General features: G+C 32.6%; 3 protein-coding genes, 3 long non-coding RNA genes and 2 other non-coding genes across 9 annotated transcripts; 6 read left to right on the top strand and 2 right to left on the bottom strand.

Moving 5' to 3' along the window:
* The first annotated feature begins 37449 nt into the window (after positions 1–37449).
* On the top strand, positions 37450–60556 carry LOC100265088 (syntaxin-132). Of its 2 annotated transcripts, XM_010654909.2 has the most exons (14): positions 37453–37732; positions 38856–38966; positions 39159–39215; positions 50346–50394; positions 55128–55216; positions 55305–55378; positions 58357–58399; positions 58480–58540; positions 58650–58675; positions 58757–58834; positions 59155–59235; positions 59770–59835; positions 59945–60156; positions 60353–60556. In XM_010654909.2, exons 1-13 carry the CDS (start codon positions 37715–37717, stop codon positions 60113–60115), a joined length of 924 nt encoding a protein of 307 aa, XP_010653211.1. In that variant the 5' UTR covers positions 37453–37714; the 3' UTR covers positions 60116–60156; positions 60353–60556. The 2 variants fall into 2 exon arrangements, with proteins under 2 accessions (XP_002266162.1, XP_010653211.1); XM_002266126.4 differs by lacking the exon at positions 60353–60556 and having other exon boundaries at positions 37450–37732; positions 59945–60349.
* A 19519-nt stretch (positions 60557–80075) lies between these two features.
* On the bottom strand, positions 80076–86789 carry LOC100265001 (probable glycosyltransferase At5g03795). The gene is made up of 3 exons (XM_002265402.5): positions 86430–86789; positions 83431–83998; positions 80076–80822 (listed from the first exon to the last, which is right to left on the bottom strand). Exons 1-3 carry the CDS (start codon positions 86713–86715, stop codon positions 80315–80317), a joined length of 1362 nt encoding a protein of 453 aa, XP_002265438.3. The 5' UTR covers positions 86716–86789; the 3' UTR covers positions 80076–80314.
* A 10378-nt stretch (positions 86790–97167) lies between these two features.
* LOC132254237 (small nucleolar RNA SNOR75) lies at positions 97168–97257 on the top strand. The gene has a single exon (XR_009466513.1). It is a non-coding gene; the product is annotated as a small nucleolar RNA SNOR75 (small nucleolar RNA).
* A 38-nt stretch (positions 97258–97295) lies between these two features.
* LOC132254222 (small nucleolar RNA Z105) lies at positions 97296–97368 on the top strand. The gene has a single exon (XR_009466498.1). It is a non-coding gene; the product is annotated as a small nucleolar RNA Z105 (small nucleolar RNA).
* A 1793-nt stretch (positions 97369–99161) lies between these two features.
* Positions 99162–101600, top strand: LOC100242714 (myosin-17). The gene is given in 6 exon segments (XM_059738832.1): positions 99162–99272; positions 99275–99376; positions 99929–100068; positions 100294–100342; positions 100401–100607; positions 101460–101600. Coding segments are annotated over 6 exon segments (711 nt in total). The 5' UTR covers positions 99162–99200.
* Positions 101601–102028: 428 nt separating this feature from the next.
* On the top strand, positions 102029–102907 carry LOC104877315 (uncharacterized). The gene is made up of 2 exons (XR_786336.3): positions 102029–102112; positions 102216–102907. It is a non-coding gene; the product is annotated as an uncharacterized LOC104877315 (long non-coding RNA).
* A 3835-nt stretch (positions 102908–106742) lies between these two features.
* On the bottom strand, positions 106743–108734 carry LOC104879980 (uncharacterized). The gene is made up of 2 exons (XR_002030576.2): positions 108596–108734; positions 106743–107809 (listed from the first exon to the last, which is right to left on the bottom strand). It is a non-coding gene; the product is annotated as an uncharacterized LOC104879980 (long non-coding RNA).
* Positions 108735–124090: 15356 nt separating this feature from the next.
* LOC109121489 (uncharacterized) lies at positions 124091–126894 on the top strand. The gene is made up of 4 exons (XR_009466491.1): positions 124091–124153; positions 124246–124345; positions 124423–124479; positions 126852–126894. It is a non-coding gene; the product is annotated as an uncharacterized LOC109121489 (long non-coding RNA).
* The last annotated feature ends 440 nt before the right edge of the window (positions 126895–127334 follow it).

Genomic DNA, 127334 nt, shown 5'->3' with positions numbered 1-127334 from the left:
CAAACATGCATCATAGATAAATATATCAAAGCTCTTAATGTGTAATCAACACCCAATCATACAAAGACACGCAGAAAGGGGTATCCACTATCAACCAATCAAATGTCACATTCCCCTCAACTCAAGTTCAAGTTTGACCCTCTAAAAATCTCTAGTGGAGTCACCATTTTGTGGGCCCCATATTTTCGCTCAATGAGTTCCCACTCGACAGCGTGACTCACTTTTTTAAATTGTTTAGTGAAAATTTGATTTTTAGAAAAAAGACTTGGAGTCACCACTTATTTTTGTTTTATTTTTAAAGGAAAAAACAAAATAAGAAAGAAAAACCTTAAGTGTGACTCCTGAAGGAAAAACAGGTCTATGGAAAACCAAAATCGGGTTCGAGGGTTAGGTTACTTATTGGGAAGGTACAAAGGTGAGCCGTAGCACCCTTCTAAACCCGTATATATACGGCCTCTACTAAACAAATCAAGGGAATTGTGACAATTAATTAATTAATTATGGATACCAAGAAAAATAATCAATGTACAAGTCATGATGAAAATCAATATACACAAAAATAATGATGAAATCTAATTATAATAAAACATAAAATGAATAACAAGGGAATTGTGCAAAATGATTTATTGAACTAAAAAAAGGCATTAAAAAAATGGTTTTCAAGAAATTTCAAAGGATTTGATAAAAAATGATTTTGAATTAATGATTTCAATTTATTTATTTAAAAAAAAGAATTAATCTATCTTCTCAATTTCATTTGTATTCAATTTTCAAAAAGGTTATTCACACTTATTGTATCTAAAGAATTTATTAGAAAATTTCAATTTGGGCACAAAAACTATTTTTACTTGCTTTTATTAGAAAATAATGAATTTTTACTATTTTATTTACAAAAGTATTTTGATTCATTTTCATTTAAAAAAAAGTTATTTATACAAATTATTTAAAAAGACATAACTTTATTTGCAAAAGAAATTTTAATTAAAAAAAAAATTAAATCCTCTATTTCTGAAAAATATTTTTAATCCCATTTTAATTAAGGAAAAAGAAATCATTTTAAAAAACATTTTTTGATAATTTTATTAAAGATTAATTTTTGGGACAACTTTATTTACAAAACAATTTTTGGACAATTTTTATTAAACAAATAAATTTTTGGACAATCATTATTAAAAACAAATTTTCAAATTTTTTATTAAAAAAATTTTTTTTGGATTTTTCTAAAAGCATTTTTATGAATTTTTATTAATAAAAAAACTTTCTTTTATTTAAAAATAATATTTTAAAATTATTATTTTACTAAAACATATTTATTGAATTCTTCCCCTCATTTAAATAAAATTTTTTAGTTTGTTCAATGTTCAATTCTATACACACTTAATAAATAAATATGAACGAATATTTACAAGAACTAATAAAAATAAAATCAAATAAAAGTGGGAAATAAAATATGTACCAAAATAAACTTACAACAAATTCTTCTATGAAATTTCATGCTCCACGTGTCATAAATCCGTACTCAGCCAACAGAATTGCAGAATAGGCCCATGCAAAAACAAAAATAGCTCACATGTAAATATCCAAAAATGTGTAGAGTCCAAAATAATTATTCAAGCCCAAATTCAAACTTCAAATTAGTCCAATAAATTTAATCAATTAAAAATGAGATCAAATTAACAAATATAACCCAAAAAAAGTATCCCACATATCATAGACCCTAGTTTAAAGTTTCCAAATTAATAGTCAAAATATAAGCTCAATTAATCAAACCCAAAACATAATAAATTTAGATAAATCTCATAATCCAAGCCCAATTTAATATGCAAACCTAAATCCACAACTAAAATCAACCCAATTTAATATACAAACCCACATCCAAAATACACCACAATATTATATCATATCCAAATTAAATAATTAAAATGAGCACAACCATATAAATTATCAATTAATCTAACCCAAATTAACTAATTCTAAATTAATTCATCAACAATAAATTATCTCAAATTTCATATTAATTTACCAATAACAAATTAACATAAATTCCATACTAATTAACAAAACTCAAACATAAGACCCACAAACAAACATAAATACACAAACTCAATTTCAGCAACAATTAATATTAAAATCAAATAAAACAAAAATTGCAATAATAATAATAATAATAAGTGTGTGATGGGAAAATGAGAAAAGAGGTCGTCAGTCGAGAGTTGTCGCCGGTGGCGACTAGTCGTTGATTCTACCGGCGATAGTGAGGGTTGATGGTTTTTTCGAAAAATAAAATAAAATAAAAGGAAGATAAATAAAAATAAAAATGGGAGGAAGAAAATGGGGATGAATGGGTGCCGGAAAGGCGCCGGCAAGAATGGGTGTAGGGGTAGAGAGCTACAGGAATAATAAAGAAAAAAAATGCAAGAGAAAATGGGGGCTAACCCTGTGTGGACGTTCTGAGTGAAGTGGAGTGTGTGTAGTGAGGAAAAAAAATGGGAAAGAAAAAAAAAAGGGGGGAAAGAGATGGCAGTCGGCCTTGTGTGGTGTTGGAGGTAAGAAAAAAAAGAAAAAAAAAATGAAAGAGAGAAAATGAGGAAGCCAATTGCAGTGTGGGTGTTTGGGTAGAGAAAAAAAATCAAGAAGAATGGGAAAGAAGAAATAGAGAGAAGTTGAGGGAGCCAAGAATGGGAGGTCGGCTGGAGGTATGGTTCGGGTAGAGAAAGAGTTGGAGAAAAATTAAAAAATGGGAGAGAAGTAGAAGAATGGAAAGAGAATAGTGGAAAAAATTGGGGGGGGGGGGAGCACTTTGCCTTGGCAATGGGAGGAAAGAAAATAAAAAATCAAAGAAAATAAAAATGATGAAGAGTAGAGATTGGGAGGGCCTTAGACGTGGGGGTATGAGGGGTAAGTGAGGGTAGGTAGGGTGAGGAGAAAGAGGAAGAGAGAGAAAAGATGAGAGAGAAAATAAAATAAATAAATAAAAGATAATAAAATAAAGAAGATAAAAATATAATATAATATAATATAATATAATATAACATAATAATAATAATAACAAATAAAAATAAAACAATTTAAAAAATAAAAAAACTAAGAATTAAAGGATGAGTGGGCTAAAAAACACATGTAATCGGGATTTAAAATTTATTGACAAAATTAGGCTCAAAATTAATGTAAAAATAAAATTGGGACAAATTTTGGGGTCTACAATGATATTTTATTATGTTTATAAATTTATGGTATTAATTGGTTTATTATTTAAGTTTTTCATTATTTTTAAAAATTAATTGACTTGTTAATAATTCCAACATATTAAGTCTTGTTTAATTTAGAGTTAATTTTTCTAACAAATAATAATAATAATAATAATAATAATAATAATTGTGAAACCAAGGTTTGGTTAATCTCGGTTTTGATGATAACAAAACAAGGTTTAGAACTAATGATTATATTTCAAGTGTGATTAGGCAAGATGATTTCCAAAGTGGCAATCACAAAGACAAATCAAGCCAAAGACAAATTATGAAAAAGAAGACCACCTCAAAGAGAAGTGTTTTTCAAGACCCAAGTTTCATAAGATCTCTTTGTAAGGTTGTTGGTGCACTAGGATTTTCATGCATTACATTCTTTTTTTATGCACCGAAATCACCCAAGAGTTATTTTGTTTTAAATATTTTTAAAATTGGATGATTTCATTTTTTCAACGTCAAATGTTTTTTTAAACTTGTTTAAAAGGTTTTAAGTTGACAAAGTTGGTTGTTGAGCCAAAAATAGCTCAACCGGTTGAACTGGATGAAGAACCGATCAACCCCTAGCTCAACCGATCAAGGGTATGAACAGTAACTGATCGGCCCCCAACTCAACCGATCGAGGGTGTAAGAAAACTTTCTCTTTCTTCCAAAACGGTTATTCAACTGGTTAAGGTTGAACCTCAATCGGTCGAGGTCTGATTGACGTCCAATTGAGGTCCAACGGTCACCTGCCAAGCATTAAATGCTAACGATTAGTCAACTGATCGACCCCAACTTTACCGGTCGAACCCCCAACGGCTAGTTTGACTTTTTTCTTCTATAAAAAGGCTTCAATCTTCATTGTTTCAAGAGCTTAACCTTCCCAAACCTTTCTTGAATATATTTGAGCCTTGAAAGAGTGTTTTTGAGTGTACCATTGTTCTAAAACTTGCATATCTTTAGTGCACCTTTCAATCCTAGTTTTCTTGTATCATTTGAGCTTAAAGTTTTTGTACTAGGATTTTGTGAGATCAATTATTTGTATATCTTTGAGAGGAAGATTCTTAAGTGTGGGGTATCACTTGAATGGTTGTTTAAGAATGGGATATCTCTTGAGAAGTGTAAAGGGTGTTTGGAGCCAAATGTCCAAGAGGGTGAATTGGAACCATAATCCAATTGTATTGTTTGAAGGCTTGGTTTGGAAACCTTGAATTAGTGGAACCTCGAGCTTGGGATTGAAGCTAGAGGAGAGTGGATGTAGGTCGGGTTGTGTCGAACCATTACAAAATCTTGTGTTTGCCTTCTCTCTTCCCTACTCTTTTAATTTATATGCAATTGTCTTTATATTGTTTATTATATACTTGCATATAATTGTCTCTTACATTTACATAGTTTGAATTTTCAAAAAGAGACTATCACCCTATTCACCATCCCTTTAAGGTGATTACCATAGGTTAGATTAACCTAATTTTTCTAACAATAATAATAATAATAATTCTATGTAGAAGATAAATAATAGAGTTTATGTGTCTTTCTATAGTTTTTCAAAATTGGTGAAAACAAATTTTACTTGTTCTTTAAAAGATGTTCTCTATTTCACTTTATTTTTAAAAATTGGAAATAAAGAACAATAACCAAATAGTGTTATAAATTTTTAAAAACTGTTTTGTGTTTTTAAAAATAGAAAATTGTTTTTAAAAACTCCACCAAACAGATTCTTAATAACTCAATTTTATGATTGATTTTTGCTTTAAAACTTTTAATGGAATTTTTTTTTGAAGATATGGTAAATAATTCTATATTTTATTTGGTGGATACCTTTAAGCTTATGTGGATTATGAATATTTTAGAAAAAAAAATGGAAAGAAAGAAAAATATTAAGTGGAAAAAAATAAATAATATTTTGCTACTAATTTTTTTTATTATTTTGATTTTATTTTTTTTCTACTTATAGAGGTTAAAATTAAGTTTTCAATTTATTAGAATTTTTTTTCTACTAGTTACATTTTAATTTTATATTCTCTATTTATAGAGCTTTAAAATTTTTAAATGTTCAATTTATAAGACAATTTTTGGATTTTTAAAATACGTTGGAGTAAAAATATTTTCAATAAGATAAAATGAGAAGATATTGGAAGTGAAAAAAATCATTACAATGTGGGTATGTCAATTGTTGGTCCAACTAAAATTGTGACTTGTAATTGAAGTACGCATTTGTGTAGGTATAGTAAGATGGTGTTCGAGTACCTGTATAGAACATTTGTACAAATCACCATATTTGTCATAACTCAAAATAGTCATGTTGGCTAAAAACAAAACACGTGGAAAACTTATTAGCTATATCTATGAAAGGGGAATCTTGAAAATGACAAGTGATCTGTGTACTTACTATTACTAGATCTTTTGTCAATTGTCACACTTTTTTGCCTGATTAATCCCTGTTTATGGTGAGATATTCGAGTTTTTCACATAACCATGTGTGGGGGTGTCCAGTGAAGCTAGACGAACTCCTCAAGAAGTACGAATAAGAGAAGAAGTTCGTTTGATTCCAATGAAGCTGGACGGACCTAACTCCAGTTGGCTCGACACTAACACCATGGACATAATATTTTGATTATATTTCGTTTATCAGGTTTGATTGAAGTAAAAATGGTCAAAAATATCTTATGACAAATTTATCAGGGATTTTTTAGAATTATCAAATATTATCAAATTGGTCAAATAAAATTTTATATATATATATATATATATATATATATATATATATATAAAAGAAAAAAAGAAAAGGATAGCGACCCCATGAAAAGTGGATCTTGTGCCATATCTAGTAACCCATGAGATTTAACAAATTGGTATTGTAGCTTTATGAGATACACCTAAACATGACCATATATATTTTATATTTAGACTTTGGCTTTAATTAAATTAATTTTAATAAATATGCATGAGAAAAACAAGATATTAATTGAAATTTAATAAATAAATGAATTTCAATTATTTTATTTTTAAATTTCATTTAATTGATTGTTAAGAATTTGAAAACTCCAAATCATGATAATTTTTGTAACAAATTTTTATTTTATTTTATTTTATATCTTTTGTATATTAATTAAATATAAAAAAATATAAGTATATTTAAAAAGTCGTACATATAACATCACTTTTTATATTATTGGATACAATTAAGTTAAATAAACCATCATTTTAATATTAATATGTTTTCAAGTTGACATATTAATATATTATTGTCAATCCTTAGAAATTTTAACATACATATATCATTGTTTTCATTAAAACAACTTTAATATATATATATATATATATATATATTAATACCTACTTTATTATTATTATTATTTTGTGTTTATGTAACATTTTTATTAGTTTTGATTAATTTTCATCATATGGATATTTTTTGTAAAAATTTCCATCGAAAATTCAACTATTGATACATCCGTGAAAACCAACATTTTCATCCTTATGCATAGTTAATCAGCTTCCTCACCATAGCTAGTAGTAGATGGAATCATTTGGAATGATATCTATAGTGGGAACCCTAGATTACTCTATTTCCTAGCCTTGAATCCCATAGGGTGCATGCAATCTAGTCCTAGGCTTCTATAAATCTATCACAATGGAAAATATGACATAAAAAATGATAAAGATATTAAATCTAGAAATAGAAACTCATACTTGCGATTTTGATGTTTCTAGATCAAATCTAATTCAAAGAAGATGTCATGGACATCATAGTTCTCGTTTACCCAAAAATCTTCTACATGATTTCTCCTTTCATGGATCTTGGCACAAGAGAAGGGTGAACTTCTCTTGCTTTCTTGAGGATACCTAGGATTTATTTTGTTTGTTTTTTTTATCTCTGTTTCTCTAGAAGACAATGACAAAAGGTGCAAAAGTGTGAACCATAGGCTCCTTGTGGGCTTAAGTGACTTAAAATCCAAATTAGGCTTAGCTCACTTAATCTAGCCCATCTTGGTCATAATTAATTAATTAGCCCTATTGGGCTCCAATTAATTAATTAACCTAATAAAGAAAGACCATTCATAAGATTTAGTACAACCTTACCTTATTTACCAAAATTCCTTTTATCCATACTTATGAAATATAGACTCAAATCCCTTAAATAAAACATGTCACCATGAACTAGGAGCTCGAGTGAGAACCACTAAGACTCATGGGAAAATATTATCTCCCTTAGAATCCAATTTTGAAGTTGACTCATTACTTCACTAAAAAGAGTCAACTAACTCCACTATCATATGAAGTTACAACGAGGCAAAGTTCAAGTTCATGACCTACTATCCACTACATATGGATCCCCATGACCAGTATTTATAATTTAGCAAGGTAACTTGGTGAAGTCATTACAACTTGATAACCTTATATCATGACTCATTGTATATCCTATCTAATGAGTAACCATACACAGTAGTGCACACACTATGGGAACCTCATTCCGATAACCAAGACTAGGCATCCTATCAATTAAGAGTTAGTGCACCACAATCTCCTATGAATTTCCTAAGTTCATAACCAATAGTGAAAAACTCATCAATCTTACAAGAAACTTATGACTTGGATCTTCCATGCAACTCCTAATGCGACTAAGTGATGCATCATGCAAGTGATGTAAACCTAAATGCTCAAATAAATATCAATGCAAAAACGGATAAAAAGTGAAAACCCAAGTCTAACCTTGTTACGTCATGTCTTGCTTTTATAGGTTTTATTTCAACAAACTCCCACTAACCCTAAAAGTAGACTAGGCACTAAAAAAAGAATTTACTCCATTGTCACGTCACCTCTTTGAACTATCTCACAAAAGGAACAAAAGTCTTAACCTTTAAGAAGGTTTATATTGGCTTCCTTATAAGCTTAAGTTACTTGAGCCCATTGGGCTCCAATTAATCAATAAGCCAAGTCTAGGGAATCATAGGCTCTTATGCAATCCTATATTTTTACCAAAATGCCCTTATACACATGTGTGAATAAATAGCCTAACTAACCCTTAAATATTGTGCCATATAGGAATATGAGCTTGATGGGCACCATTAGGACCTATAGGAAAATATTGGCTCCCTTATAATTTAATTATGAAGTTAACTTAATATCCTACTATAGAAAGTTAACTACACTCCAGTATCCTATGATGTTAAATCAAGATAGAATACTCAAGTCTATGACCTACTATCCATTGTATGCATCCTTGAGTCCATAATATGTGCTATCAACCTCTCAGGATTACCTTTCCAATCCTTGAGTTACAAATCTTCTTATTATGTAATCAACTAACATACTCTAGTTTAAGAGAGCATATGTCAAATTCCACTTAAGGAATTACTATAATGCCACATATTTCATGATCGTAAGTCCTTAGGATCATTTAAAGGGACACACTACCTTAATCTCATGAGATATAATGGTGCCTCTATGGAGAATACCTATTGTCACTAGCATCCATCAATAATGACACAATTTGCAAGGAATATATGACCACCTTAGGTTCTCACAATAGTTCAAAGCCTTCTGTTAACTTCAACACAGACCCAATATCCTCTCAAGGTTGAGAGTTTATGTAGTATAACAACTTGGTGAATCACAACTATTTAAAAACCAATGTCATGATTCATTGTAGGTACTATCTAATTTTTTACTATACACATTAGTGCACCACCATTGGAAACTCATCCTGATGACCAAGACAAGTCATTTTTTTAGTTAGGAGGTAGTGGACTACAACCTTAGTTGGATTGCCTAAGTCTATGAATCGACTATGAACTACTCGTCAATCTTGTAAGGAATTTATGACTCGAATTTTCTGTGTAACTCCTAATGTACCCAAGTCAAGTACAATACAAGTGATGTAGACCTAAATGCTTAAATCAATATTAATGTAAATAAGGGATAGATTAATGGAAACTCAAGTCAAACTTTGTTACATGATGTCTTACTTTTAAGGGCTTTGTCCCAACAACTACAATCCTAGGGATCTAGATTTAAACAATGGAAGCATTCGATAACATGAATCTTAGATCTAGGTGATTAGAAAATAATACTTGTGATCTAGATATTCCTATATTAATTCTAGTTGATGAAAAAGGTGGTGCAGATCCTTGAAAATCTTGTGATCTTCTGCTCAATGGCTCTCTTTCCTAGATTTTAGCACAGGATGGTGTAATCCTCTCGATGGGGATGGAGACTAGGGTTCCTCTCTCTAGAAGATTGAATTGGCTTAAAACTACTAGCCTTAAAACCTTAAAAGGGTTTATAAAGGCTTGTCTATGGGCTTAAATGACTTAAGTCAATCTTGGACTTGTGTTACTTAATCTAGCCCCTTGGGTCCTAAGTAATTAATTAGCTCTATTAGGCCCTAATTAATTGATGAGACTAATCCAAAAAGACCATTCATAAGCTCTTGTACAAGAATCCGAATTTGCCAAAACATCCTTATTCACACATATGAATAAATAACCCAACTATTTCTTAAATAATGTGCAACTAAGGAATATGAATTCGAATTAGGACCATTGGCACCTATAAAAAGTATTAATTCTCTTAGAATCTAATTATGAATTTGACTTAACAGTCCACTATAAAGAGTCAATTACATTCCAATATTCTATGATATTATATCAAGATAGAAAACTTAGGTCTATAATGTATTATTGATTTCACGCAAGCTCCTATGAATTGATGTCTATAATCTAATAAGGTGAAAGTTATCACCCTTAAGATTACCTCTATAATATTTGAGTCTCATATCCTTCTATTATGTGTTCAACCGATATACTCTAACTCTCCAAAAGTATATGTCAAATTCCAGTTAAGGGTTTACTATGACTACGGTTTTCATGATCACATATCCTTAAGATCACCCAGTAGGACATATTATCCCAAACCCATGAGATATCATGGTGCCTATTTTAGGAATTCTTGTTGTCACATGCCTTAATCAACATTAACCCAATCTATATGGAATATGTGATCACCTTATAATTTGAACTATAAATCAAAACCACTAAAGATCTTAACACTGTTTCTATATTTTCTTAAGGTTTAGAGTTCAATATTCTTTGGAGGTCTTTGTTTGAATATCCAAACTAGGTTTCTAATTATAACCTTTTGCTAGAAGTCTAACCTTATATGTTTCAACCTTTCCATTTGCTTTTGTCTTTCGCTTATAGACTTCTTTGCACCCTATGAGTTTTGTCCTTTCAGGTGCTTCTACAAGATCCTATGTTAAGTTTGGTTTTTGGAAAGTTTGAGGAAAATGAGAAAGAAAGAAAATATAAAGGAAAAATGAAAGAAAAAAAGTGGAGGAAAATAAAAATAAATATAAAGTTAATAAATCATTTTTACATTATTCTCCGCACTCATTTCACTTATTTTTCATCTTCTATATAAAGATTAAATAATTTGAAAATACATAAGTTTCTAACTAATTTTAACTATATTTAAAATTTTTTTTTCAAATTGAAACTAAACATAAGAAAATAATTTTCTTTAGCATTTTTTTTGCTTGCCATGGTACTTTTCAGGAATTAGAATTAGCCATAGACTTTGTTAAAATACATATATTCTAACTTTATCTTTATAGCCTCTTGTCAGGAGTAAACATGCACATTGCTCATTACATCATTGTAATTCATGAGATCGATCTCATGTTTCTCTAAATTATCACTAAAGACTCCTTGAAGATTTTAATTGAAGAAATATAAGATCTTATTGGAAGATTTATTAACAATTTTATGTTATTCTTTATAAAATTCTACTTCATTTTTAAGAAACTTTTTTATTAAAAAATGATTTATTAAAATGTCTTTATGTAATATTTTTCAAAACAATTCTTAAAAAATATTTTTTGATAACCATTTTCATAAACAATCTGTAATGTTATTATTATTATTATTATTTGTAGAATAAAAGCCTGTTTGGGAGTTTGGAATGTTCTTAATTGGTTTTCCATATTTCTAAATGTTTCATAAACATAACTTTTATTAATAGTGTCTTAGTTTTAATCATGTTCCTCGAGTTTTTCCAATCTTAATTTTTTGTTGTACTTTTAATATGAATGGACTTATAAGAAGCCAAAAATTCTTTTTTGTCTATTTCGGTTTTTTTTTTCCACTTATGGCTGAAAAAAGAATTTAATCTGAAAACTAGAAAAATATTACTTATTGTAAAAAATTTATTTTGGTTTATGTAATAAGTTTTTAAAACCTATTTAGAGTAAGTATTGAAAACTCAATAAGAGCTACAGGCCTATTCAACAAATTTGTTAAATAACTTATGACTTAAAAAAGGTTAGAAAAATATTACTTCTTACAAAATCGTTATTTTGACTTATGTAAGAAGTTATTTCATATTTAATAAACTTTAATAATATTTATATTTGTGGACCCACATTTTTCACGTCATTCCCACTTAAAGATGAGACTTACTTTTCATTTGGTGAAAAATATGGTTTTTAGAAAAGACTTAAAGTTGCCACTTATTATTTTTTTTTTTAAGGGGAAAACAAAATAAAAAAAAAAACCCTAAGTGACTCCTTATTTGGAAAAAATATGTTTGCGAAAAACCAAGTCTAGATTTGAGGAGTTAGGTTACCTATTGGGAAGGTACAGTGATGAGCCATAATACCCCTTTAAGTCCGTATATGTAAGGTCTCTACTAAACGAATTAAGGAAATTGTGACAATTATATATTAATTAATCATGGATATCAATAAGCCCAAATCTCAAATCAAAAACCAAGTCCAAATACAATAAGAACTAAAGCCTGAGATTAGGCCCAAAGCTTCCAACAAACACTATGTAGATCAAGAAGTGAAATGTCTCACAACAAACCTTTAAAATTTAGCCAAATGAACATCCAAAATCAAATATATTAAACTTATCAAAATATGAAACATAAAATAAATAAAGAAAAAACAAAAACAAATAAACAAAGAAACCAAAGGAAAAAGAAAAAAAAAACCTGAAAATTTATTAGGCATTAATAAACTGAGGTAGTGAAATTAAAAGGGGAGTGGATATGGTGATTGAGTGGTAAGGAGAAGGGCGGTGAAAAGGTCGATAACGGTGAGGTATGTGGCTATGGATTAATGGCTAGTTGTTACCAAATCTAGTGGCAATAGTGGAAAAGGGGAATATAAAAGGGAGGAAATGAGAGGGAAATAGAGAAAGCAAGGGAAAGAGAGACGAGTGTGTGGTTGAAGTGAGGTGGCTATCATTGGCGTCGTGGGGCCATCGACGTTGTGGTACTGCCGACAATGATGTGAAGAGTGGCCATGTCGTGGGTATGAAAATGGAAAGGGATGAGTGTGAGAGAAATAAATAGAGAAAATGAAGAGTGTAAGTGCGTTATGAACGAGAAATGAAAAAAGAAAAGAAAAGTGAGAAATGAAAAAAAATAAAGAAAAAGAAAATAGAAAAAGGGAAAAAAATAATGATAATAATAATAATAATAATAACAAAAAAATAAAATGGTTTTAAAATATTATGTTTAAAATAATAATAATAATAATAATAATAATAATAACAAATAAATAAATGGGACAAATTTGGAGGTCTACAAATATGCCTCTATTAGGTAAAGTCCACGAGCAAAGTAAGCATAAACACGAGCGAAACAAAGTGGGCTATGCCAAATAACAAGAAAGACTACCAAATTTGTCCCAATATGGCACGAACTCTCTTAAACTAAAACCAAAACAAAGGATGGAGGTATACCCCAAATGATGCTTAAGGAAAATGATAATCTAGCAAAATATATGAAGAGTGAACACACAGTTTATAACTAAGAACATTGAAAACCAAAAGGAAATGAATACATAAACATGATCTATAGCCAAAAAATGACTGAAAGAGACTCAAAATGAAGGAATAACTGGGATGATGAACTCAAAGAAGAATGGTACATGCCCTCGGTGATAACTTGTAAGCATCAACAAATGGATCAAGCGACCATGAAGTCAGCATAAGACCTAATAATCTTAATGAAGGGGGTATGCCTTAGTGTGATAACTCATAGGGATCAGAAAATAGATCGAACAACCATGAAGTCAATAGTAGACCTCATAATCTCAATGAAGAGGGTATGTCCCAATGTGGCAAGGATCAATCATGCCTCTGGGTCTATCTGACATAATACCCTGATATAAATGTGCAAGCTCATAGAATCGACGGAATGTCATGGTCATGTCACTGAAATATCTATATATCATCAGTACTCAATTGAACAATGGCAATGAGCCCATGTTTGCTATCATCTGAAAAGATCAATCATCAACGAGTCTAAAGTCCACATGTCTCAAAAATTTCTTTGATAAAAAATCCAAAATATAGCCCAATACTAAAGAAAATCACTGTCACTTAGAACTCTATCATAAAAGCATGAACTGTACTGAAACTCTATCTGATGCTCAAACTACAACTGTCAACATGACATATGAGATGTTCAACTAGAAAAAGAAAAATAGGATGTTGATCAAATACTTTGACAAAGATAACATCGAATTAAACACTCTGATGAAATATCGATACACTGCTTGAGAAGATTTACTGATGAGAAAACTTAAACTAATCCATTCTATTGAAAGCATAAACATCATCACTCAACTGACTGGCTCAAAATACTGCTCAAGGAGCTATGGTGATAAAAAATGACTCCAACTCAATGTTAATCCACTAAGAAATCAAAATGATAAATTTGTGAATGTCTCAAGGAAATTACTCCAAATCGAATCTTAAAAGGACAACCAAAATGACAAGGTCCGATAATCTCAAGAATAAAAATATGTCTCTAATGGAACCCAACTAAATTTGAGGTAGATCTGATACCTTGAAGTGGGATAATATGTCCCAGTATACAGGATCTACACACTACTCTAAGAACTATCTCCAACTCATCAACAATCCACCAGTCAATCTCAAAAATACTATGCATAAGGAACTTAAAATGATGAAAACTATCAATAAACCCAACAATACTCTACTGATAACTGTCTCCATCTTAACAACATAACTCCATCAAGAATCATGGTGATATAAAAAAGTACGAGCACAACTCACTAGCTCATAAGAGGCTCTATAAGGAAATCATGATAAAATTAGACTATCAAATTAATGAAAAATCGACCATCTCAACAAAGAGGGGGTATGCCCCAATGTAACATCTAAATCAGATCTAAACATAAAAAATACTTCTCCTAGAAGAGAAAACATGATGACATCTAAATATCAATCAAACCTCAAACACCTACCCAAGTAGAGACTATCAAAGATGACATCTGATCTCATGGCCTCAAGGTGGTCTTAAGGCGAAACATAGACTAGGGTAATAATGTAATAGAAATGAAGAGAAACTAGACTCATATACCCATTGATCAAACCCATACCCTTGTGTATAAAAATGCATATGTATAGAAAATCTCATGAACAATGGACTTGAGGGTGTTCAATGCGAATGCAGTGGTGATAAGGAAAAAATGAAGAAGATTGAACTAGTAGTGAGATGTGTAAGAGAAGAACAAGTAGGTGAAACAAATGAGATGGATCGAAAGTAATAATGTGGATGATAGTGGAACAAGGAACAAACAAAAGAAATGATAATCAACTCAAATCAGAACATGGAGAAAAGCCACATCATCAACGGATGAGATGATGGGGAGGATAATGACCTGGAGTCTCTAAGAGAAAGACACTCATCTCTCACACTCAAAAGGATGTAGCAAAGTGGATACAAAGAGAAGATGGTCTCAAGAAGCTCACATATGAACTCTCACCAACAAACATACTCAATGAAGTAACCCTCAAATGTATATATATACTCAAAGGAGAAGAATACTATGTACATACACACAATGCACTTATTTTTTATTTTCTGTTTTGTTTTTTTTTTTTACACATAATAAATGTGCATACTCTTAACATGAAAAAATGAACTCTAATAAGAAAACATGATAAATGAATCCACTCTCAAACACTGAGGCAATATAAAAAATCTCTCTGATGAGATAACCCTCTCAAGCTAAGGATCTCCAAATCAATGTCCATGGAATGGATAATGGAAATGACACGACTATCCTCCACGTAATGAAATGTGAATGATCACCACCTATGATGGAGAGAAGATGAAGCGAAACAAGTAGTAAAGAGGACAAGAAGAAGATAAATGACATAGACAATGAGATGTGATGAAGTGTAGCGATGTGATGGCAATGAACGATGATGAAAATGTGTCCATAGGTCCAGACTCGTAAAACTCTTAAACAAAGCATGCATACACTAAAGGGTCCCTATCCGAGTGTAGAAATGTGAGCAAGGCAATAAGAAATGAAAGGTTACGATCCACGTGTGAGGCTCAATGGGCTAGCAATGGTCTATATGTCAATAGAGGTGATAAGGTATAAAACTAACCGAAATGAAGGCCACCCATCCTACGACCATGGTCTCAAACATGATACTTCTTCAACCGACCTACATTAGTTGGGTTTAAGAACTAATTTCTATCTAAATATGTCAATCATGCTGGCCCTTCTAGGGTCAACTCTCTAATGACATGTGGTCTATCCCAATTGGGTCTAAATGTCCCTCAAAGGTCTCTTAGAATAGATGAATCTCAATGACCTATGAGATGAGATGAATAGGATGCACAAAAAGAAAGTCATCACAAGAGCCACACAAGTACTAAAAAAATACTCAAATCCATGTGTAAAAAAAGTAGGAACATCATTAAAACAAGAGACAAAATTCAATAATATACCAAACGAAAAATGGTGGGCCCACAAGGTTAAACTCTACCATAATCGGGCTAGCAATGCCCTCAAATATATCATCAACATAAGCAAAAAAAACTCTAGCAGCTTTGAAGTAAGTGAAGCTAAATCTCCTTTGAAATCCCGATGACGAAGACCCCAAACATGTAAAAAAAGGTGGGCTGTCTTTGGCTAATAAATGCTAACCATCTAACTAACATCCAATGCATCCATCTCAAACTCATCATGAAGAACTACCATGCCTACTATGTCTCCAATCTCAAAGAAAACAATAGTATCCGCGATAAGATCGCTCATCTAATATAATGGGCTTTAACTCAATATCCTCTGATCTCATCATCTGTACACCGTCATCATCAACATGATCTGTGTAAGAAAGACTAACTATAGAGAGAGGAACCATATGAGTAAAATGAGCAGTCACAGGGTCGATAGTCATGCCTAACAGATCCAAGTTAATCGAACCTCAATCAATAATTGATCCAAGTTTACCTAATTTTATTTAAAAATACCAATTTTTCACATTTTATCCACCAAAAGGTGTTTCAATCTTGTTTTTGTTATTTTTTATTTTTCTAAAACCGGAATCTTTACAATTTGATATAAAATGAATTTTGATTTAATTATTATTAAAAAAAAAACCTTATCTAAAAAGTAAAATTTTCCCTAACTTTTAATAAATTGGGACCTTAATTTACAAAAAGAATTTTTGCCTTTCAAAGAGAATTTTTTTTGCAAGTTTATCTAAAAAAAAAAAGGCATTTTCACAATTTTATTTACAAAAGAATTCTATTCCAATGACATTTATTTACAAAAGATATCTTGATCATTTTTTTTTTTTTTTTGTAATTTTGTAAATAATAATAATAATAATAAATAAAATAAAGCTTTTAAAAGAAAAAAAAAGTTTGAATTTTTTTATTAGAAGAATAATTGAAATTTGTATGTAAAAAAAAAGTGATATAAATTTTCCGAGATACAAGATTCCATATTAAAAAGCATAAATTTCAATTTTACAAAAAAGGTTATTTCAATTGATTGATTGATTGATATATATTTGTTGAAAGTAAAAAAGGGAAATATCATCTAACCATACACCAACTACAAAAAAATGAGGTTTTGGAACTTTACTTTTTTCTTTTTAATTTTGGTGTAAAATGGGAAAAAAAATATTGTCTATTCATACACTCCAATAGTGCTTTCAAATTTGTTCCACAATTACCCTCAAAAGTAAATGCCAAAGTACACACGAACTTAATACCGCTTGTTAACAAGTACATGTGTCATTTATTTTTATTATTTTTCTCATATCAATATATCGCCCTTACCACTTGTCACGTTTCCACTTTTTTCTTCTTTTTCTTGTTTTTTTTCCTCTCCTGCCACCATAATCCATTGTGACCTATTATAGTTTTTATTATTATTCTTCTTTTTTTTCCTTTATATTCTTTTTAATATGCTCGTGCATTTTCTCATAAAACTTCTTTAATTTTAATTTTAATTTATTTTTAATCTCTAATTTGTCTTATTTATTGATTTTAATTATTTTTTTGACATATTAAACTTAAAATGATAATATATAATAAATAATTAATATAACAAATTAAATAAAAATAAAATATATAATGGACAAAAATGAAAATATTATCCCATAAATAATCATGATTTTAAATATTAATTATAATAATACATTTTATAAATTAGGGTTTAAATTTAAATTTTCCATTTTATTATTTAGAAGTTTATGATATAATATTTTTTATATTAATACTAAACAAAAGATTTATTTATTTTGTAAATTCTATCACATGTAAAAGTAAAAATATCATTGTAATACTATTTTATTATTTACATTTTTTTTCTTTTAATTTTCATTTTAAATTTATCATATCAAAATCACAATAAGTGATGGAGCTTTTATCATTTTTCTTATGATTTTAAATTGATTGTGGATCTAACTTTTTTTTGGTTAAAATCTTTAATTTTTAATTAAAATAAAATATAAAATAAAATATATTTTTCATAAAAAAATTGTATTTAACCTTTTATATTAATTTCATAAAAAATAGATACATCCTTAAAAAAATAGGTAAATTAATACTTAGGAGAACCGGAAACACTATCATACTTATCATGGTGTATATATTCCTTTCGGACCCTCAATGAGTAATTGGAGGTCTTTGCCCACCCCAAAAAGAACTTTGGGATCCTAGGTATATCCATTCTTAGAGGAACCAAGACCCCTATTTTCATTTTCATGGTTCATATATTCCTTTGGGAACCCTTGAGAAAGAATTAGAGGTTATTCCCCACCCTAAAACAGACATTGGAACCCAAGGTACATCCTAAAGACAATTTGATATATCATTTATAAAATTTGGTACATATTTAATAAAATTTGCCACATCCTTAAAACAAATTTGTACATCCAATCCATGAGCTACCAGGACCTCTATATTATTACCCATGGTTCGTTTATTTCTTTAGGGATCTTTAGGAAGTAATTAGAGGTCGTTCATACTCTGAAACGAACTTTGGAACCCTAGGTACATCCTTAAGGAAATTTGGTGCATCGTTAAGAAATTTTGGTACATCCAATCCTCGGGCTATCGAGACCCCTATCTTCCTATGATCCATATTATCCTTTGAGGACCCTTAGGTAGTGATTGAAGGTCATTCCCCACATCAAAACAAACTTTGGCACTCTTGATACATCATTTATAAAATTTGGTACATCCTTAAAGAGCTATTGAAACCTCTATCTTATTACCCATGGTATGTTTATTCCTTTAGGGATCTTTGGGAAGTGATTGGAGATCGTTCCCTACTTCGAAATGGACTTTGGAACCCTAGGTACATCATTGAGAAAATTTGATACATCCAATCCTTGAGCTAACAGAACACTTATCTCCATTTTCATTGTCTATTTTATCCTTTGGAGACCCTTAGGAAGTTATTGAAGGTCATTCCTCACCTCATAACGGACTTTGGCAACATTGGTACATCATTTACAAAATTTGGTACATCTTTCACAAAATTTGGTACAATATGAAGGATGTATCAAATTTTGTGAAGGATGTACCAAGGGTTCCAAAGTGCATTCTGAAGTGGGCATTGGCCCCCAATCATTTCCTTATGGGTTCCAAAATGAAATCATGTACCATCCATGTTCAAATGGAGGACCAGAAAACAATAGGATCGGATGTACCAAATTTAATGAAGGATGTACCAAATTTTGTAAAGGATGTACCAAGCATTCCAAAGTGCGTTCCAAGGTGGGGATCGGCCCCCGATCGCTTCTTTATAGGTTCCAAAATGAAATCATGGACCATTCATGTTCAAGTGGGGGTCCCGAAAACAATAGGATCGGATGTATCAAATTTAATGAAAGATGTACCAAATTTTGTGAAAGATGTACCATAGGTTCCAAAGTGCTTTCTGAGGTGGGGATCGACCCCCAATCACTTTCTTATGGGTTTCTAAATGAAATTATGGACCATCCATGTTAAGATGGGGGTCCCGGAAGCAATAGGATCGGATGTACCAAACTTTGTGAAGAATGTACCAAGGGTTCCAAAGTGCGTTCCGAGGTGGGGATTGGCCCCCAATCACTTTCTTATGGGTTTCTAAATGAAATTATGGACCATCCATGTTCAGATGAGGGTCCCGAAAGATATAGGATTGGATGTACCAAATTTAATGAAGGATGTACCAAATTTTTTGAAGGATGTACCAAGGGTTCCAAAGTGCGTTCCGAGGTGGGGATCGGCTCCCAAACACTTTCTTATGGGTTCCAAAATAAAATTATGGACCATTCATGTTTAGATGGGGGTCCCGGAAGCAATAGGATCAGATGTACCAAATTTAATTAAGGATGTACCAAATTTTGTGAAGGATGTACCAAGGGTTCCAAAGTGTGTTCTGAGGTGGGGATCGGCCCCCAAACACTTCCTTATGGGTTTCTAAATGAAATTATGGACCATCCATGTTCAGATGGGGGTCCTGGAAGTGATAGAATCGAATGTACCAAATTTAATGAAGGATGTACCAAATTTTGTGAAGGAAGTACCAAGGGTTCCAAAGTGCGTTCTGAGGTTGGGATCAGTCCCAAATCACTTTCTTATGGGTTTCTAAATGAAATTATGGACCATCCATGTTTAGATGGGGGTGCCGGAAGCGATAGGACCGAATGTACCAAATTTTGTGAAGGATGTACCAAGGGTTCCAAAGTGTGTTCCGAGGTGGGGATCAGCCCTCAAACACTTCCTTATGGGTTACAAAATGAAATTATGGGTCATTCATGTTTAGATGGAGGTCTTAGAAGTGATAGGATCAGATGTACCAAATTTAATGAAGGATGTATCAAGGGTTTCAAAGTGCATTTCGAGGTGGTGATTGGCCCCCAATCACTTTATTATGGGTTTCTAAATGAAATTATGGACCATCCATGTTCAGATCGGGTTCCCAGAAGCGATAGGATCGAATATACCAAATTTATTTAAGGATGTACCAAATTTTATGAAGGATGTACCAAGGGTTCCAAAGTGCGTTTCGAGGTGGGGATCGACCCTCAAACACTTCCTTATGGGTTACAAAATGAAATTATGGACCATCCATGTTTAGATGGGGGTCCTAGAAGCAATAGGATCAGATGTACCAAATTTAATGAAGGACGTACCAAGGGTTCCAAAGTGCGTTCCGAGTTGGGGTTCGGCCCCCAAACACTTCCTTATGGGTTTCTAAATGAAGTTATGGATCATCCATGTTTAGATGGGGGTCCCAGAAGCGATAGGATTGGATATACCAAATTTAATGAAGGATGTACCTAATTTAATGAAGGATGTACTAAATTTTGTGAATGATGTACCAAGGATTCCAAAGTGCATTTCGAGGTGGGGATCGACCCTCAATCACTTTATTATTGGTTTTTAAATGAAATTATGGACCATCCATGTTCAGATGGGGGTCCCGAAAACGATAGGATCGGATGTACCAAATTTAATGAAGGATGTACCAAATTTTGTGAAGGAAGTACCAAGGGTTCCAAAGTGCGTTCTGAGGTTGGGATCAGTCCCAAATCACTTTCTTATGGGTTTCTAAATGAAATTATGGACCATCTATGTTCAGATGGGGGTCCCGAAAGCGATAGGATTGGATATACCAAATTTTGTGAATGATGTACTAAGGGTTCCAAAGTGTGTTCCGAGGTGGGGATCAGCCCCCAAACTCTGCCTTATGGGTTCCAAAATGAAATTATGGACCATACATGTTCAAATGAGGGTCTTGGAAGTGATAGGATTGGATGTACCAAATTTAATGAAGGTTGTACCAAATTTTGTGAAGGATGTACCTAAGGTTCCAAAGTGTGTTCTGAGGTGGGGATCGACCCCCAATCACTTTCTTATGGATTTCTAAATGAAATTATGGACCATCCATGTTTAGATGGGGGTCCCGGAAAAAATAGGATCGGATGTACCAAATTTTGTGAAGGATGTATCGTGGGTTCCAAAGTGCTTTTCGAGGTGCGCATCGGCCCCCAAACGCTTCCTTATGGGTTCTAGAATAAAATTATGGACTATCCATATTTGTATGGGGGTCCCGAAAGTGATAAGATCGGATGTACCAAATTTAATGAAGGATGTACCAAATTTTGTGAAGGATTTACTAAGGGTTCCAAAATGGGTTTCGAGGTGGGGATCAACCTCCAATCATTTTCTTATAGGTTTCTAAATGAAATTATGGACCATCCATGTTCAGATGGGGGTCCCGGAAGCAATAGGATCAAATGTACCAAATTTAATGAAAGATGTACCAAATTTTGTGAAGGATGTGCCAAATCGTTAAGGTGGGGATTTGCTTCGTGTTATGTGACGAGTCGATAAAAGGGGGGTTGACCCATTAACACCTTAGGAATGCATTCGAATATTTACATTATACCCTTAGAATCAATGGAATTTTTTTATACAATAACATTAGTTTTGTACGTTATGTGTAGAAGGCAATCTAGGAGCGCACTTTCCATTTGAAAGGCATCTCTATGTGTGAATGACATTATATTACTATGCTACATGCAGAAGGCAAAGCAAGGGTGCACCCTTAGTTGCATAGGCATGCCCATGGGTATGATAACATTCTTGTGGTATACTATATGCAGTATGGAAACTAGGGGCACACCCTTGATTTTAAAGGCATGCCTATTGCTGTAACCATTATATTGGTAGGCTATGTGCACTAGTCAAGAGCAAAACCTTCATGGAATACACATGAATATGGGTGAAAAACTTATTTTTGTTAAGCTATGAGCAGTAGGAAAAAGATAGGCATGACTCTCTATTAGAGGCATGCCTTTAAGATGACTAGATTTGAGGTATGGGTTGGGCAGTAAGGCAAATGGAGGCATGCTGATAGCTTGAAAGGTTGGCCCTTGACATTCATATGAAATAAGCGATGGAAATGATTGCTTGTTGATTTAAAATCATAGATTTTTTTTTAAATACTTATCATTTTAAAAAAAAATTAATTGTTCATTTTTAATTTTTTATATTTTAAATCTATTATCATTTTATTTTATATTATCTTTTTATTTTTAACTACTTTTTTTAGTTAGCTCATTACAGGAAACTAGCTAGTATATTTTGTTTCATTCACATAAATTTCAATCTGTATTATAAAATAGTACCAGATGAATCTCTATACCAAAATTTTGGTACATCTAATCCTTGAGCTACCAGAACCCCTATCTTATTACTCATGGTCCATTAATTCCTTTAAGAATCTTTGGGAAGTGATTGGAGGTTGTTTCCTACTCTGAAACATACTTTGAAACCCTAGGTACATTCTTAAGAAAATTTGATACATCCAATCCTTGAGCTAACGGCACACCGAATATCCTTCCCATGGTTCATTTATTTCTTTGAACAATCTTAGAAAGTGATTGGAGGTCGTTCCCTACTTCGAAACGGACATTGGCCCCTTTCGTACATTCTTTACAAAATTTGGTACATTCTTAAAAAAAATTGGTACATCCAATCCTTGAGCTATCAAAACCTATATCTTATTACCTATGGTTTGTTTATTCCTTTAGGGATCTTTGAGAAGTGATTGGAGATCGTTACCTACTTTGAAATAGACTTTGGAACCTTTGGTACATCCTTCACAAAATTTGGTACATCCTTCATTAAATTTGGTACATCCTTTATTAAATTTGGTACATCTGATCCTATTGCTTTCGAGACCCCCATCTGAACATCGATGGTCCATAACTTCATTTAGAAACCCATAAGGAAGTCATTGGGGCCGATCCCCACCTCATAACACACTTTGGAATCCTTGGTACATCCTTCAAAACATTTGGTACATCATTCACAAAATTTGGTACATCCGATCCTATCACTTCCGAGACCCCCATCTGAACATGGATGATCCATAATTTAATTTAGAAACTCATAAAAAAAGTGATTGAGGGCCCATCCCCACCTCAGAATGCACTTTGGAACCCTTGGTACATCCTTCAAAAAAATTGTTACATCCTTCATTAAATTTGGTACATCCAATCCTATCACTTCCGGGACCCCCATCTGAACATAGATGGTCCATAATTTCATTTTGAAACCCATAATAAAGTGATTGGGGGCTCATCCCCACCTCAAAACGCACTTTGGAACCCTTGGTACATCCTTAAAAAAATTTCGTATATCCTTTATTAAATTTGGTACACCCGATCCTATCGCTTTCGGGACCCCCATTTGAATATGGATGGTCCATAATTTCATTTAGAAACACATAAGAAAGTAATTGGGGGCCAATTCCCACCTCGAAATGCACTTTAGAACCCTTGGTACATCCTTCCCAAATTTTGGTACATCCTTAACAAAATTTGATACATTCGATCCTATTGCTTATGAGGACCCCATTTGAATTAGGATGGTCTATGATTTCATTTTGGAACCCATAAGGAAGTTTTTGGGGGCCGATCCCCACCTCGGAACACACTTTGGAACCCTTGGTACAACCTTCACGAAATTTGGTACATTCTTCATTAAATTTGGTACATCTGATCCTATCGCTTCTAGGATCCCCATTTGAACATGGATGGTTCGTAATTTCATTTTGGAACCCATAAGGAAGTATTTGGGGGCCGATCCCCACCTCAAAATGCACTTTGGAGCCCTTGGTACATCATTCACAAAATTTAGTGCATTCGATCCTATTGCTTCCGGGACCCCCATCTGAACATGGATGGTCCATAATTTCATTTAGAAACCCATAAGAAAGTGATTGGGGGTCGATTGCCACCTCGAAATGCACTTTGGAACCCTTGGTACATCCTTCACAAAATTTGGTACATCATTTATTAAATTTGGTACATCCTTCATTAAATTTGGTACATCCTTCATTAAATTTGGTATATCCGATCCTATCGCTTCCGGGACCCCCATTTGAACATGGATGGTCCATAATTTCATTTGGAATCCCATAAGAAAGTGATTGGGGGCCGATCCCCACCTCGGAACGCACTTTGGAACCCTTGGTGTATCCTTCACAAAATTTGGTACATCCTTCATTAAATTTGGTACATCCAATCTTATCGCTTTCGGGACCCCCATTCAAACATGAATGGTCCATAATTTCATTTTAGAACCCATAAGGAAGTGTTTAAGGGTCGATCCCCACCTCGGAATGCACTTTGGAACCCTTGATACAACCTTCATTAATTTGGTACATCCTTCATTAAATTTGCTACGTCCGATCCTATCGCTTCCGGGACCCCCATCTGAACATGGATGGTCCATAATTTCATTTAGAAACCTATAAGAAAATGATTGGAGGTTGATCCCCACCTCGAAACACACTTTGGATCCCTTGGTAAATCCTTCACAAAATTTGGTACATCCTTCATTAAATTTGGTACATCCGATCTTATCACTTTCGGGACCCCCATACAAATATGGATAGTCCATAATTTCATTCTAGAACCCATAAGGAAGCGTTTGGGGGCCGATGCGCACCTCGGAAAGCACTTTGGAACCCACGATACATCCTTCACAAAATTTGGTACATCCGATCCTATCTCTTCCGGGACCCCCATCTAAACATGGATGGTCCATAATTTCATTTAGAAATCCATAAGAAAGTGATTGGGGGCCGATCCCCACCTCAGAACACACTTTGGAACCTTAGGTACATCCTTCACAAAATTTGGTACATCCTTCATTAAATTTGCTACGTCCGATCCTATCGCTTCCGGGACCCCCATCTGAACATGGATGGTCCATAATTTCATTTAGAAACCCACAAGAAAGTGATTGGGGGTCGATCCCCACCTCAGAATGCACTTTGGAACCCTTAGTACATCATTCACAAAATTTGGTACATCATTCCTTAAATTTTGCACATCCTTCATTAAATTTGGTGCATCTGATCCTATCACTTCTAGAACCCCATCTGAACATAGATTGTCCATAATTTGATTTAGAAACCAATAAGAAAGTGATTGGAGGTTGATCCCCACTTTGGAAAGCACTTTGGAACCTTTGGTACATCCTTCCCAAAATTTGGTACATCCTTAACAAAATTTGGTACATCCAATCTTATTGCTTATGGGACCCCCATCTGAACATGAATGGTCCATTCTTTCATTTTGGAACCCATAAGGCAGTTTTTAGGGGTCGATCCCCATCTCGGAACCCTTGGTACATCCTTCACAAAATTTGGTACATACTTCATTAAATTTGGTACATTTGATCCTATCGCTTTTGAGACCCCCATTTGAACATGGATGGTCCATAATTTCATTTAGAAACCCATAAGGAAGTGTTTGGGGGTCGATCCCCACATCGGAACGCACTTTGGAACCCTTGGTACATCCTTCACAAAATTTGGTACATTCTTCATTAAATTTGGTACATCTGATCTTATTGTTTTCTGGACCCCTATCTAAAAATGGATGGTCAATGATTTCATTTTGGAACCATAAGGAAGTGATTGGGGGCCGATCTCTATCTTGAAACGCACTTTGGAATGCTTGGTACATCCTTCACAAAATTTGGTACATCATTCATTAAATTTGGTACATCTAATCCTATTGTTTTCGGGTCCCCTATCTGAACATGGATGGTCCATGATTTAAATGAACCCATAAGGAAGTGATTGGGGGTCGATCCCCACCTTGAAACGCACTTTGGAACCCTTGGTATATCCTTCACAAAATTTGGTACATCCTTCATTAAATTTGGAACATCTGATCCTATTGCTTTCGAGAGCCCCATCTGAACATGGATGGTCCATGATTTCATTTTCGAACCCATAAGGAAGTGATTGGGGGCTGATCCCCACCTTAGAATGCACTCTGGAACCCTTGGTACATCCTTCACATAATTTGGTACATCTTTCATTAAATTTGGTACATCCAATCCTATTGATTCTGAGACACCCATCTGAACATGAATGGTTCATGATTTCATTTTGGAACCCATAAAGAAGTGATTGGGGGCCGATCCCCACCTCGGAACGCACTTTTGAACGCTTGGTACATCCTTCACAAAATTTGATGCACCCTTTATTAAATTTGGTACATCTGATCCTATTGTTTCTGGGTCCCCTATTTGAGCATGGATAGTACATGATTTCATTTGGAACCCATAAGGAAGTGATTAGGGGTTGATCCCCACCTCAGAATGCACTTTGGAACCCTTGGTACATCCTTCATAATATACCAAATTTTGTGAATGATATACCAAATTTTGTAAATGATGTACCAATGGTACTAAAGTCCGTTATGAGGTGGGGAACAACCTTCAATTACTTCATGAGGGTCTCCAAAGGAAGAAATGGACTGTGGAAATGGAGATAAGTGTTTCGTTAGCTCAAGGATTGGATGTATCAAATTTTCTCAATGATGTACTTAGGATTCCAAAGTCCATTTTGGAGTAGGGAATGATCTCCAATCACTTCCCAAAGTTCTCTCAAGGAATAAACAAACCATGGGTAATAAGATAGAGGTTTCAATAGCTCAAGTATGTACCAAATATTTTTAAGGATGTACCAAATTTTGTAAAGGATGTACCAAGAGTGCCAAAGTTCATTTCGATGTGGGGAATGACCTTCAATCACTACCTAAGGGTCCTCAAAGGATAATATGGACCATGGGAAGATAGATAGGGGTCTCGATAACCTGAGGATTGAATGTACCAAAAAATTTTAACGATGTACCAAATTTCCTTAAGGATGTACCTTGGGTTCCAAAGTTCGTTTCGGAGTAAGGAACGACCTCTAACTTCCTAAAGATCCCTAAAGAAATAAATGAACTACAGGTAATAATATAAAGGTCTTGTTAGCTCATGGATGGGATGTACAAATTTGTTTAAAGGATGTGCCAAATTTTAGGAAATATGTACCAAAATTTATAAATGATGTACCAAATTGTCTTTAGGATGTACCTTGGGTCCCAATGTTCGTTTTAGGGTGGGGAATAACCTCTAATTCTTTCTCAAGGGTCCCCAAAGGAATATATGAACCATGAAAATGAAAATAGGGGTCTTGGTTCCTCTAAGAATGGATATACCTAGGATCCCAAAGTTTTTTTTGGGGTGGGCAAAGACCTCCAATTACTTGTTGAGGGTCCCAAAGGAATATATACACCATGATAAGTATGATAGTGTTTCTGGTTCTCTTAAGCATTAATTTACCTTTTTTTTTAAGGATGTATCTATTTTTTATGAAATTAATATAAAAGGTTAAATACAATTTTTTATGAAAAATATATTTTCTTTTATATTTTATTTTAATTAAAAATTAAAGATTTTAACTGAAAAAAATTAGATCCACAATCAATTTAAAATCATAAGAAAAATGATAAAAGCATCATCACTTATTGTGATTTTGATATGATAAATTTAAAATGAAAATTAAAAGCAAAAAATGTAAATAATAAAATAGTATTACAATGATATTTTTACTTTTACATGTGATAGAATTTATAAAATAAATAAATCTTTTGTTTAGTAATAATATAAAAAAATCTTATATCATAAACTTCTAAATAATAAAATGGAAATTTTAAATTTAAACCTTAATTTATAAAATGTATTATTATAATTAATATTTAAAATCATTATTATTTGTGGGATAATATTTTCATTTTTGTCCATTATATATTTTGTTTTTATTTAATTGGTTATATTAATTATTTATTATATATTATCATTTTAAGTTTAATATGTCAAAAAAATAATTAAAATCAATAAATATGACAAATTAGAGAGTAAAAATAAATTAAAATTAAAGAAGTTTTATGAAAAAATGCACGAGCATATTAAAAAGAATATAAAGGAAAAAAAGAAAAATAATAATAAAAACTATAATAGGTGACAATGGATTATGATGGCAAGAGAGGAAAAAAAAAAAAAAAAAAGTGGAAACATGACAAGTGGTAAGGGAAATATATTGATATGAGAAAAATAATAAAAATAAATGACACATGTACTTGTTAACAGGTGATATTAAATTGGTATGTACTTTATCCTTTACTTTTAAGGGTAATTGTGGAACAAATTTGAAAGCACTATTAGAGTGCATGAATAGACAATTTTTTTTTTTCTCATTTTACATCAAAATTAAAAAGAAAAAAGTAAAGTTCCAAAATCTCATATTTTTTATAGTTGGTGTATGGTTAGATGATTTTCCCGTAAAAACAGTCCACTTTTCAAGGAATAGGTTTGAAATTTGTAAAAATAAAAAGTAAAAAAATGATTTCATTTATTAAAAATAAAAATAAAAAATGATTTCATATTTTAACTTGATCTCCAAATTTATTATAAATAAAAAAGTAACAATAATTTCAAATAAAAAAAATCAACATATTAACAAAAGAAATCTTAATCTTATTTTATCTAAGAAAATTTTTATATTTTAGGGAAATATTAAGTATTTACTAAAAAAATATTTTTTTAGAGAAAAAAAGAAAAAGAAAAAGAAAAAGACCAATTCATTAGGAAAAACTATTTATTCAAAATATGAATTTCTATTTATTTATTTTTAATAAATTGTTAAAAAAATAATTCAATTTTATTATTATTAATAAAATAAAATAAAAAAACAGTTCACTCAAAATATTAAACAAACAAAAAGATTATATTTTTTCTAACATAAAATAAATAAATAAATAAGAATAATGATATGCACAACAATAATAAAAATCCATATTTACCAAATAAACACACATAAATACCAAAATAAAAGTGAGATATTTACAAGATAAATAGAAATTAGATATACACAATAAAAAAAAAAAAAACTTGATATTTATATCGGTTAACAAAAAAACTATATATACAAAAATGACAAATAAAAATAAAAACCAATATATATAAAAATAAATAAAGTGGAGGATTGGGATAAATATACAACGTTACACTATAATCCCATTAGCATTATCTCTCTATAGCTTCCCAAACAAAACTAAAAAAATACAAGCCAATCTCATTGCACACAGAAACTCAAAAAAATACAAAAATATCGAGAGAATTTTGAGCCATCCGTCATCCCCTCACTCCTTTCTACTTCCATATTCCTTTCTAATCTCAATATTTTGGTCCTCGGTAAGCCTTCTATACATGCCCCATACCCTATCTTCAACTACTCCAATTGCCTCCAACCAACACTATACCTCTTTTCCCGCTCTCAACAACAACCAAAAGAAATGTCAACCCAAACATCAAGAAAAATGAATAAGTAGAATATATATCCAAGCCTAATAAGAATAAAAAAAGAAAACCCAAATAGCAAGTCTAACACAAACAATAAACTTAAATCTTAAATAAAAAGCCAAGCCTAAATACAATAAGAACTAAAGCAAACCTTGTGTAGATCAAGAAGTGAAATGTCTCTCAACAAACCCTTAAAATTCAACTAAATGAACATCTAAAATCAAAGAGATTAAACTTATCAAAATCCAAAAAATAAAATAAATAAATAAATAACAAAAATAAAAAATAAACAAAGAAACCAAAGAAGAAAGAAAAGAAAACTTGGAAATTTCTTAGGCATCAATAAACTGAGGTAGTGAAAATCACAAAGGAAGTGGACATGGTGATTGAGCCACAAGAAGAAGAGCGGCAACAACGTCAATAACGACAAAGTATGTGGCTATGGATTAATGGCTAGTTATTACCAAATCTATTAGCAATGGTGGAAGAGGGGAATAAAAAATGGGAAAAGGGAGAGAAAAAGAAAGAAAAAGAGAAAGAGAAAGAAATAAAGAAAGAGAAAGCAAGGAAAAGAGAGACGAAGAGGTGGTCAGAGTAAGGTGGTTCTTATCGGCGTTGTGGTGCCACCGGTAGTGGTACTGTTGACAATGATGTGAGAAACGGCCATGTCGTGGGTATAATGTGTAATGCCCTAAACCTAATTTAGGGGTAAAATCGTAATTTAGAAATTATTAATTATTTAAAGTAATTTAATAAGGGTAAAAAGGTCTTTTCGTATTTAAAACCCCTAAATATAAATTAGATTTTTCCTACCTTCTCTATTCAGAAAACTCTTTTACATAAAGATCATAAAGATCAGAGAGCATAAGGCTAAAGATTTAGAGGTTTAGGGTTTGAAGATCAATTTTTTTAGATAAGATTTTTAATCCTTAAATTAATATTTTATATTCGTTAATTAGTTTTGAACACTTTAGATGTTCTTTGGAATATCCCAATTTTGATTAAAGTTCATTTAATTAATTTATAGGTCAAAAATATTAAAAATTTATGAAGATAGTTTGATTTATTAATGGAGATTGATAGATTTTGATTACTCAAATGAATAAATCTAGAAAAAAAATAAGAGTAGCATGATTTTCTAGAACGGTGAAGAAAATAATAATAATAATATAGATGTGTGTCGTGTAACAGAGGGTTTAAAAGAAAAAAAAATGATGCTTGTGGACATCTAGGGAAGGAAGAAACAAAATAAGAAGGAAAAAAATTATTATTATTATAATAATAATCATGGGTGTAGTTGGTGGCTTGAAGTAATGGTGTTGCACGGTCTTTGAAAGTAATATATATATATAATGAGGTGTGGGAGTGGAATTGTGGTTAAGTGACAGTTGGATTATGGAAACAATAATAATAATAATAGTTTCTTGTATAGGTGTAGACCTCAAAATTTGCATGGTCTTTTCCTTTTTTTCTTCCCTCCCAAACACTCATAGAATGATCGACCCCTCGATTCTTCTGGTTCTTTCCCATGTTTCTTACCTTTTGGCTGAAACCCTTTCTCTACCCAAAGAAAAACTCTCACAGGGGCCCCATTTTTTTACTCAATTTTTTTCTCATCTCTCTCTCCTTACCCATTCCCAACAGTGCCCAGCTCTCCCATTTCCCCCCATTCTTCTTCATCTTTTTCTTTCCCCAACACCACACTCTACTCACAGCCAACTCCCACACCCAGTCGAGTGCTCATCTCCTTATCTCCTCTCTTCTTTTTTTTTTTTTCTTTTTTTTTCTTCCATTTCTCTTCTTCCTACCCACACACTGCCACTCACAAGACCGCTCTCACAACCCATTTTTCTTTTTATTTTCATTTTTTTCCTCCATTCCAACACACCTTCATTTTCCCCGAACAACCACTGCCCCCCATTTCCGACACTCTTACATCCCTCTTTTTCTTATTATTTTCGTTTATTATTATTGTTATTATTATTATTATTATTATTATTATTATTATTTTCTTGATTTGATTTTAATAGTAATTATTGTTGAAATTGGGTTTGTGTATTTATGTTTGTTTGTGGGCCTTATGTTTGGGCTTTGTTAATTAATACGAAATTTGGGTTAATTTATTGTTGATGGATTAATTTGAAATTTGTTAATTTGGTTTTGTGGTTATATTAAATTTGGTAATTAATTTGGGATATTTGGATTATATTAATTACATATTATTTATTTAGAGTTGGGCCTATTGTTAATTGGTTATTTGTTTGGGTTTATTAGATTGAGCTTGAAATATTATTTCTTTTGGCCATGTGTATTATTAATGTGAACTTGTTAATTGACTATTTGGTTGGGCTTATTAGATTGGACTTGAGATATTATTTTCTTTGGTCATGTGTATTATTAATGTGGGATTGTTAATTGATGTGAATTTTGGGCCCACAATGTGGGTGAGATTTGTTCGATGATTTGAATATTTGATATGAGCTTAGTCCAATTGAATTATTTAATTTGGACATGGGGTAATTATGGTGTATATTAAATTAGGCTTGGATTATGGAATATTAAATTTAGGCATAATGGGATTTATCTTAATTTATCGTGTTTTGAGTTTAATTAATTGAGCTTATATTTTGGCTATTAATTTGGAAATGTTATATTAGAGTCTATGATATGTAAGATATTTTTATTAGGTTAATTTGTTAATTTGGGTCCATTTATAATTGGTGAAATTTATTAGACTAATTTGGAGTTTGAATTTGGGCTTGAATAATTATTTTGGACTCTACATATTTTTGGATATTTACATTTGTGTTGTTTTTGTTTTTACATGGGCCCGTTTTGCAATCTTGTTGGCTGAGTACGAATTTATGACACGTGGAGCTTGTTGTAAGCTTATTTGGATACATATTTTATTTCTCACTTTTATTTTGTTTTATTTTTATTAGTTCTTATGAATATTTGTTTGTATATATTTATTAAGTGTGTATAGAATCAAACATCGAACAAACTAGAAATTTTGTTTAAATGAGAGGAAGAATTCAGTCAATGTGTTTTGATAAAACAATAATTTTAAAGTATTATTTTTAATAAAAGAAAGTTTTTTTTTATTTATAAAAATTCAAAAAAATGCATTTAGAAAAATCCAAAAGAGTTGTTTTTAATAGAATTCGAAAAATTATTTTTAATAACATCGTCCAAAAATTTATTTGTTTAATAAAAAATTTTCAAAAATTGTTTTGTAAATAAAGTTGTCCCAAAAATTAATTTTTAATAAAATTGTTCAAAAATAATTTTTTAAATAAATTCTTTTTCCTTAATTAAAATGGGATTAAAGGTGTTTTTTTTTTTTTTAAGAAATAGAGGATTTAAATCTTTGTTTTTCTTTTTAATTAAAATTTCTTTTGCAAATAAAGTTGTCATTTTAAATAATTTGTAAAAATCACATTTTAAAAATGAAAATGAATCTAAATACTTTTGTAAATAAAATTGTAAAAATTCATTATTTTCTAGTTAAAGCAAATAAAAATAATTTTTGTGTCAAAATTGAAATTTTATAATAAATTATTTTGATACAATAAGTGTAAATAGCTTTTTGAATATTGAATACAAATGAAATTGAGAAAATAAATTGATTCTTTTTTGTAAGTAAATAAATTGAAATCATTAATTCAAAATCATTTTTAATAAAATCATTTGAAATTTCTTTAAAACTTTTTTTAATATCTTTTATTAATTTAATTCAATAAATCATTTTACATAATTCTCTAATTATTTATTTTGTGTATTTTTGTAATTAGATTTCATCATTGTTTTTGTGTATATTTATTTCCATCATGATTTGTACATTGATTATTTTTATTGGTATCCATAATTAATTAATTAATTGCCACAATTTCCTTAATTCGTTTAGTAGAGGTCGTATGTATACGGGCTTAGAGGGGTACTACGGCTCACCACCATACCTTCCCAATAAATAACCTGACCCCAGACCCAGACTTGGTTTGTCACAGACCTATTTTTTCCTTCAGGAGTTACACTTAGGGTTTTCTTTCTTATTTTGTTTTTCCCTTAAAAAAAAATAAAACAAAAATAAGTGGTGATTCCAAGTCTTTTTCTAAAAATCAAAATTTCACCAAAAAAAATAAAAAAACAAGTTTCGTCATCGAGTGGGAACGCATCGAGCAAAATGCGGGGTCCACAATAGGTTTTAATTTAATTTAAGTATATAAAGAAATAAATAGTGAGGAAAATTAATCAAGTTTTTGAGCACTTCTTCAAGGTAAGGAAAATTAATGCAAATTTTTCTAAAAGTAAATAATTTTCTTTTTATATTGTATTTTGAAATGTGTAAAAATATTATTTTTATCTGTATGCATGGATCAAATATGTATTTTGTATGGAAGGTATATTTGAACATTTTCTTTATTTATGAAAAATGAAAAATTGAGGAGATATGATGTTTTGTTTTGTAAGTTTGATTTAATAAAATAAAGTGTTTGACTCTTGATTATATGGTCATAGTCAATGAGTTATAATTGTTGACATTTTCGGCCCTAGTCAACGGGTTATAATAGTTGATATTATATAACCCTAGTTAATGGGTAATAATAGTTGACTAGGGCCGAAAATGTCAACAATTACTCAATTGAAACTAGTTACTCACTTGTGAAATCCTACCTAATTGGACACTATTTGTCATATGATAACCAAAGTAAAGATATTTTGAATGTTTTCAAATTGGTTTTGATGAAAAATTGTTTTGAAATGGATATAAGAAAGTTTTGTTGAAAAGTTTGAATGTATTAATATTTTGAATTCAAAAGTTTTTATGAAAATAAGTATATATTATATCTCATATTTGTAAGTATGATTGAAAATGTTTGATCCATAAAATTGTATTAATGTTCCTTATTGGAATTTGAACGCATCCCCATTTGTTGATAATCTTTCAGGTAACCTCAATTCGGATGAAAAGTGACTATTAGGAGGGAAATTTGGCTTTATTAAGACATTTTTTTAAACTCTCTTTATTTTGGACATTGTCTAGATGTTAAAACTTAATTTTTGTTTGAATTATTTTAAGTTTGGAGTTATTTGGACAATAACACTTTTGTTGATGTATTAGGTTTTTTTTTTTTTAAATTGATACTTTAAGATTTTAAAATTTTGTTATACTACTCTGAACAAGAATTTAATAATTGGTAAATTTTTAGTTATAATACGAATGTTTATGTCGTTTTCACTTTGAGTCTTTGAGCTTGATGTGTGAAATAACTATCATGCCCTTAGAGTGAATTTTGTGGTGTGACATAATGGGTGTGAGAGGCGTGAGTATGGAAATGAGAAGGGGTGGGAAGGGATGAGTGGGAGAGAAATAGAGAGAGAAAAGGAAGAGTGTAAATTGGCTGTAAATGGGAAATGAGAAAAGAAAAGAAAAGTAAAGAAAAGTAAGGAAAAAAAAAGAAAGAAAGAAAGATAAAGTAAGAGAAAGTGGAAAAAGGAAAACGGAAAAAATAAAATAAAATAAAGAAATAATAATAATAATAATAACAAAAAAATGGTTTTAAAATATTATGTTTAAAATAATAATAATAATAATAACAAATAAATAAGTGAGATAAATTTGGGGTCTACAATATTGTCTCTTAAAAATTATGATTATGATTTTGATTTTAATTTTCTATTAGAAAAAAAGTTATTCCAAACGAGACTTTTATATTAGATAAAATTTGTACAATATCAATAATTTTAAAACTTATGATTTTGGCTTCAAATTTTAACCGAAGCTAAACACAAGAAGCCATTCCAAATGAGGTCTCGGTAATTCCATCCCAAAATAATTTCCTAATTCTTATCCAACATTAAAAACAAGCCAAACAAATGAAATTCCTTCTTTATTTTCAGTGTACGGATCCACGGTTTTTGAATTCAAAAATCAAATCCACTCATAAGTCATAAGCCATAACAGCGCCACCAATAAACTTAGTGGGCGGTGACAGGTTGGAAGCGGTGGCAGTGGGGCCACTCGCGGCCCAAAATAGAAAAAATGCCCAAATGACAGGCGCAACGTTGCGAAAATATTCGGTAGCCCATTACTCCCAAACGCAGACATGCGCTGGGCCATGCGTGTGGGCCCCATACACAATCCCAGTCTTACCATTCCTAACTCACATCTCATCTCGTGAGATATTTGATACTTTAACTAAACTTAATTATCTCAAGTCAAATTATCATATATATATATATTGAAATTATTTTTTAATTTAAAAATAATTGAGATTTAGATCTTCATAATATATATATATATATATATGTTTTGGTGGGTCTAACACTCCATATAAAAGCAAATTTTGTCCCTTTTTTATTTATAGAAAATTTGCATGATGTTTTTGTTGTTATATGAAAATATAATATTAGGTTATATTTGGAAAGTGTTTTAAAAAATGTTTTTGAAAATCATTATTTGATTTTTTGTGAAATAAAAATCTGTTTTGAGAACATATTTTAAAAATAATTTTCATATGTAGTGTTTTACTTTTAACTATTTTTTAATTATGTAATTATTATTTAAAACAATTTCAAAATATAAATAAAAACAAATAAAATATGTTTTTAAAAATATGGAATTGTTTGATAATTATTTTTTAAAACAAATTTCTATTTTCTAGAATAAAAAACTTAGAATACTCAGTTTGACAATAAAAAACTATTTTATATTTTCTATTTTATTTTTAAAAACAAAAAAATGGTGCTTAGAATATTTTTTGAGTTGTCTTCTATAGTTTTCATTTGTTTTTTGAAGGCTATTTAAAAAAAATAATTATACAAACATTTAACCAATATTTGGATCTTAAAAAGTTTGAAGGAAAGTGGGAGGGATAAAAAAAGAAGAGAAAAACATAGAAAGAAAGAAAAAGTAAATGAAAATAAAAAATAGATTTAAATTCAATAAATTAATTTTTATATATTATTTCAAAAAATTTCACTTATTTAACTCTTATATATAAATATTAAATAATTTTAAAAAATATGCAAATTTATTAAAATTTTTAATTATATTTGATTTTTTTAGATACTAAAACCAAATATAAGAAAATAATTTTTCTTAATATTTTTTTATTTTTGTAGCACTTTCCCAAAACTAAATATAACATTAAAATGATTAAAAATAAAACACAACATATAAAAATTATTGTTAAAATATTAAAAATAAATTAACAAAATTTTAAGTTTTTAAATAGGCTTTTATTATACAAAATATTAAAAAGCAAATTTTAAAGCTATTTTAAAAAACCGTTTTCGAAAATAATTACCAAATAAGAATCATGTTTTTTGTTTTTTGTTGTCACATATATTTTCTATTTTTATTTTAAAAATAAAAAATTGTTTTATAAAACAATAAACAAGATGTGCCTTAACATGGTATGGTTATAAAAAGGACAAAGTATTAAAAAGGGTAAATTTCTGGCTCATTTCAATTTATGTAAGAAAGTACAATAAATCTTATTTATTTTCGAGGAAAATGCCTCCACACAGCTTGATGGAATTATGAGATGCAACTATTTACCATAGCCTAAAATATCGCGATATTTTAAGTCCCTCTAGAAACTGCGCATCATCTCGCCGAACCAAAACATATCCTCTTACGTAAATGCCCTCGTAAACGCGGGACCTTCTACCTGAACAGAGGTCTAAAACGGTCATTTAAGCAGACTAACGTTCCCACAACCTTCATTCACGGCCAGTCCCTTCTCTCTCTCTTTTTCAACAAAAAGACCCGTTCTTTCTCTCTCCTCTTTCTTTCTCTCTCTACTCTCTTCTCTCTATCTCTCTAGGAGACCCCCCGGGGCCTGGTTTTTCCAACGATTCAAAACCAGGTCCAGACCTAGAGGAGGTTCTCTCCAATCTAGATCTCGACCTTTCTCTGCATTTTCTTTCATTTTCTCGCACTTTCTCGCCGTTTCGTTCGTTTTCTCGCGGCTCCTGTGACCATGAATGACCTTTTATCGGTAAATTTTTCGTTCTCAGAATTCTGAAAGCTTTCTGTTTAAGTGTGTAGATGTTTTGTTCTGTTTGTTTGATTCGACTTTGCTTTGATCTGATGTCGATGAGAAGCTGTAGAGGTTGAATTCAAATGATTTTAATTTTGTTTCTGGAACTTTTTGTTTGTTCCTCCGTTTGTAATCATTTGGATCAATTTATGGCTTGGATGGTTATTCAGAAAGGGTAGAGACACGAAATAAAGTAATTTTGAATCTTTGGTTTTGGTTGTTTTGGAGGCGGGAGAAGAGGAGCTTCTGCTCAACTGTGCCTAATGCTACAATGACTATATCTTTGATAGAAGCAGCTTCTAGTTTTATAATCCAAAGTAGCTTGAGTTCTCTAAAAAAAAAGTTCTCTGGCTGTGTCTCAAAATCCAGATATGATATTATGTTGTAAGCTGTAGTTGAATCACACTGATTGCCCTGAGTATTTGAAGCAACCAGTTCTTTTCTCACATCTAAATTGTGATCTGATCTGACCTCTTATGCATTCTTTGTCATCAGCACGCTTACCCCTACTGTTAAAAGATTATCTATTCTGTCTCTTATATATGAACTTATTGAGGCTATGGTTATAAGCAGACCTTTGTTCTCCCTGTTCCTTAAGTATTGATGATCCACTAAAAGGGAAATAGAGGTTGCCAATGTTCAAATCGGGCTATGTTATAGAGTCTCAGTTCAAGATGTTGATGTTGATTGTTTGGTTCTTTAAATTATTTTTTGATTTGATTATAGTGGCTTAGTAACAAGAATGAACTTTCAAGTTGGCTTTTTATGCTGTCATCTTTCAAACATTGGTAATTTTGATTTCTGCAAAGGTTGTCTGCAATGTCTAGTAGGTCCAAGAATAAGTAATTGGATTTGAATTTACATCTTATTACATTGATATGATGCTCGTGGTATCTTGTGTTTTGGACAATTAGATAGATGTCTGTTTGGCACCAGGGTGGAATTGGTGGGTCGGTGTTGTTAAGAAAAGCAAGCAGTAGCCTTTTCCTTCTGAAAATGTTGTAGTAAAGGTTTAATGTGTAAACTGCAGCCAATTGTATATTTTTATCTCTGTATATACTGACCTAATGGCATTTCACAGGAATCTTTTGAGATCCCTCGGGGTCAAGCTTCTAGAGAGGGAGATATTGAATTAGGAGAACGTGCTCTACAAAATTCAGGGGAACTGGGATTGGAAAATTTCTTCAAGAAGGTGGCTTTAATCTGTTTCTTATTTACTTGTGCAAGAAAAATATCAATGTTACTAATTTCTTTTTCTTTTTATTGTTTCTTCCTTTCTTTTATATTTTATTTTTCTGTATGTGGAACTTGAGTATCCTTTTGTGCTTTATCCATCTTTCGTCTGACAGCATCAAACTATGCTCCTGTTTCTTTCTTTTTCCAGGTTCAGGAGATTGAGAAACAAAATGACAAGCTGAACGTGCAACTCAAAAAACTCCAGGTATCTTTTAGTTATGTTTTCATGCTCTTGATTATCCTGTGGGCTGCAAACCTGCCATCATTGTTTAGATAATCATTTTTTTTTTTAAGTGAGAAAACATAATCAGGACACGTTGCATGCTAGAAGAGGTTTTCCCCTTTCTTGTGACATTGAACCAACTAAGAAATGCATGTCTTGCTGAATACTTGGGTTCTATGAAATTATAGTTCAGTGACATGTTATCTGCGAGTGCATCAGGGTACTATTGCGGTCTTCAGGAAAAAAATATTTATACTGAATAGGCTAATTTTATCCCTTCAACATACCAAAGTGTTGGATGATTTCTTCAGGTGGGGCTTGAAACTGAACATCTGCTGGTTGGGTATTGTAGTTATTGATCTATGGAGTATGTTAGACACTAAAAGTGTGTTTGTATCTAAGGTTGTTAGGATCAGAACTCTAGTTGAGGCCCAAAGTTCAATCTTTGGAAGAACGTAAGCTTCCAAATGGAATTTGTTGGGAATGGGTCCTCATCCTCAGAGTGAAGAAGTGAAAAAAGATTTAACTGAGAGTAGTCTTGAATTGCAAGGAGACCTCCATTTGTAATCCATGTAGGATAGCTTTAAGGTAATGTTGTAAATTGAGGTTATTCTCAAGAGGGTTTATGTCCATCCTTGTACAAAACAGGAGGGAGCTTTTATGTACTCTTGTTCAGGTTTTTTTTTTTTTTTTTAACAGTATTATATTGCAAGAAAGCCAAAGGGGGATGTTGCAAAGGAGGTATAAGAGTTACTTCCCAACATATGCATGTACCTTCAATTTAGACATATTGTATTACTATTATTATTATTATTATTATTATTATTATTATTATTGATAGGCTTAGACATGTTTGAGTAGTATTTTGCTGCTCCTCCAAACAGCTATTATGTGCAAATCAAAGAGAAACTTTCATTGAGAATTTTGGAATTAAATAAAAATCACATTTAGTAAACTAGTTGTTTGAGAAACTTTCTTTATTTATTTGTTTTTAAATAAAAATCACATTTAGTAAACTAGTTGTTTATCTATGTTTATAAAGTTTGTATCAAACTGCATTTTTTTTTATTGACAATATCCTTACAATTTGAATACCTATAAATCCCAGATTAATCCAATAGACAGGTGAGAAAAGTTTTTTGATGTGTAGTAGACGCATTAGAAATTGCAACTCTTGAACCATGGAAATCCATTAGGCTTGAGAAACATGGTGAAGATTGAAAAAAAGAAAAACATTCCAAAGAGAGAGAGAGAGAGAGAGAGATAGAACTGCCAATGGATACTTGAATTCTTATCCTTTATCATTTATTTTATTGGTAAATTTTTTGTACCCATTGGGACTTGAACCTAAAATCTCCCATAAACCCTTCCTAACTGTCAAAATATCGTGTGAATGGCCGAATACCTTGGCCTTGAGTTTTGTATATTATATATAGACTTTACAAGGATGCTATACTATGGAAAGCAAATAAAAGCAAATAAATTCCCGCATGATTCTAACCCTATACATGTAAACTATAATATGTCAAATAATGTATGTTAACTGTACAGAATAATAAATGGAGAAATAAGGAAACAATTGTGGGCTAAAATAAGGAAAGAAGTGTGGACAGCAAAGCTGTCCTTTGACAGCCCCCCTCAAATTGATGTAGGTTGATCAACAAGCATCAATTTGCTACTTAACAAGCAATGTCGATGACGAGGGAGAGCCTTGGTGAAGATATCAGCAATTTGTAAGTCAGAGGAAATATGTGGAAGAGTGATAACACGAGCTTCATAGGCTTCACGGATAGGGTGACAGTCCACTTCAATATGCTTTATGCGCTCATGATAGACATGATTGGCCGTGATTTGAATAACACTTGTATTATCGACATGTAGAGGTGTAGGATCGGTCTCAGAAAAATCTAACTCCGGAAGCAAACCTCGAAGCCAAATGATTTCAGAACAAGCAAGAGACATCGCCCGGTACTTAGATTCCGTGGATGACTTAGAGACTCTGTCTTGCTTCTTACTTTTCCAAGAGATCAATGTATCACCTAAGAACACACACCAACCAGTGATGGAGCGATGGGTATCCGCACAACCAGCCCAATCAACATCACTATAAGCAACAAGACGAGTAGAATTGCTTGCAGGGAAAAACAAGCCACGAGTAGAAGTGCCTTGAACATAGCGTATGATCCTACGAACAACAACCAAATGAAGATGATGAGGAGTCTGAAGGAACTGGTTGACTTGCTGTACAACAAAAGAAATGTGCGGTCTAGTAATGGTGAGATAAATAAGGCTATCCACCAACTTCCTGTATAAACTGGGATCAACAAGTAAGTCGCCCTCCTCTTTGCGAAGCTTGACATTTAATTCCATGGGAGTATCAACAGAAGTAGCCCCTTGTAGACCAGCTGTAGCCACCAAGTCACTCGCATACTTATGTTGATTAAGGGAAATACTAGAGGGACTATGATGCACCTCAAGACCAAGAAAATATGTGAGAGACCCAAGATCTTTCATATGAAAGGACTTGGAGAGATGAGTTTTGAGTTGACCAAGTAAAGCAGAATCGGAATCAGTGATCACAATATCATCAACATAAACCAAAAGAACAACAATACCCATGTCTGATTTTCGAAGAAACAAGGAAGTGTCATACTTGTTCTGCCTGAATGAAAATTGTAATAAAGTGGTGTGGAATTTATCAAACCAGACCCTCAGAGCATGTTTGAGATCATAAAGAGAGCGACGAAGCTTACACACGTGAAGTCGGAGAGGGAAACAATCCCGGGGGTGACTTCATATAAATACACTCTTTAAGATCCCCATGAAGAAAATCATTTTTTACATCCATCTGATGTAGTGGCCAATCACTGGAAGCAGCAAGAACTAGAATTGTACAAACAGTAGTCATTTTAGCCACAAGAGCAAAGGTCTCTTCATAATTGACACCATATTCCTGATTATTCCCAAGTGCAACAAGCTGAGCTTTGTAACGATCCAAACTTCCATCAGATCGGACCTTGACTGAGTAAACCCATTTGCAACCCAGAGGAACAATAGTGGGAGGACAGGACTCAATGTCCCAAGTGTGATTGGCCTTTTTATCAATAGGTAATGTTGCTTCAATACCCAACCAAAGGGCCATTGCGGTACCAATCAAAAAAACGGTTGTCGCTACTGGACGACGAAATGGATTTTGGAATTTATTAACATTTTCCAAAAAAGGTACTGTTAATAATCCCGCAGGTACTGAAACCATTAAAAGAACACCTAATAACTTATTAGGTACTGTACGAAGTATTTGAAATACGGGAAAGAAATACCATTCAGGTAATATTTCCAAAGGAGTTGCAAATGGATCTGCTGGTTCACCAATCATTGATGGTTCTAGAACCGCTAAGCCTACGTTTCATGCAATAGTACCTAGAATAACTACTAGAAAGATATATAAAAGATCATTGGGCCATGCGGGTTCTCCGTAATAATTATGACCCATCCCTTTAGATAATTTAGCTCGCCAATGAATGGCAAGTGCTTTTCCTTGTGTGGATCCTATTTCAATGGGAACTTGATGAGTTGATCTGCCTACATGTCTTGCTTTTACAGCTATATCGGGAGTTACTCCACGTATTGCTTGACGTAAAACAGATAGTGGATTTGTTTCTGTCTTTTGTTGAATCTTTTTCACGGATTGATAGATAATTTGATAAGCCAATGATTTTTTTCCGTGTTTCAGAATATGGTTAACCAACATGTTAACTAATCGATTACGATAAATTGGATCGGATTTTGCAGTTTTTTCTTCTGTAGTACCTCGACGTGACATGAGTGTGAAAGGGGTTCAAGAATCAGTTTTCTTTTTATCGTACTTCTATTTATCGACAATATCTTCCGTTTCGTCCAAGCAGGATCTGAAGTATCTGCCTTATTGGGCAGAATGCCTTCCGTTGTGGGTTATCAACCTACCCTTAGTATCGAAATGGGTTCTTTATAAGAAAGAATTACTTCTACCGAGGAGGGGTCCATAATTTCAATTCAAGCAGTTTATGTACCTGCGGACAATTTGACCAACCCTGCCCCTGCCACAACATTTGCACATTTAGATGCTACTACCATATTATCAAGAGGATTAGCTGCCAAAGGTATCTATCCAGCAGTAGATCCTTTAGTTTCAACGTTTTTGGTATTTTGATATTATTTGTATCAATGATCTAGCCAATCATGAATAATTGGTTATGAAACCATGTAAATATAAATTATCCCTAAATGATAAAAAAAATTCATTTCTATTCTGAAATGTTCATGCATGAAATGTTCATGTAGTAAGGGTTGAATTAACTGAGTAATCAACTTTCTTAGAGTCACGTCTAGGGGAGGAATTGGGTTTTAGATGTATACATAGGGAAAGCCGTGTGCAATCAAAAAAGCAAGCACGGCTTGGGGAGGGATTTTTTACCTTTTTTTTTAACAAGAAAATTATCTACTCTATCCGACTGGTTCCGGGTTCGAGTCCCGGGCAACCCATTATCATATTGAAATCATGTGATATGATGAATCATAAATAAAAAAAAAAGAACCTCTTTTATGGGATGCTAGACTATCTTGTCTAGGTACAAAGCCAAACGAGTCTTTGTTCCTATTTTTATTTTAGTTTCCCCTAACCTAGCCTTAAGAGACTTAATCCCATTAATTGAATTCCATTTGTACCAAGAAAACCCTCTTCAAAAAGGCGTATTCATAAAAATATTTGGAAAAGGAAGGGATGGCGGGCCACGTTAAAGGCTTTTGCGTTAGCGTGTCACAATTAATTAATCCTGTTTTTTTTTTTTTTTTTTTTTTTTTGTAAAGACGAAGAAACAAATTCTATTTTCTCTCCAAGCGGCAATTTCTTCCTGCATAGCTTGTCGCCAATAATCATGCTTGGCAGCATGTGAGTAGCATGTGGGAATATCAAAATTGGACAATGCAGTAGTAAGGCTGAAATAGAATTGCCAGAACTGGAAGAGGGAAATCCATACCTATTTGAAGGTACAGACACTTGAGGAGAGCGACGTACTAAAGGTGCTGGAGGTGCTAACTGAATGAATCTGGAGCGTGGTAGGATCAGATATCGGGTGAGCCACCGAAAGAGACTCTGGGCGGGAGCATCTCGTATACACAATACCTGGTTGAAAGCGAGAACTGACTGGATGAAGATCTGAGAACTGCTGCTCAAAGGAGGGGAGGACCACAGTAGAAGGGGATGGCACAGTAGAAGAGGATACATGAAAGAAATGTTGATTTTCAAAGAAAATAACATTCCTAGAAATACGTGTACGATGTAATGTAGGATCATAACAAACAAATCCCTTTTGACACATATTATATCCCAAGGAAGCACATCGAACATATTGAGCAGATAATTTATGTTGCTCATGAGGAGGTAAATGAACAAAGCATACACAACCAAAAATACGAAGGTGATCATAACTAGGTTGCTTAGCAAATAAGCGGAAATAGGGAGACTCCATATGTAGGACTTGAGAAGGTAAACGATTAATCAAGTGAGCAGCAGTTTTAAGAACCTCTACCCAAAACATGGATGGAATAGAAGATTCTAACAAGAGGGTACGTACCACATCTAGGAGATGACGATTTTTGCGTTCGACAACTCCATTTTGTTGAGGAGTAGAGGGACATGAACGTTGATGAATAATACCCTTAGAAGCCAAGAGTGCTTGAAACTCAGTAGACAAATACTCACCACCGGAATCTGTGCGTAATGTCTTAATAGAAGTAGAAATTTAATTGTCAACATACGCTAAAAACTTAGTAAAAGTACAAAAGACCTCCGATTTAGAGCGAAGAAAGTAGACCCAAGTAAATCTGCTACGATCATCAATGAAAGTCATATAATATTTAAATTTCTCATGTGAACTAACCGGGGAAGGTCCCCATACATCACTATGGATAAGATCAAAGCAGTGAGATGCTCTACTTGCATGCAAAGGGAAGGGAAGAGTTTTACTTTTACCAAGTTTGCAAGAATCACACTCAAGAGATAAAGAAGAACAATCCTTATTACCAGGTAAATAAGAGTTCAATACATGAGATAAGAACTGAGTATTGGGATGGCCTAAACGACGATGCCACACCATACTAAGATCTGAAACACTATTACAAGCAAAAGACTTAATAGAAGAAAGTGGAGAAAAATCTGGAATAGGTAAAAATAGTGGAAACAAGCACCCCACTTTAGGTCCCTTCGCGATCGGCTCCCCCATTACCTGGTCCTGCACAACACAACCATTACTAGAAAAATTAACAGCACAATTGTTATTAACTAATTGACCAACATAAATAAGATTTGTGGAAAGCTGAGGAGCAAGAAACACATCAGTGAACTTAGAAGAGGCATTGCCGATAGCAACTATGGGCAAAGAGCTGCCATTGGCAGTCTGAATGGAAGATTGACCAACGTAGGGCCGAACATGACACAAAGCGGTGGGATTATTAGTCATGTGATTAGAGGCCCCCGAGTCCACATACCAGAGTTTAGTAGAATTGTTACCTTGGAACCCCATTGCTGATAATGCTGAAATTATCATCCGTTGCACCATTTCTGGGGTGCAGTAATCTGGTGCAGGAGGTGCAGGAATAGAGCACGCAGCTGAAGGAGAGTCGTGTGCTGTAGAAGTTGCTACAGGAGGGACAATAACCGAAGTCTGAAATGCTTGGGCCTAACGATTCTAGGGGCAAATACGACATTCTTTGATAATGTGACCCTTCTTGTAATGAGAACAAAACTTCTTAGGACAAGTGGCAACAATATGCCCATATTCCTTGCAGCAGAAACACTACAAGTTTTTAGAATGCATAGGTGGTCCGCGTCCTTGGGCAGCATAAGCTACAGTTGCCGTCCTGGAACTGCCATGAGATTGCTCCAAAATAGCTTGAGTACTAAGGCGTTGCTCTTCGTGAAGTAACTCACCAAAACAAATATCAAGAGAGGGAATATGAGATTTGTTCAGTAAAGAGGAGTGGACAGATTCATATTCCAGATGTAGTTTCATAAGAAACCGATCACGCCGGGTAGTCGCGTGAATAGTTTGAATAGTTGAGAGAACGACAATAGGAACATCCGCTCTAACCAAATCAACATATTCATGCCAAAGAGTCAGAAATGCCGAGTAGTAGTCCTGGATGGAAAGACTACCATGTTGAAACATGGCAATCGCAGGCTCTAACTGAAAGCGACGAGCATCGTTATCCTGATGATAAACTTTCTTCAAGTAAGCCCACATAGATTGAGCGGAGCGATGGGGTCGCAAGTGGGTGACAATATGAGGCTCCACTGAACTAAGAAGCCAAGATATGATGCGTGCATCAAGCACAACCCATGAAGGAGAAGACCCAACATCTTGAGATTTGTCAACAGTGGATGGTTTTTTAACATCCGTGCCATCAATATGACGCCAAAGGTCTTTTCCCTTGAGAAAAAGTTCAAACTAAAATGCCTTGGTAGAATAATTTGTGTCTATAAACTTAACACACACAGGTGTGAAATCCATAGAAAATAAATAGAACCCGAGACAAAAGGATGGACCAAAAAAAATCCTAGAAGAAAACTGACCCACAACAGCTACAAAAATACCAAGAAAAATGGTTGTGGTTGGGTGCATCACGGATCAACACAGACTTGACCAAAAGACACGAGAGGTACCTTCGAAACCGAGAAGACAGAAAAGAATTTGAGAGAAGAAAAATTAGCAACCTTGCTCTGATACCATGTCAAAATATTGTGTGAATGGCCGAATACCTTGGCCTTGAGTTTTGTATATTATATATAGACTTTTCAAGGATGCTATACATGGAAAGCAAATAAAAACAAATAAATTCCCGCATGATTCTAGCCTATGCATGTAAACTATAATCTGTCAAATAATGTATGCTAACTGTACAGAATAATAAATGGAGAAATAAGGAAACAATTGTGGGCTAAAATAAGGAAAGAAGTGTGGACAACAAAGCTGTCCTTTGACACTAACCCTTTACCACTTGAGCTAGGCTTCAAGGGCCTTGTCTATCCTTTATCATTCTAGGTCTCGTAGATTCCAATCCTTGTGACCGCATCCTTGAGTTCCTATCTTTTGTCATTTCTAGGTTCCATAGATTCCTATCTTTGTGTGTGTGTGTGTGTGAGAGAGAGAGAGAAATAGAGCTGCTAATGGAAGAGGAACTTTCATTGGAATTTTTGGAAAATGCACCTCAAGCCTCTTTATTGTTTTAAAACAAATCACATTTAATAAAAATAAGTTGTTTATGTATGTTTATACAATTCATATCAAATTGCATTTTTTTTTTTGGCATTTATTGATGATATCTTAAAGATTTGGATTGCCTATAAATTCCTAGTTTATCCAATAGATGAGAAAGGTTTTTTTATCAATCTAGCATGATGTGTGGACACATTAGAAATTTTTACTGATGAAAAAAGGAAATTCATTAGGCTTGAGAAACATGGGGGAGGTCTCATGAAAGAGGGAAAAACAATCCCCACCACCTCACAACACCCCCCCTCCCCCAACACACACACACACACACTGTAGAGAGAGAGAGAGAGAGAGAGAAAGAGAGTTAAGAATGGTGATTCATGCAGCACTAGCGACTAGAATAATTCCTCCACATTCTGAGATGGTAATAAAGGCTGTGGACAGTTTGTGATTTGGCTGTTAAGGATGAAAGATGTTAATTAGATTTTAAGGTGGAAATGGTGTTAGAATGGGTTTTCATCTCAAAGGTCTGGAGTTAGTATAGTATGCAGCTGAAATTTCTGGGCATCAACTATTGTGGGCTTGAGCGCATAGGTTTATAGGTTACAGATGAGAGGAGACTGGATTTCTTGTGACTTAAAGTAAAACAGTACTGCATAAATTTAATTGAAGAAGAAGAAAATTCAAATATTATGGACTCTGGGTATCACAATTAGAATAATGTAGCACCCAGGGTTAGAAGAACAATATTGCAGGAGACCTTATGTCATGTGCAGGATTGTGGTTGCATCACATAATCCTTGAGGAGCATGAATTACCAGTGAGAATTTTCCAAAATGAACTCCTTCAGTTCTGCCCGGTTGAGAAGAATCAACCTGTGATTTGAAACTGTGGAACCTCTAGTAAAGATCATGGTGTCCAGGCATTGGAAGTTGTTATTAAGTGATGCATTTACAATTGAAAGTGGATGCCCCTTCCATTTGATGAGTGCTTCTGGTAGCAACCTTCATTAGTAGAAACTAGGTAGTCATTGGTGACATCTTCAATTTCTTCTTTCAAGCATAATTTACAAGATGGCAATGTAAATAAACTAATTTAGCAACATGATATTCGCCTCTTCTAGTTAAAACAATATCCTTGAGATGCTTATAAGAAGCTTCACAGCCTTCACTCAAGGGAGTGGGTCCATACAAGTTCTTAAGAAAATCACTCTCACTGCTTAAGTGCTTGACTTGAAAAATGACATGGACATTAGAATATCTACAACTTTGAGCATCATCCTATGTATTGAGCATATCGATGCTATGCTCATGATCCTATTATTTTTCTTCTTCTTCCAGCCCCACATTTAAAGGAAGAAATGAAGATGTTATTGAATATTCACACTTTCAACTCAGGGAGGCGGTTACCAGTAGTATTTTTATCAAGTTGGAGGGACATCAAGCTTGAATGAAGCCCCTTCCTTTTGGTAAGTCTTAAATTTATCTTTCATGGTTGTTTTTTGGGGCATCCAAGACAAATGGGGATCAGTGGCGTGTTCAAAGAGTGTAGGGGCTGCATGCTAGTCTTCTCCAACCCCTAGCTGGATTTGGCCTGGTTATCGAGGCAGTGATGTTAGCACTAGTAGAAGTATTGGTAGAAGCATCCTCAACACAGGTCAATGACCTTAAGGTGGAGGGGAACTTGGATATTGTTCTCCTGGGTGACTGAAGGTAGAAGAGGGCATACGGGATATGACATGTGGATTCTAGTGATATTGATCTGTCTAGAGGTTTGGGTTGTTCTTTGCAACAAAGGGGACTAGGTGAGCCAACCATGTAGGAGATCACTTGGCTAAGCTAGGTGTAGAGTTGCTAGAGGCCTACCAACTTTTTTTTGTGGTTTTTGATGGCTGTTTTGTTGGGTTTTATGTGGTTGATTTTATCTTGGTGGGAGATAGTTGTGACCTTTCGTTCTCTAGTTTGATAGGAGGATATCTGACTTATCCTTGTACTAATTTTCCTCTTTCTGTAACAAAATGCTAATTTTTCCTACCCAAAAATAAAAATAAAAATAAAAAAGGTGGGAGGGGAATCTGCTTTTAATTGTGCAGCAACCACTTCCATTGGCTGGAATAAGGCCTTGAGGAGAAGGAATGATTTTAAATTACTAAGGTCGTGTCTTCTCAATTGGAGGAAAAAGATGAAGATCAATTTAGAGAATTTTCTGGCAACAATTTATGCTCTTGATCTTTGATGCAATTCTTAGATTGGACATAAGGCCTAACTATTGAAGGTGTGATGTAAGGCCTATGATTTTTCTTATACTAATTTCCTGCTTTGTTGTTCTTCTAATCCTACATGTGAGGCCTATGGGATTCTAGGTTTGGCGTATAGAGTGTTTCAACTTTCTTTTTCTTGTGCTGTTCTAATATTATCTGTGAGGCCTATGGGATTCTAGGTTTGGTGTATAGAGTGTTTCAATTTTCTTTTTCTACTGATTTCCTGCATTGCTGTTCCTTTTTTTTTTTCTTGGGAATCTGTCTTGTTTTGATGGATCAATAAAACAACCCTTGTTTCCATAATATTTATATATCCTAATCTTCTTCCATCTTTAAGCCATAAAAGCTAGCTGCCTAGTATTTTCCAGAAGTACCAGAAGATGAAATTTTCATTTATGTAGAAAATTATGAGGCATGATAAGCTATTGCCACTTACCAAAAAAAGGGGGTGAAAAGGAGGTATTTTTACATGTTATGCTCCTGATCAGAAATGATAGTCTGGGTTACCATCTTGCAGACTATAAGCAGAAAGCTGTTTTGCAGCTCAGAATATCATGTAAGGTATACTTTTATTATAATACTCACAGCAAATTTTGTGTGCAGGATGCACACGAGGAGTCAAAGGCTGTAACCAAGGCTGCTGCCATGAAAGGTAACCTTCTTTCTGTTGCATTCTGTTGATTTTTGTGCAAAAGTGTGCATGTTTGCAAGTGCTGGCACTTTCTTTTCTATTTTTCTTTTTTTGACAGGCAACCAATCCAAGCATTTAGTTTAAAATTTTTTAAGATTAAATGTAGAAAGTAGCTATTCTTTTTCTATTGGCATGTGGTGTTAGGAATTTTGTATACATAGCTTTTAGTATTGATACAATGACAGGGTCCATTTAGTAACATCTTAGCAATCAAACTGAAGACGTTGAAAAAGGATCTAAGAGCCTAGAATAAAATGGTTTTTGGGAATGTCTTAACCAATAAAATTGCAGCTCTAAATCTGATTGGCTTTCAAGATGCCAAGGAAAGGGAAGTTTTTTCTTTTAGTGGAAGAGATTGAGGCTAAGGAGGCAATATCTGAGTATAATAAGTGGGTAGTAATGGAAGAAGTCTCTTAGAGGCATAAATCAAGAGAACTGTGGCTAAAAGAGGGATAAAAATACAAAGTTCTTCCATAAGTTGGTCAATGCTATAGGAAAAGAAACTATTTGGCTAAAATTACGATGAATGGAGAACGATATTACAGGAAGCAAATATAAAGGAGGAGCTGGCCAATGCTTTTTGTAGCATTGTTTCTAAGTTGAGGGAGTCAGGATTGAGTATTGGTAGGATGACCTTTGAATCATTGGGAAAAGAAGATTTAGGGCTCTTGAGGAACTTGTTCTTTAAGGAGGAGGTCTATGCAACTCTTTCTAGCTTGTGCGGGGCTAAAGCCCCTGGGACAAATGGTATTTCCATGTCTTTTTGGCAATTTTGTTGGGATTTCGTGAGAAGTGAAGTGATGGAATTTTGTGAGGAGTTCCATGAACTAGGTTCCTTTGAAAAAAGCCTAAATGCCACCTTCATAGTGTTAGTACCAAGAAGGGGTTGCAATAGATTTAAAAGAATTTAGATTAATTAGCTTGGTTGTGGAACTCCTAGAAAAAGTCTTGCCTAGTAGACTAAAAAAAGTGGTGTAACTTTTCAGCATGTGTTTGTGGTGGGTTGTCCAATTTTGGATGTGGCCTTATAGCAAACAAAGTCATTAACTCATGGTTGAAATGCTCCACTAGTAGGGTCGTATGTAAGTTGGATATTGAGAAGACATATCATCATATTAGTTATGGTTTTTTTCTAGTGATTTTGGGAAAAAGGGGGGGTTTGATCTCAAGTGGATTAGGTGAGTTAAGTGGTGTGTCTTTACAGCATGCTTCTGCGTCTTGATTAATGGGATCAAGTTTTTTCCAAAGTTCTAGAAGCTTGTGACAAGGTGACGGTCTTTCTCCATACCTCTTCCTCTTGTCTATGGAGGTGCTTTCTTATATTTTGAACAAAGTTTTCAAAGACGGGAATGTAAGGCGAAGCATTTAGTGCCCATGAAGCGAGGCATTAGCCTTGAGGCAAATTTAGGACAATAATTTTCATAGTTAACAAATATTTAAATTATGCCTTAATCTTGAAGCTGTGAAAAGCGCACTTAAGGCATGCCTTAGCCATGTCCTGACCCTTAAGGCATACGTCTTTTAGGGTTGACAATTTTTTTGCTTGTGCCTCAATGCATTGTTACACCACCTCACCCTAAGACATACTTCGATGTGCGCATGAAGAACACGTTTAAAAACTTTGATTTTGAATATAGCAAAGGGAAGGGGATTCATCACAAATTTCATAGTTAGTGGAAGAGGTATAGGAATGGAGGCATCTTATATATTATTCACCAATGATACTCTTATCCTTTGTGATGTCTGTAAGGAACATTTGGAGCACTTAAGTTGAACTTTCATATGTTTTGAGGCAATCTCAAGTTTAAAAATTAATTTGGAGAAAAGTGAACTGAATCCAATTGGTGGGGGCGGGGGAGCGATTGTAGACAACTTGGCTAGTGTTTTTGGTTGTAGCATGTGTATTTGGGTGTACTGTTGGGAGCAATGTTTAGATTGTCATGGTTTTAGGATATTGGAAAGGATTTAAAGGGATTTTCTTTGGAGGGGAGGTATCCTTAAGAATAAGACCCATTCAGTGAATTGGCTGACAATTTGTATGTACAAGAGAAACAAAGGTTTGGGTATTAGAAGTTTATCTATTCTCATTTAGGCCCTTCTCGGAAAATGGTGTTGGAGATTAGCCATTAAAAGGAATTCCCTTTAGAAGCAGATGATTGCTGGGAAGTATAGGAAGGAAGAGGGGAGATGGTGCTCAAGAGCAGAGAGGGAAGGTTATAAAGTGGGTTTGTGGAAGGTGATCCAAAGTGGGTGGGGGATATTTAATAGTATAATGGTTTTAAGGTGGGCAATGGGCAAAGGGTGAAATTTTGGAAGGATAGATGGTGTGGTGACTTACCACTAGAACTGTCTTTTTTGAATTTGTTTCCATAAGAACCACCAAAGATGCATGGGTAGCTAAGGCATGGGATTAGGAAGGGGAGCGGGGTTGTTGGAATTTTCTTTTCTCAAAATTGATCCATGATTAGGAACTTCAGGAGGTGGAGACCTTTTTTAGGAGATTGCAAGACCAGCCAATTAGTAGTGATGTAGAGGATAAACTCTTGTGGTTGGTTTTGGAGTGTGACAATTTGTTAGTTAAATTTCTTTACTTCATGTCTAACAGAAGAATGGAGGATTCCTTTTCAAGCATGGTTTGGAATCCTTGGATTTGTCGAGGGTTGGCTTTTTTTCTTAAGAAGTTGAGTGAGGAAGGATTTTGACATTGGACCAACTCAAAAGGAGGGGGGTGGAAGAAGCTAAACGAATGTTATGTTTATGAAGAAAAAGAAGAAACAACTTATCACATCCTCCTTTATTGCATGAAGGCAGTCATCTTGTGGCAATCAATATATGCCCTATTTGGAATAAAGTGAGTGTTGCACTCCTCGATAAGAAGCATCCTTTTGAGTTGGATCTTTTGTTGTGAATAAGAAGAAGAAAGCTTGGAGAGGGACTCCTTTGTGCTTATTTTGGAAGGAAAGGAATAAGAGAGCATTTGAAAACATTGAAAAAGTGGATCAAGCAGTCAAACAATCCTTTATGAATAAGTTTTTTGAGTGAGTTAACTTGTACATATGAGATTTCTCAATGTTCATGATAGACTTCATCAGTTGGTTGAGCTTTAAGTGGGAGAGGGAATTGTTTTGGCTCTCTCTCTTTGCCATTTCTAGCCTTTTGGTGCCTTTGTATATGTCGTGTATGCTTTTGCGCCCCCTTTTGTTAGGCATTTTTAATATATTTGATTTTTGCCTATAAAAAAAAAAGTTTTTAGCATTGATGCATGATGTCAAACATACGTAGGGATATAAGATACTTTTCACATGGAAAATGATATGTGTCAAAAAAAATTTATCATATGTTGGTTGTAGTGTGTGATATGGTATGATACATATGATATGCACAATGTGTGCATATATCGACTATTTTTGGTTGCTTTTGATTGCTTAAATATTGTAAACATGTATTATTTAAATTAATTTTCATTGTTACATGTAAATCAATTTTTAAGCATTAAATTTTCTCTTTTTTTTTAAAAAAAAAGAAAAAAGAATTTGCGGCCATATATCTGAGGTTATATTATTTCATGATCCATCATCCATGATAAAGTATTAATACTCAATATGAATGAGAGAGAGAGAGAGAAGGAAAAAAAGTTTTTACTTGATATAACAAAATATGATTGTGTTCTAGAGGTCATGGTCATTGTAGACTCCAACAATCAAATGGAATTAACTTTCTATATGTGCTTCTCTGGTTAACAAATGTTGTAATATTCCCTCCGGTAAAATTCCGGAAGTCACAAATATACCTCCACAAGATGCCACCTACTAAGTTTGCCTCTGATCCCATCACTATTGTTGCTTTTTACGCCATGACCACTGCAATTGCCCATGCCATTCCATTCATCATTGTGGTTGCCACCACCATTATCCCCTCATAAATACTTCTGACTAGAAACTCATTCTTGCATAATGAATTTGTCATAATTCAGTCTAAGATTTCACAATTTTTCCCTAAAAGCTGTCTAACCAAGATCCTCATTTTGAGGATTTGGGATGAAGAGTCCTCTTACAATCTCCAAAATAGGGAGCTCATGTAAGTCAACTTTAAGATTGAAGGCCTGCTTCATGGCGTCCAACCTGAATCATCATAAATACTTCTGACTGGAAACTCATTCTTGCATAATGAATTTGTCATAATTCATTCTAAGATTTCACAATTTTTCCCTAAAAGCTGTCTAACCAAGATCCTCTTTTTGAGGATTTTTGGGATGAAGAGTCCTCATACAATCTCCAAAATAGGAGACCCTATAAGGAACTCGTATAAGTCAACTTTAAGATTGAAGGCCTGCTTCATGGTGTCCAAGTTGGGAGAGAGAAATTGAAGAATTCTGGTCATCCCCTATTCATAACACCTCAAATCTAAATTGAGGTGGTGCAGAATGAAATGCCCAATTGTAGTTAAGATTAATGTCAAACACATGGTATACTGTACTGACATTATGGAAATGTTGCACCCAAAATTTACTTTTATCAATTTTTATTTATTTTTTAATTTTTAATCTTTTTAATCTTCTTTTCATTTATTTAAAACCTAAATTTGCTCCATCATTTGGTAAAAACTACCTTTTCTTTTGCTATTTACGATTTTCTGAAGTTATATTGCATCTGTTTGAACTGAGTGCTCATGATTGATCCTGTTGTTGCCTACAGCAATTAAAAAGCGAATGGAGAAAGATGTTGATGAAGTTGGAAAAATTGCCCGTTCTATAAAAGCCAAAGTTGAAGAACTTGACAAAGAGGTAAGACTATTTGTTGCTGCTTTGAGTTCATTCTAACAATTTTCAGTTCTTGGAGTTCTTGTTTGACCATAACTTTTTGTGGCCCCAGAATTTAGCCAATAGGCAGAAGCCTGGATGTGGAAAAGGAACAGGTGTAGATCGATCAAGAACTGCAACAACTGTGTAATCTATACTACAACTCTGCTTTTTACCCCTTTTTTTAACAGCTAATCTATTAGAGACCCCTAGTCATTTGCCTTTTAGATGCAATTTTAAATTGATATTATTTAAGGTGTCTGATGGTGGACAATGTAGTATTATTATGCATGATAGCTGATGGTTGCCACAATATAGGGGATAATGTGAGTTTTTGAAAACATGCATTCCCTCTGAATTTCCAGCAGGAAAAATACTGGAATGTCTGTACCATAGTGAATCAGGGCCTTATTTTTTGTTCCTTGTGTAGAAAGTTTTGAGGTGTGAAAGATCTTACATCTTAAAATGTTCTACTACAATGATGAAGTTTCTTATGGGTCTGGTTGGAACCTGAAATAAACGGAAAAATTGTTCTGTTTTACTTTCTGCAGTTTGGAGCCAAGGATGATCTGGATAAAAAATATGCTATAGTTGCAATAAATTAAAAGAAAACAAATAAATTATATGGAAAAATTACATGTACTTCTTGGAGCAATATTTTCCAAAATAACAGACCTAGAAATCAAATTAGTACTTTATTCAACCTGGTTTAGTGGCAACAACTTCAAGAACTGCATAATAAGATCTGAATAGAAGTCACAGTTATCACTACATCCATGGATCATGCTGTTCTGTACACAAATTCCATCATATAGATCACTGGAAAACAAATCAATGAAATTGTTTTTCTTTAAATTCCTGAGAAATAAGATTGCCTCTATGTTTGTATGGTAATAATGTCTTGAAGAGGCTCTTCTGATCCCTGGTTGTCAACTTGGAATCAAGGATAGCTAGATATGAGACACTGGATATTCTTATTTATCTGAAGGTAAGCCCATTATTGGTCATTAAGATTTTTACAGATGAGTGGTTGAGATCTGGAATTGAAGGAGCAGGGTAGAATCAAGTTGGGTTCTCAAAGTGTCTGCTTGGGCTATTTTTATATCTAGAGATTAATATTGCTAGTCCCAGAGGCCACCCTAGCAACAAGGATAGTGGCAAAATATTCCTTTTGTTTTTGGAACTTGTGCTAAGACAGAAGTGCATTGGTAATGTAATGCTGGTGGGGGTTGCAGGTAGATGATGAAATAAGAGAATAGTACATAGGAACTTCTCAAGGAAAAAACGAAAGTGGTTAAAGGTTCAATTTTCAGCCCTTGCTGCTTAAGTTGTATTATGACTTGCGATGAATATATCCGAAAATCATTTTGAGTTATCATCAGCAGTCTGTAAAATTAGTGTTTTCTCTCTCTCTCTCTCTCTCTTTCTCTCCCACTCTCCCACTCTCCCACTCTCTTTTAGTTTGCATCTACATGAAACATGCTGAAAACATCTTATCCCTCAAGGGTGGCTAGTGAGGTGGTGGGGAAATGTGGACAAATAGTTGGAAATTATAGAGAAAAGGAGGGTTGTGCTCAGAGAACCTAATGGGTCAGGCCTTTGGAAAGTTTCTGTTAAAGGTTGGGGGCATTTTCTAACTAGAAAGCAGGTGACTGTAAGGTGTGGGCAATTGACTAGATTTTGGTTGGATTTCTGGTGCGGTGGGACTCCCTTAAAAGACAGGGTCACCCTTTTATTTAATTTGGCAAAACTAGAGGACACTTGGGTGGTTGGAGATTGTTAGCAGGTGAAGAATGGCTTTCGAGAGTGTTGATGCCTGGTTTAGAAAAAAAAAAAGAGAGCTTTTTGATTGGGAGTCTGAGGAGATGCCACCAATTTTACAGTTAGTACTGATAGAGACCATCAGAAGTGAGGTAAAGACCAAGCTAACTTGGAAGGTTTCAAATAGTCTTCTCCATAAAATCCTACCACAAATTTTGGTGGCTTACAGAGTGATTTCTTTCTCTGCAAAAAAGATATGAGATGCAAAGCCATGTCTAATGTAGTTTTCTTCATCTGGAAGGCAACATGTGAGAAAATCCTCACAATAGCTGAGCTCAGCTGATGAGACACAGTTCGGTGATGTTAATCAATGCCTTTGTAAATGTGAAGAACATGCTAATCAAATTCTGCTGTGTTGTGGGTGGGCATCTAGCATGTGATGCCTCCATTTTATTTTATTTTTTGTTTTTCTGTTTGGAGTCTCATGTGTTCTTCCCTGTACAATCTAAAGATTTAATGCTTGGATAGCATGGTAGCTTTGTGGCAAGAGCTGGAAGGAGGCTTGGAAAATGGTGCTCCTCTGTTTATGTTGGACAGTTTGGAAAGAGAAACAGAAATTTCAAAGCATTCAGAGGGGGCATGAAAAGTTTCTAACTTGAAAACATTGTATGCCTTGGATTAGTGGCTCAGAGGAAGCTAATACAATTTTTATTCTAGATTTTGCAGATAGCATAGACTCAACTTAATTCGGTCCTTTTTAATCCTTTTTGTTGGTTTTTGTGTGCCTTCTAGACCCCCCTGTGCAATGGGTTATGCCCCCTTTTGTTAGCCATAGTATCTTCTTGCAATTAAAAAAAATAACAAGTGGATTTCAGAACATTTAGTTATGACAAAACAACTGGATTTTCTTCCCTGAAAAGTATAATTTGCAGTATGCATTATTTTTTATGCATCATGGTAGACTAGACCATATTTTTTCAATGGTCTTATTATTCATGTCCTGCCAGTTTTAGACATTGATACACCGAAGGCCTTAATTCTCTTTCTTAAGGAGCACAAGAGTAGCTGGGGTAGTTTAGCTTGTTGAAATTACACTCCTAGATTTTCTTTCCCTCAATTTTCTGTGTGTGAAATAAGTTAAAAAAAATGTCTTCTTTTACCTTGTAATAGTTAGAATGCCTGGTGATGATATTTCCAAAGATCTGGAAGTTTAAATTCTCTGTAATCCTTTGATGGTCAGAAAACATTGCTGGACTTATCCAACCTGCACCATCTTTGTGATTCTTTACCAAATTTGTAGCTTTATTAATTTTATAGCTCAAGTCAACCAATCTCATTTTGTAAATGGTTATGTTTGATTGCAGTGCCTTGAAAAAGAAGTTCAAAGACAAGATGGCTGAATTTCAGGTAGGTTTGATGTCTATGTTTTCAGTCAGTCCTTCCTTCTTCCACTTTCTCAATTTTAAAGTTCTTAAAAATGTTTTCAGGTCCTAAGAGAATCCATCCATCAAGAATATCGGGAGGTGGTGGAAAGGCGTGTTTTTACAGGTTTGAATCCTTCACTTGTGCATAATAACTACATTTCCTACAATTTGATCAACTGAATTTTCATGACACAAAGATGATTTTATGTTTTGTTGGTTTTTGTGATTGCCAGTGACTGGCACAAGAGCTGATGAGGAGGTGAAAATTATTGCACCTTTGACATGTGAAATTAACTTTTACATGTGATTTTTCATGATCTAATTCTTCAATATTTTACAGACAATTGACAGATTAATTGAGACTGGAGACAGTGAACAAATTTTCCAGAAAGCAATTCAGGAACAAGGACGAGGCCAGGTTTGTCTCTTTTTCTTTTTCTTCCCTGAACTCCTTTCTCTTTTCTTCAAATTCTCTTGGAATGGTGGAAAGATTTAATGTTATATAAAAAATAAAGAAGAAAAAAAAAAAGTTCGAAGATGGAAATTTCTTTCAAGAAACTTGAGGATTACTTTTTAGTAACATATTGAACAACCTGTGCTACGCTCAAACCCACCTTTGCTAGCAGGAAACATAGTCTATCACTTAACTCTCATAATTATGTCTTCTTAATTTTATTTTTGTTTTTGCGAGTTGTTGGTTGGGAGTTTTGATTTGTATTGTGGACACATTGGCTGCAGATAATGGACACATTGGCTGAAATTCAAGAGCGACATGATGCAGTTAGAGAAGTAGAGAGGAAGCTTCTTGATCTACAGCAGGTATATTTCATCATTCCCTTGCATTTGCTCTTTTTTTTTTTTCTAATAAAATCTTTATTTTTTAAACACATGACTGCATACTAATCACATGTTAAGTATACATCACATTATAGTATTGTGCTTTTCTTTGGCAATCCTCGTCTATTCTTTCCTTGGTTCTTTCATCATGGTTTGAGATATCCTTTAGATTTTACATTGTGCATGAAATTAGAAAAAAAGAAAAGAAAAAAAAAAGGAGAGAATTTTTATTTGCAGCAGCCTTGCTCTAGACATAGAGAGCAAGATGATGGGTTCATAAGACCTACTTTTGTGCCACTGGCATAACCAGTTACTTACAGATGTACTAGTGGAATACTTTCAAATGGGAAATTACTCAAATATTCAAGTACAGAAGGAGAAATGTTAAACAGGCCACTTGGAACAAATGTTCTGTCATGGAAGAAAGAAGTGTTTAAATCAAAGGATATAAGTTTTATCAAAACTCAGCTTGTGCAAATACATGCAGTTTTATAAATACATTCCTGTCTCGTGCAGATATTCTTAGATATGGCGGTGTTGGTAGATGCACAGGGGGACATGCTTGACAATATAGAATCACAGGTATGGAAGAGAAAATTCCTTTGGTATGGTTTCTGCTTGTGAAAAGTACCTAAGAGTTAAGTAGTATGTGTTCATAGTCATAAATAAGTCCAAATTCCACTTTGGGCAGGTGTCTAGTGCAGTAGACCATGTGCAGTCGGGTAACACTGCCCTCCAAAGGGCCAAGAAGCTACAAAGGAGCTCGAGAAAATGGATGTGCATTGCCATCATCATCCTTCTTATCATTGTGGTGATCATAGTGGTGGCAGTGCTCAAGCCTTGGAGCAAGAATGGTGCTTAGCTGCATGGCTGCTGCTCTCACCATATGGGATGTATAAAAATGTAAGAGTTATGGCATATTGAAAAAACCTTTTGAACCCAGATTGTTTCCATATCCATATTTCCTGGTCCATGCTTTCTGAACCCGGCTCATCTGTACTATTTTTCAATACTAATGGTTGAGTGTGTGTTACATACTTTGGAACGTTACCATTATTCTTTTATTTGTAAAAAGGGTCTATTCTATTTCATTTCATAGGTTGTTTGCACACAATTGCCGGCTTTCTCTGCATGTCTGGCTTGCCTTCTTCTTTCTTGGTCGACTCGTGTCGGATTCCTCTCCTATTGAGGTAAAAAATAGTGAAAATGTATTCAACCTAAAACATGTCACATTGATCGACACAAACACGACTTAGTTATTATATGAAGATTCGTATTAATAAATGAGTTACATTGGATTATATATGAATTGACTTTAGATCATCCGTTCATGCAAATTTAATTCATTCATATTATTCAAACTCTTTAAACACATTGACATGATTATATTTTATTTAAGTTTTTACAATTTAAAATTTCAAATTTTATTATTTTAAAATACCTTGTGGTTGTTTTAACTATCAAATTTTTATTTTTAAAATTTTTAATTGGTTTAATTAGATTATGTTTATAGTATAGGAAGTAAATTTTACACTTATTTTTTTATTTAATATTTTAATTAAAATTTATTTTAATTTTTTTTTTAACTATATGTATTTATAATTAAAAAGTTTTTTTAAATTTTTATATGTAAAAAAATTAGTAAATTTATATAAGTTAAACATGTCAATGAGGTTGGATTATAAAAAGGTTATTTTAATATAATTAAGTAAATGAGTCGCAAGCGAGTTAGATCGTTTATGAGTCATTTTGATATGATGAAGTAGATGGATTAGATTTTTAAATCTGAATATGATCTGTTTATTAAGAAAGTTATATGGGTTACCATGAAAGACTACACGTAACTCAAACTTACTCAAATTTGTATCATTTGTCATATTGTTGTGTTGTATCAAAATTGTCACCCTCCTAAGTATTTTCTCCAAAATTACAAATATCATGTTGGGTTTAGCACTACAATGCCTTTTTTTTAAAAAAAAATAAAAAAAATCAATAATATATATATATATATATATATAGAGAGAGAGAGAGAGAGAGAGAGATGAGTTTTTAACCCAATTAAACTTGCGAGATATTATAGATAATATATATGATCAAAGTAATCACAAAATCACATAAATAAACAACGAGACAAAAAAATTTTACGTGGAAAATCTTCACTCTAACTGTAGAGACAAAAAAAAACCATGGGAATTAAGACTTCTAATCTAAATCCATTATAGAGAACAAGTTATATGGATTTATCTAGCAGCTTTACCCTAAACACTTACTCTCCAAAACCTACAACTTGTTTCATGTCTGCAATGCAACAACCTCCAATTGTTCCAATAAATACGCTTTAGCCCCACTAAAAGGATGCAGGTTTTCAAACACCTAAAATTCAATACTTGAATTCTTTGATGAGAGATTGGGAATGGTGTGGCTTGTTAAACTTGCTTTTCAATAAAATTCCTCCAGAATCTCTAAGTGTCTCACCCTTTTAGGGTCGAGATACTATAGGTCAACAAATTAATGTGATTTGTGAGACACAACAATTATTAGAATTGGTATCTCGAAATTTTCAAACTTGATTTACGTGAATATTTCTAAATATTCCATCATATTTTGGAAAATTGAGCAAAAGTGCTTGAGTGCATTTATCAAACACTTGAGTGTTGCTTAAGCACTTGAGTAGTGCTAGCACTTAAGCGTTGTTCCTCGCTTGAGTTGTCCTTGCTATTTTTAAATATTAAATAAAATACTTTTTAATTCTAGAAAAATATATCGATCCTTGTTATACCCATGATCACTTAACTTTCCACAAGCCAAACCTTTTTAGACGTACTTGTGACTTTTTGATTGGACAAACAACAAATGGAGAGTAACGTGGTGTTTGTTTTTTGGATGAATAGAAAAAATCAAAATATTTAGCTTTTTCTATTTAGATAAAAGTAACATATTGACATCATCCAGTATAACTAAAGTGAATTTGTTATCAATATGTTTAATTTAGTTATGTTGGATGATGTCAACATATTACTTTTAGCTTAATAGAAAAAGTTAAATATTTTGGTTTTTTCTATTCAGCTAAAAAACAAACACCACCTAAGTCACTATCTAAAAAGTTTCTTAAGCCTAAAAATAAAATAAAACAAAATTGCCAACAAACAATAATGACTTATTGTCCTAACAATATATACGTGTGTGTGTGTGTGTGTGTGTGTATGTGTGTGTTTGTACCTACATGGGGAGAGAAGACATGTCTAACCAATACTTTCTTCCTCTTTGGTCACCCATTTCTAATTGTAGCAGTTACTAAATCTACATGTGACATGTGATGAACATCTATGGGTGATGAAGCCAAAAATAAATATGGTGGAGGTATCATTCTAGGTTGATGTGACCCATGCTTACCCCTTGAAATGCTTAGAGGTAAAAGTAGCTGAGTAGATCTAGCAATCTCTATAGGTAAAGGGACCAATATAGATATATCATACAAAAATGTAGAAAATTGTACGCTTATCTCAATTGGGGTAAAGATTAATAGAGTAGATAGAATTAGTGGTGGTAGGGTAATTGGTTTAGACATTTATATTAGGGGTACAACCGACCTAAACTAGGGTCCTAGTGGCATAACTAAGGAAATATTAAGGTGCAGTGAAAGTAGGTCGATATATGGAGTAAAAGGTATTGAAGTTGGGTCTGAAGAAATAGTAGGATGTACTAACAGTGGGTGTAAAGGGTTGGACGAAAGAGTTGTGAGACTATAATAATAATGGGTATCAAGAAGTAAGGGGTTGTACTGATGGTGGGTCTGAAAAAGTAGGGGTTGTATTGATGTTAGGTCTAAAGAGGTGGGTGACTATACTCTTTTGAGGTTTGAAAAGGTAAGGGTTGTATTATTGTTGGATTTGACGAGGAGGTAGGCTAGCGACTAATATATCTATTTCCATTGAGATGTTTATCAAACTCAAACAAGTGATAATCAAACAATTGTTGACTGTGCTAGTGGCCTACCTCGTCCATGGTGTACATGTAGGAGGCGATAATCCTCTTGAATAAAACACATAACATCAACAGACATGCAAATAATATTAACAATACTAGTGTGATGAGAAACTCTATTACAGTCCTCCAATGCTTAACCTTCTCAAGATATAATTGGTGTCATGGTTTTAATCTATCTCATCAAATGATAAGTAATTATTTGGTGAAATAAATACTATACACAATATGTAAATAATATTAAAGTGGATAGCATAAACCAATAAGTGGGTAAATGACCTCACTAAAATATTTGTGAATATATACTTTAGTGGTTCCCCAAGCGTAGGGGCACAATTATAGATTTAAAAACCTAGTAAGTTAGTTGTTGAATCTCAAAGAAAGAATCTTGGAATGCAGGTGAGGTGGAAAGATTAGGAGAGTAATATATATATGGTAGTGGAAAATTCTTTCTTAAATTCGTGCTTTGAGCAAGAAAGTTATTATGTAAAAAAAACAAAAAAAAAAACAAGAATTTGTTAAAAGGTCTTAACCACTTTGTAACTAATAGTTGAGAAAGGGGGAATCCCTAGAATCCTTTCCTTACAATGAAATGGTCTTTAATACTAATATGTCATGTAAAAGTGTTCACCTATCAATAAAGTCCTTTATGTTTACCCTACTTTTCTTGAACAACATTAGTGATTTGAAAATTGTTGTCTTAGGCTTATATAGGGTTCTTCCAAGTCAAAATGGTTTCCCTATTAAGTGCTTGGAATACCCTATAGGGATCCTAGGCTCTAATCTCTAATTAGGTATAAAAATTTAGTGGTTTCTTGATCTTCAATATCGCAACTATTTGCTAATTATGGTATTTAAGGCTTAATCAAGGTCATCTCAAGTCAAAATAGTTTTACCATTAAGTGATTGAGATCTATAATCTCAAATTGTCAAATATTGAGATATAATATTATGTATTGAATAAATGGAATTCTCTTAATAGGTTACTTTGAATTAAAAACAATTATTAATGTGAGGATTCATTCCAATGGAAGAATGGGAAGCCTTAGGGCTCCCTTTCCTCAAGTAGATGACTATTCACAAATCATTGAAAGTATATCAAATTAAAAGAATAAATAAAAAAACAAGGAATTGAACAATGAAATCTTAAATTCAAATATGAAATTTCATTAAACTAATAAAATGAAACAGTTCAATTGTGCACTTAATGAAAAACAATTCAAAACTAGAAGCAAGTATAGAAATCCAAAATAAGAAGAAATGAAATTAAGAAACTAACAAGAATCAAGATTATAAGAACTGAATTCCCCAAGGTTGTTGATTGCTAAAGTGAACAACCTTCTCTTTAAGGGAAATGATCTAAACCCTCTAAAATGGTTGCCAATCTTTCCTTTTATATCATCCCCAAGTTAGCCTTAAGTTCCTTCTCCATGGTGGCCTTTCCCATGTAAGTCAAGGGCTCAAGATTGGATTGGAATGGGTTCATCTCTTTGGCCTAACCCATTCCGTCACTATTAGAAAATTAAAATGCCTTTCGAGTGTTGCAATCATGTGAGTTTTAAGACCAAAAGGGCGGCTGTAGATGGTGAGACCCTTATAGGGCCCTTGGTGGTAGCTTTATGTGTTGGAACTTCCCTTATGTTTCTCTAATTTATTCCTTACGCAAATGACCTCCAAAAATTAGGAAATTTGGTTAGATTTAAGTCCAAAAAGTGATGAATCCAAAAAAAAATTTGTTTCAACTCGATTAGACAAGTCTAGCTCTATCAACCACCTCAAAACATTTTGTTGGTTGGAGAGGGACCATACCTGAAAACTTCTTGCAATTTAATTTTTTTTTGTCCAATTCACCCCTCATCCTTGCATCCGAGATGTCCTAAGAGGATTTTAAGGTCATCATTATTCATGAAATATGTCTATAAACATAAAAAACTCAAAGAAAACTTGAGAATATTAGGCATACAAAAAATGACATACAATTGCTTAGTTGAAGGGTGCTTTTAATGTTGAAATCAAGCTAAAGATGTGATTATGACCCTTATTTTTATAGAAAATATGACATTAATCAATAGTTAAGGCAATAACCTAGTATTGTATAGGTCCAACATCATCCATAGGTGTAATTAAGTGAAGTATACCATGCCATGTTCCGGGTATGGTAGTCCATTTGAGGTATTATGGACTTAGCAGTAACAATATGGTCCTCCTAGCATCCCATAATGCCACATAGCATTCATGATGTGCCTCCAATCATGTTAGGCTTGATCATATCAATCTATGGAGTGAAGGTTAGTATCTATGGACGATGTTGACGGAATACCTTGTATGAGTCCAAATTGTTACAATACATGCTCAAGATGATGTTACTCAACAATATAAAGAAATTATAAGTAGGGACATCATCCATTAAATATCTTGGTCAGCTAAAAAAATGTTTAGAAGCAATGCTAGTACGTCATTCGTATAAGGCTGCCATAATACCTGATACATTCAAATCTTAGTAAGGATATAACAAAGTTTACATTAGAATATTAGTATTAATAATCTTATGAGAACAAAATTAATATTTAGCTCAAACTTGATCATATTGTTGTCTATCAAACTTATCTTTGTATGTGACCAACACATGGTAAGGAGTGTTTGTACTAGCTAAGAAAACCTTTCACCTACTCCCTAGTACATCATTCTAGAGTTCCTAATCTATACATACTCCTTGATCTATATGTAGAACCAATCTACTAGGATGACCCACATGTAATCACTTCCATGATCATAACTGAAAAATAAACAAAATTATGTTGAAATACACATAATTTTAATAAAAATGCATAATAAATAAAGTTATATTTCCTAAATTAATATTTTTCTTTGGAGTCCAATCACTTACAACACAATTAATTGCCCCCTCGACATTTAAACATTGTGGTGTAGGTGACATATGGTAGGAACTAGGTGCAAATATTGCCTTTGTGTTGCCATTTGAGATATTAACTTGAGTGGCATGTAGAGAGGCAACTAATGATGTGGTTTCAATCTCAAGCTCAACCTTGGGATCATTTAACCAATCATCATTAACTTTAAGGTTCATATATTGATCTAAAATTAAGCATTAAGGAATACATTGGCCAAAAAATAAGTTTTTTTGTTCTCATCCACTCTAGGTGAGAGTAAGTTGCCAAACTCAAATACTATGCAATTTTATAGTCAATTGGATTATCATTCAACTTAGTCTCCTAAGATTTCCCTTGATCTTCCATCCCCTATGTTTTCTTTTACTCTCAAACTTTGATGAAATATAATCCAATTTAATATGAGTGAGGTTCCTATGCTATTCCCACTAGACTTCTTAGAAGACACTCCTTCGAAATGCCACCTATCTTGCTTACGAGATAAGTTTCTTTTTCCTTTTTAATTATTATTGTTTTTAAATACTTGTGGCACAATCACTCTTTTTAATTTCATTTTTTTAATACTTGTGATACTCCTTTGAAATGCCACCCTTAGAGTTCAACTTCTCATTCTCCTCATATGTGAGTAATTTTTATTGGATCTAGTTCGAGGGTATGGAAAAATGGTTGTGGCCACAACTCACATCGATTTGGAAGAAAGACTTTTGGATCACTAAAGCGACATTGGAACCCCCCAATGCTGAAATCTGATTCTTGAACATCATAAGGACTAGTGTTAAATGGAGACAAGTTATCCCCCCAGTGCCCTAATCTGATTCTTGAATATCATAAGGACTAGTGTTAGATGGAGACAATTTATCATATCCATTATCTTCTTCCTTTTCTCATTCTTTTTATTACCAACCCTTTGATTATCATGGCATTGTGGTCATTTTTTTATAATTGCTTCAAGACCCTAATCATCTTTTTCTACAACAAAATGCATTCCAGCTCTTTGATCACTAGTAAGACAGAAAGTGATTTTTTGTTCTTTGTATGTCCAGAGACTTATACATAAATGATGCACACATAAATGATGCATATGATAGAAAAGTCTTTCAATTTGGAAATGTGCTAAATCGAGACCAAATCGTACAATCGTCTAAAATATTGGAAACTTTTTTTTTTTTCGAATATTACCCAAACATTAATCTGATAGTTAACCTCAAAATTCTATTTTTTTAATTTTAAATAAAAAATTAATGTAATTTTATGAGAAAATAAATACTCAAATAAAAATTCAAATTTTGATTCTTTTGATTTTTTGTAATATAAAAATGTTTTCAAGAATTTTACTTAATTGATATGTGTGGGTGGTTTTTGTTCTAAATCAAAAGTGTCTCATTTTCTTGCATAATGTAGGTTTATTGTACTTGATCAATTATAAGCATAGAGTAACCACAACTAATTTAATGAATTGATGAAGATTCTAAAGATTAAAAACACAAACATCCTACTAAATAGTAAAGTTATTCTCACCTTCATGGAGCTATTTCTGTGTTTAATAAGAGCAAAACCTAACTTTGAAATGATTAGAAAGGACCACAACAACACGATTCGTTTTCTCACAAGGCTTTCCTCCATGCAATTGAATTCTAATTGGTCACCAACATATACATTGAGGTTGAATTTTTGGAAGCTTTCTTTATATCCCACTTCCTCAGACCAATGGTGCCCCAATGTAGGGAAGGCTTAATCCACATCACTTTCATATTTACATGTTTCTTTTCCTTTATTTTTTAGTTCAATTTCTCATTCTTTTCACGTGTGTGGGTTTCTTGTTGGATTTGGTTTAAGGGTATGGACAAACGGTTGTGACCAAAACTCATATCGGTTTTGAAAGAGAGACTTGTGGATCATCAAAGCGATGTTGAAACATCCTAGTGCCCTAAACTGATTCTTGAACATCAAAGGGAGGTTTGGTGTTGGATGGAGACAAGTTTCCACATCCATCATCTTCTTCCTCCTCTACTTTGTTTTGTTATGAACCCTTGATCATTGTGGTACTCTAGTCGTTTCTTGAGGTTTCTTCAAGACCTTAATCATCTTCTTCTACAACAAAATCCATTCTAGCTCGTTGATCACTAATAAAACAAGAAGTGATTTCTTATTCTTAGTATGCTTGAAAACTTACATAAAATTTCTTGTTCTTAGTATGCTTGAAGATGTACTAAATTGGAATCAAATCGTACAATCATCCCTAAATTGGAAGCCTTTTTTCAAATAGCTTAGACATCAATCTGATTGTTGGCCTCAAACTTCTATTTTTTTTTTTAAATACAAAACTAATGTAATTTTATAAGAACAAAATACTCGAATAAAAATTACAATTTTGATCCTTTAGATTTTTTTCCTTTTTAATATAAAAATGCTTCCAAAATTTTTACTCAACTCATATGTGTGGGTGGCTACAACTTAATCAAAATTCTCTTTTTTGTTAGCATACTGTAGATCTACTGTACCTAATAAACTTATAAGTATGGAGCAACCCTAACTAATTCAATTAATTGATAGAGATTCCAAAAATAAAAAACATATACATCGTACTAAATAGTAAAGTTATTCTCACATTCACTAAAGCTACTTTTGTGAGAGCAAAACCCAACTTTGACATAATTAGAAAGCACCATAATTGCATGGTATCATTTTTGCATAGGGTTTTCCTCCATGCAACTAAATTCCAATTGGTCACCAACACATACATTGAGAAAGAATTTTCGAAAGCTTTCTTCATGTCTCACTTCCTCCTTTTGATGGTGCCCCAATATAGGAAGAGCTTAATCCACATCACTTCCAGATTTACATAATTCTTTTCTTGTCTTTCTAAGTTTAACCTCTCATTCTCTTCAAGGATGAGGAATTCTTGTAGGATTGGATCTGGTTCAAGGGTGTGGACAAATGATTGTGAACAAAACTCACAATAGTTTGAAATAGAGACTTCTAGATCACCAAAGTGACATTGAAATCCCCTAATGCCCTAATTCGATTCTTGAACATCATAGTGAGGTTTAGTGTTGAATGGAAACAAGTTGTCATATCCATCATTTTCTTCATTCGCTATTTTTTTTTTTTTAAATCCCCTGATCATCATGGCACCGTGGTCGTTTCTTGATGATTTCTTCAAGACCCTGATCATTTTCGTCTACAATAGAATCCATTCCAACTCTTTGATCACTAGTAAGGCAATAAGTGATTTTTTGCTCTTTGTACACTTGAAGACTTATATATAGATGATATACCTAAGAGAGAAGCCTTTCAATTTGGAAATGTACTAAATCGAAACCAAATCATACAACCGTCCTAAATATTGGAAACTATTTTCCAAATATTACCATGACATCAATTTGAAAATTGGCCTCAAAATTCTATCTTATTATTATTTTAAATACAAAATTAATATCATTTTATGAGAAATAAAATACTTAAATAAAAATTAAAATTTTGGTTTTTTAATTTTTTTTAATATAAAAATGTTTTCATAAATTTTACTTAACTCGTGTGGGGGTAGTTTTTGTTCTAAATAAAAATTTCCTCATTTGCTAGCATGCTATAGGTTTATTATACCTAATAAATTTATAATCATGGAGCAACCACAACTAATTCAATTAATTGTCTGAGATTCTAAAGATAAAAAACACAAACATCCTACTGAATAGTAAAGTTATTCTTACATTAATGATTACTACTTTTGCATTTAACAAGAGCAAAACCTAACTCAAACTTGATTTGAAAGGACCAAAGTTTCATAGTATCATTTTCACACAAGGCATTCCTCCATGCAACCAAATTCTTATTACTCACCAACTTGTACATTGAAGTAGAATTTTAGAAAGCTTTCTTCATATCCCACATCCTCATACTAATGGTGCCCCAATTTTGGGAGGGCTCAATCAACATCACTTCCATATCTGCACAATTCTTTTTCTTTCATTCTAAGTTCAACATTTCATTCTCTCTACATCTTAGGATTTTTTTTCAAATTTTATTTGAGGGTATGGACAAACAGTTGTGACCAAAACTAAGATTGATTTGGAAGAGAGAGTTTGTATCACCAAAGCAACGTTGGAACTCTCCAAGTGCCTTGACTCGATTCTTGAACATCACAAGGAGGTCAGGTGTTGGATAGAGACAAGTTGTCATATTGAACATCTTCTTCCCCATTTACTTATTTTTGTTGTGAACCCCTTAATCATCATGGTACCATAGTTGTTTCTTAATGGTTTCTTTAAGATTGTGATCATCTTCTCCTATAATAGAATCCATTCTAGCTCTTTTATCACTGGTAAGGAAGGAAGTGATTTCTTGTTCTTGGTATGCCTAGAGACTTATATATAGATGATACACATTAGAGAGAAGCCTTTCAATTTGGAAACTTACTAAATCAGAACCAAATCATACAACCCCCTAAATATTGAAAACTTTTTTTTTCAAATATTTCTCAAACATCAATCCAACAGTCGACCTAAAAATTCGACCTTTTTATTATTTTAAACACAAAACGAATGTAATTTTATAAGAAACAAAATACTAAAGTAAAAATTACAATTTTGACTTTTTTTATTATTTTTTTCTTTTTTAAAATAAAAATGTTTTCAAAAATCTTACTCCACTCATATGCTTGGGTGGTTGTTATTCTAAATCAAAATTGTCTCCTTTGCTAGTATACTATACTTGATAAATCTGTAAGCATAGAGCAACCAAAACTAATTCAATTAATTGATAGATATTTAAATGTTAAAATCTAAGGCATCCTACTTAATATTAAAGTTATTCAGACATTCATGACAACTACTTTTGTGTTTAACAATTCAAAAACCTAAATCGAACTTGATTGAAAAGGACTACAGTTGCACTGTATTATTTTTGCATAGGGCATTCCTGATGGGGGGAAGCCTTTTAAAGTTTATTCAAGGAAGAAAATGAAGACCTAAGTAAACTTTAAGTAGGATTAATATTAATTAGAATTAAATAGGGATTGGTATTTGTTGGAGTCTAATTAGGATTAGCTAGTTGAGTTATAATATAATTAGAATTTGAGTCATGATAGGTTATTAGAGTCCTAGTAAACTTTGGATGTTATAATTAGAATTAGAATCATAATAAGTTATTAGAGTCCTAGTAGATTTTGGATTTCTTAAAAAAGCCTATAAATAGGCTAATCAATGCAAATCAAAGGGATGAATTTTTTATGAATAATATTATACTTTCTTTCATTGCAAGGTTGCAACCCTCAATGGTGAGATTCCATTGATTCTCTTCTAGGTGAAACTCCTAGAAGGCCTTAGTGAGACTCTAAGGTTTTTCCATCTTTTCTTCATTGTTTCTTCTTTCTCTCTATTTCTTATCTTATAATTTTCTCTACCATAAAGTTTATTCCTTGTTCCTCTCCTTACACCCTAAAAATAAAACTCTAGCCCACCTACCCTTGAGTGTAGGCAACCATCCTAAGGTTGTCCTACATCAATTTTGGTATCAAAGCCAAAATTCTTGGCTTGAAGGCATATGCAATTAAGGAGCAGAGCAACTTATGCAAGCATGAGTTCCAAAAAAACTTCTAGCAATCAAGATGCCGCTACAATATGCTTGGAGGAAATTTCAGCCACACAACAATCCCATCAAGATGCTATAATACAACTAAATAGCAAACTTGATGAGATCATGAAGTTATTAGAAAAGAGCCAAGAAAAACGACCAATTGAAGAGGAGATTGCAAGTCATCAATTTAGACAGTCGCCAAGTCGATCACGTGAAGAACAAGACAATTTTATGATGGGGAATCAAAGAAGGGCCAAACTTTTTGAGCTAGATAATGATGTGACAAAAAAGGTACGTCTTGAAGTTGCTGAATTTTATGGAAAATTAAATCCAACAGCTTTTCTTGATTGGATTATGTCAATGGAAGATTACTTTGATTGGTATGCAATGCCCGAAAATAGAAAAGTTCGTTTTGTGAAGGCAAAGTTGAAAAGAGCAGCACGTTTATGGTGGCATAATATTGAGAATCAAGCTCATAGAACTGGCCAATCGCCTATTGACACATGGGACGAGATGAAGTTGAAGATGAAGGAGCACTTTCTCCCAACTGATTATGAACAACTTATGTATACAAAATTGTTTTCCCTTAAACAGGTACCAAGTCAGTTGAAGAATATACAGAAGAATTCCATGAATTGAGCATTCGAAATCAAATGCGGGAAAGTGATGCTCAACTTGCAGCCCGCTACAAAGCTGGACTTCGAATGGAGATTCAACTTGAGATGATAGCTACACACACTTATACCGTAGATAACGTTTATCAACTAACCCTCAAAATAGAAGAAGGCCTTAAATTCCGGGTTTCCAGGCGTCCAAGTTCACAAATTGGGAGCACTTTCTCTAACAGGACAGCAAGCAAACCTTTAAGCACATCAAACTTCAAAACTCCTAATCATGTGAATGGTGGGGGCAACACTCAACAAACTTCGAATGTGGCTTATAAGAATGGTAATAAGGGTAAAAATTCAATGAGTAATGGAGATAGAAAAGTGGACGTGACTCCTTTATGCTTTAAGTGTGGTGGACATGGTCATTATACTGTTGTATGCCCAACCAAAAGTTTACACTTTTGTGTTGAAGAACCAGAATCTGAATTGGAAAGTTACCCAAAGGAAGAAGAGACCTACAATGAAAATGAAGTTAGTGAAGAATGTGACTACTATGATGGTATGACTGAAGGACATAGTCTTGTAGTACAACCTTTATTAACCGTTCCAAAAGTAAAAGGAGAAGAAGATCGGCGACGTACTAGCATTTTCCAAACACGTATTTCTTGCCAAGGGAGATTATGCACCATGATCATTGATGGAGGTAGCAGTTTGAACATAGCTTCACAATAACTTGTTGAGAAGCTAAACCTTAAAACAGAGAGACATCCAAATCCATTCAGAGTAGCATGGGTTAATGACACCTCTATCCCGGTAAGTTTTCGTTGTTTAGTAACATTCCTTTTTGGTAAGGACTTTGAAGAGTCTGTATGGTGTGAGGTCTCACCCATTAAAGTAAGTCATATTTTACTTGGAAGACCTTGGCTCTTTGATAGAAGAGTTCAACATAACGGCTATGAAAATACATATGCTCTCATACACAACGGACGTAAGAAGATCCTTCGTCCAATGAAAGAAGTCCCTCCAATTAAGAAGTCAGATGAGAATATACAACCAAAAAAGGTACTTACTATGTGTCAATTTGAAAATGAGAGCAAGAAAACTAAAGTTATTTTTGCTTTAATGGCTCGGAAAGTGGAAGAATTTAAAGAACAAGATAAGGAATATCCAGCAAACGTACATAAAATCCTTGATGACTTTTCTGACTTGTGGCTTGCAGAGTTACCTAATCAACTCCCTCCTATGCGTGACGTACAACATGCCATTGATTTGATTCCCAGTGCATCATTACCAAATTTACCAGCTTATAGAATGAATCCAACAGAGCATGCTGAATTGAAAAGGCAAGTTGATGAATTACTTACTAAAGGCTTTATTCGTGAAAGCCTAAGTCCTTGTGGAGTTCTTGCCCTACTAACACCAAAGAATGATGGATCATGGCGGATGTGTGTGGATAGTCGTGCAATCAACAAAATCACAATCAAGTATCGATTTCCAATTCCAAGACTTGATGACATGTTAGATATGATGGTTGGATCAGTAATCTTCTCAAAGATTGATCTAAGAAGTGGATATCATCAAATAAGTATTAGACCAGGGGATGAATGGAAGACATCTTTCAAAACGAATGATGGATTGTATGAGTGGTTAGTCATGCCGTTTGGACTAACCAATGCTCCAAGTACCTTCATGCGGATTATGACACAGGTATTAAAACCTTTTATTGGACAGTTTGTTGTTGTCTATTTTGATGATATTCTTATCTATAGTCGAACTTGTGAAGATCATGAGGAACACTTGAAGCAAGTAATGCACACTCTTAGGGCTGAAAAGTTTTACATTAATTTGAAAAAATGTACTTTCATGAGCCCTAGTGTTGTATTTCTTGGCTTTGTTGTGTCTTCTAAGGGTGTTGAAACAGATCCGGAGAAGATCAAAGCTATTGTTGATTGGCCAGTACCAACAAATATCCATGAGGTGCGAAGCTTCCATGGAATGGCTACATTCTATCGACAATTTATTCAAAATTTCAGCTCTATTATGGCTTCAATTACTGAATGCATGAAACCTGGTTTATTTATTTGGACCAAGGCGGCCAACAAGGCATTTGAAGAAATCAAATTCAATATGGTGAACCCTCATATCCTACGCCTACCAGACTTTGAGAAAGTATTTGAGGTGGCCTGTGATGCTTCCCATGTGGGAATTGGAGCAGTTCTTAGCCAAGAGGGACATCCTGTGGCTTTCTTTAGTGAGAAACTCAATGGGGCAAAGAAAAAATACTCCACATATGATCTTGAATTCTATGCGGTGGTGCAAGCAATTAGGCATTGGCAACAACATTATCTCAGTTACAAGGAATTTGTTTTGTATTCAGATCATGAAGCTTTGCGATATCCTAATTCTCAAAAGAAGCTTAACTCTCGACATGCAAAATGGAGTAGTTTTCTTCAATTGTTTACCTTTAATTTAAAGCATTGTGCAGGAATTGAAAATAAAGTAGCTGATGCCCTTAATAGGAAGGCCCTTCTCTTAGTAAACATGTCAACCACTACAATTGGATTTGAAGAATTAAAGCATTGCTATGACAATGATGCTAATTTTGGAGATGTTTATTCCTCTCTTTTGAGTGGTTCAAAAGCAACATGTATTGATTTCCAGATTTTAGAAGGGTACTTGTTTTATAAAAATCGTTTATGCTTACGAAGGACTTCTCTACGTGATCATGTCATATGGGAACTTCATAGAGGCGGAATGGGTGGACATTTTGGACGAGATAAGACCATTGCTTTGGTGGAAGATCGCTTCTTTTGGCCTAGTTTAAAGAAGGATGTTTGGAAGGTTATCAAACAATGTCGAGCATGTCAAGTAGGAAAAGGTTCAAAGCAAAATACAGGGTTATATACGCCATTACCAGTTCCTTCCAAACCTTGGGAAGACTTGAGCATGGATTTTGTACTTGGATTACCAAGGACACAACGGGGCTTTGATTCTATATTTGTTGTGGTTGATAGATTTTCTAAAATGGCACATTTTATCCCATGTAAGAAGGCTTCAGATGCTTCTTATGTTGCTGCCTTATTCTTTAAAGAAGTAGTTCGATTGCATGGATTACCACAATCCATTGTTTCTGATCGCGATGTCAAGTTTATGAGCTATTTTTGGAAAACCTTGTGGGCCAAGCTAGGTACTCAATTAAAATTTTCAAGTTCTTTTCATCCTCAAACTGATGGACAAACAGAAGTTGTCAATCGCAGTCTTGGTAATCTTTTGAGATGCATTGTGAGAGATCAATTGAGAAAGTGGGATAATGTCTTACCACAAGCCGAATTTGCTTTCAATAGCTCCACTAATCGTACTACTGGGTACTCACCTTTTGAAATGGCATATGGGCTGAAACCTAAGCAACCTATTGATCTTATACCATTACCTACTTCTGTCCGCACCAGCCAAGATGGTGATGCATTTGCACGTCATATACGAGATATACATGAAAAGGTACGAGAAAAAATCAAAATCAGCAATGAGAACTATAAAGAGGCAGCAGATGCACATTGAAGATATATTCAATTTCAAGAAGGTGATCTAGTGATGGTTCGTTTACGACCAGAAAGATTTCATCCGAACACATATCAAATTCTTCAAGCTAAGAAATCGGGTCCATTTCGGGTACTAAAGCGGTTGGGTGAGAATGCTTATTTGTTAGAGCTCCCTTCAAACTTGCATTTTAGTCCAATATTTAATGTAGAAGATTTTTATATTCACCATGGCCATCACAACGATGTAAGTGAAGAGTTAGATCTTCAATTACCACCTACTCTTAGCCCATGTCCTGAGATCGAGTATGTTCTTGATGATCAACTTGTGTCTACTCGACAAGGTGGATACCAAAAATTTTTGGTGAAATGGCGAGGCAAACCACATTCTGAGAATAGATGGATTACAACAACGGATTTTCAGAAGATTAACCCCGATCTCTATGAATTGTATCAAGCATCTAACTCGTCGGAGCCGAGTTCTTTCAAGCCGGGGAGAATTGATGGGGGAAAGCCTTTTAAAGTTTATTCAAGGAAGAAAGGGAAGACCTAAGTAAACTTTAAGTAGGATTAATATTAATTAGAATTGAATAGGGATTGGTATTTGTTGGAGTCTAATTAGAATTAGCTAGTTGAGTTATAATATAATTAGAATTTGAGTCATGATAGGTTATTAGAGTCCTAGTAGACTTTGGATGTTATAATTAGAATTAGAATCATAATAAGTTATTAGAGTCCTAGTAGATTTTGGATTTCTTAGAAAAGCCTATAAATAGGCTAATCAATGCAAATCAAAGGGATGAATTTTTGATGAATAATATTATACTTTCTTTCATTGCAAGGTTGCAACCCTCAATGGTGAGATTCCATTGATTTTCTTCTAGGTGAAACTCCTAGAAGGCCTTAGTGAGACTATAAGGTTTTTCCATCTTTTCTTCATTGTTTCTTCTTTCTCTCTATTTCTTATCTTATAATTTTCTCTACCATAAAGTTTATTCCTTGTTCCTTTCCTTACACCCTAAAAATAAAACCCTAGCCCACCTACCCTTGAGTGTAGGCAACCATCCTAGGGTTGTCCTACATCAATTCCTCTGTCAAACTAAATTCCAATTGGTCACCAACACGTACATTGAGGTAGAATTTTTAGAAGCTCTCATGTCATAGTTCCTCACACTGATGGTGCCCCAATGTAGAGAGGGCTCAATTAACATCACTTCTATATCTATAGGTTTCTTTTTCTTTCTTTTTAAGTTCAACCTATCATTCTCTTCACATGTGTGGAATTTTTGTTAGATCTAGTTCAAGGGTATAAACAAACAGTTGTGACTAAAACTCACATCAATTTGGAGGGGAGACTTCTTAATCACCAAAGTGACATTGAAACCCCTAGTGCCCTAATCTAATTCTTGAACATCATAAGGAGGTTTAGTGTTGGATGGAAACAAGTTTCCATATCCGGCATCTTCGTCCTCATTTACTTCTCCTTTTGTTGTGAAACCCTTGATCATCATGGCACTATGGTTGTTTCTTGAGGGTTTCTTCAAGACCATGATCATTTTATTTTACAACAAAATCCATGCTAGGACTTTGATCACTGGTAAGACAAGAAGTGATTTCTTGTTCTTGGTATGCACAGAAACTTATGTATAGAGAATGCACATAAGAGATAAACCTTTCAATTTGGAAACTTAATAAAAACCAAATTGTACAACCACCCCAAATATTGGAAACTTTTTTTCAAATATTACATGGACATTAATCTAATAGTTGGCCCCCAAATTCTACCTCTTATTATTTTAAATACAAAACTAATATAATTTTATGCAAAACAAATTACTAAAATAAAAATGACAATTTTGACTCTTTAATTTTTTTTTTCCTTTTTAATATAAAAATATTTTTAGAAATTTTACTCAATTCTTATGTGTGGGTGACTGCTATTCTAAATCAAAATTGTCTCCTTTGTTGGCATACTATAGGTCCAAGGTACCTGATACGTCTATAAACATATAGCAGCCACAACAAATTCAATAAATTGATAGAGATTCTAAAGATAAAAACACAAACATCCTAATGAATAGTAAAGGTATTCTGAAATTCACAATCGTTGCTTTTGCGTTTGACAAAAGCAAAACCTAACTTGGACTCAATTTGAAAGGACCACAACTACACGATATCATTTTCATATTGGGCATTCCTCTATGCAACCAAATTCCAATTGGTCACCAACATGTACATTAAGGTAGAATTTTCAAAAGTTTTCTTTATATCCCACTTCCTCATATTGATGGTGCCCTAATGTAGGGAGGGCTCAATCAACGTCACTTCCATATTTGTACATTTCTTTTCCTTTCTTTCTGAGTTCAACCTCTCATTCTCTTCACATGTGAGGAATTTTTGTTGAATATGGTTCAAGGTTACAGCCAAATGGTTGTGACTAAAACTCACATCGATTTGGAAATGAGACTTCTGAATCACTAAAGAGATGTTGGAATCCCCCAATGCCCGATCCGATTCTTGAACATCACAAGGAGGTCTAGTGTTGGATAGAGACAAATTTCCATATCCATCAGCTTCTTCCTCTTCTACTTCTTTTTGTTGTGAACCCCTTAATCATCGTGGTACCATGGTGATGGTTTCTTCAAGACCTTGATCATCTTCTTCTACAATAGAATCCATTTTGGCTCTTTGATCACTGATAAAGCAAGAAGTGATTTCTTGTTCTTAGTACACTTGGAGACATATATAGATGATGCACATGAGAGAGAAGTCTTTCAATTTGGAAACTTACTAAATTAAAACCAAATTGTACAATCACCCTAAATATTGGAAACTTTTTTTCCAAATATTACTTGGACTTCAATTTGACAATTGGCCTCCAAATTCTACCTTTTTTATTAGTTTAAATACTAAACTAATGTAATTTGATCAGAAACAAAATACTAAAATAAAACTTCCAATTTTGACTCTTTAGATTTTTTTTTCTTTTTTAATATAAAAATATTTTCAGAAATTTTACTCAACTCATATGTTTGGGTTGCTTCTGTTCTAAATCAAAATCTTTATTTAGATGCACTCCACACACACTTTCAACTTGCCCAGTTGCATCTCAAGTAATCCCTTATCCTTGACAAAATAGATCGTTCCATTTCGGCCGGGCTCACTTACCCTTTTCCACATGGGGGGTGAGTCTTTCTGAAGTGTCCTCACAAGCATAGGAGGGATAGCTAAATTGTAGGAGCTCAAAAAATTGATTTTCTTATTCATGGGTTTGATATTTAGAGAGTGCTCCTAGAGGCAATTACACAAATGTGGATATGTTGACTTAAAAGTAAACTTTAATGAGCATGTGGGTCGAAAAACAAACTCTTTGGTTCTTACATATTCTCAGTGAGAAAATATGTTGGTGGACTCTAATTGGTATTCCGAACTTTCCCTTAGTCTTTTGTCCTCTATGCTTTCTTTCAAAGGGTATTTGGCCAATGACTTCAATGTTTAAACACTTTTATTCTTAAAGATTTTAATTATTTATTAAAATTTATATAATTTCATTACTCTTTTTTATTTGAATGATACTTCTAATTGTTTGAAGTTTTAAACTTTTTATTGATTGAATTAGATTTTGAATCATATTTTATAAAATTAACATACATCTTAAGTCATTTTTACTTCACTCAGGCAAGTCATTTTTACTTCACTCAGGCACTAGCCTTGAATTGTGCCTTGCGCCTAAGCTGTAGGTGACTTGTGCGCCATATGTCTGCCTTGCGCCTTTTAAAAATACGGTAAAGAGATTTTGTTTTTAGAAAATAGAATGATAGATGTCAATGATGGTTCTCTATTTTTTCTTGTTCTTGATATTTCTGTATTGAAATGGGTAGAAACCTTCAGGAGATATAGTTGGTCTTTTGTAAACCTTCAGCAGCATCAGTGTACCACTACTATTACTATCATTTCTTATATTCAAAGGGCTAAGATTGTTGTAAAAACTAGTGAATTCAATGGGGATGATCAACTCTTTTTTACTTAGCAAGCTCCAGAAAGTGCCCTGAGCAGTTTCTCTACAGAAGATTGAGCAGCTGGGGATGGTGTCTAGAACCAGACTAACTTGGGCATTCAATAGTTGTGAAGGATTTTTAGGAGAGGTCCCAGTCCCTCAATTGTAAGAGAATAAGAAAGAGCAGTAGAATGTTTTCAATTGCAATCTCATATCCAAGATGATGGGGTAAAACATTTCATTTTACCCTTAAAATTCGCATTCAGGACTACTAGAAATTCCATGTTCAGTGATGAAATATGTGTTTGGAATGAAAAGCAAAATAGAGAAAAATATTCACAACAAAGGGATTACAACACAAGGTCAAAATTTGAGTGAAACACTATCTAGAACAAGCTGTTTTATTGGTAGAAAAGTGACAAAATTTATTATCCTAACACTATACCAATGCAATCAATGAATAGGATCCATTGGAGTACTTAAAGGAACCCTCACAGAACTTCTCCGGAGCCACAACTCATACATAACCATGTAAAACGCGTCATAATCAACTGGAGAAACATGCCACTGGAAATGGTTTCGCACCTTCAATACGTTACTCTGTAACATCAAGTATTCATTCAGGCTTATCCCCTTAAGGACTTGTTTAAGCAATGGGATATCCAAGGTGGCAACAACAATTGAGAAGCTCTTCCAGTTTAGTATGTCAGCAAATGGGAGATCATAGTGATTGGCAATGATCACTGGGACACAACCATAATATAGTGAATCTGCAATTCGAGCTGTGTTTATTTCAAAGCCTTTGACATGGAGGCAGAACTTGCTTCCAAGAAGCTCGTCAGCATAAGGTGTTGTGAGCCGGCCAAAGTGGACAGAGATCTCAGAATCATTTCTCCATACTTGAAGTAGCCTTTCACGGACAGGGGAGTTGATTGATCCAGCAAAGAATGCCAATTTTTTTCTGTGATGACATTTTTTGCAGGTAGTAAGAATCCATTGTCAACAAATGCAGCATTTCAAACTGCTTACGATAATAGCAGTGCTATCTAAACAATTATTGTGCCAATATATCTTTGCAGTTACTCAACACAGTTTTCACTTGTTAACTTGATACTTTTAAAGCTAAATTACTTAGTCAAACTGGATATGCAGATACATTTACACTTCATAGACATTAAAACTAAATCATAAAAAAGTTCAATCTTAGAACCCAAATACCTATTTTTCTTGCCTAAGCTACCTTTGTGGTATTATCACCAGATTAAACCTGGTTTAAGCGTGTGACAATCTCAAGGTCTTTTTCCCTTTTTTCTCGATTTTTAACTTGGATGGTTAGAAATTTGAGCTCAATTGTCACAAGTTTTCCATTAGCTTTTGAACACATCTATAAAGGCTATGCTTAATTTCCTAGAAAGTTAAAGAACTAGCATTCGGGCTTTCACAAAGATGAGAATTAAGAAACAGAAAAAGTTAAGCTTGCAAATCATTTTAATCTCAACCAAAAAGAACTAACAAGACATGTTGAGTTTCCTTCTGTTGGTTGCTGAAAGAAATAGCTAAGAAAAGAAATGACAGGAATAATAGGATCTACTTTTCTCTTTCCACCTTAAAACAACTCTTCTTTAAATGGAAAGAGAAGTGAGAGAAACTTAGAACACGAAAAGAGATCTTCAACTTCACTTCAGCATCACCACCTCTTGCACCAATAATGTACAAAAAAATGAAAAGTATAATAAATAAATAAATTAATAAAAAGAAACTATTAACAAGGCCTATTTAGGCTTGGGTTTTGGAGGATGGAAGAAATATAATTTGATCTAACGAAAGATGTCATCTTTCACACTCACTTTGTATCAATTTGCTTGGAGAAAGACAAAGGTCCCAAAGGTAAATCTGAAATGAAGATGGTTCAATAGAATGCAGAGTTCAGGGAAGAAATGGCTATCCAACCACACAATTTTGAAAAGAAAGGGAAATTACATATGCTTCCAGGCTCCAGCAGATGGGTGCAACACACAAATCTGAAAGATTAAGGTAAGTGGTCTACCACCCTTAGTAATGGATACATACCTCAAAGGTATGGGCAAAGAAATGTGTTAGGTTGATATTCATGGTTAGGACAAGTTTAAGTATTTAGGAAAGTAGAAAGTACTAGTTTAAAATGATATTAAAACTTTGGTTCTTAGAGGTTTTGGGTTTGAACCAATGAGTTTGTTTATCCTCTGTTGTGGTGATATGTCTCTTCACATGTAGGTTGGGGCTGCATTTAAGGGAGGATGTTATTTTGATATGCATTGTTGGTCCATTCCCTAAAAGCTTAAGCTTTTAAGGCAAGAGGTAATTTAAAATGGACCAAAAGGCAATCAAAGGCATACACACAAATTTACTATTATCGGAAAATCTTGGAAAACTGTTGTGGCTATACTTGAAATCAGATTCCAGATTATCCATTCATTACAATTTTTACAGGGAAATATTCTTTGATTGGGAAATACCAGCCTCATATGATAACTAGTACAAAAGCAACACTGTAGTGTAGGCCAAGAAACATAGAAGTAGGTCAATAACATAAAGGACTATGTTTCTCACAGAAGCATCTTTCATTCTTACATAAGCTTGCAAATGTTATTGAATCTAACTTTCAGTGCATGAGGCTAGAACCACTTTTACGTCGACAATTATTTAGAAAGCAAAGGTTAATTTTGATTTTAAAAGGAGGACAAAAAAAAGCCGCCATCATGGCACTGATCACAAGCAGTTATGCATAGGAAACAATCCACATTGGATATACAAACTAGTTAGCATGAGACAAAAATAGTAGGTATCCTTAGAATTGAAAACCTCTAAATTTCTAATATCAATATTTTTCAGCAAGACAACCTGGTTCCATGGTTTAGACATAATATTCTTTGATATGTTATTAATCAGTAAGTTTTCATCATATTTCTATATAATACTAAAGATAAGAATGTATATTTCTGCCATCTAATGAATTTACATAGTATATGCATAGGAATCCCTAAAAAATTGTGGCTTTATAGGTTAATACCTGCTTTAGATAAAACCAAAGGCATCTTTCTGAAAAAGGAATTTTACAAAGCTATTCATTTTAACAACATAAAACATAATAACTTTCTCAAAATGCATCAACCTAAAATGCTAGTTTCTAGTTGTTTCCTTCTGAATACAACAATGTAGAAAACAACTCAAAGATAATTTCTTTAGACATCAATATTAGGTTTTCCATATATATTTTTTCCCATATATATCAGCTCTCAAATAACAAAGGAATGACATGAAATGGTAAATAGTGAAAACAAACTATAGCAACACTATGTTTAGAAGAAATGTGATAGAGGGAAGGCAATAAACAATTTTCATAATTGAGTCCAGAGGATGAGAAGCATCCTAAGCTTCTATGCTGATCATCTAATATTAGGGAGCCTTTTAGACTAGAAGTATAAGACTTCACTTTTTCTTTATATCTTGTATATCTTGTATGAGGTGAACAAGAAACCATATCGAGAAAAAAAAAAACAAGAAATGTTAGTTGAGAGATGTAAGTTTACCTTTCGGACAAAGCAAGATCGGGAGGATCTCCTTGTCTTGGCCAAATTTGTGGCAGTGATGCATCCTTGTGGGCAATGTATCCAGATAGAAAATAGCTTGAAGAGCATACAACTTGAATAGCATTTAACTTTACTTCATCTGCTTTCTCCATGGCTGACCGTCCAATAGAGTGACAAGCAACATAAAAATGATCAGCCCCACCAGTCTGATTCCAGTAAGGGTAGTTCTGACTGATGTTAAAGATGTAATCTCTGATAAAATCTTGGATACCTCCAACACCTACCCTTGGGTCGTGCCTCAATCTTGCAATAGAGAAAGGCAGAAAGAAGAGATCTGCCTTGGATGGATCCTTTGTGATGAAATGACTTTTCATAAGAACCTTCTTAAAGTAACTTTCACTGGCATAATTACCACCAGGTTCAAAATCCACTGGCAAGAGAGCATTTGCAAAGGGATCATCTCGCTTATGAGGATAACAATATATTTTAAAGCTCCTATTCATCTCTTTATAGTTCTCCACGAATAAATTTCTGTCATGGAACACCTCTTTGTTATTCACATAGTTTCCTGAACCATAAAAGCCAGGTCCAGATTCTGGGGTTAAGTAATGAATTTTGTATACATTGACTTAAGTTTTTTTTTCAACCTTTCCTTCCTTCCCACTCATGCTAAAATTGTTTAAAGTAATTCCAATAGATCATTGAGAATCATAGGAAAAAATGCATCAAATTAGAAATTAACTCTCCAGACAGAATAGCTAAAATATTCCTGGACAACCAATACCAGCAATAATAGATCCATATTTAACAACGTTCTACTAAAAGCACACTGTTGGAACATGCTGACATCATCTTAAATTAAATTTATCGCATTATTTCCATGCTATGCAGCTATGATGCTTGCTTAAGCAATTTTACAAGATATTAGGAAACAAAATTACAAACAAAAGAAGGTCAAAAGACCTCAAATTTTCTGTAATAAGTACTAAATGATTTGAAATTTGTTATCACATCTTGCAAAATTAAACATTATGAAGCAGATAACAAAACTGTAGATCTTCTGACTTGCTTTTATACAAACCTGTCATGCCTTATTATCGTGCACCATAAAAGAACACTTGGGCTGCTCAAGATGCACAATTTCATCAAGAAAATAATCGAGTTGGGGTGTTTTATGATCTTCTATATGTGAAATCAGAACAGATACAACCTTCCTATAAAAGACAAAATATCAAAGGTTAGTAGTTTAGAATTTTCCAGCAGTAACTAATCTGGAGAATGAGGAGTGAGAACTGATTGGTGTTGTTTTTGTTGTTTACCATGCTGATTTGTTAGTGATCCTGACAAAGACCTATTGATCCAGACAGGCATAAGAGTTGCATGACATAAGAGGTGAGATTTGTTAGTGAAGAGGCAGGTTCTTTGGTTAGGAGTGACTGAGATTGGAGAGATCAGGGAGTATTTTTATCCTCCTTTCACTCATGTTTTTTATTTTTGTCCTTTTTATGTTTGTATCTCCTTGAAAGACTCCTTCCTTGAACAACTCCCCTCTCTTTCCAAATAATTCTCTATTCCCTGTTAAAGAAGTCCTGAAATTTCTAATCATGGAAAACAGAAGAGAATGAAAAAGTAAAACAGGAGGGGCCTTGTCATGCAGTGTTGAATGAAATTTTCAAGCTTTTTTAGCAATGTTTCATTGAAATATGAAGCTGTTTTTGATTGAATTCCTTAAAAGGTATACATCAGCACATTGTCAGTGCTGCATCACATAAATTCAATTGACGTTTGAAAAGCTTTAGAAGACAACAACTATGGAGTCGATTAAATAAAGAATAGTCATTATAATTTCTACATTAATTTGATTGATTAATATTTACAATTTATTTTGTTGTTCACTATTATGACAATTAACTGACTCAAGATTTTGCTGATAATTCATTTCACTTGAATTATTCCACAAACAAACCCCATTTGTTTCTTCCTTCATATAACTAAAAGATACCACTTATGGAGATTAACTCTAGAGTTGTGGATTTAATCTCACACCTTTTCCTAGGTAAAGATATAATATCTTCAGCATCATATCAATGATTTGATGTTTTCTGGGTAAGTTTTCAATCAGATGTCATAATAATACAAGGAAGGGCATGATCAACGCCTAATTACCATTTAGGCAGCCTACAACAACAAAGGAAAAGCCCACAAGCTGGGGTTCTCTTCCACACATTGCTACAAAACTAGGGATGCACATGGTACAAGGGCCTCTGACATGCAAATCAAAGCTAGAAAATTTTCAGCTATGGTATAAAAGAATAAATGACAGTGGTGATTTCATGCTGGAGCATGTGTAAAAATAAAAAATAAAAAAATAAAAACATTAGTCCTCTGGGCCATCTTTCTCCCTAGTATGCAACTGCATGAGCTAATTAACATGATAATCATTTTCCAACCTATTCTTTTCTACTTATAACTTAATATATAGGTGAAAATAGTTGTTCGTACTTCAATAATTCCTGTGCATGTCTGACATTTCATTGAGCAAGGTCACAGTGACTGTATTCACATTATAAGCTACTAAGAAAGACCACCAGTTTAAAGTACAAGAGCTGACGATTACTGAATAATGCTTCCACGATCCAAAGATCAGCCGATGAAACAAAATAAGTAATCTTCAATTACTAATTTAACGTGTAGAAAAAACCATAATTGAACTACAAATTACAGACACTTGTTTTCAATAACCAAGCAAGAGACCAATGAAAGTAGCAATTCTACCACAATGCCCACAAAAAGTACATATCAAATTCAAAAAGTAAACCAGACCCACATGCGGATTCACATACCATTAGAGCTGAGTTTATCATCCGTTTACATACCAACAATTGAACTCTAAATCAGTAGACATAGCATACCAAAGAAAAATAACTTCACCACAATACCCACAAACAAGTTCAAAAATAAAACAAAATCCATATAAACAAAGCTCAGAATTCACATACCCTTAGTGTTGAATTCAAAACCCCTTGATAAATGAGGGGTTTCAGCTGGAACTCTCATGAATTGGTGCGATGGGGGAGAGAATGCTGAAGACCCAAGTGCTGATTTGAGGACTTGAAGATGGGTTTCTTGTGGATGAGTGAACAAATTAGAAGTTGAAGAGATATAGAAGAGAATGAAGAGAGAGGTTATGAGAGCTAAGATTGTGGGTATGAAGAAAAAGCCTCTGAAAGAATCTGAGAAACGACGACCAGAAAAATGGTACAGTATGAAGAAGGACCGAGCCATGAGAAGAGAGAGAGAGAGAGAGAGAAAGAGAGATGCTCTCAGGTTATGTAAAACAGGAGTGAGCCGCCTTCCTAGAAGACTCCGTCTAATTAATGACTACAATCACCTGCTCTTGAGGGGTGAATTCTGTGTTAATTCATTCATTTTCTCCAACACCCTTTTTCCCTTTTTTTAAATTTTATTATTTTTTATTTTGTATATATATTTTTTTCTCACACTCCATTACTGGTTGGACTAAGATTCCAACATGTGAAATTATTCCACTTCCAGCATGTTGAATTCAATCTATGTCATTTTCTATACGTAATGGAGCATATTTCAAAATCATGCTTACATATTTAATTAATTTACATTTTTTAAGCCTTTTTTACTATCTAAATACTCCATAGATAGTGAAGAAGTATTGAATTTATTCATAATCATATCTACAAATTTTTTTTTCTCAATAAAAAAAAATGCATGATTTTTCACTTTTTTAAAAATGTTTTATAAATTTTGTTAAATGTCTAAATTTTTGTATAGTATTCTAAAAAAATTAAAAAAAAAATCATCTCTTTTTTGACATCTATAAAGCTAATGACAATGAAATCATTTACAATATCTTGGTTCTTGGAAGGGTCGAGAAAAAATACTAGAGAAAAAATAGAGAAAAGGTGAAAAAAAAAAAGGAAAAAATGGAAAAAAAAAAATTAAGTTTGTTTGATTACACATAAATATTATTTTTAGTTTCTTTTAGGCACTATGACGAGAAATGACAATTCTATTTTTCATTTTAGTTACTATAAGCCCGTTTTGACCATAAACAAAAATTTAGTATTTTATAAAAATAAGAATGTTTGGTAAGTTATTTTTAAAAATACATTTTTTTTTTTAAATGTTTGGATAAGTAGGTTTTTAAAAAAAAAAAATGTTATCATGATTTTGTAAAAACATTTTAAATTTAATATATGTAATATTAATTAAATTTATTTCAAGTTTTATTAAAAATGAAAATAGTTTTATAATCACATATAAATTAAATAAATAAATATTTTTTAGTAGCATATGAATTGTAATATCATAAAAAAAAATCATAAACTATGATTTTTTATAAAAATATAATATTTTTGTATATGTTATAAAAATATGGATATTAACATATTTATAAATACATAATTGATTTTTTTTGTTAAAAATGAATAATAATTAATAATAATAATAATTTATTTAAAATAAATTTAATATATATGCACATATTTAGTACTCAATTATGGATAGAGTATTATGGAATATTTTGATTATTTTATAATTAATTGGATCAATAATTGAGTTCCAAATTATTTTTTAAATTATTAAATTTATTAATAAAGTCAATACAAATTGTCATAGATTTGAAGTTCATTTCTCTAAGGAGAAGTTTATAAAAATATAATTATATGTAAAAGAGAAATAATAGTCATTGAGGACCAATTATATTAATTGAATCACTCTTTGTGTTTCAAATCATATTTAAAAATCACTAGACTCATTAATGAATCCAATAAATTAAGTTTTGTTTAATTTGGAGTTTATTTGTCTAATAAATTTTTTTTTAAAATATCATTTTATGCAAAGAAAAACTAACCAGGTCATTTAAAATAAATTTCGGTCTATTACTTTCCATTGTTATTAAGTTTTACGACTTTATAGTACTAATTAAATTGGTTTTTGAGTTTCAAATTATTTTTAAAAACTAATAAATTTTATGTATCAAGTATAATTTAATTTAGAATTTATGTATTTATTTAATGAAAAATTTATGGAAGTTAAAGAAAATTAAAAAATACATCTAATTCACATAAATATCATATTTGAAGATTTTCGATGTTGGTATTAAGTCGTGGAGAGAGAATGAAAGAAGAAAAATGTTGTATTATGCTTTATTTGCTTTTTATGATTTTAATTTTTTTTTATGTTTTTCTTTTGTTTTTAAAAACTAATGAAAACAACTTATATGTGTTCTCTAAAAACTATTCTCCATTTCACTTTGTTTTTAAAAAAATTAGAAACAGAAAATAATAGGTAAATAGTGTTATGGATTTCTAAAAATAGAAAATAATTTTTAAATCATGTCTTAACATACCTTTACATCTTATAAATGTGTATTAAAGCAATGTTTCTATCAGAAACTTTTTAATTAGGGTGTAAATAACAACTAAGATTTTCAATTTTTTTACTTTAAGATATTATATTTGCATCCACCAAAACTCTCCTTGCATTCACCTTATTTATACATCCACCTAAAAATTAAAAATTTATTAATACATTCACTATACAATCTAAAAAATACCCAAAACACCCTTCCCATTATTCTCTCCTTAAACCCATATTCTTCTTCTTCCTTTTTCTCTCAGCCATCCTTAAACCCATCTTCTTCTTCTTCGTTTTTCTCTCAACCAATTTCTTCCTAACCACAAATCCTAGCTAAAATCATCTTCCTTTGAAGCTTATTTGATATCATAAGACTATTTTAGGAATGTTCATAGTTAATTTGATTTTTTTTATAATCTAAAACATAAAACATGAAAATCTTTTAGGGCTTATTCATATCTAATTTTTTTTTAAAAAAAAAATTTATAAAAATGGTTGAAAAACAATTAGGAGGAATGTAGATGCAATTTAGAATTGAGAAATTGTGAAGAGTTGCTGTGTAAATGGAGAAAATAAAATTGTAACCTATGGTGTTCGGACTTGGAAGGTCAAACATTTTAGCCATGTCTGGTCCTAGAAGGCAGGACAACTCAGCTATGTCCAATCTTGAATGGTCGGACATCTCAAATATGTCCGGTTCTAGAGATCTCTATAATATATTTAGCTTTAAAACTCTAAACATCTCAATTATATTCGATCCTTCAATACTAGACACCTGAAAATTAAGTTTTTTTTTCTTAATTTAGTTTAATTTGATTAAATATATTATATTTACAGCTATGGAGGGTACATATAAGCATATTAGACTTATAACATTAGCTAGGAGGTGTCATGGCGCCATGTACCCCTCTACCATGCCAAAGGAGCCTTATGATCAACCAACCTCATGATGTGTAACTTGATGTGCATCTCAATGAGGATGATCCATCAAATAAGATGGAGTTCATCAACCCCTTCCCTAGAGGACTAGATTACATTTCCTTAAGAGTTTTCGAGCCTGAAAAACCTTTTGTCCAATAGGGTAACACTACAGGAAAGGAGGGTGAATGGGAAATTTTTTTTTTTTTAAGATTACAATATAGGAGTTAAATAAAAATACCTAAATTAAACCTATGAGATAATATGAATAATCAAAATAATCAAAGATCAAAGTAATAAAAAGATCAAGAGAGGGACACAAGAAATTTTACATGGAAACTCTCACACTAATTGTGGAGGTAATAAATCACGAGGTCAAAGACCTTTATTCTATAATTCACTATTTGATATCAAAGTGCATAGTTTTACTTGATGGCTTTACCCTAAAGATTTACTCTCTAATACCTACACTTTGATCCATGTTTATGATGCAACACCTCTAATACTCCAATGAATTCCTTTCGGCCTTTAAAGGGATACAAGTCCTTCTAACAACCCACAATTCAATCTTATGAATTCTTTCTTAAGAGATTGTGAATGATAGGGCAAGTTGGTTAATTCTCTCAAAGTGAACAACCCTAAAATGGGTTGAAAGAGAGTTTATATAGGCCTAAAAGCCTAGGAGATCAGTATCTTGAATTTACGAAAAAGAATACTCATGAATTTTTAAAAAACGAATTCTACCATATTTTGGAAATTCCATTAGTAATAATGAAATGTTTATTGTTGTTCCTATACTTCTTTGATAAAGTTCAATTAATCAAATCTAAATTCTAATAATATGACAAAATTATGATTACGACATAATTTATGATATATATAATTCATATTCAAAGACATGAAACCTAATAATATGGCAAAATTATAATTACAAACCAATTTATAATATATATAATTTATATTCAACGACATGAAAGATAATAAATAAAGTACTCAAAAGGGATTATTTAAAAATACAAGGTATAACTAATGCTTATTTGATAAAGAGAATTATGAATAAACTATTTTTTATGTTATGTAAGTTGTCAAAAATCCAAATAAATTATTTTGTGATAACATAAACACAAGTAAAAAATAAATTAAAAATTAGCTCAAAAAAGAAAATACGATAAAGATAAAAGTACAAACACTATATTTGTACTTGATCTTTCAAGCAAATATGGGGAGCTAGTGGTAGAGTAAGAATATATGAAATTATGTATACCAAACTTGGTATTAGATAAGAATTGCATAACAAAGTTTTCTCTTCTATTGAAATAATTGTTTTGCAAACTATGGAATTCCATATCTATGAGTAAACTGATTGTACTCTTAGAGTGATCAGTTGGAAAGATGATGATGATAAGTTCCTCATTACCTATTTCTTCCAACTTAGCTTAAATATATTCTTTTACTCTTTCTAGTGTGATTCTGTATTCTGATTGTCTTCTAAGCCTCTATACAACAACTTAGAATATTTTCCATATTTTGTATTATCTTTTATTTGATAATTCAGCTCATGTTTATCCTTTTACTTTCTTTCCCTTTGTCATCCTCCAATTTTTCCTTATTGTCTTCGGCCACTTGAATTCTTGATATCAATCTTTGGGAGTTTTTTTGCATAATGATAGTTAAAAAAATATTAATTGATTTTTTTTTTTAAAGAACTAGATGATTTTAATATTAAAAAAAATAATTTTATTGTTTAAAAAAATTAGTGATTTTAATATTTAAAAGTTATTTATGAATATCTTATCAACTTGAAAAGGTAATTTGTAAACTGTTTGAAAATTAAGACAATATTTTTCTATGATGGAGATTAATTTGATTTAATTATAAAACGATCAAATTTTAAATTTGTAATTTTAGCAATTATTGATTTTAATATTTAAAGGTCATTTATGACTATCTTATCAAACTTGGAAATGTAATTTGGAGAGCGTTTGAACACTAAGATAATATTTTTTCATTTATGAAGATTAATTTGATTTGATATTTAAAATTTTAAAAATATAATTTTATCATTTAATTAGTTTGTTTTTATATTTAAAAATGTAATTTTAGCTTTTAAAAAAATTAGTGATTTTAATATTTAAAAGTCATTTACAACTACCATATCAACTCGAAAAGGTAATTTGGAAAGTGTTTAAAAAGTAAGACAATATTTTTTTATTTATGGAGATTTCTTTGATTTATATTAAATAAATCAAAATTTTAAAATATAATTTTATTGTTTGAAACTTTTAGTGATTTAATTTTAATTTTAAAAGTCATTCATGACTACCTTATCAACTTGAAAAGGTAATTTGGAGATTGGTTGGAAAGTTAGATAATATTTTTCTATTTATGGAGATTAATTAATTTGATTTGACATTAATTTTAGGGAGAATTATGTTTTGAGGGTAGATGGGCCCCCAAATTAACAAAAGGTCTATGTAACTCTTCAAATTGAGCCCAAGACCCAATGAAAGTATGGAAATTGAGTTGAAGGATATTATCCTTCAGTATTTCCAAAAATGCCCTTTATTGATTTTGAGAAAAAAAAAATTAATATTTTTGAAAAATACTTTTATTTAATTTAATATTTTTTATTTAATTTAATATTTTTTAAAAATACTTTTATGTAATTTAATATTTTTTAAAATACTTTTATTTAATTTAATATTTTTTAAAAATAAATTTATTTAATTTAATATTTTTTAAAAATAAATTTATTTAATTTAATATTTAAAAAATATATTTAATTTAATATTTTTTTTAAATACTTTAATTTAATTTAATGTTTTTGAAAAAAAATTTTAATTTAATATTTTTGAAAAAAAAATTATTTAATTTAATATTTTTGAAAACTACTTTTATTTAATTTAGTATTTTTGAAAAAAAAATTATTGAAAAAAAATTATTTAACTTAATTTTATAAAATATTTTATATGTGTTCTTAAAGGGTATATTTGTCCGTTATATTTTAAAGGGATTGCAGGGTTTTGTCATATGTTGACAAGGTTTGTGGGTTTGTAAAATATAGTCTAGATTATGTGTTAAGAACAAGAAACCAATTATACCAATTTTATTATTTATTTCTCAAGTTAGTCTACCAATGTAGGTTTAGAGTACATCACTTAACAAAAGCTATCCAAATTCGTGAGCATACCATATTTATGTGGAGTTTGTTGTAGATTTCCAATAAGTTAAAAGAAACTTTATTGTCTTTTCAATGCCTTCTTCAACCTTGCGCACTCCACTTTATACAAATAATAGAAAGAGGAAAGGTCATTTCTAATTTTTGTTTTTTAAGTGGACCTTCATTAAAGTATTTGAGGCCTCTTTAAATATTATATATATATATATATATATATATATATATATATATATATATATATATATATATATATATATATATATATATATTATTTTATTACTAAAAGTTACTCTAGATGGTTGAGTGACTACACAACTAATCCTAATTTAAAAATATAAAAGTTTGAGTATTCTTTATGTGAGTTCATAAATGTGTGCTCCTTCCCTCCTTATTATGTTTCTATTTTTTTTTTTTTTTAATAAAAAAACAAGAGATCCAACTTTCAATGTTTTTTAATAATATATTTTCATTATTATTTAATGGAATGAGATGTAGTGATTAGACAAAGTGGTCTTCTATTCTTGATATAGGAAAACAAGTTATCATTTAATATGACAATTAGGAGTAGAAGGTAATGATTGTGACAACTAGGAGTAGAGGGCTAGATGCACATAAGACAATGTTTTTAAAGGCAAGTATCTCCTCTATTTATAAAGGTAATCCACCTAGAAACTTCTCTCTTAAAGATAGAATAGCTTGAAAGGATGACTAAATAGAAGTTAAAATTTTATTTCTATTACTTTACAAATTAATTATTTACTTTTATAATTGCATAGGAGTTATATGTTATCCTAAACAAGACAATGATACATTTCATGGTTTTATTGAAATAAAATATAAAAATAAGTTTATTTTCCTATCCTTGGATTCTTATCATACACTTGCCTAATGATTCATATTTTCAAAAACTTTGAACAAGCACCTCTTATCAACTCAATAAAATTAAAAGTCAAAGGAACTAAAATAAAAGTAAAAACTAATCAAGTAAATAAAAAATAAAAATATAAGAAATTAATATTAACATAGTGATAGTAAGATGGTTTTCATCTTATTTGGACCTTGGTATTATTTTTAACCGTGCTACTGGTCTTATGTTATTATTTTATTTGATAACGTTTTAAGAGTTCTTTATTAAAAGTCCATAAGGAGCTGCCCCAACTCCTATGCTTCATTAATTAGCTTTTGAGATTTGCATTTGTTAATGTTGAAAGAAACTATGTGTTTCTTTCTTATGAAGTAGGCAACTATTATCATTGTAATTCTTAAAATTGATGCTTTTCACATTACTTGTTGGGAACATGCAAGTAAGTTTGTTGGTTGAATGATATTCACGTTGATCCACTAAGGGCATATTTGAGTGCATTTTTTTCTTCTATTATTTTTCTTTCATGAACTCTATATCAATAAATCAACATCGGAATAAACGAGAGTTCAAGTTCATTGCATTGCTTTTCAAATATATAACTTAATTCATTCATCTTTCATTTGCTTCAATTTTTTATTGACTGCTATTTTTATTTTTATTAATAAGTTTGAACTCGATAATGAATCAATTTTCAAATCTCATGTATGATTGTTTGAACATTCATCAGCCAGTATATGATTATGTAAATTTTGTTGAATTTTAAATTTCATCATCCGGTTAGATTTGGTTAAAACTCTTCATAATATACATTAGTTTTTCTTGTAAATTATTTTGAATTCCTTTTCTTATAATTTTGTCATTTTCTTGTAGTGGCTATTTTGTGAAAAATTAAATCTATCAATGTTTATTTTTATTTTATTTTAATTAACCTCTTTTGATTTATATTACTCTAATGTTATTGATAACCTCTCTGAAGCAAAAGCCTAATCAAGAAGACTTTGACAGGGATGATGCCAATGACAAGGTAAATGAAGATTTATTTTTCTTCACTATCAACATAGTATAAATCATTTTAAAATGGATCTTTTCAATAATTAAGGGAACTAAGACATATTCATGTGGTTGTATACTTAATGATTGAGATAATTATCTTACTTAGTAGCAGTATTTTTTAACACTAATAATTTATTTACTCTAGTAAAACTTTTTACCTTTGACCCAATAAGAAAAATATTAGCATGTTTGTTTTATTACTTTACTTGAACAAAGGCTAATTAACTTATTGGATTATTTTCTATTCTTATATCCTCTTTGTTTCAATTATATTGGTTGTTATATGTATAAATTAAAAGTTTATATTTTTTTATTTATTTACAGCTTTCAAAGGAAATTAGCTTACAAGAAGAAGAGAAATCATTACAATGAAGCGATGTTGGAAATCATGAAGATGATATCATTTAAATCTTTAAGAGGTTGAACTAGACTTTTGTTGATGATGGTTTCTTTTTGTAGTTATTGCACCGGTATTTGTTCTTATATTGGATTTAAAAATTCTCATTGAAATATTTTGATCTAATGAACAAATTTATAATTTGTATACAAGTAATTATACTAATTAATTTGTAAAATTCAATTTAATTTTATGATTTATAATTGCTTTTGCTTTTATTTAATTATATAGAAAATTCATTATTTTAAAAACATAATACCAATATTATTATTAAAATAAAATGCTTAAAGATGATGTTTCTATTAAGTGTCATTATTAACATAAACCAAAGATGGCGCTTTTAAAATTGTCATTGAAAAATAATCCAAAGATGACGCCTTGTATGAGCGTCAACAATGACAATTCTATAAAAATTATTTTAGTAAAAAAATATTCAAAGATGACACTTCCTAAAAGCATCATTATTAACTAAAACATATAATGACAGGGGAGAAGAGGACGCTTTAGAGAAGCGTCATCTTATGCTTTTCTTGACGCTTAAAAAACGTCATTAATTCCCTTTTTTCTTATAGTGAACTTTTATGATACTTGATTTTTGGTTCCTTATAAATCATTGGAATGAGCTTTAAATATATGAAAAAAGGAAAGTGGGTGTGCCATGCGACCCGAGACAACTACTGATTTGAACTTCTTAGGCAAGTATTCTTCACTTATTTGATATATTCAAATTTCTGTCATAATGGTAGCTAAACAAGGTTGACCTATTATTCCCTTTGATGGGAATGGCCCTGTTTGTGATATCAAGCATTTGCTCTTAAAAGAGTACATTTCCGCTGCAGATTCCAGTACATCATGGATCACATACTTTGAATGTGTAACCATCAAACTTTATCAACTCTAACATGGACCATATTGTTTTCTATTTTTATTGTTAATGCTAATGTTGACAATATTTATTATTACATTATTTTCTTAAAAGGCTATTATAAATTTATTTTATTTTTAATTTTTTTGTTATGTAATATTCATTATAAAATAAATTTAAAATTTAAAATTTGAAAGTAATTTGAATACTTTTTTGTGGATTTTTATGTCAGATCCTTCAAATGTCCTTCAAAAGTAACCCATTTTTGAAAAGTATGAATGTTTTCTCTAAAACCTTTATTAGAAAAATCATTTATTAAATATTTCTCCAAAAAAAAAAATAGTACAAATGATTTTTCAACTTTTCAATAATATTTTTAAAATTTTTCCAAAGACAAAAATGTTTTTTTACACTAAAAGTATATTTGAAAAAAACAAAATATTTTCTAAAAGCATGAGTTTGCCTGGAAGTTTGTGAAACTTGCAGGAACAAATGGTAGATTAGAAGTCTAATAAAACATTGTTACATGGAAATTGGAATCAAGAGTTGAGAAAAGGGTTGTAAATTATGAGGTGAAGGTTTCCAACTGTTTTTCAATATCTATTAATCAACAATAGATGTATTAATGATTTATTAGTATGCCAAAAAAAATGAATATGATTTTGAAAATTCATAATAAAATATTTTTAAAATGTTGATAACATTTTAAACGTGGATACGAGATGGGCTTGGGGGATTTGGGCTGGGTGGGGATGTCGTCCACACCTGAGCCCAAACTCAGCCCAAGTTTACAGGATTTGGGATCCAATTTGAAATAGTGCCATTTTTGGTAAATTTGAAGAAACCCTAACCCTAACCCTAGGAGTGCGGTGGCAGTGTCACTACAAATAGAAGGAGAAAGGAGTTGGAGGAGACGATAAGCAGCAGGTGGCTGAGCCCCACTACCAAAGCTCACTAACTCTCTTTTGATGATGATTGGCCTTAGGTACTTGCCACTTCTAGGATCAGGAGAAGCAATCATTCTTTTCTTGTTTTTGTTTTTGTTTTGAATCGGGGTTTGGTGAGTTTCTCGGTGATGATAGTAAAATGATGACGAGTCCGATCATTCATGCTTTCCATAAATCCTGACGACAAAACGAGGCATTTGTCTGAGAGAAACCACACCCCTCTTCTTCTCCACTTTCTTTCTTTTTTCTTGGTATGATGATGAACATAACAATTATTTTCTGATGATTCTTGATTGAATAATAACCTCCTACTCATTCTGAATGCCCTCTTTTCCCCTCAAATTTTTCTAGGGTTTCGAAACTTCAACTGAGTTATGTTTGATTAGTGTTGTTTTTATAGAAATCAATATTCCTAATTTCACTAGATATGTAAAAAATAAAAATAAATAAAAACAAATTAGTAATTTACTAAAATAATTTTTCTGAAATTCTAAAGTTGGTACTTGGTATGGTAACTATTTTTTAAACATAAATTACACGCCAAATAAATAAATAAATAAAAAACCTTTCGTTTTTATATTTGAATTTCTAAATAGAATTTCATTTTTGAAAGTAATTCAGAATTGGTTTTATGTTTTTAAAAAAATTGTTTCTGATAATTTTTTCAAACAAAATTTGAATTTGTACAAAAGAAAAACAATTCTAAGCCTATATAAAGTAATAATTTTACAATTTTATAATTTTTAATAGTATGTTTGGTTCAAGAAAGAAAAAAAAAAAAAAGAAATAGTAACGATAAACAAATGTAATTAAAATTAATTTTTTTTTATATTTTAAATTTTTTAAAATTTTTATATAAAAAGTTAAAATAAGAGAAATAAGATATTAAATTTAAACTTTTTAAAATTTAATCATGACCTCCCCTTTCCCTAATTTCAATAGGAGTTTTAGATAAAAAGAAAAAAAAGGAAACAGAGAAATCAAATAAGTCATAGAAGCTCCAAATGTATTATTTATTTTTTGTATTACTATTAATAATTATCACCCACCTTTTAATAATTTTACAATTTTACCACATGGGATTTGTGTTTTTATTTTTAATGCTATTATATAATGTCCATTTTTAAATAAATTAAAATTATATTTAAAATTTTAAAATATTATAGTTATTTACAATGTTTAAAAAACTGGATTGATTAAACTGGAAAATATATCAATTCAACTATCGATGAGATCACAAATATATAATTTATATTTTATTAAAATTTAAAATAATTTTTACAAATTAAAAATATATATAATTAAATAATAATAATATTTATTTCTTCATATTTTATATTAAATATGAAAATATAAGTATATATATATATATATATATATATATATATATATATATTATTTGTTGTAATAACATATATAATTCATTTTTTATCAATCTTAACACCAATGGAAGTATAGTAGAGTGGTGTGAACATCTTACCTTGAGCCTATGGTCTGTTGCTGTTTTAAATCTCATTTTCCTTTTTATCAATCTTTATGATCCCACGTCCGAAACAAGAGATGACAAAGGCTTTAAAAGCCTCATTCGCCTCAAAGCAGGCAAATATATAACTGATTAAAGGTAGTGTAGATATTTTTTTCGCTCTTTATAAATGTATATATTATACATATATAGTCCATCAATTAGGGTGTTTAGAGTTGTAGATCAGCTAGTCCCCTATGTCAACTAATGGAACTCTTGAAGGGAGGAAGTCCGATACACAGTTTTGAAGCTTATCAATTACATTTGTCCCTCCCAGAGTCCCAAGGCATCCCTTTGATTGTCTCCACCTCCCCCTATCTGTCATCTCTTTTAAAATGATCTTTCATTATTTGGGTTGCTTTATCTACATGCATGTGTCCCTCCTAGAGCCCCAAATTTCTGAATACCCTTTATTCATTTATAATAATTGAAAAACACCACTTGGGATCGCCCCCCAACAGTTTGAGAATATAGATATATAAACAAAGTATCTTAGTTCAGTTTCAGTGCAGTGATTTGGATGTGATAGAAATAGTCCTCTGATTGGCCTGCACTGTACTTTTTGTTTCTGTTTAAAAGACAGGTTGATCTTGAGGAGGCCAAAGCCCAGGAAACTGCTAAACTGCAAGAAATGTCGCACGCAATGCAATTGCAAATAGAAGAAGCTAATGCCATGGTTATCAGAGAACGAGAGGCAGCTCGATCGAAGCAATTGAAGAAGCACCTCCTGTCACTAAGGAGACCCCAGTTATAGTCCAAGATACAGAGAAGGTGGACTCGTTGACAGCTGAAGTTGAAAGGCTGAAGGTAGAGCTACTAACTTTTGTCTATGATAATTACTGTATCTCATACGTTCTCTGCGCATTCTCTTAGTCCTAATCTAGACCATTTGCATTAAGATGCATCTGGGTGATTAAAATCTCATGCCGCACCCTACAAATAGCAGAAGGTTTATTTGGTTATGGCTCCTTGGTTTGGTAGAGATAATTTAACTCTAATGTTGAATTCACATTCCCATTTAAAATTGAAAACGGATCTTGCAAATGTATGGGGCTATGATTGCATGTGCTATATGTACATTATGTATGAGGAACTGGCTGCACTTAGTGTAGTTATGTCATTGTGCATTAATCTGTATTTGGAATCATCATATGATGTGTAGTTTACATATACTACTATTTGTTGATTTAACTTAAGACTTGAAGCTAGCCATGAATGCTTGGTTGGAAGTATCAGAAAGTGGAAAAGTTGGAAATCAGGGAATTCCTGTTGCAGTTTAATATACCTCCTGTTGATGTTAGCATATGGGTTAATTATTAGAACTGCGGGTTAGAGTGACAATCATTTGCAAATTTACAGGCTTCTTTACTATCACAAACACAAGCAGCAGAAGAGGCCAAGCAAGCTTGTGCTGCTGCTCAGGCCCAAAATGAGGAACTAACCACAAAGCTTGGTGATGCAGAGAAGAAAGTGGATCAACTCGAGGATTCAGTGCAGAGGTTTGTAACAAAATATACAAAATGGAATTATTTGGAAGTTTTCTATGCCTTATTGGTAATACTGCATTAAATGTCTGGAGAACCTGAGACAACTACACTACCTATTTGTGTTGATTCCACATGTGCCCTTTACCATCAACTTTTTACTCATGTGGATTGATGAGTCCACCACCAAAATTTTGCTCACATATAATCTGTAATATTTTCTTGATTTTCAAATTTAAGTTTTATTGTCCAGAATTGTCCTTCTTCAGCATGCTTCTTGATTAATCAGGTGCTGAATTGAGACAACTACACTACCTATTTTCTCATTTGCTGCCTTACATTTTTAGGGGCTTTGTGCATCTCCACAAAGTGCTGGGTTCTCATTTCTTAATGGTCGGGTGCTTGGTGGACTGGATGACTTGAGACAAGTTGAAGCCAAATATCCAGCTTTGCTTTTTAAACAGCAACTCACAGCCTTCCTTGAGAAGATATATGGAATGATAAGAGACAATTTAAAGAAAGAGATTTCCCCATTGCTTGGATTGTGTATTCAGGTAATTCTTCTTAGCAATAGCTAATTCGAAAGAAAATATGAATGGTATATGAATGGTATGACTAGTTCCATTTAATATCAAAAGCAACTCATTTTTTGAAGAACCCTTTTTTATGTAAGTCCTTCCCTAACTACCCAACACATCAGTATTGAACCTATTGATATTCTTATGAGTCAGCCTGCAATTCACTTATTAAGGTCAAGAAATGACAAACTTTTGTTGCTAATTATTTAAAAACAGACACTCAACTTGTTGCTTTACTTTCATGAAAGATTGAAGAACATGTTTGTTTATTTTGTTTGGTTGCAATTCAATTCTTTTAAATACAAACAAATCCATTGACTTTCTTTCCACAATGGGTTTATAAGACTCTTTTTGTACTTTTTCTTCAACAATATGGTTTGATTTTTTACTTATAAGGGAAGAAAAGGGATATGACAGATTAAGTTAGGATATGTAGATGGTAAGTAAATATTTCCTATATTTTTTACATCGTGCTGCTGCCTGTAACTCAACTTGTAAGTCAACCTATTAATTCACATTTTCTATTGTTCACCCAAAACAAAGTATGCCTCCCCTTGAATTTATTTATTCATTTACATGTAAATAAACTTCCTTGAATAAGTACATGTTGTTAGAATTTAGGGATCAATCGATTCCTTTGCACCTAGAAAGAATGTTTCTATTGGGCAAATTGACCACTTGACACACATCATCTCAGTAACTCATTTACTATTTCTATGTAAGGCAGCTCACTCTCTTTTTCAATGAAACTTTTAAGTTGCCCAATATATTCTTGATCTCCATTCAAGTATCTTTTCATTATACAGGCACCTAGAACATCCCATGAAGAGACGTTCTCAAGCTAATGCAGTTGCACAACAAGCGTTGATTGCTCATTGGCAAAGCATTGTGAAAAGCCTGAATTATTACTTGAAGATAATGAAAGCAAACCATGTAAGTTTCAGTCTGAAATATAATGTCAAGAACTGATTGTTTTTCTTCTTACAGCAGTACCTCATTCTGTTGGATATTGTGACTGTACAGGTTCCGCCATTCGTAGTCTGCAAGGTATTCACTCAGATATTTTCATTCATCAATGTTCAATTATTCAACAGGTAAGTGCACTCAAACATAGCTTTTTTCTTATGATCCCAATTGCCTTGATTATGTAATATGCATAAGTGGCATTTTTAAATTCATTTTTGCAGTCTCCTTTTGAGGCGTGAATGTTGCTCATTCAGCAATGGGGAGTTTGTTAAGACAGGATTGGCTGAGTTAGAAAACTGGTGCCATGAAGCAACCGAAGAGGTGAGATTAATTACTCCTCTGTAACCTTTACACGTTGCTGTCTTTATTTATTTCCAGTTGTTTCAGATCCATTTGTCAAAATCCTGTCTAAAACCTCTTCTCTAGTGACAGGTTATTTCAAGCATGAGAGTAATGATGACTGAAGATTCGAACAATGCTGTCAGCAGTTCGTTCTTATTGGATGATGACTCAAGGTAATAAATTCCAATCCACTGCTTGATTTTACCGGCAATCGTGATCTCATTGCTCTGTGGCAATAAACCAACCTTTCGCGTATTTTTTTCTTTATTATTGCAGTATTCCATTCACTGTGGATGATATTTCCAAGACAATGCAACAAATAGAAGTTTCTGATATTGATCCTCCACCACTGATTCGTGAAAACTCAGGCTTCTCATTCTTATTACTAAGGGTTGAATGATTTCCAGTGGTTGCCTTTTCCTTCCAATTCTCCTCTCTTCCCACAGCCCTTCTTCACGATCTACCTGTTGCAAAACCTGTGCATACGTTCCATTTTCCATCTGCTTGATTCATATTTATATATGTTTCATTTTCCCAGGCTAGTATTTGCTTTCTCTGTCTGGGTTGATTCTTTTTCCCCCCTTTCCTGTTGCCATTTTGTTCTTTACAGTGTGGGGTATTTGATTAGTAGAAACTACAGTTCTAGTGCCAAAACACTGAGCAACAAATAGAAACATGCCCTGGCGTCCAGGAAGTTGCTCCAGCAAAGGCTTTTTCATTTGTTTGTGGGGCTTCTCGGTATTGTATTTCTTCTTTTGGGTCGGTTTTTTAGTACCTAGACTGTAATTTATGATGGTAGCCACATTTTTTTTGGCCATTTTTATTGTATATGGAAGACGGTTTTGTGTTAGTGATGTAAGGTTCTATTATTCATTTCAAAATGGGAGGGTCATGACAAGTGTTTTATGCTGTCGATGGCGAAAAAAACATGTACGATATATACAAAGTTGTAAAAATGGTAGAACAGCCTATGGAACCTGTGTGATATATGTGTGAAACTGTTTATATAGTTTTCTATACAATTTATATAGTTTGAAGCAACAAGTTATTATAAAGACAATTGGGCTTTTGCTTAAACTTTTGCAACACGGCTTTGTGTTGAAAACAACTCTCCCTCTCTCTCTCACAGAGCCATGTCCCATTAATCTGATTCTTCTTATAACTCAATTGCAAGGATTAATGGTTTGTTGAACTGTTCTTTTTTGGTTCCTCCTTGCACTGATCACTTGCCCTTTTATTTAGCTGAAAAGTTTGGGTTTGAAGGGGCGTTTCAAAGTCCCATAAAGGTGAGACTGTTATCCATAGAAGGGGTAGGAGAGAGTATGAATTTGTTCATCATCAAGCACCCAACCAAGGGTGGAACAAGCTTTTAGGAAAAATGGATATGTGAAATTACTTGGTTTAACACTGTTCTAAAGCATTTAGAGATAGAGAAATAGGGAATTTTGTGGAGTCTTGGAGGGTGTAGGTTCTGATTAAGAAGAAAGGGTTTAATCAAGGATGAAACGAGCATAATCAATTGAATTGAGACCATGGATGAGAATTTGGGTATGGGAGGTAACAGACATTTGAAAAATAATAGCTTTAGTATGAACTGGGTGGAACGTTTTGTAGCTTTGAAACGGATGTAAAGTAGAATCATAGAAGTAGAATGTGATATAAAGTAGAAGTGGAATGTGATGTAAATGATATGCCTTTTTTTTTTCTTACCAAAATATACAAAAATAACAACTATCATATTTTTATTTTTTTTAAAATACTTATATAAAAATTAGTTTGATAATATTTTTGAAAATAATTCTTAAACAAATAAAATTTAAAAATTATTCTTAAATGCTTTTGACACCAAAATCCTATTTTAGAATTTAAATATAAAAGATAATTTATTATATAGTTATATATATAATAAATTAAAGTATTATAGTCCTCTTTCTTAATTAATCGGTTAACGAATATGATAATTATATCTTTTCCCATCTGAATATGATAATCTTATCTCTAATGTGGTCTTTGTGTGATAGTCTATATCACACACACATATATATATTTTACTATAGTATTTGATTTATTATTTTAATGTTTTCATAATTGGACTAATCATTGAACTGGAAAAGTTATCATTTTATGGTTTATTGGTTAAATCGATGGTTGAATCGATAATGTCATAAATATATAATTTATATATTATTACAATTTAAAACATTTATAAAAATTTTTTTAAGTTTGTAAAGAAATTAAAAATTAATAATATTTATTTTTTTGTATTTTTAATATTATCATATTAAAATATAGATACATTAATATTTTAACATTTTATTAAATAAAAAATATATAATATTTAAATGTGAAATTATTTGTTGAAAGTTATTTAATTCATATATATATATATATATATATAAAGTTATATAACTTATTATTTTATAAATTTAAAAAAAAATTATATTATGTAACTTTAAATTATTTTCATTTTTATTATTATGAAAATTTTGGGAGTAATCTATTTTTTTAGCTAACATGAAAATGTTTACATAAAGAAATAAATAGCATAGTAGTGTTATTTTCTTCTCCGATGCGGGTGATTGGTGGCCCATGCAACCATTTTGGCCAAACAAATTCAAGCCCGAGAATATTGAAATAGTATAAAATATTAGTAATTAATTAATGATGAATATTTTTTTTTATATAATATTTAGTTTTCATTATTTTTATTTTTTAAAATTAAATTTATATTTTTTTAGTGGGAACAAATTTTCCATTTTGGTTTTTATTTTACTGCTCACTCCACTAGGGCTCTCTTGGGTTGGAACGACGAAACGTTTGATACTGATAATAGAAAAGGGATTACAAACAGAGAGGGAACAGAAAGGCAAAACATAAACGACCTAGTTAACTGAAAACAATCAGAAACTGCCTAAACTAAAAACCAAGCATTCTGTCATCCATTGTTGGTTCGAACTTGGCTTCTCGCATGTTGATTTCAATAAGAACCTGTGTGAAACTGTTTATATAGTTTTCTATACAATTTATGTAGTTTGAAGCAACAAGATTATAAAGACAATTGGGCTTTTGCTTAAACTTTTGCAACACGGCTTTGTGTTGAAAATAGCTCTCTCTCTCTCACAGAGCCATGTCCCATTAATTTGATTCTTCTTATAACTCAATTGCAAGGATTAATGGTTTGTTGAACTGTTCTTTTTTGGTTCCTCCTTGCACTGATCACTTGCCCTTTTATTTAGCTGAAAAGTTTGGGTTTGAAGGGGCGTTTCAAAGTCCCATAAAGGTAAGACTGTTATCCATAGAAGGGGTAGGAGAGAGTATGAATTTGTTCATCATCAAGCACCCAACCAAGGGTGGAACAAGCTTTTAGGAAAAATGGATATGTGAAATTACTTGGTTTAACACTGTTCTAAAGCATTTAGAGATAGAGAAATAGGGAATTTTGTGGAGTCTTGGAGGCTGTAGGTTCTGATTAAGAAGAAAGGGTTTAATCAAGGATGAAACAAGCATAATCAATTGAATTGAGACCAATCAGTTAGGAAATAAGGTGGGTTTGAAGTGAAAGGCCATGGATGAGAATTTGGGTATGGGAGGTAACAGACATTTGGAAAATAATAGCTTTTAGTATGAACTGGGTGGAACGCTTTGTAGCTTTGAAACAGATGTAAAGTAGAATCATAGAAGTAGAATGTGATGTAAAGGATATGCCTTTTTTTTTTCTTACCAAAATATACAAAAATAACAACTATCATATTTTTATTTTAAAAAAAATACTTATATAAAAATTAGTTTGATAATATTTTTGAAAATAATTCTTAAACAAATAAAATTTAAAAATTATTCTTAAATGCTTTTGACACCAAAATCCTATTTTAGAATTTAAATATAAAAGTTAGTTTATTATATAGTTATATATAATAAATTAAAGTATTATAGTCCTCTTTCTTGATTAATCGATTAAGGAATATGATAATTATATATTTTCTCATCTGAATATGATAATCTTATCTCTAATGTGGTCTTTGTGTGATAGTTTATATCACACACACATATATATATATATATATATATTTTACTATAGTATTTGATTTATTATTTTAATGTTTTTATAATTGGACTAATCATTGAACTGGAAAAGTTATCATTTTATGGTTTATTGGTTAGATCCATGGTTGAATGATAATGTCATAAATATATAATTTATATATTATTACAATTTAAAATATATATAAAAATTTTTTTAAGTATGTAAAGAAATTAAAAATTAATAATATTTATTTTTTTGTATTTTTAATATTATCATATTAAAATATAGATACATCAATATTTTAACATTTTATTAAATAAAAAATATATAATATTTAAATGTGAAATTATTTGTTGAAAGTTATTTAATTCATATATATATAAAATTATATAACTTATTATTTTATAAATTTAAAAAAAAATTATATTATGTAACTTTAAATTAATTTCATTTTTATTATTATGAAAATTTTAGGAGGAATCTATTTTTTTAGCTAACAGGAAAATGTTTACATAAAGAAATAAATAGCATAGTAGTGGTATTTTCTTCTCCGATGCGGGTGATTGGTGGCCCATGCAACCATTTTGGCCAAACAAATTCAAGCCCGAGAATATTGAAATAGTATAAAATATTAGTAATTAATTAATGATGAATATTTTTTTTATATAATATTTAGTTTTCATTATTTTTATTTTTAAAAATTAAATTTATATTTTTTTTAGTGGGAACAAATTTTCCATTTTGGTTTTTATTTTACTGCTCACTCCACTAGGGCTCTATTGGGTTGGAACGACGAAACGTTTGATAATGATAAAAGAAAAGGGATTACAAACAGAGAGGGAACAGAAAGGAAAAACATAAACGACCTAGTTAACTGAAAACAATCAGAAACTGCCTAAACTAAAAACCAAGCATTCTGTCATCCATTGTTGGTTCGAACTTGGCTTCTCGCATGTTGATTTCAATATACTCCCCATCAACGACAACATTACTTCTGTTATTGTTTGTTTCTTAGTTTTGCAGTGTGATAGGTGCGAGTGGCAAGGGACAATCTCACTAGGCCCCGGACATGGACGCCCACTAAGGGGATGATTTTACAGACGTGCCATTAATGGTGTTCGATTGTAATGGAATCCTCCCGATGGACTACTCTTTTAACGGTGGATGCTCTTGCCATAATGTTATGTATACCATTATGACGGACCATCCACCGTTAAAAGAGTAGTCCACCGAAGGATTCCATCACAATCGAACACCATGCACGTCTATAAAATCATCTCCCCTCAGTGGGCGTCCATGTCTGGGACCAGTGAGATAATCCCTTGCTCGCACCTATCACACTGCAAAATCAAGAAACAAACAATAACAAAAGCAATGAGAGAAAGAGCAGAAATAATAAAGAATGAAGCTAATACTATCCACCGTAGGAGATATGTTCACATGACTCTTTCTCCTACTTCCCAGGGGCTTTTTCTTGAACTCTGATGTTAACACATACTTCTTTCTGAGAAACCCATCCACAGAGAAACTAAAATGTTAAACTACAAAAGAACATCAATGTTAAATCAAACAACAAATGATGAACAATATTGAATGTTTATCTTACAGAAATAGTTCATTTCCTCATCATCGGTACCACCTTCGGGCTTGAAAAGGCCAACGTTATGCAAATGAATTGCAGTTGGGTGGAATATTGAGGTCACTCTCCCTCCTCTATTTATAGGAGGAAAGGAGGGCAAAATGAGAGATTTTGACTACTGCATGCAGCTTGAAGTCCTCATCAACTCTGCTGTTCAAAGCCAAAAATCCAATGCAGCTTGATTCCCTGGAAGTGTTCTGTTGCTGACTGGCAACAGAGAAACAAGGTAGAAGTAAATATAGATAACAACTTTTACCCACCAAGAAGTAAAGACGGAAAATTACTTTTACCCACCTAGCTGCCAGGATTGAAATGTCGAAAAAACAGATTATCGGTCGATGGAAATTTCGGAAAATTTTCGAAAATATCGCCAATATTTCGGTATTTATAGGTATTTTTACCCATTTTTTGGGATATTTCCCTATATTTCCTACCCCTGCAAGTGTTCTGTTGCTGACCGGCAACAGAGAAACAGGGTAGAAGTAAATATAGACAAATACACAATATTCGTCACAGGTTATCGGTCTATGGAAATTTCGGAAAATTTTCGAAAATATCGCCAATATTTCGGTATTTATAGGTATTTTAACCGATTTTTCAGGATATTTCCCGATATTTCCTACCAGTCCAGCCCACGCACAGATACAAAATCTGTCCATTTTTTTTATAAAAAAAGCATAAGATGCTATAGGTAATCTGATCATGATTTGCAGGCAAAGGTTGTGTTTTTCAGCCTGGCTCAAAAATCGTGATTTAGGGTTCGTGAAATTTAAATCCAATGGCACAAAAGCAAAGAGACCCTTAGAACAGATCCTATTAACCACAGGGAGCAAAAAAAAAAGCAATTTTTTTTTTGTTTTCCTTGGGGGTTTTGCATGGATTTTCTCGGAAATCAAACGAGGATGAATTTTCCCGGAAATCGAATGGGGGATGGATTTTCTTGGGAATCAAACGGGGGTTGCAAATAAATAAATAACATGATTAGATTAGTACCTGCGAGGATTGAGAGTGGCAGAGGAAAATAGGACCTTGTTAGGGATTCTCTCGTCCGGAGGGCAAGAAAATGACTACTTGATGCCTCCAGTGATCCAACTTTTACCCACCCATGAGAACAACTTTTACCCACCCACCGGAACTAATTAATGAAAGAAATCAATTGTTACCCACCCCCACCAGAAGTGAGTAATGTGAGAAAAAAAGTTGTTACCACCTAACAGAACTAATGAATTTGCAACAGTACTAATAGTTTAAAATGTTATCATTCTTTTTTTTTTTTAAAAATAATAATAATTTTAATAATCAAATGTGTTTTAAGAGTTCCCTTGTTTTTTAAACATATTTCAGAATTGTTTTAATTTTTTTAAATTGTTTTTGAGAACATTGTCAAACCAAATTTGAATTTGTACAAAAGAAAAATAAATTCTAAATCTATATAAAGTAATAATTTTTAATAGTATGAACAAGAAACAAATGTAATTAATTTTTTATATATTTTTAAATTATTTAATTGTTATATAAAAAGTTAAAACAAGATAAATAAGATCATGACCCCTACTTTCCCTAATTTCACTAGGAGTTTGAGATAAAAAGAAAAAAAAAAAACTTCCAATAATTTTACAATTTTTTATTGTTAATGCTAGCATTTATAATATTTATTATTATATTAATATCTATCTACCTACCTATTTTCCACCACCTTACCCTTGAGCCATAGCTTGAAAATATGGGTGCCTGGTTTTCTGTTTATATTGTTAATGTTAATATTTGCTTACAAGGTTATTTTACAGTTTTGTTATGTAATGTCCATTACAAAATAAATTGAAAATTGAAAATTTGGAAGTACATCTGTTGGTCATATGGTTATAGATATGCTTGCCATGACCAACTTCTATGTTAGACATCTCCAAAAGTAGGAATGTTTTCATTAGAAGTGTTTTTTAATTCAAATATTTTTTTCTAAAAATTTTATTAGAAAAATCAGTTATCAAATGCATAGAGCAACTTTTTTCTCATAAGGGTGGCCAAAATATCTTGACCCCTAAATGATTTATAAGGAGCCAAAAACCAAATGAAGAATAAGAAATTAGTGCTGAAGCATGATCAGAGGCATTGAGGCATTCTGCACAACCATGTACGGGGATAGGTGAAATTTTATCAAAGAGGACATGCCAAACACTGCAATTAAAATAATATTATTCCTTATTAATAGTTTAAAATATTATCATTCTTTTAAATAATAATAATAATTTTAATGTAAGTTAACAAAAGTGCTTTAAGACTTTCCTTTTTGGGGCATTCACAATCAATGATTTTTGTTCCATTCTAGGTTTTTCTTTCCTCTTTAAAAACATCAAATCAAAATTTGTAATTTACTAAAATAACTTTATTGAGTAGTAAATGGTATGTATGCCCCAAGAATGTAGTTTTTATATTTCATTACTAAATAGAATTTTATTCTTAAAAATTATTTTTTAGAAAACTTAGAATACATTCAAACAAATTTTGATTTTATATAAAATAAAAAATTATTTATCTATATAAAACGATAATTTTACAATTTTTTAATGTTTAATAGTATGTTTTGTTTAAGAAAAATACCAAGGAAAAATATTTTAAAAACTATTTTTTTCTATTTAATTTTATTATAAAATTGTAAAAAAAAATCAAATATAATTAAAATTAATTAAAAATTCAAGCAATTTAAAATTATTTAATCTTTTTTTTTTTATAAAAGATTGAGTTTCAAGTAACAAATACAAATCATTTATTAAATTTAAACCTTTTAATTATTATTTTTTAGTTTTTATCCTTTTTTTTTTCTTTTATATATATTTTTTCAAATTTCTATGAGCCAAATTTCTATTAACTTTGGTAACAAAATGTCTTTTATTCATTTTTTTTAGAAAAGGAAAGAGTTTCATAATTTTTTTTTTTTAAATATTCAAATTTGATTCTTATTTTAAAAAACAAATTTTCACCATTTTGCTTAAAAACACTTATTCTCCATTAAGTAATAAAATAAGCCTAAAATAATAATAATAATAATAATGTATTTATAGAATAATTAGTCAAATTAAATAAATGTATAGAAACAAAAACCACACGTTAATAATGAATTTACATGTATAACAATGCCATAAGGCCCAAATGAAAATAAAATCGCTGCAACCCACAAACAAACCTTCAATCAAAGGCCCAAAACAAATATCAACAAACCCAAATATAAATAATGGAAGCCCAATATCAATAATGAATGAGCCCAATGCGCCCGAGTATCATGGGAACAGGTGCGATGTAGGCATGGTGGAAAGGGTGGCAGTGTCGGCATGAGAGAAAGGAAGGGCGGCGATGGGTGAAGGTGCACTGGAGGGAAAGGGAGGTCACGGCGGGGCTATCTCCGGCGATGAAGGTGTGGGTGGCGATGAGAGAACGTGGAGGAGAGAATGACTGGTTATGTGGCCATGAATGGAGTAGTTAGTGCTTTGGTGATTGAATATTTTATGGTGAGAGAAAGGCGTTCGGGTAATAGAATTTTAATGGCTGAATTCCCATGGAGAAATGGTGGATTTCGGTGGTCATGTGGGAAACTTATAGCTGAAAATCAGTGAAGAAAAAGCGATAAAGTTGGCTGCTTAATGAAGATGAGCTGAACATGGCTTGAAAGAACACCAACACATTGTCGAATTTTGGAAGATCCTTAGGTAAGTTATTGAATTTTCTATCTTTGATTTTTATCTTTTATATTATCTTGCTTTCCTTCTAATTTTTCCTCAATTGCATGATTTATTTTGATATATTGAATCTGGTTTGGGCGTGGACGAACCGTGCCACACACGAGTGTTGTTAGAATTGACATTCAGGGAATTGTTTGATAGAATATTGGTTGTTTGATGAGTTAAGATTGTGATTAGGATAATTTTTTTCTTCACATTCTTTTACCTAAATAAGCCATTGGATGATTGTATTATAATTGGCTTTAAATGAATATATTAATTTGAATTCATGTCTCCTTTATTTTATGTTTTCGGTTAATATATGCTTTTGACTTACTTATCACAATTCACACACATTTGACAACAATGGATGATCACATGTTTAGGTTTGATTAGGCACACACTTGGGATACTTTTGTATCATAATTTAAAACCTAAATCACGACACTGTTAGTCTTAAATGCAGCTATGTCTTATGTTCATATTTAGGCCACTTGACTTTCATCTTGGTACACTAAAGAATTCACGTACATACACTTATACTCTTCTTTGATGGTTTGTGTTTGAAATTTTATGTATTTTAAGATTTTTTTTTAAAAAAATTGTTTTCAACCTTTTTCATAGTCTAATCAATCTTCTAACTTTATTTTAAAATTAATCTTAAGTCATTAGGTATGCAAATTAATTTTCAAGTTAGGCTACATTATTTTCGGTATGCATATTTGAAAAGGTTTTTAAAATGAATTTTGATTTTGAATATACACAAATTAATTCCATAACTCCGATTAATGGAATCACTCTTAGCCTTGGTGAGCTAATGATCATTTGAGGTAAGGAATTATGGATGAATTCATTTGATATTAGAAAGGGATTTAGTAAATCCTTACATACAAAGTTTTTCCCAAAATTAGTTTTCTATTGACATTCTTAAATGTCCTTTGCACCTTTGAATTTGTAAATTAGAATCCAATCACTCATAGCTCCCCAAAATCATTCCAATGCTTTGATATTGCTCTAAACTTCTTAAATATGTCAGTAGGATCTCGTTTGATTCATAAATAATTTTTCAAATAAGGAACAAAAGTTATGTTTTTAACATGCTTAGGTCTTACATTGTTTCGGACTTGGTTCATAAAATTGAATTATTAAATAATATCTTTAATTACTTTGGACATGTTTTCTATAAACTAAACTTCTTAAATTTGATTTTAGACATTTATGATTTTTCTTTTCGAGACTCACTGTGCAGCCTTTGTTATGGTACTATAAGATATTTGTTTGATTTTAAATATGTTATTTGTTGAATCATCCTCAATAACTATTTTTTCTGTAAACTAAAAATGTTAAAGAAGTTACATGAATTTTGGCAGAATTTTATCTCACTTCAATCTTATTTTATTAAGACTATTAATTTAATAACAAAATGTATAAAAAAAATTACATTGTTAGTGTCATCAGAACATTTGCAAAATGTTATCAAACTTTTTTTTTTCAATCATATTTTACACTATCAGTGTCATAAACATCCACACATAAACATCCATAGCATCCATACATAAACATCCACACATAAACATCCATAGCATCCATACATAAACATCCAAATATCCATAATAACATCCACACATAAACATCTTAACAAGACATCCAAAATATCCCGAGCATCCAAAATGTCTAAAAGAAGATCCAAATAACAACCATAAAGGACAGATTCAAAATGAACAATCTTAGCCTCTAGGCATAAATTTAGCTTTCAGATTTGTGATTGTGACCTCCTCTCCATCAATCATGTTCTTGTACTCTCAACCAACAAGATCAACATGGATCTCTTGGCCAGATGTCTAAAAAAAGAAAAAAGAAAAACCATTAGTGACTTGAGCTCAAATTAATAACAAAAAAAATGATAAAATTATGGTGACAATTGTATACCATCACCGCTAGCCATCCACCGTTGAATGAAAAGGTCACAGGAATAAGCCCATCGCAATTAAACAACATCAGTCCCACCTCTCTACAATGATGCTCTCTGGGTGGATTTCCATGGTCTAGGATCAGTGATATGACACCTCGTTTGTCACATCCATCACACTGCAAAAACAAGAACATAAATCATAGGCAGACAAATGAGAAAAAAAAACGGTGGCAATAGCAAAGAAACAACATAAGCTTAGGTAATACAACTCAGTCTAAGAGATGCATTGTTATAATTCCTTCTCTTGCTCCCTGCACTGGGTTTTTCTTTGACTCCCAAATAAACACCTACTTTCTTTAGGGAAACCATACCACACCGTTCACACTCCACCTTCAATGTAATAAACAAATAGTTAAAATACAGAACAACATAGTGTTAACTCAAAACAATACTCAAAATTTTTACTTAGAAGAAGTAATTGATGGTTGTATCATCACTAGCAGTCCGACGTTGAAGAATAACAATATTCTTCATCTCGGCTGATACAACCAACATAACCTTTGATATATTTTTTTCTTTGTTTTACCTTTTATGAATAATAGTGGAATTGATAAAATGAGGTTGTTCTTCATCTCTATATATAGGAGAATGGCAAAATGAAGCCATGCCTCCCATTCAACTTGAACGATAATCAGAGTCTGCATCTATAGTAGTAAGCAAATGAAGGAAACAAACTCTTACCTACCCTAATAATGAGAGAAAACAATGGTTATCCACCATAGCATAAAACATTAGTTTTGTCCAGCGAGATCGTAGGGATGAAAGGGATGGAAGGAAGAAAATAGGGGTTGGCTACAAAGTCAGGCCTCTTTGCCCACGCAACAGAGACATCATTTTCAATCAAAGTGAAAAACAAGGCCTCTCTAAGGACATATCTACATGTATGCAGTACCTATTTTCCACCACCTTAGCCAATTAGCCTTGAGCATCTTTGTTATCTTCTATTATACCTTAATTATCTCTGAGATTCCAATAATTTAACAATTTTATTCATTTTTAAACCAAAAAAATGGGTGTTTGAGTTTTCTATCTTGATTGCTAATGTTAATATTGACAATATTTACTATTATATTATTCCCTTAGAATGTTATTTTAATGTCCATTGTAAAATAAATTGAAATTTTAAAATCTACATGTTGGTCACATGGTTATAGATATGTTTGCAATGACCAACTTTTATTAATTTAATAGCAAAAGGTATAAAAAAAATTACATTATTAGTGTCATAAAAAAATTTGCAAAATGTTATCAAACTTTTTTTTCCAATCATATTTCCACTGTCTGTGTCATAAACATTCATAAACATCCAAATATCCATAATAACATCCACGCATAAACATCCTAACAAGACATCCAAAATATCCCAAGAATCCAAAATGTCTAGAAGATAATCCAAATAACATCCATAAAGGATAGATCTAAGAGGAACAATCTCAGCCCCTAGGCACAAATTTGGATTCCAAGTTCGTGATTGTGACCTATTCTCCATCAATCACGTTTCTGTACTCTCGACCAACAAGATCAACATGAATCTCTTAGCTAGATGTTTGGAAAAAAAAAATAGAAAAACCATTAGTAACTTGAACCCAAATTAATAACAAGAAAAATGATAAAATTATGGTGACAATGGTATACCATCACCGCTAGCCATCCACCGTTGAACGAATAGGTCACAGGGATAAGTCCATCACAATTAAACAACATCAGTCCCACCTCTCTACAATGATGCTCGCTTAGTGGATTTCCATGGTCTGGTATCAGTGAGATGACACCTTGTCTGTTACATCCATCACACGACAAAAACATAATAAAAATCATGGGCAAACGAATGAGAAAAAAAAAACAGTGGCAATAGCAAAGAAAACAATAGAAGCTTAAGTTATATAACCCACTCTAAGATATGCGTTGTTATAATTCATTCTCTTGTTCAATGCAGTGGGTTTTTCATTGACTCCCAAATAAACACAAACTTTCTCCAAGGACACTCAACCACACTGCTCACACTTCACTTCCAATGTAACAAACAAATAGTTAAAATACATAACAACATTAGTGTTAAATCAAAACAATACTCAAAAGTTTTACTTGGAAGAAGTAGTTGATAGTTGTATCATCACTACCAGCCCGAGGTTGAAGAAATGCAATATTCCTCATCTTGACTGATACAACCAACATAACATTTGGCATTTTTCTTTTCTTTGTTTTACCTTTTGTGAATAATAGTGGAATTGATACAATGAGGCTATTCATCATTCCTATTTATAGGAGAAGGGCAAAATGAAGCCATGCCTCTCATTCAACTTGAACGATAACCAAAGTATATATCTGTATAAGTAAGTAATTGAAGGAAATTAACTCTTACCCACCTTAATATTGAGAGAAAACAATGGTTATCCACCATAGCAAAAAGCATTGGTTTCGTCCAACAACATCGTAGGGATGAAAGGGAAGGAAGCAAGGAAACAGGGGTTCGTTGTAGATCCAGGCCTCTCTGCTCATGCAACAAAGACATCATTTTCAATCAAAGTCAAAAGCTAGGCCTCTCCGAGGACATATATACATGTATGCAGTACCTATCTTCCACCACCTTAGCCAGTTAACCTTTAGCATTTTTGTTATCTTCTATTATACCTTAATTATGTCTGAGCTTCCAATAATTTAACAATTTTATTCATTTTTAAACTGAAAAAATGGGTGTTTAAGTTTTATGTCTTGATTGCTAATGCTCATATTGAAGGTATTTACTATTTTATTATTTTCTTGAAATGTTATTTTAATGGCCATTGTAAAATAAATTGAAATTTTAAAATCTACATGTTGGTCACATTGTTATAGATATGTTTGCAATGACCAACTTTTATTAATTTAATAGTAAAAAGTTATAAAAATAAATTACATTGTTAGTGTCATAAGAAAATATGCAAAATGTTATCAAACTTTTTTTTTCCAATCATATTTTACACTGTTAGTGTCATAAAACAGCCACACATAAACATCCAAACATTTTGCACATTTTCTAATGACACTAATAATGTAATTTTTAGTGTAAGTGTAATTTTGCATATTTTGCACATTTGCACATTTTGCACTTCCAAACATAGCATCCGCATATAAACATCCAAATATTCATAATAACATCAACACATAAACATCCTAAAAAAACATCCAAAATATCCAAAACATCCAAAATGTCTAAAAGAAGATCTAAATAACAACCATAAAGGATAGATCCAAAAGGAACAATCTCAGCCCCTAAGCACAAATTTAGCTTCGAAGTTCGTGATTGTGACTTCCTCCCCATCAATCACGTTCCTGTACTCTCGACCAACAAAATCAACATGTATCTCTTGGCCAGATGTCTGAAAAAAAATAATAAAAAAACCACTAGTGACATGAGCTCAAATTCATAACAAGAAAAATGATAAAATTATGGTGACAATTGTATATCATTATCGCAAGCCATCCACCATTGAACGAATAGGTCACCGGGATAAGCCCATTGCAATTTAACATCAGTCCATTATCTCTACAGTGATGCTCGCTCAGTAAAATCATGGGAAGATGAATGAGAAAAAAAAGAAAACAGTGACAATAACAAAGAAAACAATAAAAGCTTAAGTAATATAACCCACTCTAAGAGATGCATTGTTATAATTCCTTCTTCTGCTCCCTAAAGTAGGCTTTTCTTTGACTCCCAAAGAAACACAAACTTCCTCCACGGAAACCCAACCACACTATTCTCACTCCCCATTCAATGTAAAAAACAAATAGTTAAAACACATAACAACATCAATATTAAATCAAAACAATACTCAAAATTTTTAACACCTGAGGTTGAAGAAGGGCAATATTCCTCATCTCGGTTGATACAACCAACATAACCTTTGACATATTTATTTTCTTTGTTTTACCTTTTATGAATAACAGTGGAATTGATACAATGAGGTTATTCCTCATCTCTATTTATAGGAGAATAGCAAAATGAAGCTATGTCTCCCACTCAGCTTTAATGATAACCAAAGATTGCATTTGTAGAAGTAAGTAATGGAAGGGAATGAACTCTTAACCACCCTAATAATGAGAGAAAAAAAAAAGGTTATTTGCCATATTAGAAAACATTGGTTTTGTCCAATGAGATCGCAGGGATGAAAGAGAATGAAGAAATGAAACAAGGGTTGGCGGCAGAGCCAAGCCTCTCCGCTTACGCAACAAAGACACAATTTTCAATCAAAGTCAAAAGTTAGGTGTTTTCGAGGACATATCTACATGTATGTTGTACCTATTTTCCAACACCATAGCCAGTTAGCTTTTAGCATCTTTGTTATCTTCTATTATTCCTTAATTATGTCTGAGCTTCCAATAATTTAACAATTTTATTCATTTTTAAACCGAAAAAATGGGTGTTTGAGTTTTCTATCTTCATTGCTAATGCTCATATTGAAGGTATTTACTATTTTATTATTTCCTTATAATATTATTTTAATGGCCATTGTAAAATAAATTTAAAATTTAAAATCTACATGTTGGTCACATTGTTATATTTATGCTTGCAATGGCCAGTTTTCATTAATTTAATAGTAAAAGTTATAAAAAAAATTTACATTGTTAATGTCATCAGAAAATATGCAAAATGTTATCAAACTTTTTTTTTTTCAATCATATCTTACATTGTCAGTGTCATAAAACACCCACCCAAACATCCAAACATTTTGCACATTTTATAATGACACTAACAATGTAATTTTTAGTGTTAGTGTAATTTTTCACATTTTGCACGTTTTGCACATAGTCACATTTTGCACGTTTCGCACATTTACACATTTTGCACATCCAAACATAGCATCCATATATAAACATCCAAATATTCCCAATAACATCCACACATAAACATCTTAACAAGACATCCAAAATATCTCAAACATCCAAAATGTCTAAAAGATAACAATCATAAAGGACAGATTCAAAAGGAACAATCTCAGCCCCTGGGCACAAATTTTAGCTTCGAGGCTCATGATTGTGACCTCCTCTCCTTCAATCACGTTCCTGTACTCTCGACCAACAAGATCAACATGTATCTCTTGGCCAGATATCTATAAAAAAAAATATAGAAAAACCACCAGTGACATGAGCGCAAATTCATAACAAGAAAAATGATAAAATTATGGTGACAATTGTATATCGTCATCGCAAGCCATCCATAATTGAACGAATAGGTCACCGGGATAAACTCATTGTAATTAAAAAAACATCAGTCCATCACCTCTACTGTGATACTTGCTCAGTGGATTTCCATGGCCTAGGATCAATGAGATGACACCTTATCTGTCACATCCATCAAACGCAAAAAAAAAAAAAAAAAAAAAAAAAAAAAAAAAAAAACAGTGGCAATAGCAAAGAAAACAATAGAAGCTTAAGTAATATAACCTATTCTAAGATATGCATTGTTATAATTTCTTCTTCTGCTCCCATTAGTAGGCTTTTCTTTGACTCTCAAATAAACACAAACTTCCTCCACGAAAACCCAACCACATCGTTCACATTCCATCTTCAATGTAACAAACAAATAGTTAAAATACATAACAACATCAGTGTTAAATCAAAACAATACTCAAAATTTTTACCTGGAAGAAATAGTTGATGGTTGTATCATCACTATTAGCCTAAGGTTGAAGAAGGGCAATATTCCTCATCTTGGCTGATACAACCAACATAACATTTGGCATATTTATTTTCTTTGTTTTACCTTTTATAAATAATAGTGGAATTGATACTATGAGGTTATTCCTCATCTATATTTGTAGGAGAACAACAAAATGAATCCATGCCTCCCAATCAGCTTTAACAATAACCAGAGATTGCATTTGTAGAAGTAAGTAACTGAATTAAATGAACTCTTACCCACCCTAATAATGAGAGCAAAAAATGGTTATCCGCCATAGTAGAAAACATTGTGTGGACCCCGCATTTCGGGTCATGCGTTTCCCTCTTGATGGCAAGCTCGATTTTCAATTCGAAAAATTGATTTTTATTTATTGTTTGAAAATGACTTGGAGTCGCCACTTATTTTTGTTTTATTTTTAAAGGGTAAAAAAAATAAGAAAGAAAAACCCTAAGTGTGAGTCCTTATTTTGGAAAAGGCGGTCTGTGAAAAACCGGATCGGGTTCGGGGGTTAGGTTACTTATCGGGAAGGTACGGTAAAGACCGTAGCACCCCTCTAAGTCCCTAAAATCGGGTCTCTACTAATAAAATGAAGCTGACGTGGCAATTGATGAATAAATCAATGAATACTCAGAGTGATCATGCACACGTGAAAATCAAAACACTCAATAAAGAATGACCGTAGTGAGAGCGGGGCATACCTTGGCATCAAACGATCAATGCGCTATCAAGAGAGGGGGTTAGTGCACAATTAAGGAATAATCTCATGCATATCATAGAGCATAATAAATCAATCATGTGTGACCATCGAATCAACCAATCAATCCATCAATAATAAAATCACATATGTGGGGCCCCCACCAAAGCCCGTTTATTTTTGCATGAATTAATTCTATAAATTCCATTATTCGGAATTACGAAATTAATTCTTGCTTATTTTTAAAACATTTTAAAAGATCATGAAAGATTTGAAAATTGCTTGCCAAATAGAAAGTGGAAGCAAATTTTATTAAAATTGATATTTTGAGGCCTAATAAAACTAAAACTAAGGATGAAGATTTGAAAAGTTAAAATTATTTGAAAATGGAGAAATTGGAAATTATCCTAACACTGGAAACCTAGAAATTATCTTAAAATGGAAAATGAAGAAATAAATAAAAAGGACACGTGGCTTAAAAAGATGGCCATGCATAGTTGGCATAATACCCTCAATCGAGCGAACCGGCTAGCCAATTGGAGGAAGATGCTGTAACCCTGAGCAATGGATGAAGATGGCCACCTCAGCAAGTTAACCTTTGACATTGAAATTATACCCTTTGAACTCTAGCTCTTTCCAATCACCCCTTTTTGCAGATTTTCTCTAGTCAAATCAGTAGCCACTTTCTTGTTCTTGGGAAATTGTGCACCATGGCAGGAAAGACATTCTGAAGTGTAAGTGGCTCGAAGGTCCACAAAATTTTAACGAGAGGGTCGTTTTCTAAATGAAATAGATTGCTTGCCACAATTCTCTTTTGTTCACTTTTCACTTTAACATCAGAATCATTTCTTGAAGTGGAGTGCACTGGTTCAGTTCGATCAGCAACCTTAACTGAATCATGGACCAAAGCAACAAGCTTGTGAAGTGCCTGCAGTGTAAGGGGTTCCCCTTCATGCAACATAATCCTCTGTTTTAGCTTACTCCCTTTTAAATCCTTGCTCGCACACTTCTGATCTAAATCACTTTCATGATTATCTGATTCTCCGTTATTAGGCAGCTCACATGAACGTTTTTCCATTTATTGGCGGGGTCCTTCCTACAACCAGGTGCACCGTGTCTTGAAGAGCCGCAAGGTGGAAAACCATCTCCCGTATTCTGATGTTGCATGCATCTATGTGGATCCATTCGTTCAACGAATAATCATCATGCCTAGCTATATATTGTTGTTGTTAATGGTCATCAGAGTTTGTGCAACAAGAAAAATCTCTTGCATCAATGATGCTAAATGTGGCTCACAAGCAAGACTTGAAAGCAGAGGCCCCATGATATAAGAAGATGGATGAAATACAGCTACTGGATCATGTGATGAATTGCTGGATTTTGTTGATATACATGAGGATGTAGCGTCTTCATGCCACTGATGATCAGACGCGAGGCATTCAGGTTGAGAACACCACCCGGAATTGTGACACGGTGGCAGCAAGTAATGGCACTGCAGCCGCGAGTGTAGGAGTTGGCTTGAGCGCCAGGTCTGCCGTTGTAGTAGGACATGCCCAGCTGTGAGCACGGCACACTGTTCCTGCTCAGTACACCGTAGCTTATGTACCTGGGATGGATTATTGGGTTCCTGAACGAATAAGGTAGGAACCCGTGAATTCATGGAAAGTGAAGCTCGGCCTGCTTGTGATGTGGGCAAGGATGTAGCACCTGAAGCTCCTTGTTGCTGCTGTAGCTGTTCTTCCCTTCAGCTTTAACTTTCTTTACAGAAATTTCAGTTCCAATCTCAGCCTTAACTGTGTAAGCTTGAGGCGACTAGGAAATCTTTCAAATCAAACTTCTAGTTCATGGCCGAATGCATGGAGAAAACAGAGAGAAACCCTCATGCGCCTATAAAATCAAACCCGTTTATTTCACTGTTAATGAAATTTTACCATTTCCAATGGTCAAAGCGGCAAAACACATGGACCCCACTGAGCGCAAGATAAACCTCCACCCCCCGTTTTACTCTGCTGCCACCAAAGGAGAATATAGCTTTCTGTATCAATGGCAAACCCAACAACTAGAGTAGCGGCTAATGTAAACCATGCATATGTCTTGTCCACTAAGGTCACAGATTTGGGGTAGTAAGCTAACGCACAGCCCTCTCATTCTCAAGCACAGGTCAGAACAGGCAATCGATCATCCAGAGCAGTTCCAGAAATATGAACCAGAGAGCAGAGATATGGGTTGAGGCACCGGAAATAAAGGTGAGAGAGCAAGACAAGAAACACTTACTTAAAACCCAATAGATAAGGTGAGCAGAGCCATAGTGGGATCCCATTTTACGTTGAAATCAAGGGTTCCCCAACCAGTGGTACAGCAAGACAGGTCATAACAAATATCAAGATGAAAGCATCAACAAAATTCCATCATAGGAATGAGCCATATTCAGATAAACAATGTAAGAGAAAAGTAATAAGTCATCACATGCTCGAACAATCGCCCAATGCCCAGAAAATCAGAGATAACCATAGAAAATAGAAGACAAAGAAAACAGAGTCATGAGGGGAAATGATAAAAAAAACTACATTGAACGTACCTGGAACTGCCCTCTCAGATTTCATTTTTTTCCTTGTTACCCTTCCCTCTGCTAAAGGAATCTCCTCTCTCCCAAAGCTCTCTGCTCCTACCCACAATGTTGTCACCCCCTCTCCAGAAACATGCTATCTGTTTTTCCTCTTCTCACAGCTAAACTCTACCCTCTTTTTCATTCCCATGCTCCCTTTCCTCTGCTACTTCCTCCTCCCCGAAATATCTCCAGGCCGCCCGTCCAAAAAGCAACCTCCTTCTCTGACACCGAAACGCTCCTCTACTAACACGTCCAAAAAAAAGCAACCTCACCACTAACGGCCTGCAGCCTTTGCATAACAGACCCGCTCCTCAGAATATTCCTTTGACAGGTGTCGCTCCCTGATTGCATCTCCCATCCACTACTCTGATTCCCAGCAGCCATCCACGAGTTGACAAGTGGCTCATTGAGAGGCCTCCACCTGGTAAGAAAAAATTGTTGGGGTATGACAAAACTCGAGCCCCATATGGGGGTCTACAAATATGCCCCTCTTCGATAGAGTTCACAAGTGTAAGTTTTCATATTTTGCACGTTTTGCACATAGTCACATTTTGCACATTTGCACATTTGCACATCCAAACATAACATGCATATATAAACATCCAAATATTCACAATAACATCCACACATAAACATCATAACAAGACATCCAGAATGTTTAAAAGATAACAACCATAAAGAACAGATCCAAAAGAAACAATCTTAGCCTCTGGGCACAAATTTAGCTTCGAGGTTCGTGATTTTGACCTCTTTTCCATCAATCATATTCCTGTACTCTCGAGCAAAAAGATCAACATGTATCTCTTGGCCAGATGTCTAGAAAAAAAAAACCACTAGTGATATGAACTCAAATTCATAACAAGAAAAATGATAAAATTATGGTGACAATGGTATACCATCATCGCTAGCCATTCACCATTGAACGAATAGGTCAAAATGATAAGTTTTTCACAATTAACCAGTATCAGTCCCACTTCTTTACAATGTTGTTCGCTCAGTGGATTTCCATGGCCTGGGATAAGATAGATGACACCTCGTCTGCCATATCCATCTTCAACACAAAAAAAAAAAAAAAAAAAAATCATGGGCAGACGAATGAGAAAAAAAAAAGCTTTTATGACAAATGGATATCTTAAATTACTTGGTTTAGCACTGTTCTAAAACATTTCTTCAACAATACGGTTTGATTTTTTACTTATGAGGGGAGAAAATGGAAAGGTATGATAGATTAAGTTAAGACATGTAGATGGTAAGTAAATATTTCCTATATTTTTTACATCGTGCTGCTGCCTGTAAACTTGTAAGTCAACCTATTAATTCACATTTTCTATTGTTCACCCAAAACCAAGTATGCCTCCCCTTGAATTTATTTATTCATTTACATGTAAATAAACTTCCTTGAATAAGTACCTGTTGTTAGAATTTAGGGATCAATCAATTCCGTTGCACCTAGAAAGAATGTTTCTATTGGGCAAATTGACCACTTGGCACACACCATCTCAGTAACTCATTTACTATTTCTATGTAAGGCAGCTCATTCTCCTTTGCAATGAAACTTTTAAGTTGCCCAATATATTCTTGATCTCTATTCAAGTATCTTTTCATTATACAGGCACCTAAAACATCCCGTGAAGGGACGTTCTCAAGCTAATGCTGTTGCACAACAAGCATTGATTGCTCATTGGCAAAGCATTTTGAAAAGCCTGAATTTTTACTTGAAGATAATGAAAGCAAACCATGTAAGTGTCACAGTCTGAAATATGATGTCAAAAACTGATTGTTTTTCTTCTTACAGCAGTACCTCATTTTGTTGGATATTGTGACTGTACAAGTTCCGCAATTCCTAGTCTGCAAGGTGTTCACTTAGATATTTTCATTCATCAATGTTCAGTTATTCAACAGGTAAGTGCACTCAAACATGGCTTTTTTCTTATGATCCCAATGCCTTTATTATGTAATATGTGTAAGTGGCATTTTTAAATTCATTTTTGCAGTCTCCTTTTGAGGCGTGAATGTTGCTCATTCAGCAATGGGGAGTTTGTTAAGACAGGATTGGCTGAGTTAGAAAATTTGTGCCATGAAGCAACCAAAGAGGTGAGATTAATTACTCCTCTTTAACCTTTACACGTTGTTGTCTTTAGAATGTGGCCTAATATCTGCCTTATATTCAGTATGCTGGCTCAGCTTGGGATGAACTGAGGCATATCAGACAAGCAGTTGGATTCCTGGTTTGACTCATTAATCTGGCCCCCATTCCTAATACTATCATTGTTTTCACATATTTTCCTTGCTTGCTTGACTATTTCCTTCTCCTATCTGTTTTTCTCTATTTTGCTGAATCAAGTTATACATCAAAAGCCTAAAAAAACTTTGAAAGAAATAACAAATGATCTTTGCCCGGTAAGTAACTTTACCCTTCAATTTCTTCCTCTCAACCCAAAACCACACCTCTCTCTCTCTCACTAAATTGTTAAATTTTGGGTTTTTCAGATACTTAGCATATAACAATTATACAGGATCAGTACCATGTACTGAGATGACAAATATGGTACACAGCGTCTCATCAGATGTAAGTCTTCATTAGTTTCGACATACACAAATCTTTGTTTCTTTCCATTCCATTTGTAGGGTGTTTGATAACTGTAAAGATGATTCAAAGCCATATTTCAACATTGTGTTTCATCACTTCATGTGGACACTCCTGATTTTCTTTTCAATTCTTTTTTTTTTGGGAAAGCCAACTTTTGAATGAAGTAGTTTTGGGCCCTTTACCGTACCCTACACTATCTCAATGGTTCCTTCTGAACTAAACACTGCCAACCTGATTTTTTGGTTTTCAAACAGTCCCTAACTACCCGTTTTTAATCCTCGTCATGCTAAGCAAACTCCTCCCCCCCCCCCCCCCCCTCTTTTATGGAGTTATATTTATTTCCAGTTGTTTCAGATCCATTTGTCAAAATTTTGTCTAAAACCTCTTCTCTAATGGCAGGTTATTTCAAGCATGAGAGTAATGATGACTGAAGATTCGAACAATGTTGTCAGCAATTCGTTCTTATTGGATGATGACTTAAGGTAATGATTTCCAATCCACTGCTTGATTTTATCGGCATTCGTGATCTCATTGCTCTGCGGCAATAAACCAACTTTTCACGTATTTTTTCTTTATTATTGCAGTATTCCATTCACTGTGGATGATATTTCCAAGACAATGCAACAAATAAAAGTTTTTGATATTGATCCTCCACCACTGATTCGTGAAAACTCAGGCTTCTCATTCTTATTACCAAGGGCTGAATGATTTCCAGTGGTTGTATTTTCCTTCCAATTCTCCTCTCTTCCCACAGCCCTTCTTCACGATCTACCTGCTGCAAAACCTGTGCCTACGTTTCATTTTCCATCTGCTTGATTCATATTTATATATGTTTCATTTTCCCAGGCTAGTATTTGCTTTCTCTGTCTAGGTTGATTCTTTTTCCCCCCTTTCCTGTTGCCATTTTGTTCTTTACAGTGTGGGGTATTTGATTAGTAGAAACTACAGTTCTAGTGCCAAAACACTGAGCAACAAATAGAAACATGCCCTGGCGTCCAGGAAGTTACTCCAGCAAAGGCTTTTTCATTTGTTTGTTGGGCTTCTCGGTATTGTATTTCTTCTTTTGGGTCGGTTTTTTAGTACTTAGACTGTAATTTATGATGGTAGCCACATTTTTTTGGCCATTTTTACTGTATATGGAATACGGTTTTGTGTTAGTGATGTAAGGTTCTATTATTCATTCCAAAATGAGAGGGTCATGACAAGTGTTTTCTGCTGTCGATGACGATATATACAAAGTTGTAAAAATGGTAGAACAGCCTATGGAACCTAAAATTCATGGCAAGGAGCTGAAACTGTTGAATGAAATCTGTGTGATATCTTAGTCTTCTATACTTTTTTTTTTTATAGTTTGAAACAACAAGTTATTATAAAGACAATTGGCTTTTGCTTAAACTTTTGCAATACGGCTTTATGTTGAAAACAACTCTCTCTCTCTCTCTCTCTCTCTCTCTCTCTCTTTCTCTCTCTCTCTCACTCTCAGAGCCATGTCCCATTAATCCGATTCTCCTTATAACTCAATTGCAAGGATTAATGGTTTGATAAATTGTTCTTTTTTGGTTCCTCCTTGCACTGATCACTTGCCCTTTTATTTAGCTGAAAAGTTTGGGTTTGAAGGGGCGTTTCAAAGCCCCATAGAGTTGAGACTGTTATCCATAGAAGGGGTAGGAGAGACTATGAATTTTTTCATCATCAAGCACCCAACCAAGGGTGGAACAAGCTTTTAGGACAAATGGATATGTGAAATTACCTGGTTTAGCATTGTTCTAAAGCATTTAGAGATAGAGAAATAGGGAATTTTGTGGAGAGTCTTGGAGGGTGTAGGCTTTGATCAAGAAGAAAGGGTTTGATCAAGGATGAAACAAGCATAATCAATTGAATTGAGGCCGACCAGCTAGGAAATAAGGCGGGTTTGAAGTGAAAGGCCATGGATGAGAATTTGGGTGTGGGAGGTAACTGACGTTTGAAAAATAACATCTTTTAGTATGAACTGGGTGGAACGTTTTGTAGCTTTGAAACAGTGTCGTTTCATAGAAGTTGAATGTGATGTTAAGGATATGCCTTTCTTTTAGTATGACCAGCTTTTATTAATTTAATATTAAAAGTTATAAAAAAAAATTACATTGTTAGTGTCATAAGAAAATATGCAAAATGTTATCAAACTTTTTTTTTTCAATCATATCTTGCACTATTAGTGTCATAAAACACCCACACAAACATCCAAACATTTTGCACATTTTATAATGACACTAAAAATGTAATTTTTAGTGTGAGTGTAATTTTTCATATTTTGCACGTTTTGCACATAGTCACATTATGCACATTTTGCACATTTGCACATCCAAACATAACATGCATATATAAACATTCAAATATTCACAATAACATCCACACATAAACATCCTAACAAGACATCCAAAATATCTCAAACATCCAAAATGTCTAAAAAATTACAACCATAAAGAACAGATCCAAAAGAAACAATCTCAGCCT

Source organism: Vitis vinifera, chromosome 8, assembly GCF_030704535.1.
Source record: "Vitis vinifera cultivar Pinot Noir 40024 chromosome 8, ASM3070453v1".
NCBI classification, from domain to species: Eukaryota; Viridiplantae; Streptophyta; class Magnoliopsida; order Vitales; family Vitaceae; genus Vitis; species Vitis vinifera.
This window is presented reverse-complemented; position numbering and strand designations above follow the sequence as displayed.

What these genes read in the sequence shown, in the direction of transcription:
- LOC100265088 (XM_010654909.2), top strand. An exon ending in TTGAAGAACTTGACAAAGAG is followed by an intron (nt 55,217 to 55,304) that starts GTAAGACTATTT and finishes TTGTGGCCCCAG; the next exon opens with AATTTAGCCAATAGGCAGAA. An exon ending in ACAAGATGGCTGAATTTCAG is followed by an intron (nt 58,400 to 58,479) that starts GTAGGTTTGATG and finishes AAATGTTTTCAG; the next exon opens with GTCCTAAGAGAATCCATCCA.
- LOC100265001 (XM_002265402.5), bottom strand. Translation starts at nt 86,715, where the DNA reads ATGGCTCGGTCCTTCTTCATACTGTACCATTTTTCTGGTCGTCGTTTC. An exon ending in TTTTGAATTCAACACTAAGG is followed by an intron (nt 83,999 to 86,429) that starts GTATGTGAATTC and finishes TTTATGGTTCAG; the next exon opens with GAAACTATGTGAATAACAAA. An exon ending in GATCTTGCTTTGTCCGAAAG is followed by an intron (nt 80,823 to 83,430) that starts GTAAACTTACAT and finishes ATGTCATCACAG; the next exon opens with AAAAAAATTGGCATTCTTTG.